General features: G+C 46.6%; 2 protein-coding genes across 5 annotated transcripts in view; one reads left to right on the forward strand and one right to left on the reverse strand.

The window, feature by feature from the left end:
• Positions 1 to 7,996: 7,996 nt before the first annotated feature.
• On the reverse strand, positions 7,997 to 67,643 carry miga1 (mitoguardin 1). 3 transcript variants are annotated; one of them, XM_055641309.1, is made up of 17 exons: positions 67,507 to 67,643; positions 67,037 to 67,187; positions 64,480 to 64,693; positions 56,849 to 56,979; positions 54,148 to 54,277; positions 51,596 to 51,738; positions 47,392 to 47,515; positions 38,696 to 38,793; positions 34,513 to 34,634; positions 32,702 to 32,774; positions 29,425 to 29,511; positions 27,965 to 28,063; positions 25,372 to 25,506; positions 19,603 to 19,656; positions 16,578 to 16,694; positions 13,177 to 13,334; positions 7,997 to 10,353 (listed from the first exon to the last, which is right to left on the reverse strand). In XM_055641309.1, exons 2-17 carry the CDS (start codon positions 67,142 to 67,144, stop codon positions 10,314 to 10,316), a joined length of 1,833 nt encoding a protein of 610 aa, XP_055497284.1. In that variant the 5' UTR covers positions 67,145 to 67,187; positions 67,507 to 67,643; the 3' UTR covers positions 7,997 to 10,313. The 3 variants fall into 3 exon arrangements, with proteins under 3 accessions (XP_055497284.1, XP_055497285.1, XP_055497286.1); XM_055641310.1 differs by having other exon boundaries at positions 67,037 to 67,183; positions 67,507 to 67,634; XM_055641311.1 differs by lacking the exon at positions 25,372 to 25,506.
• Positions 67,644 to 72,978: 5,335 nt separating this feature from the next.
• usp33 (ubiquitin specific peptidase 33) overlaps positions 72,979 to 144,179 on the forward strand; it is a 71,673-nt gene continuing 472 nt past the window's right edge. Inside the window, exons 1-24 of one of the 2 annotated variants that reach the window (XR_008724089.1) lie at positions 72,979 to 73,096; positions 87,375 to 87,495; positions 90,853 to 90,906; positions 91,029 to 91,091; positions 93,548 to 93,688; positions 95,357 to 95,450; positions 95,956 to 96,025; positions 97,392 to 97,505; positions 99,287 to 99,365; positions 100,035 to 100,389; positions 106,992 to 107,129; positions 110,645 to 110,757; positions 115,867 to 116,039; positions 116,182 to 116,252; positions 117,974 to 118,007; positions 120,196 to 120,241; positions 122,595 to 122,775; positions 126,860 to 126,986; positions 131,521 to 131,690; positions 133,497 to 133,578; positions 135,527 to 135,635; positions 138,480 to 138,582; positions 139,433 to 139,501; positions 141,897 to 142,790. Coding sequence is in view for 1 of the 2 variants with exons in the window: in XM_055641312.1 (XP_055497287.1) it covers positions 87,418 to 87,495; positions 90,853 to 90,906; positions 91,029 to 91,091; positions 93,548 to 93,688; positions 95,357 to 95,450; positions 95,956 to 96,025; positions 97,392 to 97,505; positions 99,287 to 99,365; positions 100,035 to 100,389; positions 106,992 to 107,129; positions 110,645 to 110,757; positions 115,867 to 116,039; positions 116,182 to 116,252; positions 117,974 to 118,007; positions 120,196 to 120,241; positions 122,595 to 122,775; positions 126,860 to 126,986; positions 131,521 to 131,690; positions 133,497 to 133,578; positions 135,527 to 135,635; positions 138,480 to 138,582; positions 139,433 to 139,501; positions 141,897 to 142,051 (2,619 nt within the window). In the remaining variant the exon portion in view is untranslated. Of the gene's footprint in view, positions 73,097 to 87,374; positions 87,496 to 90,852; positions 90,907 to 91,028; positions 91,092 to 93,547; positions 93,689 to 95,356; positions 95,451 to 95,955; positions 96,026 to 97,391; positions 97,506 to 99,286; positions 99,366 to 100,034; positions 100,390 to 106,991; positions 107,130 to 110,644; positions 110,758 to 115,866; positions 116,040 to 116,181; positions 116,253 to 117,973; positions 118,008 to 120,195; positions 120,242 to 122,594; positions 122,776 to 126,859; positions 126,987 to 131,520; positions 131,691 to 133,496; positions 133,579 to 135,526; positions 135,636 to 138,479; positions 138,583 to 139,432; positions 139,502 to 141,896 lie in introns of both variants that reach the window. The other variant, XM_055641312.1, reaches the window with a different exon arrangement.

Here is a 144,179-nt window from a genome sequence, read left to right on the forward strand (position 1 = left end):
TCTGTATGCCAATTCAACTCTTAAGGGCCTGTCCCACGAGCATGCACCTGCATGCGGCAAGCGCGACCTAACGTGGTCGCTTGAGCCGTACGGCCTCGCGGGGCCGGTCCCACTTCGATCGCCGGAGCCGTATGGAGTTGTGCGGAGCCGGTCCCGACATCGCGCGGGGCTCCGAAAAACTGACCGTGTTCAAAAATTCCGTGCGGCAACGCCCTGCCGGCCCGCGGCCGCATTGAGGCCGTACGCACAGCCTCGACGGGCGAGCGCAGCGTCTCGACACCGTATGCAGCATCTTGATGGCCTAGTGCGAACTTCCCGCGGACTTCGCTCGAACTTCACGTCAACTCGTACAGGGATCACTCGACCTCCACGCGGCCCCCGCTTCCGGTTTGGTTGCGCTTGCCGCATGCAGTGGTATGCTCTAATCTTTAATCTCAAGTCTCCCCTTCTCCCTCTCTCTTTCCTCTAGGATTCGCTACGGTGGTGTGTAAATATTTCTCCCACTATCCCGCCCCCCCTTTCCCTCTCTTCCATTTCTTTCATCTCTTGTCTGTGAATAATCCCCCCCCACCAACTTTTACCTGATCTTAGTTTAGAGATACAGCACGGCAACAGGCCATTCGGCCCACACAGTTTGCGCCGACCAGCGATCACCCCGTACACTAACCTATAAGATCATTTTACAGCCGACCAAAGCCAATCAAGCTCCAAACCTGCACGTCTTTGGAGTGTGGGAGGAAACCGGAGCACCCGGAGAAAACCCACGCAGGTCATGGGGAGAACGTACAAACTCCATGCAGACAGCGCCTGTGGTCAGGATCGAACCCGGGTCTCTGGCGCTGTGGGGCAGCAACTCTACCGCTGTGGTCTCAAGAACGATCCGGTCCCGAAAGGACGTCAGTCCATTCCCTCCAAAGATGCCAAGTTCCTCCAGCACTTTGCGTTTTGGACAAGATTACAGCATCTGCAGTTCCTCGTGTGTCTGTGAATCTGTCAGATTGTTAGTGAAGGCACAAGAGGAGCAGTGTTCCCCCATCTCTGCCTAATGTGGAGGTTGGATTCTATATCTCTCTACATCACCGTCTATATCTCTCGTTTCTCTTTCCCCTGACTAGTCTGGAGAGGGTAGACACAAAAAGCTGGAGTCAAGGGCAAGTCCCACTTGGGCGCCATTGGGCGCACGAAGATTTTGTACATTCCAAAATCCTAGGGGCGCCGCGCGCAACCGCGCGTCACTGCCAGCGTCACGAAACACCACGTACACGTAATAGAAACATAGAAACATAGAAATTAGGTGCAGGAGTAGGCCATTCGGCCCTTCGAGCCTGCACCGCCATTCAATATGATCACGGCTGATCATCCAACTCAGTATCCCGTACCTGCCTTCTCTCCATACCCCCTGATCCCCTTAGCCACAAGGGCCACATCTTAACTCCCTCTTAAATATAGCCAATGAACTGGCCTCAACTACCCTCTGTGGCAGAGAGTTCCAGAGATTCACCACTCTCTGCGTGAAAAAAGTTCTTCTCATCTCGGTTTTAAAGGATTTCCCCCTTTATCCTTAAGCTGTGACCCCTTGTCCTGGACTTCCCTAACATCGGGAACAATCTTCCTGCATCTAGCTTGTCCAACCCCTTAAGAATTTTGTAAGTTTCTATAAGATCCCCTCTCAATCTTCTAAATTCTAGAGAGTATAAACCAAGTCTATCCAGTAATGCGCATGTCATGCGTCGTGACATGCAAATGACGCCCAAGTGGGACAGGCCCTTATCTCAGTGGGACAGGCAGCATTTCTGGAGAGAAGGAATGGATGACGTTCGGGTCTTCGGAGAGGGTCTCTATCCGAAACGTCACACATTCCTTCTCTCCAGAGAGACTGCCTGACCCGCTGAGTTACTCCAGAATTTTGCGTCTACCTAACGTGGTCCGTATTTGACTCCAGACGCACCCGGGCGATCGACCCTCAGCAGGCTTCTAGTTGCAGAAGATGCAGGACGAATTCTGGCCTCGCCAATGATGTCTGGAACCTGCAACTGGCTAACGGTCCATTCACCGGATAGGCCAGACATCTCCTCGCCAAGTAGGGCGGCACGATGGCGCAGCGGTAGAGTTGCTGCCTCACAGCGCCAGAGACACGGGATCGCTCCTGACCACGGGTTCTGCCTGTACCGAGTTTCTACGTTCTCCCCGTGACCTGCGTGGGTTTTCCCTGAGAACCTCGTTTTCCTCCCACACTCCAAAGACGTACAGGTATGTAGGTTAATTGGCTTGGTCTAAATGTAAAAACTGTCCCTAGTGTTGGATACTGCTAGTGTGCGGGGATCGCTGGTCGGCGCGGACTCGGTGGGCCGAATGGCCTGATTCGGCGCTGGGTCTCCAAACTAAACATCACCTCCAACAGTGCGGCACTCTCTTGCTATCTCACCGCATTGTCGGCGTTGAGGTTGTGCTTAGACCTTACGGCTTCCCATTCACTGAACCGCAATAGAGACATAGTCATTGAGCCCAACTTGCCCACGCCGTCCAACATTCCCCATCTACATTAGTCCCACTAGCCTGCATTTGGCCACTTCCCCGTTAAATCTTTCCTATCCATGTAGCTGTCCAAATGAATTCTAAACGTTGTGAAAGTAGAGTCTGAGTGATACAGTGTGGAAACAAGTCGTTCGGCCCAACTTGCCCACATCGACCAACATGTCCCATCTACACTAGTCCCACCTGCCCGCGTTTGGCCCATATCCCTCCAAACCTGGAGTTGGCGGTGCCACTCACGTTGCAGCGCCCCCTACAGCGTGTATGTCTTTTTTAAATTTTTTGTCTAGTTAAATGTAGATGTTCGTGTTTTTTTTAATACTATTTTTAACTGTGTATATGCGTGGGGCGGGGGGGAAACTTTTAAAATCTCTTCCCTGTACGGGGGACCCAACCTTTTACCTGTTGGGTCTCCGTTGTGGTTGGGGCCTTGCACCGTGGAGTGGCCTCCAACCGGAACGACCTGGGGTCTCCAGTCGCGGAGCCTGCGGACCTACTCACCATTGTGGGGGCTGGCCGGCCTCGGGGCGAGAGGAGCGGTGGTGGCGTGCGGCTGCGGCCCGACTCCGGAGCTCGGAGGCTCCAGCCACAGGTCCGGTGGACGGGACATCGGGAGCTCGCGGGTCCGGGTGGGAGGCCGCTTTTCGGAGCTCCCGCATAGCAACTTCTCCCGCCCGTGACCAGGGGCGGGGCCGTACATCGCCCGGCGCGGCTTTAATGGCCGCGGGACTTGCCAGCGCCCTTCCGGGGGCTTCAACATCAGGAGAGAAATGGTGCAGGGGAGAGAAAAGACTTTGCCTTCCATCACAGTGAGGAGGATATGTACTGTGATGGATGTTTGAGTGAATTGGTTGTGTGTCTTCTAGAAATTGTCTTGTAGAACTATCCATGGACTAAACTACTCTCCATATCTGTCTAACTGTTTCTTAAATGTTGCAATAGGCCCAGCCTCAACTACCTCCTCTGGCAGCTCGTTCCATACACTCACCTCCCCTTGTGTGGAAAAAGTTACCCCTCAGGTTCCTATTAAATCTTTCCTCCTTCACTGTAAACCCTTGTCCTCTGGTTCTCGATTCCCCTGCTCTTGAGCAAGACTGTGCATCTACCCGATCTATTCCTCTCATGGTTTTGTACCTGCAATACCGCAAGGAATCAATCCATCTGATCTTTTAATAGGAGCGACTCTCAAAAACAAATCCTGTGCTAATCTTCAGAATTGAATGTCAAGGTTATGGTGACCCAGTATCAGTAATGACTGCAGAAGTCTTGAGAGCCAAGATTGAGATTCTAGGCAGGATAAGGCATTTGAACTTGGCTGTCCTGACCATGTCTGGTCCGCAAACGGTTCTTGTCAGAGATGAGAATGGAAATCTGGGGCCTCTTGATGGTGAATGAGAGCAAGTGAATCCATCAGAGCCCAAAGATAGACACAAATGCTGGAGTAACTCAGCGGGACAGGCAGCAACTCTGGTTCGAAGGAATGGGTGACGTTTTGGGTCAAGACCCTTCTTCGGACATGAGTGGAGTGTAAATTAATCTTTAGAACTTGTTTTCCAAAAATTAATTGGGCACTGACTTTTCAAGAGTGTTTCGTTGCCATATGTGCCGAAACAAAACAATGACATTCTTAGCAAAACAGATGTGTAAACCCTCCTCAAGGCTTGCTGCCTTCCAGCGCCAAAGACCCGGGTTTGATCCCGACTACGGGTGCTGTCTGTACAGAGTTCGTACGTTCTCCCTTTGACCTGCGTGGGTTTTCCCCGGGTGCTCCTGTCAGATGCAGAGAGAATGGAGCGGCTGGGCTTGTACACTCTGGAGTTTAGAAGGATGAGAGGCAATTTTAACGAAACAGGTTGTTAAGGGTTTGGACACGCTAGAGGCAGATAACATGTTCCCGATGTTGGGGGAGTCCAGAACCAGGGGCCACACAGTTTAAGAATAAGGGGTAAGCCATTTAGAACGGAGACGAGGAAACACTTTGTCTCACACAGAGTGGTGAGTCTGTGGAATTCTCTGCCTGAGGGCAGTGGACGTCGGTTCTCTGGATACTTTCAAGAGAGAGCTGGATAGAGCTCTTAAAGATAGTGGAGTCTGGGGATATGGGGAGAAGGCAGGAGCGGGGTACTGATTGGGGATGATCAGCCATGATCACATTGAATGGCAGTGCTGGCTCGAAGGGCCGAATGGCCTACTCCTGCACCTATTGCCTATTTCCTCCCACGCTCCAAAGACGCACAGGTCTGTAGGTTAATCGGCTTCAGTAAAATGATAACTAGTCCCTAGTGAGTAGTATGCTGCTAGTGTACGGGGTGATCGCTGGTCGGCGTGGACTCAGTGGGCCGAAGGGCCTGTTTCCGCGCTGTATCTCTAAAGAAAGCTCTAAAGAGTACTTGAAGAGCTGTAACCCAGGAGGGTGACTCTTCAGGTGGTCAAAAAACGCTGGAGTAACTCAGCGGGACAGGCAGCATCTCTGGAGGGAAGGAATGGGGGACGTTTCGGGTCGAGACCCTTCTTCAGACTGTTCTTCGCTCAGGTTCCTACTAAATCTTGTCCCTCTCACCATATACATTCGTCCTCTTGTTTCTGATTCCCCACCCAGTGGAAAAGCACCCGCTCCCCCACTCTGGCAAAACCCATTATGACTCATGTTCACCCGAGTCATTGGAGCAGAATTAGGCCATTCATAGACATAGAAAAGATAGAAAATAGGTGCAGGAGTAGGCCATTCGCCGCCATTCAATTTGATCATGGCTGATCATCCAACTCAGTATCCCATCCCTGCCTTCTCTCCATACCCCCCGATCCCCTTAGCCACAAGGGCCACATCTAACTCCCTCTTAAATATAGCCAATGAACTGGCCTCAACTACCTTCTGTGGCAGAGAATTCCAGAGATCCACCTCTCAGTGTGAAAAAAAGTTTTTCTCATCTCGGTCCTAAAACATTTCCCCCTTATATATAGAAGCTGGGATGTAATGCCATAAAATTGTACAAGGCACCTTTTGGTGAACCAAATCTGGAGTATGGTGTTACAAAACCTACCTGAATCGTTATGGGAATCTGGACGCCAACAATTTTAGCGCTGAGTACAGAGGCGGATTTACTAGAATTTTGCCTAGGGTTTCTAACCGCAGATGTTCAACTAAGTTACAGAAATAGGTTGAAAATAAGTTATGTCTTTATTCTATAGGAGCGCATAATATAGTTATAGGGGGGACCTGATAGAGGTCTTCCGCAACCTCTCGCAGCCCCAGGGTTTTATATAGACAGAGTTGACGTGGATGTAGCTTTTCCCTTTGAGAATGGGGCAGATATAAACCCTAGGACATGTTACTTCAGTAATTAAGGGATCCAGAAGTTTAGGGGTAATATGAGGGGGAACTTAATTACGCAGCAAGTGGTAGCGGTGTAAACCATGAGCTCACAGTGGAAGTGGTGGAGGCAGGTTCATGGGTATCATTTAAAAATAAATTGGATAGGCTATATGGATGAGAAAATGGATATAAAAATCATGGTATGAGTGCAGAATTATTTGTGACTAAGGGACAAAAAAAAATGTTAATCTTTCCTTAAGGAAATGGGCTTGTAGGGCCGAGATGGCAGCTGTTTCCGTGCTGTCCATTGTAAATCAATAGGGAACAAGATGCTAATTTCCGAGTATGAAAATGGCCATAACTTTTTTAATACTTGAGATATGAAAGTGAATTTGGTGTCAAATTAAACTTATTGTTATGCTTTATCTGATGGGATAAATTGCAGACTTGATTTTTAAAATCTCAAAATTTTGTAACATTGCTACTTCTCCCCATGTCCCGACACCCGTACTAATGAAGAATCTGTCAACCTCTGCCTTAAAAATATCCCCCGACTTGGCCTCTACCGCCTTCTGTGGCAATGAATTCCACAGATTCACCACCCTCTGACTAAAGAAATTCCTCCTCATGTCTTTTCTAAAGGTTCGTTCTTTTATTCTGAGGCAGTGGCCCCTGGTCCCGGATACCCCCACTGGTGGAAACATCCTCTCCACATCTATTGTCTATTAAGGCAGGAACGGGGTACTGATTGGGGATGATCAGCCATGATCACATTGAATGGCTCAAATTATTATTATTAGTTATAATCAACTTTCTGGTTCGAAGGGCCGAATGGCCTACTCTTGCACTTATTGTCTATTGCCACTTTCTCCAGGCCTTTCAGGTTTGTGAACCCCTTCTGTAAAAGTCCTCCTGTTGCGATCAAAAGAGTACGGGCCTCTCTTTGTGTGAAGTACTCAGTGTGCAGGCACATGTCCAAGTCTCCGTATTTGAAATCACTAGTTATAGCAGTAGAATTAGGCCACTCGGCCCATCGAGTCCTCTCTGCCATTGAATCATGGCTGATCTCTGCCTCCTAATCCCATTCTCCTGCCTTCTCCCCATAACCCTCGACACCCGTTCCAATCAAGAATTTGTCAATCCCTGCCGTATAAATATCCACTGACCTGGCCTCCGCAGCCCTCTGAGTCCAGGTCGTTGTATTTGAAACCATCCGAAATAAAATGCACGCCTCACGCCAATAAAGCAGCAGGAAACGATTTGCTTTGTTAAAGTGCTTTACTTACAGACAGTGCTCTCCGACACTCAGTGGTCGCTAACAAAAGCCCGCGACAAGCGTGTGGGCAGCTTGCCTTCGCGATTTGGGCCCAGTGCTGATACAAAATTAAACGCACAGACATATTGTGTGGGAAAGAACTGCAGGTGCAGGTTCATACTGAAGATAGACACAAAAAGCTGGAGTAACTCAGCGGGACAGGCCGCATCTCCGGAGTGAGGGAATAGGGTGATTTCACGAAAGGTCACTGGAGCGTAGATCCGCACCCACGTGACCGAAAATCTCAACTGGAGTACATGTTATACATCCGGTACATGTTAGTGAATGGGAAAACACGCACTTTCCCACCCGTTAAAAACATGGAAAACGGCCGATATTTGAGCTGAAATTTTCTGTGCTAGTCGGGGTGACCGTGAAGCACGGCGACCTAAATTTTCAGGCAAAAAAAAAGATAGAAAGTAAGGTAATTACAAGAGGGAACTGAAGGTGGAAAAACAGCGGAAGTGCTTAGCAGACATTTGCCGTGGAGATTTAAAGATCCAAAATATCGGGAATTATCGCGTTTGCTCGCTGAATTTCATCAAAAGTAAGGCATTATTAACTTACTTTTGATGAAATGCAGCGAGCAAACGAGACAATAGATTGAGACGGTGATGCAGAGAGATACGGAACAAGTGCATGAGGGGTGTGCAAAAAAAAAGTTACGATGATCAAGGAAACTGGCCATTGTCAGCTGCCGTGACCCGAAACGTCGCCCATTCCTTCTCTCCAGAGATGCTGCCTGTCCCGCTGAGTTACTCCGGCATTTTGTGTCTATGGGCAGACATATTGCTAGGCTCGCACAGACCCACTGTGTGTGTGTGTGTGTGTGTGTGTGTATATAAGGCAGCTTTTATTAGTTATAATCAACTTTCCAGAAAATACAAGCATTTTATTTTACACTATTTTATCATATTGCATCTGCAGCTATCGTTCCGCGGTGGATCACAATGTCAAACGCAAAATTAAAGTGCAGGCGGAAATGTCAACAGGGTGGTGTACTCTTTTAGGTGCTGAGATCCATATATACATATATGTGTCAGAGATATAGATACAGAGATACCAATGTGTACACAGTCACATTATGGACCATTAATAAGCAGCAGACAACACCAAACACATAAGCCGCTGCTTGGTGGAATGGCTGCACTGTTTAGAGTCGTCACGTCTCTCTCTCCATTCAAAGACCCCGTGAGCTGAGGTCCCAATCAATGGTGGGAACCTCTTGGATTAGCTGCAGACTTCTGGAGCCTGCCCGACTCTGGAACCTTATCCTGCTGCGCTCCAAGGAATGGAGTCCCAGCCTGCTCAACTTCTCCCTGTCGCTCAGACCCCTCGAGTCCTGGCAGCATCCTTGTGAATCTGCTTGGTACCCTTCCCAGCTTGACACCATCATGAGGGGAATAGATAGGGTCAATTGTACCCACGGCAGCGGGAATCAAGAGCTAGGGGCCGTACGTTTAAGGCGAGAGGGGAAAGGTTTGATGGGAACCTGGGGGGGAGGGGGCAACATTTTCTGCACAGAGGGTGGTGGGTGTACTAAGCAAGCTGCCAGAGTTGGGAAAGGTACTAGAACTGCCAGTTGAGAAAGGAACTATAACTTATAGAAACTTACAAAATTCTTAAGGGGTTGGACAGGCTAAATGCAGGAAGATTGCTCCCGATGTTGGGGAAGTCCAGGACAAGGGGTCACAGCTTAATGATAAGGGGGAAATCCTTTAAAACTGAGATGAGAAGAACTTTTTTCACACAGAGAGTGGTGAATCTCTGGAACTCTCTGCCACAGAGGATAGTTGAGGCCAGTTCATTGGCTATATTTAAGAGGGAGTTAGATGTGGCCCTTGTGGCTAAGGGGATCAGGGGGTATGGAGAGAAGGCAGGTACGGGATACTGTGTTGGATGATCAGCCATGATCATATTGAATGGCGGTGCAGGCTCGAAGGACCGAATGGCCTACTCCTGCACCTAATTTCTATGTTTCTATGTTTCTATGTATCTATAACAGCATTTAAAAGACACTTGGTTGAGTACATGGAAAAGGAAGGTTTAGACCAATGTAGGCCAAATGCACTGTATTTTACCACAAGAATCCTATTTTAGTCTCCTCAAATTCCCGTCTATTAAACTGTTGCCCCTCTCACCTTAAACCTGTGTCCTCTGGTTCTTGATTCCCCGCCCTGTGATAAAGGCTTGTTGGGTTACAGGGAACAAGTAGGGAGATGGGACCAATGGGAAAGCTAAGAACTGGCATAGACCCGATGGGCAGAATGGCCTCCTCGATGTGGGAGGAAGCTAAATGCACCCAGGGAGAACCCAGGCAGTCACGGGGAGAAGGTGCAGATTCCACACAGGTTGTTGGATGGTCAATAGACAATAGGTGCAGGAGTAGGCCATTCGGCCCTTCGAGCCAGCACCACCATTCAATGTTATCATGGCTGATCATCCCCAATCAGTATCCTGTTCCTGCCTTCTCTCCAAATCCCCTGACTCCGCTATCTTTAAGAGCCCTATCCAGCTCTCTCTTGAAAGTATCCAGAGAACCGGCCTCCACCGCCCTCTGAGGCAGAGAATTCTCACAGACTCTCCACTCTCTGTGAGAAAAAGTGTTTCCTCGTCTCCGTTCTAAATGGCTTACCCCTTATTCTTAAACTGTGGCCCCTGGTTCTGGACTCCCCCAACATTGGGAACATGTTTCCTGCCTCTAGCGTGTCCAAACCCTTAACAATCTTATATGTTTCAATGAGATGCCCTCTCATGCTTCTAAACTCCAGAGTGTACAAGCCCAGCTGCTCCATTCTCTCAGCTTATGACAGTCCCGCCATCCCGGGGATTAACCTCGTATCATCCTCTGGGATTGGGACTGGGAAGACGTGGCGAGCCAAACAGTGGTCAAAGCCATGACCAGATAGAAGCAACAAAACGGCAGACAATGCAACGTCACACCAAGTTTATTGCAGGTAATACAATTGTAAGGATACCTCCTGGCCAAAATGAAATGGCTTTCCGAATCGCAACCGGGATTTCCAAGTAATCAACCGGTCTGGACTTGGTCGCCCTCAGCAACACCAAGAGTCTACAAAAAATCCCGGATACTTTCCATTGGAAACCTCCCTGAGTCTATCATGAATTATAGGCACCGTGCAACTTGTCCCATCATCTTTGGCCCAGGGTAGGTGCTTCCTTGAGACTCCCCCTGTCGTGGGATGACAAACACATTTTGCTTTACTGACCCCCCCCACCATTAATCGCCCCGCCCCCCCCCCCCCCCCCCCCTCGAGGAATAGCTCCAAATCCCACGGTTCCCTTGGAATTTCACCGTGCAAAAAGCTCCCACCAAAACCGTGAGAGATGCGCCGTTCATTCATTCCATGGGCAAGGAAATGCAGAGAGAAGGTCAGGCAAGGGGTGTCCAACGGGAACCGCCACAGAGCAAGGCACAGAGCCAAATAATAGTGATCCCAAAATGATTATTAATCGTTACAGACGCCAACAGCTCTTGGCATTCCGATGTACGATTTACTTGACAGCGGAAAAGGTGGATCTTTCATTCACAAAGGCTTCTTCCGACCTCAAAATGTTTCAATGAACATTGACGTTTAAGAAGGAACTGCAGAAGCTGGAAAAATCGAGGGTAGACAAAAATGCTGGAGAAACTCAGCGGGTGAGGCAGCATCTATGGAGCGAAGGAATAGGCGACGTTTCGGGTCGAGGCCCTTCGTCAGACTCATTGAAGTCACTTCTGTCGTGTTGCAGTGGAGGATTCACACCGGCCAGTTTACGCCCAGCGGACTCCCACAACGGACAATGACATCAATCCTGAGATAACTTGCTTCTAGGAGTCATTACAGGGAACTGCAGGTGCTGGTTTACCAAAGAAAAATACAAAAATGCTGGAGTGACTCCAACGATGTACATGTTTGAAGGCTGTGTAGGAAGGAACTGCAGATGCTGATTTACACCATGGATAGACACAAAATGCTGGAGTAACTCAGCGGGACAGGCCGCATCTCTGAAGAGAAGAACTGTGTGACGTTTCGGCTCTAGACCCTTCTTCAGAGTCTGAAGAAGGGCTCGAGACCCTTCCCTCCCTCCAGAGATGCTACCCGTCCCCTTCAGGTAATCCAGCATTTTGTGTCTGTCTTCAGGTTTGTAGACTAATGCCCCTGTCCCACTTTGGAAGCCTGAACGGAAACCTCTGGAGACTTTGCGCCCCACCCAATGTTTCCGTGCGGTTCCTGGAGGTTGCAGGTGGTTGCCGGAGGTTGCAGGGAGTGGAAGCAGGTAGGGAGACTGACAAAAACCTCCGGGAACCGCACGGAAACCTTGAGTGGGGCACAAAGTCTCCAGAGGTTTCCGTTCAGGTTTCCTAAGTGGGACATGGGGCATAATAGGCTTCGGTAAAAAATTGTAAATTGTCCCTGGTGTGTGGTTGGCGTGGGCTCGGTGGGCTGTTGGGCTTGTTTGCACCTTGTATCGCTTGTTTGCACGTTGAACTCCGCAGGTGAGGCAGCATCCCAAGAGAACATAGATGGGTGACGTTTCAGGTCAGGACCCTTCTTCAGACTGGCATTAGTCCCAAAACGTCACCTATACATGATCTACAGCAATGCTGCCTGACCCGCTGAGTCACGCCAGCATTTTGTCTGTAATTTTTCTTCTCATTGGAATTGGCTGGCAGGAGGAATGAGGAACACAAGGAATAACTTCCTGCTGTTCTTCAAACTTTTATAACAGAGTTTCTAGTGACAAGGCGGACGAGAGTCTCAGTTTAACTCTCATCTAAAAGACTTTCAAGGCAGCAACACTCCTTCAGTACTGCACTCCCAAAACAGATTAGATTTCCAAATTTTTGGAATGGGATTTAAAGGCGGCACAATGGCGCAGCGGTCGAGTGCCAGAGACCCGGGTTCAATCCTGACTACAGGTGCTGTCTGTACGGAGTTTGCACGTTCTCCCTTTGACTGGGTGAGTTTTCTCCGGGTGTTCCGGTTTCCGCCCACACTCCAAAGGCGTACAGGTTTGCAGGTTAATCGGCTTGGGCAAAATTGTAAACTGTGCACAGTGTGTATAGGATAGTGTTAGGGTACGGGGTGATCCCTGGTCGGCGCGGACTCGGTGGGCCGAAGGGCCTGTTTCCGCGCTGTATCTCTAAAGTCCAAAGCAGCACTTTCCCCTCAAACCAGCCTAAAGAAATTACAAAAATGACAAAAGCAACAAAAAAGAAATTGGACTGGGTCTATTATTCCATAAAGGGGCTGTCCCACTTGGGCGACCTAATTGGCGAGTTTAGAAGAGTTTAAAAAAATGACATGTTGAAGGCCTCCTTCGACCTCCTTGGCTACGACTAACTTCGGGAAAATTGGACACCGAATAGTGGAGAGTGAAGGCGATCCCCCTTGGACTATGATGAAGATTATCTACGACTACCTTCGACTACCCTCGATTACCTACGACTAACATGCCGACTAAACCCACGAGTAAAAAAAGTAGCGATATTTTCCATGGCGACCTTTTTTTAATCGCGGGCATTTTTTAACATATTGAGAAAAAAGCCGCGACCTAGCTGAGGCCTCGAGTATGCGGAGACCACTCTCGAGCATGAAGGAGAGTTACGAAGACCTCCTACGACCTTGTGTCGACCATGATGCGAGTATGAGTCAACTCGCCAGAATTCGCAGATTAGGTTGCCCAAGTGGGACAGCCCCTTTAGGAATTCCTATTCGGTATAGGTCACCTATTCTTTTTCTCCAGCGCTGCTGCCCGACAAGCTTAGTATTTTCTGTCTATCTTCGGTATAAACCAACACATGCAGTTCTTTCCTGCATTAAAAAAAGAAAGGGAACCCAGTGAATACTGCTTCAAGAGCAGTCGTTCCTGGGCTTGGGGTCTTTACGGGTCCCCGGTTCATAGACACCCCTGCATCTGTGTGGTGACCTTTGCACAGGGTTGCGTCAAGGCCCTGGTTTAGTGTACGTGTGGTTACAAGACCCTGTGATGAAGTGGGACTCCCACATACCCATTCAGATGTCTCAGGCTGTCAGTCCCCAGGTAAGCCATCAGCAGCTCGGTGCGACGCTGGATCAGGTGTAAGATGTCCTCTGCTAGACTCTCCCTGCTGGTGTACCTCACCTTCTCAAAGTCAAAGATGTCCTTCAGGAAGAAGAGGACTTGTTCCTGAAAATACAACAGAACGTTGGCGTTAACCCTGACCATATATGTGTGACCAGGCCTGGTGACTTTGACATCATGGGTCTGCGGAACTTTTAGCCGTGGGCGTGGCATTGACTTACCGCCTGGGATCCCTTGCCGGGGATCGCCGGAGAAGAGCTCCTACCGCCGGCCTGTGGCCTATAACATCCTGAAGCCACAGTCTCCGGTAGGAAAACGCCGATTCGGGCACTCCAAGCCGCGGAGTGTGTTCGACTGTCCCGACGTCAGAGTTTGGATCATCCCGACGAGAGGGTCTGTACATCGGGCTGCCCGTAGCGGCGACTATGGAGGGTTCATGGCCCCGACCACGGATGAACTGACTGAACTTTGTTGCCTTCCACCACAGTGAAGAACGCTGTGGTGGATGTTTGTGTTAAATTCTATTGTGTATTGTGCGTTCTCTTTTTAAATGTATCGCTGCTGGCAAATTCATTTCACTGCACCTTCGGGTGCATGTGACGAATAAAATTGACTTTGACTTTGATATCATTCCTATATATGTGCGTAGGAAGGAACTGCAGATGCTGGTTTACAAAAGTCTGATCTGAAGAATGGTCTCGACCCCAAATGTTGCCCATTCCTTCCATCCAGAGATGCTACCTGTCCTGCTGAGTTATTCTAGCATTTTGTTGTCAATATTCCTCTATTACTCAGTGGGCCGAAGGGCCTGTTTCCATGCTGTATAACCTACACTAAAACTGGACATGAGCTTTACATCTAACCTCCCTCAGGTGTCAGGGGTTATGGGGAGAAGGCAGGAGAATGGAGTTGAGAGGGAAAGATAGATCAGCCGTGAATGAATGGCGGAGTAGACTTTGAGTCATAAAGTCACAGTGGCACAGTGTGGCAACAGGGCCTTTGGCCCAACTTGCCCACACTGGTCAACATGTCCCGTCCCACCTCCCCGCGTTTGGCCCATATCCCTCCAAACTTGTCCTATCCATGTACCTGCCTAATTGTTACTTAAAAGCTGGGATGGTCCCAGCCTTGGCTACCACCTCCGACAGCTTGTTCCATACATCCACCACCCTTTGTGTGAAAAAGTTACCCCTCAGATTCCTTTTAAATATTTCCCCTTCACCTTAAACCTATGTCCTCTGGTCCTTAATTCACTTCCTCTGGGCAAGAGATTCTGAGCGTCTACCCGATCTATTCCTCTCATGATTTTATACACCTCTGTAAGTTCACCCCTCATCCTCCTGTGCTCCAAGGAATAGAGTCCCAGCCTAAGCAACCTCTCCCTATAGCTCAGACTCAATGGGCCGAATGGCCTAATTCTTGCACCTATCGGTGCATCAAAAAGCATTTGTGGTGTGATGTACAAGGACGAACTGTAGATTATCGAAGGGGATATTCCCAGCCATCAATGTGCACAGGAGCAGAACTCAATGAAGAGAAATTTGAAACGCCCGAGTCCCGGGTTCGATCCCAACTACGGGTGCTGTCTGTACGGAGTTTGTACATTCTCCCCGTGATCTGCGTGGGTTTTCTCCGAGATCTTCGGTTTCCGCCCACACTCCAAAGACGTGCAGGTTTGTAGGTTAATTGGCTTGGTGTACATGTAACATTGCCCCTAGTGTGTGTGGGATAGAGTTAATGTGCGGGGATCGCTGATCTGCGCGGACCTGGTGGGCCGAGGGCCTATTTCCGCGCAGTATCTCTAAACTAAACTGAACTAAATTCAAGAGCGCAGCATATAGTTCTCAGCATTGTAGCGCACCAGTTCCAGAGACAAAGTCCAATGTCCGCAATGGGGTAGAGGAGAATCGGACAGTACCCTAGCTTATGGAATCACCGATCAGAAGCCTGATAACAGAGGAGAAGAAGCTGTTCCTGTGTCTGATTCACCACGAGGTTAATCCCCGGGATGGCAGGACTGTCATATGAGGAAAGATTGGAAAGAGTGGGCTTGTATTCACTGGAAGTTAGAAGGATGAGGGGGGGATCTTATAGAAACGTATAAAATTATAAAAAGACTGGACAAGCTAGATGCAGGAAAAATGTTCCCAATGTTGGGGGAGTCCAGAACTAGGGGCCACAGTCTAAGGGTAAAGGGGAGGCTGAGATGAGAACAAAACATTTTCACCTGGAGAGTTGTGAATTTGTGGAATTCTCCGCCACAGAGGGCAGTGGAGGCCAAGCCACTGGATGAATTTAAATAGTTCAAGAGCGCAGGGGCTAGTGGAATCAGCATATGGGGTGAGCGCAGGCCAGTTTTCTGAGAGACATTAGTCCATGTCCAATGAATGGGGCTGGCATAAAAAAAGAGGCCGAATCTCCTGCACAGTACCCTTTTTATTTTATGAAGAAGTACAGTCCGATGGCACCAAAGCCTAATATAACATAGGACAAGTAAACTTTTTTTGTGTCATTGAAAAAAAGATTAGAATACGAGGTTAGATAGTCCCCGGATATCACAAGGTTAATCCCTGGAATGGTAAATGGAAAGTTGTCAAATGAGAAAAGAAAATAAAATTGGAAAGAGTGGGCTATGTTGTATTCACTCTGGACATTTTGCCTTAGGGGGAAAGAATGACTGGGGGGGAGAGGCTTATAGAAAGTGTATAGAAATTATAAAAAGACTGGACAATCTAGATGCAGGAAAAATGTTCCCAACGTTGGGGGAGTCCAGAACTAGGGGCCACAGTCTAACCGGGTAGACACAAAAAAAGGGGAGGCTGATCCGTTTCGGATGGGGATGAGACAGCGCCAGAAACATTTTCGGGCCTGCCTGTAGAGTTTTTGTGACCTGCGTGGGTTTTGTCCGGATCTTCGGTTTCTGCCACAGAGGACAGTGGAGGTTTGTAGTCATTGGCTTGGGTTTGTGTACTTGGTATAAATGAAAATTGTCCCTATTGCGTTTAGCATTGTGTTAATGTGCGGGGATCGCTGGTCGGCGCGGACCCGGTGGGCCGAAAGGCCTGTTTCCACTCTCTATCTCTAAACTAAACCAAACTATCTCTGGGGAAAAGGAATAGGTGACGTTTCGGGTCTTCGGACTGAGCTTTCTATGTTGCATCTGTAGAATTGTACTGATCGTGGATGATCAGCCATGATCACATTGAATGGCGGTGCTGGCCGAATGGCCTACTCCTGCACCTACTGTCTACAATTCTGCTGGGTAGTACAAGAGGCAGCTAATGTACGGGTCCCACACTCCAGGGTCCTGCTACATGTTACCCACTCAGAAGGAAAAGCCTTACCTACCTTAAAGAAACAGCACAAATCGTAGAGGGAGCTCCTGGGTCCTAAGAAACCCCACGCCAGCACCGGGCTGATGTGTTCACACACACAGTAGATGTGGGCAATGAAGCCATTGGGCACCTGTCAAAGCACAAGAGGGAGAAAAATAACCTGAAGGTTTAATTGGGGGGAAAAAACACTCCTTTCTTTTAATAATTTAGATTAGTTTATTGTCACGTGTTTGCAATCAAGCCGTCCACAGTGTACAGATACAGTTGATAGGTTGAATAAGTTAGGTCTTTATTCTCTGGAGCGCAGAAGGTTAAGGGGGGACTTGATAGAGGTCTTTAAAATGATGAGAGGGATAGACAGAGTTGATGTGGACAAGCTTTTCCCTTTGAGAATAGGGAAGATTCAAACAAGAGGACATGACTTCAGAATTAAGGGACAGAATTTTAGGGGTAATATGAGGGGGAACGTCTTTACTCAGAGAGTGGTAGCGGTGTGGAATGAGCTTCCAGTGGAAGTGGTGGAGGCAGGTTCATTGGTATCATTTAAAAATAAATTGGATAGGCATATGGATGAGAAGGGAATGGAGGGTTATGGTATGAGTGCAGGCAGGTGGGACTAACGGGAAAAAAAAGTTGTTCGGCACGGACTTGTAGGGCCGAGATGGCCTGTTTCCGTGCTGTAATTGTTATATGGTTATATGGTTATATAATGGTACATGGTATAAGGATAAGATTCAGATCCAGATTCAGATTCAATTTTAATTGTCATTGTCAGTGTACAGTACAGAGACAATGAAATGCATTAAGACAGGTTTGGAGGGATATGGGTCAAACGCAGGCAGGTGGGACTAGTGTAGGAGGTTTATATCAAAAATGTACACGGCATGAGTACTAAGTGGGACTAGTGTAGCTGGGACATGTTGGACGGTGTGGGCAAGTTGGGTCGAAGGGCCTGTTTCCACACTGTATGACTCTATAAATGGACTAGTATTGGAGACCCTCGGAATATCTTTGATCGGACCTTACTGGACTTTATTCACGTTATTCCCTTTATAGGTTGGTTTGACTTCCCAAGATGCTGAACCGCCCCATCATCTGCATGAAACTCCATAAGCCACCCGTCAACCCACTTGCCCAGCTGATCACGATCCCGCTGTAATTTTGTGATAACCATTTACACTGTCTATGATGGCACCTACTTAAGTGTCACAGGCACGGAAATCGCTATCAAGACATGCAGGGGACACAATCTCCTGGCGGCCGCGCGCCCGCATGCATGCGCATACACGCGAGGCTTCAGCCGTGGGGCCTGTGGACGGTAACATCGGGAGCTGACCTAGTTAGTGACCGACTCCGAACTCCAGCAACAGCAGCTTCGTCCGGCCCGAATCATGGGGCTTGAATCGGCCCGTTCACGGGGTCTTTCATCAGCCAGCGGGGACTTCAACATCGGGAGCATCGGGAGCCTCGATGCAGCAGGTTGATTTTAAGCCGCAACGGGCGCTAAAAGGCCCCGCGAACGGGTCGATTCAGCCCTTAGAAAGCATAGAAACACAGACATAGAAACATAGAAAATAGGTGCAGGAGTAGGCCTTTCGGCCCTTCAAGCCTGCACCGCCATTCAATATGATCATGGCTGATCATCCAACTCAGTATCCCATTCCTGCCTTCTCTCCATACCCCCTGATCCCTTTAGCCACAAGGGCCACATCTAACTCCCTCTTAAATATAGCCAATGAACTGGCCTCAACTACCTTCTGCGGCAGAGAATTCCAGAGATTCACCACTCTCTGTGTCAAAAAAGGTTTTCCTCATCTCGGTCCTAAAAGCGGCTGATGAAGTCCGGAATACAGAACATGGGGAGGATTGTCCCCCACCTCTCAAAGCATGGGGGACGTGCCCCCCTGTCCGCCCATGGACAGATAAAAGATGGACTTGGCATCATGATCGGCACAGATATTGTGGGCCGAAGGGCCTCACCTTGTGCTGTTCTGTTCGATGTGTCAAGCAGGCTTCGCTGCTGAATTTAAGAGCTTAGGAGCACGGTTGTGGATAGGCTCTTTATATCCTCACTGTAAATGCGGGGCGGCACAGTGGCTGCCTCACAGCGCCAGAGAGCCGGCTGTCTGTACGGAGTTTGTACGTTTCCCCCTGCATGGGTTTTCTCCAGGTGCTCCGGTTTCCTCCCACGCTCCAAAGACATACAGGTCGGTTGGTTAATTCGGATTCGGTAAGTTGTAAAAAAAACTACATAGTGTGTACAATAGTATTAGCGTACAGGGTGATCGCTGGTCGGCACAAAGTCGGTGGGCCGAAGGGCCAGTTTCTACGCTGTATCTCTAAAGTAAAGTAAATGTCCATTCAACTTTCACTCTCTCACCTTAATTTCATTGAAGTCCGCCCACCGGGACTGTCATAAGCTGAGAGAATGGAGCAGCTGGGCTTGTACACTCTGGAGTTTAGAAGGATGAGAGGGCATCTCATTGAAACATATAAGATTGTTAAGGGCTTGGACACGCTGGAGGCAGGAAACATATTCCCGATGTTGGGGGAGTCCAGAACCAGGGGCCCCAGTTTATGAATAAGGAGTAAGCCATTTGGAACGGAGACGAGGAAATACTTTTTCTCACAGAGAGTTGTGAGTCTGTGGAATTCTCTGCCTCAGGAATTCTCTGTGGAGGCCGGTTCTCTGGATGCTTTCAAGAGAGAGCTAGATAAGGCTCTTAAAAATAGCAGAGTCAGGGGATAAGGGGAGAAGGCAGGAACGGGGTTCTGATTGGGGATGATCAGCCATGATCACATTGAATGGGAGTGCTGGCTCGAAGGGCCGAATGGCCTACTCCTGCACCTATTGTCTATTGAGTCCGCGCCGACCAGCGATCCCCGCACACTAACACTATCCTACACACATGGGACAATTTAATTTTTTTATACATTTATACCGCTGATTAACCTATAAACCTGTACGTCTTTGAAGGCTGGCGGTGCGGAGAGAGGGCAGTGAAGAGCAGATCTGTTCCAGGGGAGCGTGTTCTCACCTTCATCTGCTGCCTCTTGGTCTTCAGAACGGACCAACAGCTTGAAGCCACGGCCTGAAATGAGAGCACGAGAAGGTAAGAAACAGTGACAAGAGGCCATTCAGCCCGTCAACCCAGTCTGCCCTCAACACAACCATGGCTGAGCTTTATTAATGTTATTAATGATTAATGTTGGATGTCTCATTCCGAACTATCACTGTTGTCACTTGTGGGCGGAGCACCAAGGCAAATTCCTTGTATGTGAATACTTGGCCAATAAACTTATTCATTCATCCATTCATTCATTCTATCTCAACAGCATATTCCTATCCTATCCTTGAATCCTTTAATATACATAATTCCTTGGATCCATGTTTTATAAGCTGCCACTGATCAAGTCCCCACATCGACTGGGGTGTGTATTTCCAAAGACTCACTACTATCTGAAGAAATGTCTTTTCAGTTCAGTCCAAAACAAATCCCACCATCGAAGGGATCTACAGGAGTCGCTGTTTCAACAACAAGGCAGCCAACATCACCAAGGACCCTGGCCACGCTCTCATTTCATTCATGCCATCGGGCATCGGGAAATAAGTACAGGAGCCCGAAAACTATGGCCTCCAGGTTCGGGAACAGCTTCTTCCCAACAACCATCAAGCCCTTGAACACTGCAAACACCAACTAAACCATGAACTGCTTTTGTTGCACCAAAGAAGTCAGGATTTTGCAGTAATCTTGTTTTAACTTTTTTAATTGATTTTGCTCACTAGTCATCAATGAATATTGTGTTTACAGGCCTGTTAAGCTGCTGCAAGTGAGAAATTCATTGCTCCGTTTTCAGTACATATGACAATTAAACACTTATGTAGAAACAAGGAACTGCTGGTCCTAGTTTTTACAAACATAACGACACAGAGTGCTGGAGTAACTCAGTGGGTCAGGCAGCATCTCTGGTGAACATGGATAGGTGCCGTTTCGAAACATCGCGTGTCCAACTTCCCCAGAGATGCTGCCTGACCTGCAGACTTTGAAGAATGGACCCGACTCGAAACGTCACCTATTCATGTTCTCCAGAGTTGCTGCCTGTTTAATTCAGTTACTCCAGCACTTTGTGTCTTTTTTTTTGTTGGTATACCAGCATCTGCAGTTCCTTGTTTCTACATCTAGATCATGACTAGGTGATGTCTTGGGTCAGGACACTTCTTCCAACTGATTGTGGTAGACAGTATCTCTGAAGGACATGGATAAATGTGTTGTTTCAAGTTGGGACCCTGCTCTAGAGGATATGAAATACTATAGAACTTTATTTCTCCCAGGAGTGAAATTGATCTCGCAATACTCAGAAAAACACAAAATACATGAAACATGAAATTATAGTGATGAGTGGAAAGGATTGGGGATGTGCAAAGATTGGGGAGGGTGGGGGGGAGGGGAGTCAGTCTACCCCACGGCAGAAGGGGAGGAGTTTTATTGTATGCTAACCAGTCAGCAGAAAGACGATAAGACACAAAAAGCTGGAGTAACTCAACGGGACAGGCAGCGTCTCTGGAGAGAAAAGGAATAGGTGACGTTTTGGGTCAAGATCCTTCTTCAGATTCTACAAGATCACAATCGAGCCATTTACAGTGTATAGATAGATACATGATAAGGGAATTTAGTGCAAAGTAAAGCCAGCAAAGTCCAATCAAGGGTAGTCCGAGGATCACCATTGAGGTAGATAGTAGTTCAGCACTGCTCTCTGGTTGTGGTAGGATGATTCAGTTACCTGATAACAGCTGGGAAGAAACTGTCTCCGATTCTGGTGGTGTGTGTGTTTTCGCACTTCTATACCTTTTGCCCGATGGGAGAGGGGGAGACGAGGGAGTGGCCGGGGTGAGACTGGTCCTTGATTATGCTGCTGGCCTTGCCGAGTTGAGGGGAAGAGGAAAGTCTGAAGATGGGTGTCGACCCGAAACGTCACCCCATTCCTTTTCTCCAGAGATGCTGTTCGGCCCGCTGAGTTACTCCAGCTCTTTGTGTCTGTCTGCAGTTCCTTGCTGCAGGCTCTCAGGTGTCTTGTTCCTTTTGGGGGGGGGGGGGCTCGGAGTATGAGGGGGGCTCTGCTTGCGTACTTGCGAGATCGCATACCACGATAAGGCAACGCGTTTTTTTTCTTCTTTGTTCCAGACACAAAGCTGAGGAAGTGGCCAAGAAAAGCAAGTGCCTTGCCAGGTCCTCAGCAATAAATCTCAACATACTTCACATTGCTTTAAGCAAAACCACGCAGCTGAGGTATGTGAGCTGGTTCTAATGAAAGTTTTTTTTCCTCTCTTTCCTCTAACTAGCATGGTTGGAATGCACTTGTTTCCATTTAAGGCAATGACCCAGAGTGGTTAATGGGAGCCCCATTATACCCCTCGAATGAAGATCAGGCAAGATTGCACACAATTACACTCTGTGGCATGAAGACAAGCCATTAGCTTCTACTGGGCCTGGACCGCGTTCAATAGTCTGAACGCCACCCCTTCCCACGTCACTGCATTCCCAACCCAAACGACAAGACCTTCCCATTCCTGGTCCCATCTAATGTTTCTCCAGCTTTCCCCTTAAATGCTCCCGGCTCTTCACCTCAGCCGCTCCATGTGGAAGCGAGTTCCTCAAGCCAAGTTACGCAAACGAGCTCTTGCCGGGAAAAAAAAAAAATAAATGTTTTAAAAGCACTCGAAGGATCTGGGAATGGACCCACTGCGACTGAGCGGACAATGGTTTGAGGTGAGAGGGGAAAGTGGGCCTGCACTCGCCGGGGTTTAGAAGGTTGAGGGGGGGGGACCCCAAAATAAATGCATTCCCCTTCCTTATTACTGATTCAGCTTTCTGGAAATCCTGCAGTTGAATCGGTAATAAGGACGGCAGATTAATTTCGAAAAGGGCTACAACGCAAAAACTGGGATGTGATGCTGGGGCCTTATAAGGCACTGGTCGGTCGGACTGCATTCGGAGTATTGTGAGGTGTTTTGGGCCCCATGTCTGAGGAAGGACATGCTGGCACTGGAGAGGGTCCAGAGGGGATTTACGAGAACTATCCCAAGAATGATTGGGTGAACATATGATGAGCGTTTGACGGCACTGGGCCTGTATTCGCTGGAGTTTAAAAGGAAGAAGGGGGCACCTCATTGAAACTTACCAAATAATGAAAGGCCTGGATAGAGTGGATGTGGAGAGAGGATGCTTCCACTAGTGGGAGAGTCTAGGATTAGAGGTCCATAGCTTCAGAATAAAATGACGTTCCTTTAGGAAGGAGATGAGGATGAATTTCTTTAGCCAGAGGGTGGTGAATCTGTGGAATTCATTGCCACAGATTCAATGGATATTTTAAAGTTAGAGATAGATAGATTCTTGATTGGTGCGGGTGACAGGGGTCATGGGGCGAAGGCAGGAGAATGGGTTTTAGAGGGAGAGATAGATCAATCCTGATTCAATGGCGGAGTAGACCTGATGGGCCGAATGGCCTAATTCTGCTCTTAGAACTTCTGAACTAAATAGGAACCCGAGTGGCACCTTTTTTTCACAGTGAGAGTGGTGGGCATATGGAACAGGCTGCCAGAGGAGGTAGTTGAGGCAGGGACTACAACAGCATTTAAAAGGCATTTGTACAAGAACATAGATCGGAAAGATATAAATGGACTGGACAAGCTAGATGCAGGAAAAATGTTCCCAATGTTGGGCGAGTCCAGAACCAGGGCCACAGTCTTGGAATAAAGGGGAGGCCATTTAAGACTGTGAGAAAAAAAACTTTTGTGGAATTCCCTGTTACAGAGGGCAGTGGAGGCCAAATCACTGGATGGATTTAAGAGAGAGTTAGATAGAGCTCTAGGGGCTAGTGGAATCAAGGGATATGGGGAGAAGGCGGGCATGGGTTATTGATTGGGGACAGTCAGCCATGATCACAATGAATGGCGGTGCTGGCTCGAAGGGCTGAATGGCCCCCTCCTGCACCTATTTTCTATGTTTCTATTTAGATGGTTATGGGCCAGATGCAGGCAGGTGAGACTGGTGTAGATAGGGCATCTTGGGTCGGCATGGGCAAGTTGGGCTGAAGGCCCCGTTTTCACGCAGTATGATTCTATCCAATCTCTCCTGATGAATCATCAAGCTGTTCAATCCAAGCAGCATCCTTGAGTAGTGTGGGTGTCACGGGTTTTGGGGGAAGACAGGAACTTAGAAGGATGAGAGGACACCTAATTGAAACTTACCGAATAGTGGAAGGCCTGGATAGAGTGGATGTAGGAGAGTCTTGGACCAGAGGTCAAAGCCTCAGATTCAAAAGACTTTCCTCAAGGAAGGAGATGAGGAGGAATTTCTTTAGTCAGAGGATAATGCCATCACTTTAGGTTCAAGTGACTATGCACTGAAATAAGACAGCTACCTGTAAACCCACCAACACAACAAGCTTCAGTCCAGTCCACTTCCAGATCAATAGACAATAGATCCACGAGTAGGCCATTCGGCCCTTCGAGCCAGCACCGCCATTCAATGTGATCATGGCTGAATATACACAGTGACAAGATGGCGTCCAAGCCCCAGGTGCATGCTGATCCCAGAAGTGGATCTGTACGCCGTGGACATCTTGACTATAATCATGTATTGACTTTTGGCTGTGGACACGAAATGCTGGAGTAACTCAGCGGGTGAGGCAGCATCTCTGGAGAGAAGGAATGGGCGACGTTTCAGGTCGAGACCCTACTTTAGGCTTTTGGCTTTTGTCTTTCGGCTGACTGGTTAGCACGCAACAAAAGCTTTTCACTGCACCTCGATGCACGTGACAATAAATTACACTAGACCAACCAACCAACTAACTAAACTAACCAACCAACTAAACCAACCAACCAACTAAACTGACCAACTAAGCCAACCAACTGACTGACTAAGCTTTTTTTTCTTTTTTTTTTTGAAAATATTTTTTATTGGAGATAGGTACATAATCTATTACATCATTACTGTCTTACATTTTTAAATTGATAATATTGTCAGTTATTATTACATTGTCTCCAATACTTTTTGCCTTTTTCTTCATTTTTTTTTTAAACTAGATAGAACTAAAGAGATAGATGAAGTAGAGGAAGAAAAGAAAGAAAAGAAAAACTAAAACAAAAAAAAAAAAAAAAAAAAAGGGGGGAAAGAGGTAGTTAAAGAAGAATGGAAAAATTTATTAAAAATAAAAAACATCGTTCGAGATATGTTCGTACATTTCAGAGTGTAGCATTTCATCGAATCTTTAGCCCGAGTGCTAGTCAGGTTCCTGTGCTGAACTATTCTGACCCTTTAAGTAATCAATAAAAGGAGACCATGTTCCAACGAATAATTCCTGACTGACTAAGCTAACCAACCAACTGACTAACTAAACCAACCAACTAAACTGACCAACTAACCAACCACCTAAACCAACCAACCAAACTAAACTAACCAACCAATGAAACCAACTAACCAAACCAACTGACCAAACCAACCAACTAAACTGACCAACTAACCAACTGACTAAGCTAACCAACCAACTGACTAACTAAACCAACCACCCAACTAAACCGACCAAGTAAACCGACCAACTAAACCAACCAACTGACTAAATTAACCAACTAACTGACTAACTAAATCAACCAACTAAACCGACCGACCAACTAAACCAACCGATCAACTAAACCGATCGACCAACTAAACCGACCAACTAACCAACTAACTAAATCAAAGTTCAATATTCGATACAATGTAACATTCACAGAACTTAGTTCGATTTGTCCCCGACTTTCTGCTTACAGTTTCCTTGAAGGAGTTATTTAGCCAGCGATTGTTAACAATATTCTGGATCGACGAAGGGGGATTCTCCAGATCCTCAAAGGAGTCCATCAGGATGAAGTCCAAAACAACGTCATAAAAATTCATGTGCTTCACCTGCGAGTTAGAAGCAGTTGGAATAAGTCCCCGCATTAGACCAACACATTAACAAGTTTAGAGAAACAATGAACGTTTATGACTTGAGGTGTGGCACGGTGACGCAGCGGTATAGTCGTGGCCATACAGCGCCAGAGACCCGGGTACCACCCCGACCTTGGGCACTGTCTGTACGGAGTTTGTACGTTCTCCCCGTGACCGCGTGGGTTTTCTCCGGGTGCCTCCGGTTTCCTCCCACACCCCAGAGACTTGCAGGTTTGCAGGACAATTGGCTTCGGTAAAAATTAGAACTTGTCCCTAGTCTGTGTAGGGTCGTGCTAGTGTACGGGGATCGCTGGTCGGCATGGTCGGCATCCCGCGCTATATCTCTAAAGTCTAAAGACTACAATCACAATTTTTTTGAGTCATTAGAGCAGATATATGGACAGACCATAGAACAGTACAGTTAAGAAACAGATTCCAGATTCAGGGACAATTTCTTCCCAGCTGTTATCAGGCAGCTGAATAATCCTCCCTCAAGGTTTCAAGGTCTTTCATTGTCACGTGTCCCAATTAAGGTACAGTTATATTCGTGTTACCATACAGCCATACTAAAAAAGGCAAGTTAAACATCCACCACAGCAGATTCCCCACATTCCTCACTGTGATGGAAGGCAATAAAGTCAAATCTTCTTCCCTCATTTAGAGAGCTGTCCTGAACTACTTTCTACCTCATTGGTGACCCTCGGACTATCTTTGATCGGACTTTACCTGGCACTTAACATTGTTCCCTTCATCATGTATCTATACACTGTAAATGGCTCGATTGTAAACATGTTTAATTTTTTAGCTCAGAGATACAGCACAGAAACGGGCCCTTTGGCCCACCGGCCAGCAATCCCCGCACACTAACTCTATCCCCCACACACTAGGGCCAATTTTACATTTACACTGAGCCAATTAACCTGCAAACCTGTACGTCTTTGGAGTGTGGGAGGAAGCCGAAGATCTCGGAGAAAAACCCACGCAGGTCACGGGGTGAACGTACGAACTCTGCACAGACAACCACCCCGCAGTCAGGATCGAACCAGGATCTCTGGCGCTGTAATGCCCCTGTCCCACTTAGGAAACCTGAACGGAAACCTCCGGAGACCCACCCAAGGTTTCCGTGCATTTCCCGGAGGTTTTTGTCAGTCTCCCTACCTGCTTCCACTACCTGCAACCTCCGGCAACCACCTGCAACCTCCGGGAACCGCACGGAAACCTTGGGTGGGGCCCAAAGTCTCCAGAGGTTTCCGTTCAGGTTTCTTAAGTGGGACAGGGGCATTAGGCAGCAGCTCTACTGCTGCGCCACCGTGCCGCCTATTGTCTTTCTGCTGGCTGGTTCGCACGCAATAAACTAAACTGAACGGACGAGGCCATTCAACCCACAGGATCTAGAAACATAGAAACATAGACAATAGGTGCAGGAGGAGGCCATTCGGCCCTTCGAGCCAGCTCCACCATTCATTGTGATCGTCACCTTTCAATAACCCGTGCCTGCCTTCTCCCCATATCCCTTGATTCCACTAGAGCTCTATCTAACTCTCTCTTAATGCAGTGTTTTGGCCTCCACTACCCTCTGTGGCAGGGAATTCCACAAATTCACGACTCACTGGGTGAAAAAGTTTTTTCTCACCCCAGTCTTAAATGGCCTCCCCTTTATTCTAAGACTGTGGCCCCTGGTTCTGGACTCGCCCAACATTGGGAACATTTTTCCTACATCTATCTTGTGCTGAAATCGGGGACGAAGACTTTTCTGTTTGACGCTGCTTTTACTCACTTTTAATAATAATAAAATTAAATAATTACTCATTTCTAACTGCAATGTAATTTTTATTTCTTGTATTTTATACTTGTCTTATTCTATTTTAGCTTGTTTTTATTTTCTATTCTTTTTAATGACTGTCTTTAATTGCTTTTATAGAAACATAGAAAATAGGTGCAGGAGTAGGCCATTCAGCCCTTCGAGCCTGCACCGCCATTCAATATGATCATGGCTGATCATCCAACTCAGTATCCTGTACTTGCCTTCTCTCCATACCCCCTGATCCCTTTAGCCACAAGGGCCACATCTAACTCCCTCTTAAATATAGCCAATGAACTGGCCTCAACTACCTTCTGTGGCAGAGAGTTCCACAGATTCACCACTCTGTGTGTGAAAAATGTTTTTCTCATTTCGGTCCTAAAAGATTTCCCCCTTATCCTTAAACTGTGACCCCCCCCCCCTTTGTCCTGGACTTCCCCAACATCGGGGATTGCTTTTGATTGCTTTTTAATACTTTGTGTACAGCACTTTGAATTGCCTTGTTGCTGAAGTGTGCTGCGTAAATAAACTTGCTTGCTGGACATGATGCCAAGTTCATTTCATCTACCTATACATGATCCACCCTGGCGCCCCTGCCATTTCACAACAGGGGGGGGGGGGGCTTGGACTCACCCCACGGTTTGCAAGCTCCCGTTTGGTCGTCTCCCAGTGATCCGTTTGCTGCAGGAAGAACATCATCTCCTCAAAGACTTCGGCAAACCTCTTTGGATTCTGAAATTAAAAGAGCCACAGAGACCATTAAATTACAGGTCCACCAACCTGGGAAGAGAGTACAGTGAAGATTCACCAGGATGTTGCCAGGACTCGAGGGTCTGACCTATGGGGAGAGGTTGAGCAGGCTGGGACTCTATTCCTTGGAGCGCAGGAGGATGAGGGATGATGTTATCGAGGTGTGTAAAATCATGAGAGGAATAGATCGGTTAGATGCACAGAGGGATCGGTTAGTGCAGAGGGATCTAGGAGTACAGGTGCATGGTTCCTTGAAGGTCAAGTCGCAGGTAGATAAGGTGGTCAATAAGGCTTTTGGCACTTTGGCCTTCATCAGAGTATTGAGTATAGAAGTTGGGAGGTCATGTTGCATTTGTATAAGACGTTGGTGAGACTGCATTTTGAGTATTGTGTTCAGTTCTGGGCACCGTGTTAGAGGAAAGATATTGTCAAGCTTGAAAGGGTTCAGAAAAGATTTACGAGGATGTTGCCAGAACTAGAGGGTGTGAGCTATAGGGAGAGGTTGAGTAGGCTGGATCTCTATTCCATGGAGCGCAGGAGGATGAGGGAGGATCTTATAGAGATGTACAAAATCATGAGAGGAATAGATCGGATAGATGCACAATCTCTTACCCAGAGTAGGGGAATCGAGGACCAGAGGACACGGGCTCAAGGTGAGGTGGGGGGGGGATTTTATAGGAATCCGAGGGGGGTTACATCTTCACACAAAGGGTGGTGGGTGTATGGAACAAGCTGCCAGAGGAGATAGTTGAAGCTATTGGGATAGTTGGGACTATTCCAACATTTAAGAAACAGTTCGACAGGTACATGGATAGGACGGGTTGGAGGGATATTGGCCAAATGCGGGCATGTGGGCATAGTGTAGCTGGGACATTGTTGGCTGGTGTGGGCCAAACGGGCCTGTTTCCAGGCTGTATCACTCTATGATACCACCGATTTTCCGGCACCCTTGGCTCCAGAGCCTTTCTGGATTATCCTTTTTGCCGAACAGAGTCGGTGGTGACCAGCGATCCCCGCACACTAACACTATCCTACACGGGACAATTTAGAATTTTACCAAGTCAGTTAGCCTACAAAGCTGTACGTCACTGTAGTGTGGGAGGAAACCGGAGCACCCGGAGAAAACCACGTGGTCACGGGGAGAACGTACACACTCTGTGCAATTTAGCTTGGTTTATTTATCGTCACATGTGCCGAGGTACAGTGAAAAGCTTTTGGGGCGGGCTATCCAGTCAGCAGAAAGTTCGCTGCACCTCGGTAAACGTGCCAATATTTAAGTAAACTATCAAGGCAATGACCAGAACAGAGTCTAACTGCTACAATATAAGAGCTCGAGTCCATACCTTGTGTGCTTTCATCATTATCGAAGACAGGATCTTTTTCCCCATCTCAGCGAAATACTTGATGTTGGCGGCTTCAGAAAGAATGACCTGGAAGTGTGGGGAGAGCAGAATGAAACAGAGGCCACATTCGCCATCTCAAAATGGCCCAGCTAGTCTTGCCAGCGCCAAGTTGGCTTGTTGATGCACCAAGGCCTGTTCACATGCACCTTCGAAACTCTTTGGCTTTTGGCCAAGCATCATTCTGGCTTGAAAGATGGCATAGTCATAGAGTTTACCTCGTCCATTCCAACCAAGGTGGCATATATTGGGCTAGTCCCATTTACCTGCATTCGGCACGTCGCCCATTAAACTCTCCCTTTCCACATATATGGCCGAACGTCTTTTGAAAGTGGCAATTTAATCCACTTCTCCGACTTGCCCCTTAATTTAAGTCGTCATCACTCTACCATTCCAGTCAATCTTCTCTGTAAGATCTAGACATCTTTGATAACGAGCAGGCCCCGAATTGGATACAAGGCTCCAACTGAGGGTTAACTGATGGTTATCAAAGCCTGATGTCAAGAAAGAACAAAGAAACATAGAAAATAGGTGCAGGAGTAGGCCATTCTGCCCTTCGAGCCTGCTCCGCCATTCAATATGATCATGGCTGATCATCCAAATCAGTACCCCGTTCCTGCGTTCTCCCAATATCCCTTGATTCCTTTAGCCCTAAGAGCTACAGTGTATCCAACTCTCTCTTGAAAACATCCAGTGAATTGGCCTCCGCTGCCTTCTGTGGCAGAGAATTCCAAAGACCTGTTGGCTCTCCCGCAGCCATGTGTGGAGTAAGGCCTGGCTCGCCGCCGCAGAGAAGGACCCGGAGGGGCCGCGGCCTGCAGGAGGGAAACTCGGAAGCCGCCGAGCTCGGCCCCGAAGACCAGAGAACGGAGGAGGAGGGAGCCTCTGGTGACGGACGTGAGGAGTGGGCCGGTGGGAGAGGGAGAGGGGTGTTGCCTCCAGCCCCTGCAAGGTCGGCTGCAGGAGGCGTTACACCCAGGGACACGGAGACAAGGGTCGGGCGGGGGAGGAGCGGGACGTGGGTAGGTGGGCCGAGCCGGCCGAGGGTGACGGAGGAGGCCCTGCAACAGCCTGGGGCCTCGCCTGGATCGGGAACCGCTCCAGTACATCCAGTGCACGGACACAACTTTGGACTCTTTCTTTGTGTCAATGGTGCCTAAAATATGGCGACGTGCATTTGTGAACGATGCAAAGAGAATTTCACCATGCAATGAAGTCAGGCACAAAGTGCAGGAGTAAACTGCGGGGCAGGCAGCACCTGTGCAGAGAAGCAATGGGTGACGTCTCGGGTCACCCATTCCTTCTATCCAGAGATGCTGCCTGTCCCGCAGAGTTACTCCAGCATTTTGTGTCTATCTTCAGTGTGAACCAGCATCTGCAGTTCCTTCCTTTACATTGCACTGTTTAGTTGGGGTGGGAGATTCCAACCTTCACGGGGTCTGCCCTGTTTCGACTAATGCTATCAACCCGATATGCACAAACAATTAGATCAAATAGAGCAAGGTGGCCTACAACTTTAGACTGTGCACGACATGCGCAAGAAGAAGAAGACTGTTTAAATTAGTTTAGAGATACAGTGTGGAAACAGTGTAGTGTGGTCGGGTCCACGCCGACCAGTGATCCCCGCACATTGGATAGGCTGGGTGAGTGGGCAAATGTTTGGCAGATGCAGTATAATGTGGATAAATGTGAGGTTATCCATTTTGGTGGCAAAAACAGGAAAGCAGACTATTATCTAAATGGTGGCCGACTAGGAAAAGGGGAGATGCAGCGAGACCAGGGTGTCATGGTACACCAGTCATTGAAAGTAGGCATGCAGGTGCAGCAGGCAGTGAAGAAAGCGAATGGTATGTTAGCTTTCATTGCAAAAGGATTTGAGTATAGGAGCAGGGAGGTTCTACTGCAGTTGTACAGGGTCTTGGTGAGATCACACCTGGAGTATTGCGTACAGTTTTGGTCTCCAAATCTGAGGAAGGACATTATTACCATAGAGGGAGTGCAGAGAAGGTTCACCAGACTGATTCCTGGAATGTCAGGACTGTTTTATGAAGAAAGACTGGATAGACTTGGTTTATACTCTCTAGAATTTAGGAGATTGAGAGGGGATCTTATAGAAACTCACAAAATTCTTAAGGGGTTGGACAGGCTAGATGCAGGAAGATTGCTCCCGATGTTGGGGAAGTCCAGGACAAGGGGTCACAGCTTAAGGATAAGGGGGAAATCCTTTAAAACCGAGATGAGAAGAACTTTTTTCACACAGAGACTGGTGAATCTCTGGAACTCTCTGCCGCAGAGGGTAGTCGAGGCCAGTTCATTGGCTATAGTTAAGAGGGAGTTAGATGTGGCCCTTGTGGCTAAGGGGATCAGTGGGTATGGAGAGAAGGCAGGTACGGGATACTGAGTTGGATGATCAGCCATGATCATATTGAATGGCGGTGCAGGTTCGAAGGGTCGAATGGCCTACACCTGCACCTAATTTCTATGTTTCTATGTTTCTAGACATCTTTGATAACGAGCAGGGCCCCGAATTGGATACAAGGCTCCAACTGAGGGTTAACTGATGGTTATCAAAGCCTGATGTCAAGAAAGAACAAACATAGAAAATAGGTGCAGGAGTAGGCCATTCTGCACTTCGAGCCTGCTCCGCCATTCAATATGATCATGGCTGATCATCCAACTCAGTATCCTGTACCTGCGTTCTCCCAATATCCCTTGATTCCTTTAGCCCTAAGAGCTACAGTGTATCCAACTCTCTCTTGAAAACATCCAGTGAATTGGCCTCCGCTGCCTTTAGACTGTGCACGACATGCGCAAGAAGAAGAAGACTGTTTAAATTAGTTTAGAGATACAGTGTGGAAACAGTGTAGTGTGGTCGGGTCCACGCCGACCAGTGATCCCCGCACAGTAACACTATCCTACATTTTTACAATTTTTACATTTACCAAGCCAATTAACCTAAAAACCTTTGCGTCCTTGGAGTGTTGGAGAAAACCCACACAGGTCATGGGGAGAACGTACAAACTCCGTACAGACAGTGCCCGTAGTCGGGTTCGAACCTGGGTCTCCGGCGCTGCATTGGCTGCGAGGCAGCAACTCAACCGCTGCACCACCGTGCCCGCTGCGTCACGGTGCCGTGCCCACGTGACAACAAAGCACCATTGAATATTGAACCAGCGAACTGTGTGTGTGTGAAGCAAGACAACGACTCTGGTGACATTACCTGGAAAGCTTGCCGCACACAGTGTACCTTGGCCAGGAAGTCACTGTCACCCACACACTCGAGCAACTCTGTCCTTCAGGAGAAAGCACAGGACCAAAAGCAATGTCAACATCCAGACATTCAGGTCAAGATTTTTAGTTACAGAAGATCTTGGCTGTTATTCCTACCTCCTCCACAGCCAACAACGGACCATTGTGGGCTCTTTAGCCATCGGTGTTGGCTCTGATTTGTTCCGTACCATTTCATATCTCTCGTTTCCCTCTCCCCTGGGTCTCAGTCTGAAGAAGGGTCACCTAAATTCCTTTTCTCCAGAGATGCTGACTGACCCACTGAGTTAGTCCAGCATTTTGTGTCTATCTTCTGGATGGAGTAACGCTTCAACTCTTGGGGAGGTTTTGGGGCGGTGCGGTGGCACAGCTGGTAGTGCCACCACCAAGCAGCATAATCGGAGACCCTGGTTCGATCCTGACCTTGGTGCTGTCGATTTTATGCATTCTACCTGCTGTGACCACGTGGGTTTCTCCTGGTGCTCCGGTTTCCAACCCACATAGGTTTATAAGTTGATTGGCCTTGTCATGATGGAGACAAAGTGCTGGATTAACTCAGCGGGTCAGGAAGCATCTCTGGAGTAGAAGGATAGGAGATGTTTTGAGTCGGGACCCTTCTTCATTTAATTACTCTGAACTTACTGAACTGTATGCAAAAAAAATAATTTGACTGTAGTTTAGTTTAGAGATACAGCGCGGAAACAGGCCCTTCGGCCTGCCGAGTCTGCGCCGACCAGCGATCCCAGCATGCTGAACACTATCCCACTGTATGCAAAGAAAGAATTTCATTGTCCCTCAGTACATGGGATAGTAATGAGTGGGATAGTTATTCTTGCTATTGAGGGAGTGCAGCGGAGGTTCACAAGGTTAATCCCCAGGATGGCGGGATGGTCATATGCTGAGCGAATGGAGCAGCTGGGCTTGTACACTCTGGAGTTGAGAAGGATGAGAGGGCATCTTATTGAAACATATAAGATTATTAAGGGTTTGGACACGCTAGAGGCAGGAAACATGTTCCTGGTGTTGGGGGAGTCCAGAACCAGGGGCCACACACAGTTTAAGAATAAGGGGTAAGCCATTTAGAATGGAGACTAGGAAACACTTTTTGTCACAGAGAGTTGTGAGTCTGTGGAATTCTCTGCCTCAGAGGGCTGTGGAGGCCGGTTCTCTGGATACTTTCAAGAGAGCTAGATAGGGCTCTTAAAGATAGCTGAATCAGGGGATATGGGGAGAAGGCAGGAACGGGGTACTGATTGTGGATGATCAGCCATGATCACAGTGAATGGCGGTGCTGGCTCGAAGGGCCGAATGGCCTACTCCTACACCGATTGTCTATTGTTATCAGGCTTCTGAACGGTCCTTCCATAAGCTAGGGTGCTGCCTGATTCACCTCTACCCCATTGTGGACATTGGACTTTGTCTCTGGAACTGATGCGCTACAATGCTGAGAACTATATTCTGCGCCCTGTGTCTATATATTGTACTTGACTTGATTGGATTGATGTGTAGTATTATCTGATTTGATTGGAAAGCATGTGAAGATAAGCTTTTCACTGTACCTCAGTACAGGCGGCAATGATAAACCTGAACATAAACACAAAACCTAGATCCAACACCTGCTGGCTCGAAGGGCCGAATGGCCTACTCCTGTACCTAATGTCTATTGAATCACAGAACTGTTCTGCACCAAGGTTCAGTGACAAACTCCCCCACCATTGCCGAGACATATAACCCAGCCAGCGGACACAGCGGAGATAAACTTACCTCAAGACTCGGCAGCAAACCTTGCCCTCTTCTGCCAGGTGCATGGCTTCCTCATAAAGCGGCAAGTGGCACCAGGATCCCAGGGCGTAGGTGGGGCCTCGATGATCCCTGTGCTCGGACAACTGTCGGAGGAAATGGCAAACCATCAGTATCCCCCCCACCGCTGTGGAATGGGACGGGCCAGAACGAGAAACAGGTTCTGTGTTAGTTTAGAGATGCGGTGCGGAAACAGGCCCTTCGGCCCATCGAGTCCGGACCGACCAGCCATTTCCCACTCACTGACATTATATTTTATACCAAGCCAATTAACCTACAAACCTGTGTCTGAAGGAACGGCAGATGCTGGTTTAAACCGAAGATAGACACAAAAAGCTGGAGTAACTCAGGGTGGAGAATGCAGGGTGACTTGGACATGTTGGGTGAGTGGGCAGATGCATGGCAGATGCAGTTTAATGTGGATAAATGTGAGGTTATCCACTTTGGTAGCAAAAACAGGAAGGCAGATTACTATCTAAATGGCGTCATTTATGGAATTCCCTGCCACAGAGGGCAGTGGAGGCCAAATCACTGGATGGATTTAAGAAACAGTTAGATAGAGCTCTAGGGGCTAGTGGAGTCAAGGGATATGGCGAGAAGGCAGGCACGGGTTATTGATAGGGAACGATCAGCCATGATCATAATGAGTGGCGGTGCTGGCTTGAAAGGCTGAATGGCCTCCTCCTGCACCTATTTTCTATGTTTCTATGTCAAGTTGGGAAAAGGGGAAGTACAACGGGATCTGGGGCTCCTTGTTCATCAGTCAATGAAAGTAATCATGCAGGTACAGCAGGCAGTGAAGAATGCAAATGGCATGTTGGCCTTTATAACAAGAGGAGTTGAGTATAGGAACAAAGACGTCCTTCTGCAGTTGTACAGGGCCCTCGTGAGACCACATTTGGAGTATTGTGTGCAGTTTTGGTCCCCTAATTTGAGGAAGGACATTCTTGCTATTGGGGGAGTGCAGGATAGGTTTACAAGGTTAATTCTCCTGGGATGGCGGGACTGTCATATGCTGAGAGAATGGAGCGGCTGGACTTGTACACTCTGGAGTTTAGAAGGATGAGAGGATATCTCATTGAAACATATAAGATTGTTAAGGGTTTGGACACGCTAGAGGCAGGAAACATGTTCCCGATGTCGGCGGAGTCCAGAACCAGGGGCCACAGTTTAAGAATAAGGGGTAAGTCATTTAGAACGGAGGCGAGGAAACTCTTTCACACAGAAAGTTGTGAGTCTGTGGAATTCTCTGCCTCAGAGGGCGGTGGAGGCCGGTTCTCTGGATACTTTCAAGAGAGAGCTAGATAGGGCTCTTAAAGATAGTGGAGTCAGGGGAGAAGGCAGGAACGGGGTACTGATTGGGGATGATCAGCCATGATCACATTGAATGGTGGTGCTGGCTCGAAGGGTTGAATGGCCTACTCCTGCACCTATTGTCTATTGTCTAAGGTAAAGTCCAATGAAAAATAATTCAAAAGTCCTCAATGTTGCCTGATAACAGCTGGGAAGAAACCATCCCTGAATCTGGAGGTGTGTGTTGTACTATTAAATTTACCTCCATCTTGCAGGCTACACATTCCACGCCCCAACAACACAGAAACATATTTACTAAGAATAGACTCAAAATGCTGGAGTAACCCAGCGGGACAGGCAGCATCTCTGGAGAGAAGGAATGGGTGACATTTCGGGTCGAGACCCTTCTTCAGACTGAAACGTCACCCATTCCTTCTCTCCGGAGATGCTGCCCGTCCCGCTGAGTCACTCCAGCATTTTGTGTCTATATTTATTAGTCTGCTTTGTTGAGATAGAATGAGTTGGATATTGTTTTTAATGGATTTGTTTCTCTGCAGGAATAACAGGAACTGTTGTGAAGGTTCTGTCTCGGGCTGATTGATTGGGCGTAGACGCCAGCTCAACGGGTTCAGCTCCAAGTTACGGGTTACACAACTCCTCTTTCTTGGCCTTTTCATGGTTGTGCTCAACGCGAGTCTTTTGTCAAGGAGCAAGGCTGACTGTGAGCATTCATTATGTTATATAACTTGATAAATGTGGGGGCTTTGAACGGAGGCAGCTGTCGGAAAGAGACTGACTTCCCTAAAGAGGCAGGGAGGTGTGTCTGTGTGTGCACGTCTTTCTGTGTGTGTGTGACCATATTTCTTTTATTAAAGCACTGATTTCCCTCACCAGCAGCAGTCAGGAGACGCCAGGGATAAAAACCGTGAGTGTGTCAGCTGGAATGCGTCGGTTTGCAGGTCTGATCTCTTTGCTCAGGCATCTAGACCCAGTTCCTCTTAACCACGGCATGATAAAGCACGCGGTGCTTGCAGTGCAAATACAGCCATTCAGATCATGCTTCTGCAGTGAGACAGACAGACAGACCACTCATGTGTGCCCTGACTGAATGAAATCATGAGCTCTCTTTAGTCAAACGTTGGGCAGCAGCAGCACAGTGGCGCAGCTGGCAGAGCTGCTGCTTCACGGTGCCAGAGACCCGGGTTCAATCCCGACCTTGGATGCTGTCTATGTGGAGTTTGCACATTCTCCCTGTGACCCCGTGGGTTTCCTCCGGGTGGGCCACAGGTTGATTGGCTTCGGTAAAATTGTAAATGTGTGTAAGTGTGAGTGTGAGTGTTTTAGTGTGAGTGTGAGTGTGAGTGTTTTAGTGTGAGTGTGAGTGTGTGTGTGTGTGTGAGTGTGTGTGTGTGTGATAGCATTAGTGTGCGGGGATCGCTGGTCGGCGCGGACTCGGTGGGCCGAAGGGCTTGTTTCCGCGCTGTATCTCTAAACTAAACGAAATCCACCCCTCCCTTATGTTCCACGGGTCCAAACTTTGCTCTCATGTTTCAAGTGGGATTTGACCCGTGCCCTTCCGGAAGACGGGAATGCCTCCCGGGTCTGGTTTATCGGGAGCCACCAGCACGGCAGGCTGCGCCGCTCTGCATTACTGCCCAGCCTCGCTGTGCTGCACAGCTTGCATTTTGGGAGGGTTATTTTGGGAGGTGCTGGTTATTTCGGGCCTGCGGTAACAGGGAGAGGCCGGCAGCTGCTCTTCCACCCTCCCTGCACGCTGCAACTCCTGCCCGTCAGACGGACTGCCCGCACCAGGCTCGACAGACGGAAGGTGCTGCGCAGCGGTACAGCGGGTAGAGCTGCTGCCTCACAGCGCCAGAGTCCCGGGTTCAATCCTGACTACAGGTGCTGTCTGTGTGGAGTTTGCACATTTTCTCCCTGTGACCCTGTGGGTTTCCTCCGGGTGCTCCGGTTTCCTCCTAAAGACGTGCAGGTTTGTGGGTTAATTGGCCTAGAGTGTATAGAACTAGTGGCCTATTGACCTTTCACCCCGACACGGCACCCATTCCTTCTCTCCCGAGATGCTTCTCCCCGATCCACTGAGTTACTCCAGCATTTGGTGTCTACCTTGAGGATGCGTAAGGAGGAACTGCAGATGCTGGTTTACACCGAAGATAAACACACAATGCTGGAGTAACTTGGCGGGTCAGGCAGCATCTCTGGAGGAAAAGGAATCGGTGACGTTTCGGATCGAGACGTCTGAAGAAGGGTCTCGGCCCGAAACGTCACCCATTCCTTTCTCCAGAGATGCTGCCTGTCCCACTGAGTTACTCCAGCATTTTGTGCCTGTCTCAAGGGAAACCCAGTACTGGAATAAATATGTTTAGGTATAGTTTAGTTTCGAGATACAGCACGGAAACAGGCCCTTTGGCCCATGGAGTCCCGCACAGTAGCACTATCCTGCACACTAGGGACAAGGACAGAGTGACAAGACACACACCATTGTGATCAGATGCTGAGACATGTGTTCAGCTCTGGCTGGACAACTTCTAACCTTGCGTGTGGACTCGATAAGAAGAAGGGACAATTTACAATTTTACCAAAGCCATTTAACCTAAAAACCTGTTCCGTCTTTGGAGTGTGGGAGGAAACCGGAGAAAACCCACGCAGGTCACGGGGAGAAAGTACAAACTCTGTAGAGACAGCGCCCGTAGTTAGGATGGAACCGGAGTCTCTGCCGCTGTGCCACCTGTTGTTTAAACCTTTTCCTGCGCAGAGGCCCCGATATAATAAAAGCGCTCTTGGATCTGGAGGCAGCGCCACACGGGAACGTGGAACGGAGCCGGCGTCTACTCACCTCGGCTGCTGAAACGAAGGAGTCCGTCGAGGCTATGCTGGTGGTGTCCCTCTGACACACGTCCTCCGGGTCCCTGACAGTGATGTCTGTGTCTCTGTCTGCACAAAGCACATCAGGTTACGCGCCCAAACTAAACGGACATGATGGTCACGCTAGACCAGACAGTTCATCAGTCATCGGAGCAGAATTCGGCAAGTCAGCCCATCGAGTCTACTCCGCCATTCATTCACAGCTGATCTATCTTTCCCTCTCATTCTCCTGCCTTCTCCCTACAACCCCCTGACAGCCATACTTCAATTCAATTCAACTTTATTGCCATTGCACAGGTACAAGTATAGGTACAACAAAATGCATTTTAGCGTCTAGTCATAGTGCAAGTGCATAGTGCTGTCTTTTTTTTATTTTTTGTCTAGTTAAATGTAGTGTTTGGTGTTTTTTAATAGTGTTTTTAAATGTGTACATGTGGGGGGCGGGGGGGGAGGGGGAAACTGTTTAAATCTCTTCTCTGTCCGGGAGACCCGACCTTTTCCCTGTCGGGTCTCGGTTGTCGTTGGGGCCTAGCACCGTGGAGCGGCCTCCAACCTGAACGATCCGGGGGCTCGGGAGACTGCGGAGCTGCGGACTACTCACCATCGTGGGGCTGGCCGGCCTCGGAGCGTGGGGAGCAGTGGTGACTTGCTGCTGCGACTCGACTCCTGGGGCTCGGAGGCTCCAGCAACGCAGCCGCAGGTCCGGTGAACTGGGACATCGGGAGCTCGCGGGTCCGGGGGGAGAAACCGCTTCCCGGAGCTCCCGCAACGCGACTTCTCCAGCCCGTGTCGCGGGGTTGGAACAACCCAGACCGGGACCGTACATCACCTGGCGCGGCTTCATGGCCGTGGGACTCACCAATGCCCGTGGGGGTTCCAACCTTGTACTTTCAGACCGGGAGCGGGGCCTAAAATGGCCGTGGGACTTATCATCACCCGCCTGGGGCTTGGACATCGGGAGAGAAATTGAGAGCAGGGGAGAGAAAAGACTTTGCCTTCCATCACACTGGCTTCACTGTGATGGATGTTTGTGTGAATTTAATTGTGTGTATGTCTGTAGGACATTGTCTTTGTTTGTATGGCTGTGGAAACAACATTTCGTTTGAGTCTCACTGGGGCTCAAATGACAATAAATTTGTATTGTATTGTATTGTATTGTATTGTAAGAGTAGAAGTACAAAATAAAAATACAGAATAATCATACAGGTAAAAGACTATTGGTTAACAATGTGTGGTATGTGGATGGATTAGAAAAAAAAAAACTGGTACATAGGCAAATACTGTATACAAATGGGAGAGACTAAAGATATCTAGCGACGGGACTCCGAGTTCAGCAGTGTAATAGCGTTATTGCAGGAAGATTGTTCCCGATGTTGGGGAAGTCCAGGACAAGGGGTCACAGCTTAAGGATACGGGGGAAATCCTTTAAAACCGAGATGAGAAGAACTTTTTTCACACAGAGAGTGGTGAATCTCTGGAACTCTCTGCCACAGAGGGTAGTTGAGGCCAGTTCATTGGCTATATTTAAGAGGGAGTTAGATGTGGCCCTTGTGGCCAAGGAGATCAGAGGGTATGGAGAGAAGGCAGGTACGGGATACTGAGTTGGATGATCAGCCATGATCATATTGAATGGCGGTGCAGGCTCGAAGGGCCGAATGGCCTACTCCTGCACCTAATTTCTATGTTTCTATGTTATTGAAAAAGCTGTTCCTCATCCTGCTTGTGCGAAAAATAAAAAAAATCCTCCTCATCTCCTTTGAAAAGGTACCTCCTTTTATTGTGAAGCTGTGCCCTCGGGTCCCACTGGCGGAAGCATCCTCTCCACATCCACTCTATCCAGGCCTTTCACCATTCAGTATGTTTCAATGAGATCCCCCCCCTCATTAACAAGGTTAATTCCTGGGATGGTGGGACTGTCATACGCTGAGAGAATGGAGCAGCTGGGCTTGTACACTCTGGAGTTTAGAAGGATGAGAGGGGATCTTATTGAAACATATCAGATTGTTAAGGGCTTGGACACGCTAGAGGCAGGAAACATGTTCCCGATGTTGGGGGAGTTCACAACCAGGGGCCACAGTTTAAGAATAAGGGGTAACCCATTTAGAACGGAGATGAGGAAACACTTTCTCACACAGAGAGTTGCGAGTCTGTGGAATTCTCCGCCTCAGAGAGCGGTGGAGGCCGATTCTCTGGATACTTTCAAGAGAGAGCTAGATAGGGCTTTTAAAGATAGTGGAGTCAGGGGATATGGGGAGAAGGCAGGAACGGGGTACTGATTGTGGATGATCAGCCATGATCACATTGAATGGCGGTGCTGGCTCAAAGGGCCGAATGGCCTACTCCTGCACCTATTGTATATTGTCTAAACTCAAGATGATTGTGTTTTGTTAAGGGACACCATGGTGGAGCATTGGTAGAGTCGCTGCCTCCAGGGACCCAGGTTCGATCCCGACTGCGAGTGCTGTCTGCACAGAATCTATACATACTCCCTGTGACCATGTGGGTTTTCTCCGAGTGCCCCGGTTCCCACCTACATTCCAAAGACGTGTAGGTTTATAGCTAAATTGGCTTCTGTAAATTGTCCCTATAGATCTAGTGCATGGGTGAATGGAACAAGGTACTGATTGTGGATGATCAGCCATGATCACAGTGAATGGCGGTGCTGGCACGAAGGGCCAAATGGCCTACTCCTGCACCTATTGTCTATTTATTGTTTTGCTGGTCAGTGTGGACTCGCTGGTCCGAAGGGCATGTTTCCATGCTGTATCTCTAAAAACTAAAACTAAATTCCAAATCTGCAGTCTCATACATCTCTAAACTTTGAGAGCATTGGTCTTGTCTTGTGCAGATGGTTCAGTTCAATCCAGTTTAGTTTATTGTCAGGTGTACCCGAGGTGCAGTGAAAGGCTCTTGTTGTGTGCTAACCAGTCAGCAGAAAGACAATACATGATTTCAATCGATCCATTTACAGTGTAAAGAGATGCATGATAAGGGAATAACGTTTAGTGCCGCAGTCCGATCAAGGAGCTTGATCGCCAGCACAGACTTGGTGGGCCGAAGGGCCTTTTGCCACGTCGCGCACCATTTACTCTACGGACTCTTCCCCCTTCCTAGCCGAGCCCTTGCCCACCGCTTCTGTCATCCACCACACACACCTTCCCTTGAAGTTCCACTGTGTTGTTGGTGATATACCAGGCCAAGCTGTCCTCTCCACTATCTCCGACACGGAATTCCAATCAACTGCGACTATAAATAGGAGAGGAAAAGTCTCAAGTGGCAAAATCTGCCGGTTCTTTTGCAGTGACACAGCTGCACTTGGCGGCTCGCCCCTCTTTCCAAATGCAGAATCCAACGCCGATATCGTGACATCTAAACACCCGCAATATTACCAGCCCGTCAACAGGGAGAGCATTTCCAATAAGACAAGTGGCACAGCTGGTAGGGCTGCTGCCCCCCCAGCGCCAGGGTCCCCGGTTCAATCCTGACCTTGGGTGTTGTCCCTCCCACTAGGTATGTTACAAAACCTACCTGAATCGTCATTAGGAATCTGCCCTCAGCCATGTCGGCGATTTTGGCGCTGTTTGGAGGGAGCGGGTTTAAAACGCGATTTTTACTAGGCTGTACTAATCGCAGATGTTCAGCCTAGTAAATCATTAACGAAAAATCGCTGCAAGACCCGGTCGCAAAAGGTATTATTAGTTTTATAGGCCTCGATAATATAGTTCTAATAGTTTTAAAATTACTGTCTCATTTCGCAACCTCTCGCAGCCCCAGGGTTTTATAAAGCAAACAATTAAAGGTATGTACCTTATTTTTACATTAAATGGGGCATATATATAACCCTATATATCACGTTATCTATAGCGAGTAGTTCCTTTTGGGCTTTTTATATCCCGCAGTATTTTTCTCGGCATTTGAGGGCACTAATCCAGCGCTATGTCAACGTTCTAAACCAGCGCGTTCCACATGAACCCACTAGAAAGCCGATTTAAATGGGCATTTATTTACAGCAATTGAACACTAAATTCCTTCCATTTGGCCTATAAATTAATGTAAGTTAGATATAAAAATCATGTTATATTGTGAATTATTTGTGAATAATCTTTGGACACTTAGGCTATTTAAAAATGTTAATCTTTCCTTAAGAAATGGGCGTTTGACTATCCAAGATCACAGCTTTTTTGTAATGTCCATTGAAAATCAATAGGGAACAAGATGCTAATTTCCGAGTATGAAAATGGTCATAACTTTTTTAATACTTGAGATATGAAAATGAATTTGGTGTCAAATTAAACTTATTGTTATGCTTTATCTGATGGGATAAATTGCAGACTTGATTTTTTAAATCTCAAAATTTTGTAACATTGCTACTCCCACCGGCCACAACCCGGCAGAGTAAATGCCAGTATCAGCATCAGGTTTGATCCTCACCTTGGGTGCTCAGAAGGTCACACAAGGGATAGGAGAAGAATTAGACCTCGTACAGGATAACTCGACCTCCGCGCAGCCCCAGCTTCTGGTTTGGTTGCGCTTGCCGCTTGCAGTCGCATGCTTGTGGGACAGGCCCTTAAGTAATAAATCCTATGTAAGCAGGTCCTATCAGAGGGGGGGGGGCAATGTGCTATTTAACACAGGCCTCATGCCTGTCTGTTTCAAAGGGATCTTGATTAATGGGTCTCTCACATAGAGGGGCCTCTGCTTGGTTTGGGGGCCAATAAAATTGAAATCTGCCTGGGCTTCAGTTCATCTATGAGAGGACCCGTGTGTAGGAAGGAACTGTACATGCTGGTTGAAAACCGCAGATAGACACAAAATGCTAGTGTAACTCAGCGGGTCAGGCAGCATCTCTGGAGAAAAGGAGAATTGGTGGCGTTTTGGGTCGAGACCCTTCTTCAGGCTCATGAACGATGAATCCTGCCTGCTTCTGCCTGGAGATACAGAGATGATCCGCGGAGAAACATATACTTCAGGAAGTCATCCTGACTTTTTTGATAAATCTTTCCCTCTGACGTCATTGCAAAGAATTTGCTGGAACCCATTTCCAAAGAGTCATTTTTTTTTCCTTCTCTTATTCCAGCCTCTCCCACACAAGGCACAGACAGAGTGGCTGACAGATTAATCCCACAGAACTTCCATTCCCAACTCATTCCTTCAGCAGGTTCCTCTACAGAATGGAACTTCGTGGCATCTTGAAGTTGTTCTTTATTGGTGACATCTTCATCTTTTAAAGCCCCAGGTCTCCAGCTCCCCACGGACATCACTACATCAGATCAGATTCTTTATATTGGCCAATGTCAAAGTTGGACTTCAAGGTCCACTCCCAATGCCTCTGATGCAAGGTAGGTACTGTATGCCAACACACACACACACACACACATTGGCCTGAGAAACACAAAAGTGCCAGACTGGTCTGAAGGAGGCTCCCGACTCGAAGCGTCACCTACCCACGTTCTCAATGACAGCTTTTCTATCCTCATCTCACATCTTTCCTAAGGGCAGCACAGTAGCGCAGCGGTAGAGTTGCTCCCTTAAGGGCCTGTCCCACTTGCATGTCCTTGGCACGCAAATTACGCGACCTCGTGGTCGAATTGAGGCGCACGGGCATCGTATATGGCCGCGCGGGGCCGGTCCCACTGAGAAGTGCGGAGGGGTATGTAGTTGTGCGCGACATCGCGCGGGGCTCCGAAATCTTTGTAGCGAACGAAATCTTTGTAGCGAACGAAATCTTCGCGCACCAACGGCCTGTCGTGTAACTGACGGCCAAAGTGGGACAGGTCCAAGACCCTGGAGCGACGCAACATCTCACCTCCAACAGCAGCAGAAGCAGGCAAACGATCGCTGAACTTGGCCTGGGGCTCACGGCCGTTGCGGTCCGGATCCACCCCCACTTCTACTCCCAGAGCGGGGCCAAGAAAATTGAAGATAGACACAAAATGCTGGAGTAATTCAGCGGGACCGGCAGCATCTCTGGAGAGAAGGAATGGGTGACGTTTCGGGTCAAGACCCTTCTTTTCAGACTGAAGAAGAGTCTCGACCCGAAACATCACCCATTGTTTCTCTCCAGAGATGCTGCCGGTCCCGCTGAGTTACTCCAGCTTTGTGTCCATCTTCAAATGACGTCACGCGCTCCAGATGGCTGTGTGTACGCATGTAATCGCGCCCGACCTTCACGGGAAGCTCCCCGTCGCGGCTCAATTCGCGTGCCAAGGACACGCAAGTAGGACAGGGGCTTTACAACGTCAGAGACTGGGGTTCCATCCTGACTACGGGTGCGGTCTGTACAGAGTTTGCACGTTCTCCCCATGACCACTAGGGTTGTCTCTGGGTGTTCCGGTTTCATTTCAAAGATGTAAAGGCTTGTAGGTTAAATTGGCTTCAGCCAATTGTAAAATTGTCCCTAGTGTGCGTAGGTTAGTATACGGGGTGACTGCTGGTCGGTGCGGGCTTGGTGGGCCGAAGGGCCTGTTTCCACGCTGTATCTATAAAGTCTAAAGCCCATTCACCTGCCTTCTCCCCATACCCCTAATCAATCAAATCTCCGCCATAAAAATACCCAATGACTTGACCTCCACAGCCGTCCGTGGCAACAAATTCCACAGATTCACCACCCTCTGGCTGAAGAAATTCCTCCTCATCTCCTTTCCATAGGTACGTCCTTTTATTCCAATGCTGTGCCCTCTGGTCCTAGACTCTCCCACAAGTGGAAACATACTTGCCACATCCACTCTATCCAAGCCACATGGATGGGTGACATTTTGGGTGGGGACCCTTCGACAGAGAGAGACAGAGAGACAGAGAGACAGAGAGACAGAGAGACAGAGAGACAGAGAGACAGAGAGACAGAGAGACAGAGAGACAGAGAGACAGAGAGACAGAGAGACAGAGAGACAGAGAGACAGATTTTATTTCATTGGGAATGAACGAAGAAAATAAACCTGACGGGATAGCAGCTGGAAGCTTCATTGCTTGTGGCTAGTAATAAAAGCTGATTCAGTCTCCAAAGGGCAGAGGACATGCCTGCCTGGCAGCTGAGTTACAACAGCAGGTGACAGGGGCATATTACAAGTACCTAAATATGGCTCAAAGATAGACACAAAAGCTGGAGTAGTTCAGCGGGACAGGCAGCATCTCTGGAGAGAAGGAACGGGCGAGACCCTTCTTCAGACTGAGAGTCAGGGGAGAGGGAGATACAGAGATAAGGAAGTGAAAGGTGTGAAAATAGGATAAAGGGAATGGAGATCAAGGAAAATGTAGAATAGATCATTGTTAGCTGGGAGAAGGTGACAGCAAAGCTAACAGAGATAAAATGTAGTCGGAGACAGTGGGACTGGTCGGAGAACTGGGAAGGGGGATGGATGGGGAGAGAGAAAGAGGGAAAGCAAGGGTTACTTGAAGTTAGAGAAGTCAATGTTCATACCGCTGGGGTGTAAGCTGCCCAAGCGAAATACGAGGTGTTGTTCCTTCAATTAGCACTGGGCCTCACTCTGACAGTGGAGGAGGCTCAGGTCAGTGTGGGAATGGGAGGGGGAGTTAAAGTGTTTAACTAAATATGGCTCCTTCTCCCATCATCTCTCCAGAGATGCTGCCTGTCCCGCTGAGTTACTCCAGCTCTTACCAGAGAACCAGGCTCCAGTCGGTGCCAAGGTGATCACTGCTGCCCCCTGCTGACCATGTCCTCAACAACGGGTTGGAGCTAGAGAGAGAGGTTGAGCAGGCTGGGAGTGTATGATATGTTTACTGGACTGACTTTGTTTTCCTTCTATGTGCAGCTTCAAACATGCCCCGTTACCGCGCCAAACTAGTTTAGCCCCTCTGCCTATCCAACCCACAGCTGCACCTGTGTCTTAGCTTAGTGTATAAGACGTTGGTGAGGCCGCATTTAGAGTATTGTGTTCAGTTCTGGGCACTGTGTTACAGGAAAGATGTTGTCAAGCTGGAAAGGGTTCAGAGAAGATTTTCAAGGATGTTGCCAGGACAAGAGGGTCTGAGCTATAGGCAGAGGTTGAGCAGGCTGGGTCCCAATTCCTTGGAGCGCAGGAGGATGTGGGGTGATCTGATTGAGGTGTATAAAATCATGAGAGGAATAGATCGGGTAGAGTCTCTTGCCCAGAGTAGGGGAATCGAGGACCAGAGGACACAGGTTCAAGGTGAAGGGGAAAAGAATTTAGGTAACTTTTTCACACAAAGGGTGGTGGGTGTATGGAACAAGCTGCCAGAGGAGGTGGTTGAGGCTGGGATTATCCTGACGTTTAAGAAACAGTTGGACAGGTACATGGATAGCACAGGTTTGGAGGGATATGGGCAGGTGGGACTAGACTAGCTGCGAAATGTTGGCCGGTGTGGGCAAGTTGGGCCGAAGGGCCTGTTTCCACACTGTCTCACTCCCTGACTCTATGACTCCAAACCAAAACACACACACGGCCCGACGTGCATTGAATTAACAGTATTCATGCAGATGGTGGTGAAAATATAGAAACATAGAACGCAGGTGCAGGAGTAGGCCATTCGGCCCTTCGAGCCGGCACTGACATTCAATATGATCATGGCGGATTATCACAGAGTCAGTACCCAGTTCCTCCTTTCTCCCCATATCCCTTGATTTTGTCAGCCCCAAGAGCTAAATCTAACTCTCCCTTGAATACAGATTAATATAGGATCGAGACTCACCAATATCATTGACAAGTGAAGCTGGGTCTGAGGCACCCAGAGTGGCCTGGAATTCCTCCTGGAGTCGGTAAGCTCTCTGGAGCAACGATTCCAACTTGTGGATGAACTCCACGCTAATGATGTCCTGTTTGAGGCAAGAACACATGTGAAGGAATGAACTGCTTGTTTATCATAAGTTCGTGAGTGGTAGGAACAGAATTTGACCATTCTAACATAGAAACGTAGAAAATAGGTCCTGGAGGAGGCCTTTGGGCCAGCACCGCCATTCGTTGTGATCATGGCTGATCGTCCACAATCAGTGCCCCGTGCCTGCCTTCTCCCCATATCCCTTGATTCCACGAGCCCCTAGAGCTCTATCTGGATGGACTGAATAGACTCGGCTTGTACTCGCTAGAATTTAGAAGATTGAGGGGGGATCTTATAGAAACTTACAAAATTCTTAAGGGGTTGGACAGGCTAGATGCAGGAAGATTGTTCCCGATGTTGGGGAAGTCCAGAACAAGGGGTCACAGTTTAAGGATAAGGGGGAAATCTTTTAGGGACCGAGATGAGAAAAACATTTTTCACACAAAGAGTGGTGAATCTCTGGAATTCTCTGCCACAGAAGGTAGTTGAGGCCAGTTCATTGGCTATATTTAAGAGGGAGTTAGATGTGGCCCTTGCGGCTAAAGGGATCAGGGGGTATGGAGAGAAGGCAGGTACGGGATACTGAGTTGGATGATCAGCCATGATCATATTGAATGGCGGTGCAGGCTCGAAGGGCCGAATGGCCTACTCCTGCACCTATTTTCTATGTTTCTAACTCTCTTTTAATGCCATCCAGTGAATTGCCTGTGGCAGAGAATTCCACAAATTCACAACTCTCTGGTTGAAAAATGTTTTCTCATCTCAGTTTTAAATGGCCTTCCCTTTATTCTTAAACTGTGGCCCCAGGTTCTGGACTCCCCCATCATTGGCCACATTTTTTCTGCATCTAGTCCTTTTATAATTCTAACGCTGTACCAAAATCACGGCTGATCTATCTCTCCCTCTCAGCCACATTCTCCTCATAACCCCCCCCCAACACCCATACTAATCAATAATCCATCTATTCCTGCCTTAAAAATATCCACTGCCTTGGACGGTAGACACAAAATGCTGGAGCAACTCAGCGGGCACAGGCAGCATCTCTGGAGAGAAGGAATGGGTGGCGTTTCGGGTCGAGACCCTTCTTCTTCAGCAAGAATACATCTTCATTCATCAGATGATGAGGGGCCCACTGAACCATTATCTCAATGGCGGCACCTACTGGGGTTCAGAGGCCAGGACACATAATCCAGACTGACACTCTGCCGCAGATCTGGAGACTGTGCACAGTTGGGGGCGAGGTGTGGTACCGAGATCCATCTGCTCTGTCAGGAGGATGTACAGGATGTCCGGGGTCAGTTTCATCAGTGCCCTGGCCAACCCTCAACATGGGTACAGGCGCTCACTGTGTTCATATTCATAAGTGATAGGAGCAGAATTAGGCCATTCAACCCATCATGTCCACCCTGCCATTCAATCATGCCTTGTCTAGCTTTCCCTCTCGACCCCATTCTCCCCAGACACCCATAGTGATCAAGAAACCATCAATTCCCACCTTAAAAACATCCAATGACAGCCTCCACAGCCATCTGCGGCAATTAATTCCACAGATTCACCACTATCTGACTGGAGAAATTCCTCATCTCCTTTCAAAAGGCGTGTCCTTTTATCCTGAGGCTGTGCTCTCTGGTCCGGGACTCTCCCGCTAGTGGAAACATCCACTCTCACAATTCGGTGAGACCTCTCACCATTCAGTAAGTTTCACTGAGGCCCCCCCCCCCCCCACACTTCCTTCTTCTAAACTCCAGCGAGTACAGGCCCAGCGCCGTCAACCACTCATCATATGTTAACCCAATTATCCCTGGGGTCATTCTCGTAAACCTCCTCTGGACTCCCTCCAACACCAGCCAGCACATCCTTCCCCAGATAAGGGGCCCAAAACTGCTCCCAATACTCCAAATGCGGCCTGACCGGTTTGCAGGGCGTTGCGGATACACAAATCAATAAGAGCTTTTCCTAACCTCACAATTATGACTGCGTTTTATAAATACTTCGAATGTTGTAAAAGTGATTTGGAATATCCAGAGGCTGTCGAATAGAAACATCTTTATTTCTCTTTTAATGAATCATCTCTCTCGTAGATCATTTGATTTTATGATATTTAGGCACTGCTTATAAATATTTAAAACACAGCCTTCACAACCGCAGTGAAAACTCACTTGATTTAACTTATACTCACACAATATACCTCAGCCTTTGTTACGAACTCTTCCCAGGGAAGAGCAGGTAATTGTATCCAAAAGTTCTTTTCCATTCTTGTTAGTCATCCCCGCCTGACATTTATATATGTAAACATCCTTTCAGTTTCCAACATGCGCCAACTTCAATTTACCCATTAATTTGCCGCACAGCATCAAATGATCAGGGAGTTTAATGCCAAATTAAGCTTGAAACCACACACGTCTGGACACAGGAACATCTTCCTCCACCATTTTGTTTTAAATACAGCATGGAAACAGGCCCTTCCGCCCACCAAGTCCATGCCGACTATCGATCACCCATTCACACCGGAGTCACAGAGTGATACAGTATGAAAACAGGCCCTTCGGCCCAACTTGCCCACACTGGCCAACATGTCCCAACTGCACTAGTCCCACCTGCCTGCGCTTGGTCCATATCCCTCCAAACTGGTCCTATTCATGCACCTCTCTGACAGTTTCTTAAAAGTTGGGATAGTCCCAGCCTCAACTACTTCCTCTGGCAGCTCGTTCCATACACCCGCCCCCTTTGTGCGAAAATGTTACCCCTCGGATTCCTATTATCCTGTTATCACATTTTCCCACCCACTCCCTGCACACCAGGGGCAATTTACAGAGGGCCAATTAACCTATAAACCCGCATGGCTTTGGTGATGTGGGAGGAAACTGGAGCACCTGGAGGAAACCCACACTGTCACAGGGAGAGCGTGCAAACTCTGCACTGTCAGCCACTGAGGTCAGGATTGGAACCCGGGGTTTCTGGTGCTGTAAGGCAGCAGCTCTACCGCTGCGCTACTTTGCTGCCCTCAGTCAACCAATACTTTGTGCTTGGGAACGCATTCGACCCAACTTCTCCATGTTACCAAGGATGCCCCATTGACAATAGTCCCACCTGCCCAGGTTTGGTTCACATCCCTCCAAACAATTCCTATCCACATATCTGTCCAATTATCTTCCTATTACTTTGATATATAGTACCAGCCTCAGCTACCTTCTCTGGCAGCTCGTTCCATATACCAACCTTTTTCGCACAAAGGATTGTGAGTGTGGAATTCTCTGCCTCAGAGGGCGGTGGAGGCAGGTTCTCTGGATACTTTCAAGAGAGAGCTAGATAGGGCTCTTAAAGATAGCGGGGATATGGGAGAGAAGGCAGGAACGGGGTACTGATTGTGGATGATCAGCCATGATCACATTGAATGCCGGTGCTGGCTCGAAGGGCCGAATGGCCTACTCCTGCACCTATTGTCTTTTGACTATGTGGAAAAAGTTGCCCCTCAGGTTCCGATTAAATCTTTCCCACATGTCCTCTAGTTCCATGCAGATTAAACAGGGAGTGACTGGACTTTGTGAAAGGCACAGCAGTGTTGCAAGGTTGCGATAGACGGTGGCGCAGTGGTAGAGTTGCTGCTTTACAGCGCCAGAGGCCCGGATTCGATGCTGACTAAGGGTGCTGTCTGTGTGGAGTTGGCACGTTTTCCCCAGGTGCTCCAGTTTCCTCCCATGCTCCCAAAGTTGAGCAGCTTTGTAGGTTAATTGGCTTCGTTAAAATTGTGAATTGTCCCTAGTGTGCAGCATAGTTTAGTTTAGTTTAGAGATACAGCACGGAAACAGGCCCTTCGGCCTACCGACTGGCAATCCCCGCACATTAACATTACACACACACACACACACGGGACAATTTTACATTTACAACAAGCCAATAAACATACAGACCTGCCAGTGTACAGGGTGATTGCTGGTCGGCACGGATTCGGTGGGCCGAAGGGCCTGTTTCCGTGCAGTATCTCTGAACTGTGCAGCTCCACACTGCCTTAGTCTATATCTGGCAGTGGCCCTGATACACAGTGTTGGGCCTAGCAGGCAGCTTCGGCAAGACCTACCTCCACGGTTTCCTCGGCGATGGCGTCCCCTGCTCCCAGTTTGACGGCCGTGCAGCTGGCCTCCTCCTCCTCCTCCACCTGCCCACTGCGGAAGCTCAAGGCCTGCTCCCATCGCTGCAGAGCCTCTTCAAACAGCTCCATGCCTGACAGAGGTGCAGCAAGACATTAACCACAGGAGCAAACAGTGCAGAGAATGCAACAAGGACACTAAGGTAACCAAAGACAGAGAAGAGGGTGAAGGGCATTAGGTCACAAGTGACATTAGCAGAATTGGGCCATTCGGCCCATCAAGTCTATTCTGCCATTCAATCATGGCTGTTCTATCTTACCCTCTCAACCCCATTCTCCTGCCTTCTCCCCATAACCACAGACACCCGTACTAATCAAGGATCTATCTATCTTGGCCTTAAAAATATCCACTGACTTGGCCTCCACAGGCAAATAATTCCACAGATTCACCACCCTCTAACTAAAGAAATTCCTCATCTCCTTCCTAAATGAACGTCCTTTAATTCTGAGGCTATGATCTCTGATCCTATGTTCCCAATGTTGGGGGAGTCTAGAACCAGGGGCCACAGTCTAAGAATAAAGGGGAGGCCATCTAAAACTGAGATGAGAAAAAACGTTTTCACCCGCGGAGTTGTGAATGTGTGGAAGTCTCGGCCACAGAAGGCAGTAGAGGCCAATTCACTGGATGGATTTAAAAGAGAGTTAAATAGAGCTCTGGGGGCTAGCGGAATCAAAGGATATGGGGAAAAAGCAGGCACGGGTTACTGATAAGCGATTGTGGATGATCAGCCGGGCATCACAATGAATGGCGCTGATGCCTCGAAGGGCCAAATGGCCTCCTCCTGCACCTATTTTCTATGTTTCTATCCTAGACTCTCCAACTAGTGGGAACACCCTCTCCACATCCACTATATCCAAGCCTTTCACTATTCTTTATGTTTCAATGAGGTCCCCCCCCTCATTCTTCTAAACTCCATCGAGTACAGGCCCAGTGCTGTCAAACGCTCATCATATGTTAACCCACTCATTCCTGGGATCATCTGTGTAAACCTACTCTGGACCCTCTCCAGAGCCATGGTCTATATCTATATCCTTCCTCAGATATGGTGCCAAAAATTGCTCAAAACATTCCAAACGCGGCCTGACCAGCGCCTTATAAAGGCTCAGCATCCCTTATAGGAATCGCACCATCACAGGGTGAACTTGCATTTCTATAGCACACTGCAAAGCCAAACTAACGAACCTTCTCTTTGAAGTGGACACAAAAAATTTTGAGTTAAACCAATAAAAACAAACCAAAGAAATTCCTCAGATAGACACAAAAAGCTGGAGTAACTCAGCTGGTCAAACAGCATCGCTGAATGACCAATTCTAATTCCTTATCTCTAATTCCTCATCTCCGTTATAAAGGTAGGTGCTTTTATTCTGAAGCAATGGTCTCTAGATCTAGACTCTCCCACTAGTGGAAGCATCCTCTCTCCACATCCACTCTATCCAGGCCTTTCATTATTCGGTAAGTTTCAATGAGGTGCCCCCTTCTTCCTTCTAAACTCCAGCGAGTACAGGCCCAGTGCCGTAAAAAAACGCTCATCATATGTAAGCCCAATCATTCCTGGGATCATTCTCGTAAACCTCCTCTGGACCCTCTCCCCAATCTCAGCACATCCTTCCTCAGATATGGGGCCCAAAACTGCTCACAACTACTCCAAGTTTAAGTTCACATTTATTGTCATTAACCAATTAAGGTACAGTGAAATTTGAGTTACGCAAAATAAAATTTAACATTCCAAATGTGGCCTGACCAGATCCTTGTAACAGTGTGACCGGAATGTAGGAAGATTTGAGATATAGTGTGGAAACATAGGCCCTTCGGCCCACCAAGTCCATGCCGACCAGCGATCCTCCCACACCAACACTATCCTACATGCGCTAGGGACAACTTATAATTCTACCAAACCGATTAGGCTACAAACCTGTTCGTCTTTGGAGTGTGGGAGGAAACCAGAGCTCTCGGTGCAAACCCACACGCTCACGGGGAGAACGTACAAACTCCCTACTGACAGGGCACTTGGTCAGGATTGAACCCGGGTCCCTGGCGCTGTGAGGCAGCAACGACATTGCCATGCCACCATGTTGCCTGCATTGTCAAGTAGGGAACATTTGTGGGGAATGGGATTGCTCTGGAAATAGCATACAACGACTCAAGGGGGACAAAATGGCCCCTCTATGCCGCAAGGAAACATGAACTATTCATTCGATCCAGCATTCAGAATTATTGAAGAACATTATTGAAGGGCCACGACCCAAAATGTCACCCATTCCTTCTCTCCAGAGATGCTGCCTGTCCCGCTGAGTTAATCCAGCATTTTGTGTCTACCTTCGGTTTAAACCAGCACCTGCAGTTCCTTCCTACACATTCAGAATTATTTGCATGGCTGTAATCCCACAAGGTGCTACGCAAATGCAAGTCCTTTATTTCTAGAATTTCATCTCCCTCTCCAGTCTGTGGTTAGTTCCAGGTCCCCATCCTCCCAGTCGCTTACCCATCAGGTACAGGTTTTCTGGAGTTGTGACTGGCATGTTCACCAGGTTGATTTCATTGTCTTCTGCCACCTTGTCCCACAGGTTGGATCCGGCACACAGGCAGCTCTGGGAGGAGTTCACACTCTGTCCCTGGATACAAACGACAAGCTCACCGTGTCATCAATGGCTCCTTCAAGCAATGAACAACACAACATGCTTCCAAGGGAAAGTTCATAACTTCAAAAGTGATCGGAGGTGAATTAGTCCATACGACCCATCAAGTCTATCATGGCTAATCTATCTTTCCTTCTTAACCCCATTCCCCTGCTCCCCATAACCCCTGACACCCGTACTAATCAAGAAGGGTCCCAACCCTATGAATCGCTTCCTTAAAAATATCCATCGACTTGGCCTCCACAGCCTTCTGTGGCAATGAATTCCACAGATACTCTGACTAAAGAAATCCTTCCTGAGATATGGGGCCCAAAATTGCTCACAATACTGCAAATGCGGTCTGACCAGCACCTTATAGAGCCTCCCCCTGTCCCACTTAGGGAACATGAACGGAAACCTCTGGAGACTTTGCGCCCCACCCAAGGTTTCCGTGCGGTTTCCGTGCGGTTCCCGGAGGTTGCCAGAGGTTACAGGTAGTGGAAGCAGGTAGGGAGACTGACAAAAACCTCCGGGAACCGCACGGAAAACTTGGGTGGGGCACAAAGTCTCCAGAGGTTTCCGTTCACGTTTCCTAAGTGGGACAGGGGCATCAATTCAGCATTACATCTCTTTTTTTTTGTATTCTAGTCCTCTTGAAATAAATGCTAGCCTTCCTTACTAAAGTGATCATAGACTTACAGTGGCAACAGTAAGTCATTCACCCATACACTGATCCTTTAGACTTTAGATATACAACGCGGAAACAGGCCCTTCGGCCCACCAAGTCCGCACTGACCAGCGATCGCCCCATACACTAGCACGATCCCACTCGCTTGGGACAATTTATAATCTTGACCAAAGCCAATTAACTAAGTGGGAGTGGCCGGGGTGAGACTGTTCCTTAAATGTTCCCCATGTTGGGGGAGTCCAGAACCTGGGGTCGCAGTTTAAGAGTAAGGGGTAGGCCGTTTAGGACTGAGATGAGGAAAAACATTTTCTCCCAGAGTGTTGTGAATCTGTGGAATTCTCTGCCACAGAAGGCAGTGGAGGCCAATTCACTCGATGTATTCAAGAGAGAGTTAGATACAGTTATTAGGGCTAACAGAATCAAGGGATGTGGGGAGAAAGCAGGAACGGGATACTGATTCTGGATGATCAGCCATGATTGTATTGAATGGCGATGCTGGCTTGTCGGGCCGAATGGCCTGCTCCTGCACCTATTTTCTATGATTATGCTGGTGGCCTTGCCGAGGCCAACGCGAGGTGCAAACAGAGTTGATGGAAGGGAGTTTGTGTGATGGTCTGGGCTCTGGCGCTGTGAGGCAGCAATTTTCCGCTGCGCCACTGAGCTGCACCTACTTTCTGTCTCTCTGTGGTAAACCGGCAGATGCCGGTGTCTACAGAGACGTGGCTTGCTACTGTCAAAAAATAAATTGCGTAGCTTTAAGAAGACAGCAAGGGATGGGGTTAGGTAGAGTGCCTAGAAATGTTTAAAGTCCTCTTCAGGTGTTATAATAATTCTGCCCTTTAAAGAAGGTTGAAACTGAGCTAGTGTAAATGGCACGCACTGTAGTCTACTTTGTTTAAGAAAGAGCTGCAGATGCTGGAAAAATCGAAGGTAGACAAAAATGCTGGAGAAACTCAGCGGGTGAGGCAGCATCTATGGTGCGACGGAATAGGCGACGTTTCGGGTCAGCCATGATCACATTGAATGGCGGTGCAGGCTCGAAGGGCCGAATGGCCTACTCCTGCACCTATTTTCTATGTTTCTATGAGACCCTTCTTCAGACTGATGTCGGGGGTATGAACACAAACAAATTTCAGGTAGTCCCTGCTTTCTCCCTCCTTCCCCACCCCTTCCCAGCTCTCCCACAGCCTGCTGTCTCCGCCTCTTCCTTTCTTCTTCCTGCCCCCCCCACCGCCACATCAGTCTGAGGAAGGGTCTCAACCCGAAACATCACCTAACCCTTCACTCCATAGATGCTGCCTCACCCGCTGAGTTTCTCCAGCTTTTTTGTCTACCTGCAGTCTACTTCAGTCAGATTCTGTTCTCTGTTGTCAAAGGACAAATGGCAATCATAAAACAATAGAATAAGGTCGAAAGGGTAACAGGACATTTGCTTCTCTGTAACGGGGTGGAATTGGGCCGTGTTTAATCTGCTGTGTCTTTCAGGGTGAGGTGCATGATTTATAATGGTCATTAGACCATTTGGAAGAAGGACAAATGCTTGAAGGGCTTGTCCCACTTGGCGATTTTTTCGGCAACTGCCGGCATAAATGCTGACGTACCAGGTCACTGAAAAACCTGCGATGTGATGATTTATGACACGTGGTGCTTTTTAAAGTGCCGCAGCATTTTTTTTTTTGCCCTTTAGTGCCTGCTGCAGTGCCTGCTGCAGTAAACACACCAAAGGAAATGTATATAAGGAGCAGATCAATCTTTGTTTGTCAGGCAATCTCTGCTAGATTGCTCCCAGTATCACTGTAATTTGGCGCTCTTGAATAAAGTCTCGCTGATCTGGACCGATCTTTGAGCTGAGCTTTAAAGTTTTCTTTAACACTACTCACCGAGGCCAGACTCTGGACAGAGCCGGAGTACCTGCTGAGCAGCCCGGCGGACGGATACGTGTTGTTAGAGTGAGAACCCTTCGACTGCAAGGACAGGCTCAGGTTCTGCCGACTGCTGGCGCAACTCGAACCTGCAAAGACACGTCGCAAACCTGTAACCACACCATCGCCACGTCCACCATCGCCACGTCCAGACACTTAACTCGGTCAGGCATAGAAGAACAAAGATGGACGCCAAATGCTGGAGTAACTCAGCAGGTCAGGCAACATCTTTGGGGAAATGGGGAGGTGACATTTAGGGGTCGTGACCTTTCTCCCGGTTGGAAGAACGATGGGGGGGGGAGGGGGGGGACCACATTGAAACTTACCGAACTGTGAAAGATCTGGATAGAGTGGATGCGGAGAGTGTGTTTCCACTAGTGGGGGAGTCTAGGAACAGAGGCCACAGCCTCAGAGTAAAAGGGCGTACCTTACATAGAAACATAGAAAATAGGTGAAGGAGTAGGCCATTCGGCCCATTGAGCCTGCACCGCCATTCGATATGATCATGGCTGATCATCCAACTCAGTATCCCGCACCTGCCTTCTCTCCATACCCCCTGATCCCCTTAGCCACAAGGGCCACATCTAACTCCCTCTTAAATATAGCCAATTAACTGGCCTCAACTACCTTCTGTGGCAGATGAGGCCAGTTCAGAAAGGAGATGAGGAGGAATTTGTTTAGTCAGAGGGAGGTGTATCTGTGGAATCCATTGCCACAGACAGCAGAGGGGGGGGCAAGTCAATGAGTATTTTTTAAGGCGGAGATTGACATATTCTCGATTAGTAAGAGTGTCAGGGGTTAGGAGGAGAAGGCAGGAGAATGGAGCTGATTGGGAAAGATAAATCAGCCATGATTGAACGGCGGAGTAGACTTGATGGGCCGAATGGCCTAATTCTGCTCCTATGACTGATGAATTTATTCATACTCTCCAAAGATGCTGCTTGACCTGCTGAGTTACTCTGGCTCTTTGCATCCTTTTTGTGTATTAAACAGCAACTGCAGTTCTTTGTTTATTCAGAGAACATTGGGTTTTGGTTCTGAGGTGACAATTCCCCATCACAGCCAAAACACAGGACACTGAGAGAGTGTGGTCACCTCAATAGCACTCTGATGGGCCTCTCATGAGATCACTGCTCCATCTGTGCCATTGTCAGTGTCCCCTGCCCAACCACATTGACAACATAGACGGTAGCTTTATTCAGGTCGGGGGGGGGTGGGAGTTCCACCCCGTCACGGGCACCATTTAATCCCGTGCTACCTGCTCCATGGTCAGATAGTCGGTGACTAAACCGTCTCCCCCACCTGGTTTGCCAGGTGAGGAGGGGGCTGTGGACCCCCAGCAGGACCAAAAACAAGACCTGTCAAAGGGCGGATGAGCTCCTAGCGAGCCAACGGCCATCCACACTTCAGTAGAAGTTGCGATCACTGTCATGCATAGCACTATAAGGATTGCCCGTCGGAAACCAGCACCACTGCGTCGCTAATGTTTTCAATTATATATATAATATATAACAAAACCCATTCTGACTCAGTAATTCTGCAAATCTAGCCATTGCTCAACAAAACTACGTTAACCCATCAATAGCGGCACTTTAGTACGGTGGTAGAATTGCTGCCGTTCAACGCCTGACACCCGGGTTCCACCCTCACCACGGGTGCTACCTACACCCAGTTTGAACTTTCTTTCTGTGGGGCAGTGTGGGTTTTCCCCGGATGTTCCGGCTTCCATCCACATCCCACAGACGTACAGGTTTGTAGGTTAATTGGCTTCGGTACAGATTGTAAATTGTCCCTGCTGCGATAGCACTAGTGAGTGGGGGGTCGCTGTTCGGCATGTACTCATTGGGCTGAAGGGCCTGTTTCCCAAAACTGGACAAATTTAAAATGTTTCACTTGTCAAACTTGGGAGACTGCGGGTGAAAAGCCCTCCGTTGATTGCCAAAACAAAACATACTCCTGCGTCTATTGTCTATTATAAGAGTGTCAAAGGTTGCTGGGAGAAGACGGGAGAATGGGATTGATATGGAAGGTAGATCAGCCGTGATTGAATGGCGGAGTAGACTGAATGGGCCGAATAGCCTAGTTCTGCTTCTAGAACTCGTGAAATATAGCCATTGCACAAGAAACTGCACTAACCCATCAAAACATTTCACTTTTCAAATTACAGGTGAAAATGCCTCCACTGGTTGCAAAAGGAAAATGAAGAATTTCTTTAGCAAGACGCCAGTGAATCTGTGGATTTCATTTGTTTTGTTTAGTTTAAAGACACAGGCCCTTCAGCCCACCGAGTCCGTACCGACCAGTGATCCACGCACATTAACACTACCCTACACACACTAGGTACTACGTCTTTGGAGTGTGGGAGGAAAGCGAAGATCTCGGAGAAAATCCATGCGGTCACGGGGAGAAGGTACAAACTCCGAGCAGACAGCACCCCATAGCCAGGATTGAACCCGGGTTTCCGGCGCTGCAAGCGCTGTAAAGCAGCAACTCTACCGCTGCACCACCGTACCGTACCGTAGATCAACAGAAAGTATAAAAATTGGAGGCTATAGTTCTTTGTGTCTTGACTTTAGTATTTAGAGATACAGCGCAGAAACAGGCCCTTCGGGCCGCCAAGTCCACGCCGACCAGCCATCACCGCACAACACTCGCACCATCCTACACACTCGGGAGAACTGACAGAAGTCAACTAACCTACAAACCTATACATCGTTGGAGCGAGGGAGAAAACCAGAGCACCTGGAGAAAACCCACGTGGTCACAGGAAGAACTTACAAACCACACACACACACGGTCAGAGGTGGGCATGTGGCGAGTCCTTTGGTAGAGAATCTGTGGCTCAGGTTCCCTGCCACAGAGGGCAGTGGAGGCCAAGTCACTGGATAGATTTAAGAGAGAGTTAGATGGAGCTCTTGGGGCTAGTGGAATCAAGGGATATGGGGAGAAGGCTGGCACGGGTTATTGATTGGGAACGATCAGCTATGATCACCATGAATGGTGGTGCTGGCTCGAAGGGTCGAATGGCCTCCTCCTGCGCCTATTTTCTATGTTTCTATGTTTCAAGTATAAGGGGCTTCAAGCCCCTTGACCTTCCTTGACTCTCAACAGAAGGGCTAGAATTGATCTGCATTAAGTGCCATATGCCGGTGACAGCAATGAGCCTCCCCAGGGATTATTAATGGCTGGACTAGCAAGTAGTTTTAGGAGAGGAACCGACCATTTGTTTCCAACAGGTCTGATGGTCACATCACTCCCTCCTCCCCAATTTATATTCCCTTCTCCTCTCGTTACTGTCTTCTCACTCTGGACACAGAGCAAACTGCTTCCTCCACTGCCACTTGATTCAGCTCAGTTTAGTTTATTAACGGCTAATGGAATCAAAGGATATGGAGAAAGCAGGAAAAGACTACTGATTTTGGATGGTAGACAAAAATGCTGGAGAAACTCAGCGGATGAGGCAGCATCTACGAAGGAATAGGTGACGTTTCGGGTCGAGACCCTTCTTCAGACTGGATCAGCCATGATCATATTGAATGGCGGTGCTGGCTCAAAGGGCCGAATGGCCTACTCCTGCACCTATTTTTCTATATTTCTATTGTCAGGTGTACTGAGGTGCAGTGAAAAGCTTTTGTTGCGTGCTAACCAGTCAGCAGAAAGACAGTACAAGATTGTAATCAATGCATTTACAGTGTGAAGATACTGTATATGACAAGGGAGTAACGTTTAGTGCAAGGTAAAGCCAGCAAAGTCCGATCAAGGATAGCCTGAGGATCATCAAAGAGGTAGATAGTAGTTCAGCACTGCTCTCTGGTTGTGGTAGGATGATTCAATGGCCTGATAACAACTGGGAAGAAACTGTCCCTGAATCTGGCGGTGTGCATTATTTTCTCTGGTGGCTTGAAGTTAAATTGATCCGATCAACCAGAACATGATCCATATGTCTCTATTCCTTGTACTTCCGTGTGTCTGTCTACAAGCCCCTGCAACGCCTCTGCCTCCAGACCCCCAATATACTCGGTGTGAAAAATACTTGCCCCACTGAACTTTCCCCCTCTCACCTTACAGATATGTCCTCCAGTGTTGGACATCTCTACCCTGGGAGAGTGGTTCTGACCGCCTACCTATCTCTGCCTCTCAGAATTTTATATACCTCTATCAAGTCTTCCCTCAACCTCCGGCGTTCCAGAGCAAACAATCCCAAGTCTATCCAACCTCTCCCTGTAGCCGAAACCCTCTAATCCAGGCGGCATGTTTGGAAACCTCCTCTGCACCCTCTCCAAAGCCTCCACATCTTCCCTGACATGGGGTGACCAGAACAACAGGCATTAAACGTTAAACCAAGGTTCTAACTGGGCTGGGCTATGACAATAGACAATAGGTGTAGGAGTAGGCCATTCGGCCCTTCGAGCCAGCACTGCCATTCAATGTGATCATGGCTGAACATCCACAATCAGTACCCCGTTCCTGCCTTCTTCCCATATCCCCTGACTCCGCTATCTTTAAGAGCCCTATCTAGCTCTCTCTTGAAAGTATCCAGAAAACCTGCCTCCACCGCCCTCTGAGGCAGAGAATTCCACAGACTCACCACTGTCTGTGAGAAAAAGAGTTTGCTCGTCTCCGTTCTAAATGGCTTACTCCTTATTCTTAAACTGTGGCCCCTGGTTCTGGATTCTTAAACTGTGGCCCCTGGTTCTGGATTCTTAAACTGTGGCCCCTGGTTCTGGAGAAACTGCTGGGAATATTTTGAACATCTAGCTGGTGACTCCAGTAGGATGGTTAGAGAGCACAATCTGATTAGTTTCTTCCCAGCTGTTATCAGGTAACATTGAGGACTTTTGAATTATTTTTCATCAGACTTTATCTTAGACAATAGACAATAGGTGCAGGAGTAGGCCATTCGGCCCTTTAAGCCAGCACCGCCATTCAATGTGATCAGTACCCCGTTCCTGCCTTCTCCTACAATGTACAAATTCTGGCATTTTACTATAATCAAATGACAATGACCACACTTCCAAAGTACGTTGCTAGTCAGACCGCATCTTGGTTTAATTTAGAGATACAGCATGAAACCAGGTCCTTTAGCCCACTAAGTCCACTCCAACTTTCTCTGGAGTATGTGGCTTGATAACGTTTCAGGTTGGGAACTCTTCCTCAAACACTTCAGTCTGAAGAAGGATCCTGATGAGAAACAGACGATGCCGCCTGACCCACTGAAATCCTCCAGCACTTTGTTTTGATTAGTTTAGAGATACAACGTGGAAACAGGCCTTTCGGCCCACCGAGTCCATGCCGACCAGCGATCACCAGTACACCAGTTCGATCCCACACACTCGGGACAATGTACAGAAGCCAAATAACCTATAGACCTGCACATCTTTGGAGTGTGGGAGGAAACCGGGGCACCTGGAGAAAACCCATGCGGTCACAGGGAGAATGTACACACTCCGTGCAGACAGCACCCAGAGGTCAGGATCGAACCCGGGTCTCTGACGCTGTAAGGCAGCAACTCTACCGCTACCCTTTGTGTTTTACTCAAATCCTCAGCACCGTTGTATTTCCGAAAAAAAACTTTTATTGGTTGCAAATCACTTGGGGGCTGCCCGATGTTTACTGCGGAATACAAGCATAAGTGCTTTCTTTTTTCAGCCACTAATTGAGGCACTTGGGCAGTGCATACGTTTCACAATCTGCTCTCTAAGCATGAATAATTGAATTTCAGAAAGAAGAGCCTCGTGAATGCGTGCAAATGCCCTCGCACTGGATTTATTGTGGTGCTCAAGTGAAGCTTCAGTCAGGCACAAATGAATAGATGAACGCTGTGTGTAGCAAAGTACTGCAGATGCTGGAACACACCAAAAATAGACACAAAATGCTGGAGTAGCTCAGCGGGAAAGGCAGCATCTCCGGATAGAGGGAATAGGTAGCGTCGCCCAATCCTTCTACCCAGAGATAGGCAATAGATAATAGACAATAGGTGCAGGAGTAGGCCATTCAGTCCTTCAAGCCCACACCGCCATTCAATGTGATCACGGCTGATCATCCCCAATCAGTACCCCATTCCTGCCTTCTCCCCATATCCCGACTCTGCTATAATCAAGAGCCCTATCTAGCTCTCTCTTGAAAGTATCCAGAGAACCGACCTCCACCGCCCTCTGAGGCAGAGAATTCCATGGGCTCACAACTCTCTGTGTGAAAAAGTGTTTCGTCATCTCCGTTCTCAATGGCTGTCCCGCTGAGTTATCCCAGCATTTTGTGTCCATAATGGATGAATGCTGATCTCTTAAACTGTGTACAGTTTTGGTCTCCTAATTCAAGGAAGGACATCCTTGTGATTGAGGCAGTGCAGCGTAGGTTCACGAGATTGATCCCTGGGATGGCGGGACTGTCTTACGAGGAAAGATTGAAAAGACTAGGCTTGTATTCACTGGAGTTTAGAAGGATGAGGGGGTGGATCTTATAGAAACATATAAAATTATAAAAGGACTGGACAAGCTAGATGCAGGATTGTTTTTCACAATGTTGGGCGAGTCCAGAACCAGGGGCCACAGTCTTAGAATAAAGGGGAGGTCATTTAAGACTGAGGTGAGAAAAAACATTTTCACCCAGAGAGTTGTGAATTTATGGAATTCCCTGCCACAGAGGGCAGTGGAGGCCAAATCACTGGATGGATTTATGAGAGAGTTAGATAGAGCTCTAGGGGCTAGTGGAGTCAAGGGATATGGGGAGAAGGCAGGCACAGGTTATTGATAGGGGACGATCAGCCATGATCACAATGAATGGCGGTGCTGGCTCGAAGGGCCGAATGGCCTCTCCTGCACCTATCGTCTATGTTAAACCGTGGCAAAGCAAAACTGATCCACAGTTGCAATGAGTTACTTTGTTGAAATTGCAGATAGCATTTCCATTTTGGCAAATCCCACTCAAGAAGAAACATCAGCCTTATTAATCAAGAAGAAGTCCCGACCCTAAACTTCACCTATTCCTTTTTCTCCAGAGATGCTGCCTGACCCGCTGAGTTACTCCAGCACTTTGTGTCCATCTCCCACAATGCACCCGCGTTTTAACAAGTGTCAGAGGGAAATTAAGGATGGATAATAAAATGCTGTGAAATGAATAGAAAACCAGATAAAACATGGGCTTTCTTTTTCCCTTTTCAACACTGATATATGGCAAGAAAACATTACCAAACTCAGAAATTATCTGTGACCCATGATGGATTGAATGGAGAATGAACAAGGATCAACAAAAGGAAAGGGGAGGCACGGTGGGGCAGCGGTAGAGTTGCTGCCTCACAGTGCCAGAGACCCGGGTTCCATCCTGACCACGGGTGCTGTCTGTACGAAGTTTCTACGTTCTCCCCTTGACCTGCGTGGGTTTTCTCCAGTTTCCTCCCACACTCCAAAGACGTACAGGTTTCTAGGTTAATTGGCTTTGCTAAAAATCGTAACTTGTCCCCGGTGTGTGTGGGATAGTACTAGTGTACAGTGTGATCGCTGGTCGGCGCGGACTCGGTGAGCAGAAGGGCCCGTTCCCGCTCTGTATCTCCAAACTAAAACTTAGCAAAAAAGAAAAATGCCCCCTCTTGCCTTTCTCCGATGCTGCCGTCCTGGAAAAGTCTGGAATAAAGAGTTCCTGCTCCCATGGCATCTGCAACTTCACCACCTCCTGCACGTCCTCTTCCTCGTCTTCCTGCTTCTTCTTCCCGCGCTTTCGTTTCAACTGATGGGCCAAAATGGCGAAGGATGTCGCCCCCACCACAGAGATCAGGAAGAGTTTCCTCACCAGAGGGGAGAGTTTTACCTAACGCAGGCGGGAAGGAAGGGAACAAACATAGGGGCTTTACTGGCGGAGTGTTTCAACAAGGTCATCTTTTGATCTCACTTCGAAGCAATAGGGACATACAGCACGGACACAACTTGCCCAACGCCGACCAACATGCCCCATCGACACTGGTCCCACCTGCCTGCGTTTGGCCCATATCCCTCGAAACCTATCCAAGTACCAGTCAGAATGATTTTTAAACATTGCGATAGTACCTGCCTCAACTGGAAGCTTAATCCATACACCCATCTCCCCCTGGTTTAAAAACATTGCCCCTGTGGTTAAATCTTCCCCCCCCCCCCCCTCACCTTAAACCCGTGGTGTCGTCTGGTTCTTGATTCCCCAACTCTTGGTAAATGGCAAGCTCTGTTGTTCTAATTTTTCATACCTTCTAGGAGCAGGATAAGGCAATTTGGTCCATCAAGCCTACTCCGACATTCAATCCTGGCTGATCTATCTTTCCCACCCATCCCCATTCTCCTGCCTTCGCCCCATAATCCCCAACACCCTGTGTAGGAAATCCCTGGTTTAAATCGAAGGTAGACACAAAAAGCTGGAGTAACTTCAGTCTGAAGAAGGGTCTCAACCCGAAACGTCACCCATTCCTTCTTTCCAGAGACGCTGCCTGTCCCGCTGAGTTACTCCAGCTTTTTGTGTCTGCTCCCGACACCCTTACTAATCAAAAATCTGGACATCTCCGCTTTTAAAACATCCGATGACTCGGCCTCCTCAGCCATTCGTAGCAATGAATTCCACAGATTCACCACCCACTGACCAAAGAAATACCTCATCTCCTTTCTAAAGGTACGTCCTTTAATTGTGAGGTTGTGCCCTTTGATCCTAGACTCTCACACTAGTGGAAACATCCCATCCCCACACTATCCAGGCCTTTACTATTCGGTTAATTTCCAGGGCCTTTCACTATTCGGCTTAATTCATGCATCCTACTGTAGTAAACCTGCTCGGGACCCCAAGCTGCAGATTGAAAGGGGGGAATTCTCTTGTGAAAGGATATTAACTTGCGATACACCAATCCAATCCTAATAAGTTGCTCCCAAGCTGCAGATGGAAAGGGGGGTCCCAGGATATTAACTTGGAAATAATGAAGGCAAATATTTTAGATCATTTAAGACATAGGAGCGGAATTAGGCCATTCAGCCCATCGAGTCTGCTCTGCCATTCGGTCATGGCTGATCTATCGATCTTTCCATAGATGCTGCCTCACCCGCTGAGCTTCTCCAGCATTTTTTGTCTACCTTCTATCTTTCAACCTCATTCTCCTGCAGATAGGCACAAAATGCTGGAGTAACTCTGATGGATCAGGCAGCATTCCTAGAGAAAAGGAATAGGTGACGTTTCGGGTCGGGACCCTTCTTCAAACTGATTTTTTTTCTCCCCAGATGCTGCCTGGCCTGCTGAGTTACTCCATCACTTTGGTCTATCTTTGCTATGGACCAATATCTGCAGTTCTTTGTTTCTGCAAAAAAACCTCTGAAGAGTCTGAAGAAGGGTCTTGACCTGAAACATCACCTATTCCTGTCAGGATGGGATGGGGTTTTGACCCGAAACACCACCCATTCCTTTTCTCCAGAGATGCTGCCTGACCTGCTGAGTTACTCCAGCACTTTGTGACTATCTTCAGACAAAGGGATATAGATGGACATGGATAAGGGGGGGGGGGGAGAGAGAGAGACAGGACTATGGGAGAAATGGGGGTGCATCCAAGTGAGGCACAGGGAAGGGGGGGGGGGACGGAGAGGAAGGGTCAGAATAATGGCCCTGATCCAAATCATCACCTATCCATGTCTTCCAGCTGCTGCCTGGCCTGCTGAGTTACTCCAGCACTTTGTGGGTTTTTTTGCAAACCTGCATCTGCAGTTCTTCGTGTCCCCATGAAAGTTGTGTAAGGAACACCAGATGCTGGTTTACACCGATGATAGACACACAATGCTGGGGAGACTCAGCGGGACAGGCAGCATCTCTGGAGAGAAGGAATGAGGGAGAGGAGGACTTCTTCAAAGTAGTCTGAAGAAGGGTCTCGACCTGAAATGTTGCCCATTCCTTCTGAGCTGCCCCATTCCTTTCCTCCCTTCCTTCCTGCTGAGTTATTCCAGCATTTTGTGTTTTATCTCCAATGGATGTCCTTGGTTGCAAATTACACCTTCTATGCAAACTAACAGCCCCAGAGTGTCGGCATGGCCTTACAATTCCTAAAAACCACTCAGCTAGAAAGAAGTCTGATGTACGGATTACCCCTGACAGAGGGAGGCGGGCAATTTCACTGGCTCCAGACACACGAGCCGGTAGCCGAGGTGAACTTACCTCTGGCAGGGAGTTGTACAAATTCAAGGGCACATCAAACGCCCGCCGCGCAAGGTCCCTCAAAGTGTGCCGTCCATTGTTAATGGTTTCCTTGGATAAATCTTGCATATCTTCTATTTTCCATCCCCTTCCAACCTACCAGCGGACCTATCTATCGAATTGCAATTAGTCAGATGCAAAGCACAGGCGTTAGTCGTTCAATTGCATGCTTTTTAAAAACGGTCGGGTAATTCTTGCACTGACCTCATTCACAATTGTCAATATCACTATGAAACCTAACTATTTGCAAGCAGATATTATTGATGCATTTATGTTTTATAACCTTGGTACTGCTTCTCCCTGAACATAAAATATAGGTTAAAGATTTAAATGGTTTTGTTTCCTGCTTGCAAAGATTTGCAAATATCAATCGTCACAATGTTCCCCCAGACGCATTAATGCACCAGGCTGGCTACCATCAATATACATACCAGCGTCTCTCCAGCGTGTATAAACCACAGGAATGGGAGGTGGAGAGTGTGTTTCTCGTTGCCTTGTGACTGCGTGTGAGCTGAGAGAGACGTGGGCAAGGTTTGCGGCGAGGGGAGGAGAGAAGAGGAGAGGGGGCGCGTTGCAAGAGATGAAGGCAATGTGAGAGAGGTGGACTCCGCCTGCAGAATGAATGAAGAAGGTTGGACTGGAGGAGGCCTCGCCACTTCCTGCTTCAGCAGACATTCCCAGCTGCAGAGCTGCGGTGTGGGGGAAGAACTACAGGCGCTGGTTTAAAAACCACACAAAAAAAAGCTGGAGCAACTCAGCGGGTCAGGCAGCCACCTCTGGAGAAAAGGGGCAGGTGACACTTCGGGTCGAGACCCTTCTTCGTACTGACAGTCAGGGAAGAGGGAAACGAGAGGTAGAGACTGATTACAGGACAAATGAATAGAAGATATGCAAAAGGTAACAATGGTCGAGGAAAGGTGGAGCCCACAATGGTCTATTGTTGGCTGTGGGGTGGGTGATAACTAGTTATACATACAGTGAAACTCAGCAAGAGGACAGGGAAACTAGTACGGTGACAAGTCAGTTCAGCAAACAGATAATACATAGAATCGATAAGGCACGTAGGTGGAACGCAAGATTAGAAACTTAGAAACCAGGTGCAGGAGGAGGCCATTTGGCCCTTCGAGCCAGCACCACCATTCATTGTGATCATGGCTGATTGTCCCCCATCAATAACCTGGGCCTGCCTTCTCCCCATATCCCTTGACTCCACTAGCCCCTAGAGCTCTATCTAACTATCTATTAAATCCATCCAGGGATTTGGCCTCCACTGTCCTCTGTGGCAGGGAATTCCACAAATTCACAACTCTCTGGGTAAAAACGTTTTTTCTCACCTCAGTCTTAAATGACCTCCCCTTTATTCTAAGACTATGGCCCCTGGTTCTGGACTCGCCACACATTGGGAACATTTTTTTTCCTGCATCTAGCTTGTCCAGCCCTTTTATAATTTTATAAGTTTCTATACGATCCCCCCTCATCCTTCTAAACTCCAGTGGATACAAGCCTAGTTTTTTCAATCTCTGGAGAAAAGGAATAGGTCACGTTCTGGGTCAGGACCCATCCTAATACCAATTGCCCCAAAAGCACCAGTCACAACTCGAAGCGTCACCCACCCATGTTCTCCAGAGACGCCAGCCGATCCACCATTTCACTACTGTACTCCGTGGCTTTTTTGCTGGAATTGCTCGGTGGGCCGGGCAGCATCTCTGGAGATCATGGGTGGGTGACGCCTAGTGTCAGGACTGTCCTGTCAGGATCGATTTGTCCCGAGTCAGGGGATATGGGGAGAAGGCAGGAACGGGGTACTGATCAGCCATGATCACATTGAATGGCGCTGCTGGCTCGAAGGGCCGAATGGCCTGCTCCTGCACCCAGGAAGTCACTGCAACGGGTGGTGAAAACCCCTCAGCACATCATCGGTGCCCCGCTCCCTGCCATGGATGCCCTCCACCGAAAATGGTGTCTGAGACGGGCCGGGAAAATCATCAAGGACCCCTCTCACCCTAACCATGGACTGTTTGCTCTCCTCCCATCAGGGAGGCGATACAGGAGCCTCAGGTCTCGCACAAGCAGGCTGATGAACAGCTTTTTCAACAACACCATTACACTGTTGAACTCGGAGTCCCGACGCTAGCCATCCTTAGACTCTCCCACTTGTATACAGTTATCTGCCTATGTATCAGTTTTAATTCATCCACAATCCACACATTGTTAACCGATATTTGATTTTTTTTTTTTTTTTTAACTTTTATTGAATGCCAACTTTGTATTTTTATTTTTACTTCTACTATCTTGCACTATGACTATGACCAGACGCTAAACTGCATTTCGTTGTACCTATACTTGTATTTGTGCAATGACAATAAAGTTGAATTGAATTGAATATTGTCTATTGTCTGTTGACTCAAAAGGTCACCCATACACATTGGGGGCAATTTACAGAGGAGAATTAACCTACAAACCTGCACCTCTTTGGGATGTGGGAGGAAACAAGAGCGTCCGGTGGGGAAACCCACACAGCTTAGTTTATCATCATGTGTACCAAAGTACAGGAAATGTTTTTTGTTGTGTGGGCTTCTGAACGGTCCTTCCATAAGCTATGATACTGTGTCATTTGGTGCACGGTGGCGCAGCGGTAGAGTTGCTGCCTTACAGCGCTTGCAGTGCCAGAGACCCGGGGTCGATCCCGACTACGGGTGCTGCCTGTACGGAGTTTGTACTTTCTCCCCGTGACCTTCGTAGGTTTTCTCTGAGATCTTCGGTTTCCTCCCACACTCCAAAGACGTAAAGACTTGTAGGTTAATTGGCTTGGTGTATGTATAAAATTGGCCCTCGTGTGTGTCGGATAGTGTCAATGTGCGGGGTGATCGCTAGTCGGCGCGGACTCAGTGGGCTGAAGTGCATGTTTCCGCGCTGTATCTCTAAACTAAACTAAATTTAAATAAACCCTTGCCTCCAGAGACGCTGTCCGACCCGCTGAGCCATCCCAGTACATTGTGTCCAAACCTGTAAACCAGCATCTGCAGTTCCACAACCAGAGAACAGTCCTGATTTGCTATCAACCTCATTTTCACTGCACCTCGTGTCTAAGCCTAAGTGTCTATGATGCTACTGTGTACAGGGTTTTTCATTGTACCTGCACCTACCTCACTGCACTTGTGCATGTGGCACCAAACTGAACCTGATTGAATTGGCTTTTTCACCGTCTGCCCAAAACCCTCACGTGTAGGAGGGAACTGCAGATGCTGGTTTACGCCGAAGTTAGACACAAAATGCTGGAGTAACTCGGCGGGACGGGCAGCCTCTGTATGGCATTGCACTGCTGGGTTAGTGCCAGTTTCCCAGCCCAATACCGTGGCCAAATGCAAATTGGAGGAACAGCATCTCATATTTTACTTGGGCAGCTTACAGCCCAGTGGTATGAATATTGATTTCTCTAACTTCAAGTAACCCTAGCAGCCCCTCTCTCTCCGTCCCTCCCGCACCAGAGCCGTCGCACTAGTTTCACTGTTGTCCTGTTGAGTTTCACTGTCTGTATAACTCATTCTCACCTCTGCATGCAAGAGGCACTTGGGACAATTTATGATTTTACCAAAGCCGATTAACACTAAACCTGTAGGTCTTTGGAGTGCCGGAGGGATTCGGAGCACCCGGGGAAAGCCCGCGTGGTCACAAGGAGAACAAATTCTTGATTAGAACGGGTGTCGAGGGTTATGGGGAGAAGGCTGGAAAATGGGATTTACATAGAAAAAACGTAGAAAAATAGGTGCGTCTGTCCCTGCCTCACCCGTCCCGACGTAGTGCAGCCCATGGAGTGCAGCAGCAGCGCCTCACCTGTGGCCACGTCGGTCGGCAGCCCGGCCAGCTGTCCCTTCGAGCCAGCACCACCATTCAATATGATCATGGCTGATCATCTAAAATCAGTACCCCGTTCCTGCTTTTTTTCGCAAATCCCTTGATTCTGTTAGCCCTCAGAGCCAAAATCCAACTCTTTAACCATATAACCACATAACCATATAACAATTACAGCACGGAAACAGGCCATCTCGACCCTTCTAGTCCGTGCCGAACACATAATCTCCCCTAGTCCCATATACCTGCGTTCAGACCATAACCCTCCATTCCCTTCCCATCCATATAACTATCCAATTTATTTTTAAATGATAAAAACGAACCTGCCTCCACCACTTTCACTGGAAGCTCATTCCACACAGCTACCACTCTTTGAGTAAAGAAGTTGCCCCTCATGTTACCCCTAAACTTCAGTCCCTTAATTCTCAAGTCATGTCCCCTTGTTTGAATCTTCCCTACTCTCAGTGGGAAAAGCTTTTCCACGTCAACTCTGTCTATCCCTCTCATCATTTTAAAAACCTCTATCAAATCCCCCCTTAACCTTCTGCGCTCCAAAGAATAAAGCCCTTACTTGTTCAACCTTTCTCTGTAACTTAGTTGCTGAAGCCCAGGCAACATTCTAGTAAATCTCCTCTGTACTCTCTCTATTTTGTTGACATCCTTCCTATAATTAGGCGAACCAAAATTGTACACCATACTCCAGAATTGGCCTCACCAATGCCTTGTACAATTTTAACATTACATCCCAACTTCTATACTCAATGCTCTGATTTATAAAGGCCAGCACACCAAAAGCTTTCTTTACCACCCTATCTACATGAGATTCCACTTTCAGGGAACTGTGCACATTTATTCCCAGATCCCTCTGTTCACCTACATTCTTCAATTCCCTACCATTTACCATGTACGTCCTATTTTGATTTGTCCTGCCAAGATGTAGCACCTCACACTTATCAGCATTAAACTCCATCTGCCATCTTTCAGCCCACTCTTCCAACTGGCATAAATCACTCTGTAGACTTTGAAACTCTACTTCATTACCCGCAACCCCACCTATCTTGGTATCATCTGCATACTTACTAATCCAATTTACCACACTATCATCCAGATCATTGATGTACATGACAAACAACAGTGGACCCAACACAGATCCCTGTGGCACCCCACTCGTCACTGGCCTCCAACCTGACAAACAACCATCCACCATTACTCTCTGGCATCTCCCATTCAGCCACTGTTGAATCCATCTTGCTACTCCACCATTAATACCCAACCATTGCACCTTCTTAACCAACTTTCCAACCTTCTTTCTTGAAAACAGGGAGTTAGGAGGCAGAGATCAGGCTTGATTGTATGGAGGGATGGACTCGATGGGCCGAACGGCCTAATTCTCTACTCCTAGAATTTGTGGACTAGATCTCTCTGCATCACTGTCGATATCTCTCCTGTTACCCTCTCCCCAGCTTGTTGTGTGGATGTCTCTGGTGTAAACCAGCATCTGCAGTCCCTTCCTGCACAGGCCAGTGGCTGGGGGGAGGGGGGAGGGGGGGGCGGGGGTCACCTGGAGGGGGGGGCGGGGTCACCCGGTGGGGGGGGGGGGGGGGGGCGGGGTCACCTGGTGGGGGCGTGACCAAAGATACTAGAGGTACTCCTCTATAATCTTTGGGCGTGACTGACAGGCGGTGTCGGTGGGGGGCGGGACACTGTGATAGAGGGGAGGGGCGTGACGGCGTCACACACTAGGAGGCGGGACCACTGTGATGAGGGGAGGGACGTGATTGGTGGAGGTGAGCCGGAAGGGGCGGGATGCCGTCTGAGTGACAGGCCAGCCTGGGGGAGGGGGAGGGAGAGGGGCGTGACTAGACAAGATATCGCAGTGGGCACTAGAGTTGGGCGGGGTGATCGTGATCGACAGGGGAGGTCGTGATGCGGGACCAGGCCGTGATTGGTTGAGATGGCCGGGAGGGGCGGGACGGGACGAGCCGGAGGGCGGGGTTTGTGACGTATGTCGTCGCCAAGCGGGCGGGGCTTGCGGTGCGTGACGTCGCCGCTGGGTGGGGCTCCGGGTGAGTGAGTGACGGGCGCGGCGGCGGCGGCGGTGGCGGTGACCGGGTGACGGTTTGCACTGGAGTGAGCGGCGGCGGCGGCGGGTCGTCGAGCGGGGCCCGGGTGAGTGAGTAGAGGAGGAGTCGGCGGCGGAGAAGAGAGGCGCTGAATTTCCCTGGGCCGGAGGAAGGAGAAGCGGCGGTTGCGCTGAGGCCGCTAAACCGGGGAAGGGCGGCCGGCTAAAGGGAGGGAGAGCGGCCCACACCCACACCCACCCCTCCCCCCTCCCCCCCCCCTCACACCCGGCCCCCCACCCTCATCCCCCATACCCGGCCCCCCCCCCCCCTCACCCCCCCCCCCCCCCCCCCCCCCCTCTCACCCCGGCCCCCCCACCCTCATCCCCCATACCCCCCCCCCTCACACCCGGCCCCCACCCTCATCCCCCCCCCGGCCCCCCCCCCCCTCACACCCGGCCCCCACCCTCATCCCCCCCATACCCGGCCCCTCCCCCCCCCCCCCCCCCTCCCCCCACCCGGCCCCCCCCCCGGCCCCTCATACCCGGCCCCTCACCCTCCCCCCCCTCCCCCCCCCCCCCCCCCCCCACACCCGGCCCCCCACCCTCATCCCCCACACCCGGCCCCTCACACCCCCCCCCATACCCGGCCCCCCCTCACACCCTCCCCCCCATACCCCCCCCCCCACCCACCCCCACCCTCCCCCCCCTCCCCCTCCCTCTTCCCCCCTCTCTCCCCACCAGATATCCTTCCCCGGCCCCCCCCATCCCCCCTGTCACCCCCTCTCTTTTACTTCGCCACCCACCCTCTCCCCCCCTGTCACTCGCCTCCCTCCCCACCCTCCTCCCCCCCCAGATCTCCTACCCCCCCCCCCCACTCCCACTACTCCCATGGGTGACATCCATACCCTCCAAAGCTCAGCCCTTCCTCCCATCCCTCCCCACACTCCTCCCCCCTCTCACTACCTTCCCTACCCTCCTCCAGATTTCCTTCCTCATCCCCCACTTGACTACCTCCATCACCCATCCACCCCTCTCCCCATTCCACACTTCCCCTCCCTCGCCTACCTCCCCACCCTCCTCCTGCTCCCCTCCTTCACCACCCTCCCCCTTCCCTCCTCCTCCCACCTACTCCCCCTTCCCCCTCAACCCCCCCCCCCCCACCCTCACACCCCCCCACACCTTCACCCCCCCCCCCCCCCCCACACACACCCCTCACGCCCCCCCCCCTTCTTTATTCTCCCCCTCAGGAAAGATGTTATCAAGCTGGAAAAGGTATAGAGAAGTTAACAAGAATGTTGCCAGGGACTAGAGGACCTGAGCTATAGGGAGATGTTGAGTAAGCTGGGACTCTATTCCTTGGAGTGCAGGAGGATGAGGGGTGATCGTATAGAAGTGTATAAAATCACGAGAGGAATAGATCAGGTAGATGCACAGAGTCTCTTGCCCAGAGTAGGTGAATCGAGGATCAGAGGACATCGGTTTAAGGTGAAGGGGAATCTGTGGGTTAACTTTTGCACACAAAGGGTGGTGGGTGTATGCAACAAGCTGCCAGAGGAGGTGGTTGAGGCAGGGACTATCTCAATATTTAAGAAGCAGTTAGACATGTACATGGATAGGACAGGGTTGTCAGGATATGGGCCAAACACGGGCAGGTGGGACTAGTGTAGCTGGGACATTTTGACCGATGTGGGCAAGTTGGGCTGAAAGGCCTGTTTCCACACTGTATCACTCTATGACTATGTTACCCCCCTCCCCCACCATTCCTCCCTCCCCTTTCGCCCCCCCCCCCCCCATCAACTATTCCCTCCTGTTACTCCCTCCCTATCCCCTCCATTACTCCCTTTCTTAACCCCCCTCAACTACCTCCTCCCCAGCCCCCATCACGCCTTACACTCCCTCCATCCGTACCCTTGGCAATTCTGTACCTCTCAAAACCATGAATACTCAGGTTTTAATTACATTCAAAACGGATCTATAGATCTTGTGCCATTAAGGTTATGGGTACAGTGCTGGAAAATGGTTTTGAGGTTGGAAATCAGCCAAGATCTCTTTTTTTAACGGGAACACAGAATCGTACAGCACAGGAATAGGCCCTTCAGCCCACAATGTGTGTGCTGAACATGATGCCGTGTTGAACTAATCTCTGCCTGCACGTGATACAGATTCCTCCAATCCTCCATATCCTTGTGCCTGTCTCAAAGACTCTTCAATGCCACTATTGCATGGAGCAATTTTGTAGACAGAATGGTTTATCCTTTCCATACTTTTCTTATTCCACCTGCTTATCCTCTTAATTTTCCCTCATTACCCTTCACTGGGACTGGACATTATATGTGTAGGAAGGAACTGCAGATGCTGGTTTAAACCGAAGACACAAAAAGCTGGAGTAACAGCGGCACAGGCAGCATCTCTGGAGAGAAGGAATGGGTGACGTTTTTGGGTCAAGACCCTTCTTCAGAATATATATATTGTGTAAAGAGCAAACAGCTGCATGTTCTTGGCAAGTCAGGCGGCATCTGTGGAAGGAGATAGACACAAAATGCTGGAGTAACTCAACGGGTTGGGCAGCATCTCTGGAGAAAAGGAATAGGTGACATTTTGGGTTGAGACCCTTCAGACTGAGAGTCAGAGAGAGGGGAAATGAAAGGTATGAAACTGTACAGATCAGAACTGGCACCGATGGCCAAAGAGCCCACAATGGTCCATTGTTGGCTGTGAAGGGAGTGATAACGACGGGATACGAACAGTAAAACTAGCAGGACAGACAATGTTTTGACTCATCAATTGTATTGCTGTTGATTAGGCAACGTCTAACCAGCAGAAAATGGAGTCTGGTTGAATGGATCATTTCTAGGTTGGCAATCAGTAATTGGTGAGGTGCCACTGAGATTGGTGCCGTGGCCTCAACTATTTAGATAGATATAGATATGCCATTTATTGTCACTATACATGTACAGTGAAACTGAAAGCTGCTCGTACTCAGTGCATACATACAATTTTACACAAAAAACAAGAAACAGAAAAACAAAACAGAAGGGAGATGGGGGGGGGAATAGGTGCACAAATTCTACGGCGCTACATACATATATACATATATACAGATGGAAGTCCGTGTTGGGCGGTGTAGTCAGTGCATGTGTGGATTTGAATTTATGGTAGATATAATTCTCGGGAAGCAGCTATTCCTGAGTCTGTTTGTCCTGGATTTGATGCACCTATAGCGCCTTCCAGAGGGCAGCAGGTCGAACAGTCCAAACGCAGGATGGGAGCTGTCTTTGGTGATCTTCTTTGCCCTGCTAAGGCAGCGGGAGGTGTAGATGTCCATCAGGGAGGGGAGAGGGCAACCAATGATCCTCTGCGCTGTCCTGGTTACCCTCTGAAGCCTCTCCCTGTCTGCCATGGTGCAGCTGCCATACCATACTGTAATGCAGTATGTCAGCAGGCTCTCGATGGACGAGCGGTAGAAGGTCAGCAGCAGGTTAGAGTCCAGGTTGTGCTTCCTGAGGACCCTCAGGAAGTGCAGCCGCTGCTGAGCCTTCTTGATGACCGCTGTCGTGTTGTCCGTCCAGGAGATGTCAGCCGCGATATGGACGCCGAGAAACCGGAAGGTGTTGACCCTCTCCACACACTCGCCGTTAATGTGTAGGGGGACTAAGTCGGTGCTGTGCCTCCTGAAGTCGACAATGAGCTCTTTTGTTTTCCTGGTGTTCAGAGCCAGATTGTTGTTTTCTGAGCACCAGGTTGTCAACTTCAGGACTTCCTCTCTGTAGGCTGCCTCGTCTCCCTTTGAAATAAGTCCGACCACAGTAGTGTCGTCAGCAAATTTGACGATGCGGTTGTTGTTGTGGGCCGGACTACAGTCGTAGGTGTAGAGACAGTATAAGAGGGGGCTTAGCACACAGCCCTGTGGGGAACCGGTACTCAACCTGCGAGTGGAGGAGAGGTGGGGGCCAAGTCTCACAGTCTGGGGCCGGTTTGTGAGGAAATCCTTAATCCAGGCACATGTGACAGTGGGGAGGCCAAGAGTGACCAGTTTACCAATGAGGATGTCCGGGATGATTGTGTTAAAGGCTGAACTAAAATCCACAAAGAGCATCCGGACGTAGCTCTGCCCCTGCTCCAGATGGCTCAGCACAGAGTGGAGAGCTACGGTGATGGCGTCTTCTGTGGATCTGTTTTGGCGATAAGCGAATTGGTGGGGGTCGAAGTCTGGTGGTAGATAGTCCTTGATGTGCTGGAGGACCAATCTCTCGAAGCACTTCGTGATTACCGGAGTGAGGGCAACAGGACGGTAGTCATTAAGGCTGGTGATGGGAGACTTCTTCGGCACAGGGACGATTGTGGCTGATTTTAGGCAGGACGGAATAACTGCCTGGGCCAGGGAGAGATTGAAAATTCTGGTGAAGATGGCAGTGAGCTGGTGGGCGCACGCTTTGAGCACCTTACCAGGGACTCCATCTGGGCCGGTAGCCTTCTTGGGGTTCACTGCCAGGAGCACCCGTCTGACATCGTGTTCCCCGACAGTGAGTGGGGTAGTACAGGAGCCAGGTGAGGGTGGGAACAGGGCTGTAGCAGGTGAGTGCTGCTGTTGTGATGTTTCAAAGCGGGAGAAGAAGCAATTTAGCTTTTCTGCCAGCGGCGCACTCAGGTCTTCTGACTTTGTGGCACAGCCTCTGTAGTTGGTAATGTCTTGCATAATTTGCAGTCTGTATTGTTAACTGTGAAGGGGCTGAGTATACTGTGCCCTTAATTACTGACGATATGAAGATTGCTGGATTAGGAATCATCCTACCACAACCAGAGAGCAGTGCTGAACTACTATCGACCTCTTTGGTGTCCCTCGGACTATCCTTGATTGGACTTTGCTGGCTTTACCTTGCATTAAACATTATTCCTTTATCATGTATCTGCAAACTGCAAATGGCTCGATTGTAATCATGTATTGTCTTTCTGCTGACTGGATAGCAGGCAATAAAAAGCTTTTTACTGTACCTCGGTACATGTAATGACAAACAAACCTGAACTGAGACAGAACAGGGTGTGCAGGAGGATCTCGCCACATCATTTGAGTGGATGAGAAGTTAAAAGATGAAGTGCAAGATGGGAAAGTGTGTTGGGTTGCCTATTGATGATAAAAGAATGAAAGAGAAAATTTAAACCACAAAATGTTGCAATGCAAATGTGCCACAGTTGAGCTGATGGTAGAGCTGCTGCCTTGGCACCAGAGACCCAGATTCGATCCTGATCTCAGGTGCTGTTTGTGTGGAGTTTGCACGTTCTCCCTGTGACTGTGAGAGATTCCTCCAGGTGCTCCTGTTGCCTCCCACATCCCAAAGGCGTGTGGGTTTGTAGGTTAAATGGCCTCTGTAAAATTGCCCCTGGTGTGTAGAGAGTGGATGAGAAAGTGGGATAACATAGAACTGATGTGAACAGGTGTCGATAGTCGGCATGGGCAGAAGGGCCTGTTTCAATGCTGCATCTCCAAAATAAACTATGCATAAGGATCTGAAGGTTCTACATGAGATACATAGTCAGCAAGTAATTAGAAAGCCTTGATTGCAAGAGGCATAGAGGATAAAATATGGAAGATATAATGCAATGCTAATAAGACTACACCTGAAATACGCTAATGTATACTCTTTTAAGGAGAGATGTGTTTACGTTGGGCGTACTTCAGATAAGGTTTACTCTTGAGGTATAAAGACATTTAGGGCTTTCTTATTGGGGTTTAAAAATAATGACAGGTGATATTAAAACAGTACAACACAGATACAGGCCCTTTGGCCCACAATGTCCGTGGCGAAAATGTTGTTGAGTTAAATCAATCTCCTCTTCGTCTTGCGAATGAAACATAAACCAAAGGAATAGTTAGATCTCAAGCCAAGTGATGAGCAGCCAGGTTGTCTCTGCGTCAATGTCTGCCAGGCCCTGAGCTCCATTTGTTGGGTGGTAGCGTGGGCACCCAGAGATGACATGGTTGGCTGTCTGTTGTTCTGCTCCGCATTCACAGGCTGGGCTCTGGCGGAGCCCCCATCTCCACATGCTGGCGTTGAAACGCCCAACTCTGTTGAGCTTCACCCACGCTCCTCTGGGGAGGTCAGAGGTCTTTATCTGGTGAAGATAAAAGCTAACTCCATGTGATCCATATCCCTCCATTACTGCATATCCATTCGCCGATCCAAAAGTCTCTTAAACACAACCATCATATCTGCCTCCTTCAGCACCCCTGGCAGTGCGCTCCAGCCACTCTCCGCCCTTAGTGTAAAAAGAAAACTCGTCCTGCACATCTCCTCTAAATGGTGCCCCTCTCACCTTAAAGCCAGTCTTTCATATTCTCACCCTTGGAGAAAGATTCTGACTGTCTACCTTATCTATGCGTAGGAAGGAACCCATTCCTTCTCTGCAGAGATGCTGCCTGTCCCTCTGAGTTACTCTAGCATTTTGTGTCTATCTCATCTATGCCTCTACCATAGAACATAGCACAGAAGCATGTTAGATCCTGAGAGGAGTGGTTGCCGAGAGGATGTTTCCCTTGGGATCCAGAACTAGGGAACATAGTTTTGCAATAAGGAGTTGTCCACTTGAATGGAGGTGAGGATGTGTTTATTCTCTGGGGATGGTGGATCTTTGGAATTCGCCAGAGAGCAGTGGGGGTGGGGTCAGTGAATAAATTCAAGACAGATTGACAGATATTTGAGAAACAAGGGATTGAGGGATGTAGGGGGAGAGTGATGCAGAAGGCAAGATTACTCGGGCATGATCTTATTAAATAGCGGAGAAGTTTACAGTTTAGTTTATTGTCATACGTATTGAGGTACAGTGAAAAGCTTATGTTGCGTGCTATCCAGTCAGCGGAAGACAATACATAATTATAATCAAGCCATTTACACTGTAGATACATGATAAAGGAATGTATCATGTTAAGGGAACCGAGAGTCGAGTGCGCTGTTTCTTATGTTCACTGCCCCTCTTCCCTCCCTAGCTATCCCACTATTGCATCTCTGCCGCTGGAATATGTGCTTTTGAAACCCTGTAACTTGGCTTAAACGGTCTCTTTCTCACGGCTAAGCCTTTGGTTTGTCTCACTCGCTCTTTGTGAAAGTTCTTTTGGATAGGAAGCTGAACCATTGAATTGAATGGAGCATGTTCTCCCTGGTAAAGAGAGGACTGAATTGTTAATAATGTGTTTAGAATTTTTAAGGGGTTTGGTAATGTTGCCCATGACAAGCCACTTGTCTGGAAGAGGTCGACACATTGGCACAGCGGTAGAGTTGCTGCCTCGCAGCACCAGAGACCCGGGTTCAATCCTGAGTTCGGGAGTTTGTACGTTCTCCCTGTGACCGTGTGGATTTTCTCCAGGTGCTCCGGTTTCCTCCCACACTCTAAAGATGTACAGGTTTGTCAGTTAATTGGCATTGGTAAAACTGCAAATTGTCGCCAGTGGGTAGGATAGTGCTAGTGTAACAGGGTGTGATCGCTGGTCAGCGCGAACTCGGTGGGGCGAAAGGCCTGTTTCCAAGATGTATGTCTAAAGTCTGAAGGACAGTAACAATTGAATGGTTAGATCGGCATAAATTGAAACTATACAAATATGTTAATATTTCAGTGGGGAAGATGGTAAATGTGTCTGTTCAATTTAGTTTAGAGATACAGCATGGAAACAAGCGCTTTGGCCCATTGAATCCATGGCGTTCATCGATCCACTGTTCACACTAATTCTGTTGAAGCCATTTACAAACCCACTCGCTACACGTTAGGGCAGTTTACTCAAGCCAATTAACCTACAAACCTGCACATCTTGGGGATGTGGGAGGAAACCACAACATCCAGAAGAAACCCACACAGTTACAGGAAGAACATGCAACTTTAACGCAGTTGCAAATTATTGCTTTTTCTCTGAAACAGGCAAAACAGTTGAGTAATTTGAACCATGGGTTATGACGTGGTGGTAGATTACCAGCCTAGTAATCCTGAGTGCAAATCCCACCGTGCAACTGTGGAATTTAAATGAAAACTAGATTGTAGTGAAAACTCCTCCGATTCATCGATAAACATCAGAGGAGTAAGTTAGGATTTCAAGTTCAAGTTCAAGTGAGTTTATTGTCATGTGTCCCTGATAGGACAATGAAATTCTTGCTTTGCTTCAGCACACAGAACATAGTAGTCATTGACTACAAAACAGATCAGTGTGTCCATATACCATAATATAAATATATACACACATGAATAAATAAACTGATTAAGTGCAAATAACAGATAATGGGTTATTAATAATTTGAGTTTTGTCTGAGCCAGGTTTAATAGCCTGATGGCTGTGGGGAAGTAGCTGTTCCTGAACCTGGTAGTTGCAGTCTTCAGGCTCCTGTACCTTTTACCTGAAGGTAGCAGGGAGATGAGTGTGTGGCCAGGATGGTATGGGTCTTTTTGCATCTTTTTGTGGTAGACTGTCTCTAACTCTTCACCATTGCTGCCCAGGAGCAGTGCACATTATGTCCCTATAAAGGTGGTGCCAACCTGGTGGAACTGCACCACAGTACAACCTAAACTGGAAAAACAACATGCAGTGGACAGGTAAACAATCAGCAGAAGTGTCATCATAAGGAAGTGACAGGTAGTTATAAACATTGAAGCAACTAAAGAGTGGAAGCTCGACATCCCTCGACATTCCATCCTCGACGATGGTAAAACATCTGATTATTAAAGTCTAGGCAGAAGCAATTTCCACTTGTGTTCAGACTGAAGTTCTGAGTGAACAACCCATTTTGGACTTCTGACATCCCACCATTGCAGAAGCAGTCTAAGGTGAGAAGATTTAAGAGGAACCTGAGGGGTAACTTTTCCACACAAAGGGTGGTGGGTGTATGGAACAAGCTGTTGGAGGAGGTAGATGAGGTAGGTGCTATTGCAAAGTTTACGGAACATTGAAACAGATACATGGATAGGATAGGTTTAGAGGGATATAGGCCAAACGCAGGCAGGTGGGACTAGTGTAGATGGGACATGTTGATCGGCATGCGCAAGGCCATCTGACGAAGGGTCCCAACCCAAAGCACGTTAGCTGTCCAATTTTCCTTCACAGATGCTGCCTGGCCAGTAGTTTGTTTTATGCTCAAATGCGCCGGGAACACCCCACCCACAACTTTATGTGAGGGCTTTCAGCAGAAGGACTGCAGCTGTTTAAGGTCGTGACTTGTCACCTCAAGGGCCGTGAAGGATTAATAACGATAAATGCTCGAGGACCTGAAAAATTGAGCCATTTTCATCTTTGGGGCCCTGAACTCTACACTACCGGGGTTTCCCTGGCCTTGCTTTGGATCTGTGATTGATTAATTATCAGATTTTATAATTGCAGCATTCAGCAATATTTACGTTGCTTCTTACAACTGACAGGATGGTAGAAGATGCACTAAGATCCTGATCTGTTATTGGGTTTAGGAATTATTGTATTCCCAATTTCTGATTATGGTTTTGCCCAGTGTTCTAAATGATGCAAGTTTTACATCAATTATCCGAAACTTGGAGTTTGCTTCCAGCAATCTTGAAATCTAATCCTCGGCACTGCTGATCTATAGACGTCAGTGTTGCTGTTGTTATTGGCAGCTTGAAGTGTGGATTGGATGCAACGTTGTGTCTTCAATGCACTGGAATATTCATTCAATTCTGAGCTTCCCTCGTTTTGAGAAACCAGGGTGAAGAGGTGAAAATCGCAGCAAAGGTTGATGCGTGATTGTCCCTTCCGAGGAGATATTAATTGTTTATTAATTTTACTGACAAGGCATCCCCTTAGTTGCCCTTGAGAAGGATGCGTGCGAGCTTTCCTCTTGAACGACTGTGATTCGCGTAATGAAGTAATCGCGTCGGATGGTTGTGTTGGGTATGAAGTTACAGGATACCTCTCTCCCCACCCCTTCCCCTACCCCAATATCCTTTATACGACTGAAAGGAAGGATTTGGAATATGTGAAAAAGAACTTTTAACAGCTTGTGAAGCCTGAGCTGTATAAAATCATGAGAGGAATAAATCAGGTAGACATACAGAGTCTATTGCCCAGAGTGAGGCCATCAAGAACCAGAGGGCATAGGTTTAAGGTGAAGGGGGAAAGATTTTATGGGACTCTGAGGGGTAACATTTTCATGTTAAGGGTGGTGGGTGCATAGAAACAGCTTCCGGAGGAGGTAATTGAGGCAGGGACTATCGCAACGTTTAGGAAGCAATTAGATAGGTACATGGATAGGACAGGTTTAGAGGGATATGGCCCAAACGCAGGCGAGTGGGACTGGTGTTGATGGGACATGTTAGTCGTTGTGGGGAAGTTCAGTCGAAGGGCCTCTTTGCACGCTGTACGACTGGGAAGAAGTTGAAAGTGGGACCGAGCACAGGGACTGCTGTTAATAACCAGATGTTAATGTAGTTTGGGGTGATTGTCAGTCTGGACGTTGTTAATTTTCCTCCTACGTTGGAATGCATTGAAGGTACTACACTGAGTCACGATGGAATGTGATCCCATGGGAACGTGCTTCTCTTCAGCTTCACCTGTTCACCAGAGGGAGAGTTAGGGAGGGAAACCGGCCGGTCGTGGTAAATGGTTGAGGATTGCTCAATAGAATTCCCGATTGGGAAAAGTTGTCCATGTAAACTGTGGGAATGTTTCTGCAAAGATCGAGAAAGGAGCGGTCTGTAGCAGAGCCTTAATAGAAAGCTGTACAATTCCCTGCAGCTTTACACTGTGGCTCTCTGCAGATTTATCATGGCCCTGTTCCGCCTGCATCTATTCAATTAGCACATTATCAATAACTGGAAAGAGCTGTTTGTCTCCTTGACACTTCAGTTCTAATCGCCTTTTTGACCTTGTCCACTGATCAGAATCATTACTAAAATGGCCACAGTGTGTAGGGGATTTTAAGAACTAGTATATTTTACCAATGAAAGGAAGAAATGCATCAGTGTTATGCGTCAAATGTATTACAGGTTCACACCGATTTTCCGGCACCCTTGGTTCCAGAGCCTTCATGGAATATCCGTTTTGGACGAACGGAGGTCATATCCTCCGAGAGGAGTTGAATGGTACTGGATCTAAAGTAGGCCTCTGAAGTCGGCTAGGAGAACGGTTCAGCCGGCTCTGGCCATGCCGGAGTTTCAGTGCTGGCCTGGCCGCAGGGCACAAATTCGACCCGCCGATCAGATGCGGAAGTCGGCTATGGGAACAGATCTGCCGGCTCGTCCGATCTAGGTGTCACATTTTTGGAAATACTTCCGTGATTTCATGTGCACTCTTGTAATTTTATCGAGATTTAAGGAGGTGCCAGACTACCAGCTACCGGAAAATCTGTGGTGGCCCTGTACTACATCTAAATTCTGGTTACTACAGGGCCATGGCCACAGTGTGTAAGGGATTTTAGGAGCTTGTATAAGAGTCTTATTTTACCAATGAAAGAAAGGAATGCATTATCGCATTTGTATTGGTGTTAAGCATCAAAGGTTCAAACTCAAACTGCACAATGTTAGATCCTTAAGACTGGAAAATTGAGAACCGACAAATTAAACACAAGGTAGACACAAAATGCTGGAGTAACTCAGCGGGACAGGCAGCATCTCTGGAGAGAAGGAATAGGTGACGCTTCGGGTCGAGACCCTTCTTCAGACTGTTGACAAGTAAAATCTGTTTTTATTGTTGGAGGAATAGCTCTCAGCCAAGAAGGTGGAAAGTGTAACACCTTCACAGCAACACTTTATTCTTGGGTTTTTAATGTATAACATAAGAATTTCAGTTTTATTTTGAAGAAATTGGGAACTGCAGGTGGTGGTTTACAAAAGAAAAACCACAAAGTGTTGGAGTAACTAGGAAGATCAGGCATTCTCCAGTGATGCTGTGTGACCCACTGAGCCACTCAAACACTTTGAGTGCTTCCTTTTCAAATTGGTTTTGTACCATTTGTGAATTTTTATATGCAAGAAGTTAATGGGAACAAATGGGTTTGAAAAGGATTGAAAGGCCACAGTGTTCCAGAGCTTTCACAAGATCATTTTGGAAGCAAAGAGACTCTTTATATTCCATGCTGCTGCTTCTAATGCAAGTTTACTGGTATAACATTACAACTTTGAATGTTGTAGAAGGGTCTCGACCCGAAACATCGCAGATCCGTGTTCGCCAGAGATGCTGCCTGATCTGCTCAGCTATTCCTTCACTCTCTGTCCCTTTGTGTATTAACCAGCATCTGTCGTTCCTTGTTTCTACAACTTCCTGTTGCTTTCAACTACGGTTAAGGATTTGGTTGAGATTATCATTTTGCCTGTCTTCTTCAAAGTCATGCGTTATAAGTGTTCATCTGTAGACCTGCATGCTGTTAGTACCTGTCACAAACAAGCGGCTTACTCCAGATTTCAACCAGTCTCTCTGTTACAATGTTTTCCTTAAATCTCCTACCCCTAGCTAATGTTTTGTGTAGTTGTACCATAGGTTCCCTGCTCTTGCCTTCATTATCCAGGGTACAGGTTGTAAGCATCCTGTGTACTTTGTTATCTCTGTGCCTTCATGGATCATTGGAGATGTATACAAGTGCCATTGTTCCATATATCCTTGGGTCCTGGACCTTATTCTGTACAGCCAAACCTTCCAAAATGCACCATCTTGCATTTTCCTGCATTGCATTTTATCTGCCATTTTTCTGGGCATTTTAGCAATCAATAAATATTGTTTTTCAATAGACAATTGGTGCAGGAGTTGGCCATTCGGCTCTTCGAGCCAGCACCGCCATTCAATGTGATTATGGTTAATCATCCCGAATCAGTACCCCGTTCCTGCCTTCTCCCCATATCCCCTGACTCCGCTATCTTTAAGAGCCCTTTCTAGCTCTCTCTTGAAAGCATCCAGAGAACCGGCCTCCACCACCCTCTGAGGCAGAGAATTCAGCAGACTCACAACTCTCTGTGAGAAAAAGTGTTTCCTCGTCTCCGTTCTAAATGGCTTATTCTTAAACTGTAGTTCCTGGTTCTGGACTGCCCCAACATCGGGAACATGTTTAATGCCTCCAAAGTATCCAAACTCTTAATAATCTTATATATTTCAATAAGAACCCCTCTCATCCTTCTAAATTCCAACGTATACAAGCCCCAGCCGCTCCATTCTGTCAGCATATCACAATCCCGCCATCCCATTTTCAGCCAAGAAGTGCTTGCCCTGCTATCACTAGCACCACCAATTTCCATGTCTTTTAAGAATCTGCTAACTATATTTCCCACATTCACATCTGGATCATTAACACATCACAAAAAGTAAGAATCCTATCACTGATCCCTGCAGCACACTGCTGATCACAGGCTTACTGTCACAAAAACATCCCTTGACTATCACCTCGACCTCCTATTGTCAATTTCGGATCCAATTGTCGAATTAGATAATATTTTACTATACGGGGGTGATGTATGATGATTGATATTAGTTTTTGCTACAGCTTCAAAATTCCCTGGTTTATGCTTCATTCTAATGCTGATGTACAAATCCAAAATTGAAACGAAGTATTAGAAAAATGAATGCACATCAGCTGCAACTGCATGTTGAAATTATAGCATGCATTTTGCTGTCGTCGTTCTGAAGAAGTGTCCCAACCCAAAAAGTTATGCATTTTCTTCCACAAATGCTGCCTGATCTGCCGAGTTCCTCCACCAAATTTATTTTGCTCAAGATTCCTGCATCCGCAGTCTCTTGTCTCCTTGCTTTGGTTTAGCATGCCTCCTCAAAAAAATAAATAAGCAGTATTTAATTTACTAATTTAGTGTAAAATCCACAATATTCTAGAGATAGTCATACAGTGTGGAAACAGGCCCTTCGGCCCAACTTTCCATCACCGACCGACAAACCCCATCTGTACCTGTCCCACCTGCTTGTGTTTGGCCCAAATCCCTCTAAACCTATTCTATCCATGTACCTGTTGAGATGTTTCTTAAATATTGTGGTCGTTCCTGCCTCAACTACCTCGTCCGGCAGCTCATTCCAGACACCCACCGCCCTTTGTGTTAAAAAAAATTTGCCCCTCGGCTTCCTATTAAATCTTTCCCACCTCACCTTAAACCTATGTAATCTGGTTTTTGATTCCCAGCCTCTGGGTAAAATACAGACAGTAGGAATATTTATGAACATATTTAAAAAAAATTGAAACTCTGGAAGGTAGGGCGTCGTGGCAGGGGTTGGCACAGTGATTTGGAGAAAGAGTTGTCATTACAACTAGATGTACCGTAGTCTTTCACTGCCGGGGCTGCGTACTGTAAATAACGTGAAATTGCTTCAGCCTTGTGAAACGCTGTTTCGTTTGAACTGTTGCTACTGTTTGCAGCTGGTAGGTGCATCCTTCTCAAAATAACGCCACAGCTGTTCTCACTGTTGTGTAGGTAGTGCTGCATCCCAAAGTGGCAGGAAGGTATTGCTGTGAAGATGTCGCATCTCAGCGATTGCATTCACTTGGAATCCGTGGGCGAAGTGACGAAAGACGAACTGATTGAGAAGTCTCATGTAAGTAGCTCCCTTTATTATTAATTTCCTGTTAAACAGCATGTTGTTAAAAGTGCAATTGACGCTTGATCCTCCTGAAGGGGCCACGTGGTGTCACCCAGTCAGCTTCTCTTTTTCCAATTTATCATTTGGATGTGCTATTCATAAGTTCAAGGAGCTGAATCAGGCCATTCAGCCCATCAAGTCTATCCCACAATTCAATCATGGCTGATCTATCCCTTTCAACCTCATTCTTCTGCCTTCGCCCCATATCGCCCGACACCCATACTAATCAAGAATCTGTCAATCGCTGCCTTAAAAATATCCGTTGACCTGACCTCCACGGCTGTCTGTAGCAACGAATTCTGCAGATTCACCATCCTCTGACAGGAAATTCCTCCTCTTCTCCTTTCTAAAGATATGCCTTTTATTCTGAGGCTATGAGCTCTGGTCCTAGACTCCCACTAATGGAAACATCCTCTCCACATCCACTCTATCCAGGCCTTACACTATTCAACTTCTATTCACTTAATAAAATTCCATCATTCAAGTTCACTGATAAATACTAGTGAGTAATGTGGACAATGTCATCACCTTAGCAGCTTGTAGGAACATTTCTGAGTATCAACAGCAAGATTGAGCCCAGATGATGTATTTTATGTTTAAAAATAAATCCGTACAGCTTCCTGAATTTATTTCCAGTAAGCGAAAATCTAATAAAACCAGAAATAGTTCTTGCATCTGGGTGTATGTGCATCCTGTGGACTAGATGGGGGAATTCCAATGGATTTTGTTCCAGACACTTCTGGTGACATTAGAACCAAGGAGTAACTTGCATTTGTATGGGAATTTTTCACATTCCAAAATGCTTCACAGTAATGAAGCAGATTTAAAATGTGGTGCCTTTGGTAATGTTGGAAACACTGTGGCCAAAGTTTGCACAGCAAATTTCCATAAACAGCAATGGTTGCAACCAAATAATCTCTTATTAGAACTGTCAGACAAAACCTGAAAGTTGGCTGGGACATTTTACAACTCTTGAGATTTATTTTAACAATGCCATCTAGTAAATTTGGCTGAAGGGGTAAGCAAGGCCCTGGTTTGGAATTCCATGTAAAAGGCAAAGTTTTACTTTGGATGTTATGCTTAACTCAGTGAGTGGGAGTTTGAGACGAAGACTATAAATTGAGATACAGTTGACACAAGTCAGCGTTTTTCAATATTTGAGCTCTTTGCTGAAGGCGAGGAAATCTAGGAGGTAATAATTTATATACAGGTGCACAACCTTTTATCCGGTGTTCCAGAAACCGAAAAGCTCCGAAAACCGGCCATTTTTTCCAGATGTCGCCTGCGCACCAAAGCTCACGTTTGGCGCCAAACTTGACCCAAAACGACCCACGGTCAACCCAGGTCTGTACTACTGTAGCGGCTGCCTCCTCCCCGGAGACCGGGAGACGCTTAAACATCTGTAAATCATTGCTTAAATGTTAGTCAGTTAGTTTGGAGGGCTTTTATGTGAAGGGGGGGTGAAGGGGTAAACTTTAATTCTTAGTCCCCTACCTGGTCAGAGAGGCGGGGAGCGGTCAATGCCTTATCGGGTTGCCGTGCAGTAAGCTCCGCAGCACTGTTGGGGGGACGCCGGTTGTACTCCGACCCCGGCAACTCTACCCCTGGCTGCATCCAAATGCGCGGCCCGCGGATGTACCCTAGCTCGCGAATGTCGGGAGTCGGCAGCAGACACCAGCGGGGAGCGGGCAATGCCTTACCGGGTCGCCGTGCGGCAAGCTCTGGAGCGCTGTGGCCACCACTCCCAACATTGGCGGAAGTTAGTTGCTGGGGTCGGAAACTAAGACTTGATCAGTACTGGTGCAATTTAGAGGATGAGGTGGAGACCTCATTGAAACTTATCGAATAATGAAAGGCTTGAATAAAGTGAATTTGCCGGAGAATCTGGGGGCCAGCGGGGCCGATTTAGCCTCTCAGAATTACAAAGGAGCCCCCAGCTCCGCGAGGTTGGGAGTCGCCGACCAGGTAGGGGACTAAGAATTAAAGTTTCCCCCTTCACCCCGACTCCACCACCACCACCACATAAAATCCCTCCAAACTAACTGACTAACATTTATGCAATGATTGTCCCGGTCTCCGAGGAGGAGGCAGCTGCTCCAGACTTTTCAAGCCGCCCGCGCTACCTACCTAATCTACGCTAAAAATCTTCCATTCTGAAATCCGAAAATGTCCGAAATCCGACAAGTGTCTGGTCCCAAGGCTTTCGGATAAAAGGTTGTGCACCTGTATATATAGCACGGGATGTTTGTATGGTAATCATACTCTAAAACTGTCGTCGTGGCAGTCTTTGACATGGTTACTTGAAGCAACATAATGAGATGTACCCTAGTCTCTTAGATAAGCAAAGTTATAAACTAAGACTTGATCAGTACTGGTGCAATTTAGAAGGATGAGGTGGGGACCTCATTGAAATTTATCGAATAATGAAAGGCTTGAATAAAGTGAATTTGGGAGAATCTAGGGCCAGAGGCCGTAGCCTCAGAATTAAAGGACATTCCTTTACGAAGGAAATGAGGAGGAATTTCTTTAGTCAGAGGGTGGTGAATCTGTGGAATTCATTGCCCCAGAAGGCTGTGGAGGATATTTTTAAGGCAGAGATAAATAGATTTTTGATTAGTAATAGTGTCTGGGGTTATGGGGAGAAGGCAGGAGAATGAGGTTAGGAGGGAGAGATAGATCAGCCATGATTGAATGGAGGAGTCGACTTGATGGGCTGCGTGACTTAATTCTGCTCATGTAATTTATGAATATATGAAGACTTGTCGCACAAGAATAGTAAGGGATCATTTGAATTAGGAAGTTATTGTTCAGTGATCATTACATTTTCCCCATCACAATCCTCCCTTGTCACCATCTTATTTTTTCAGAACTCTGAGATGGTTGTGAAATGGAAATAAAATGACACCCCCAGTATTGAGGCCAAGGATAAAATGTGGTAGCGTAAGCGAGCAAAGAAGGAAATGTCAGGAGCTGCTTGAAAATGTCCGCAACAAAGTTTTTTTTTTTTTGCAGACAGAAAGGAGCCTGTATTCATGATTCCTTGCTATTAAAGTGTTATCCTGTGAGCTGCTTAAGTTGTTTAAGGGCCTGACCACTTAATTTAACATTTTTGTTTTAACTTTAGTAATTTATGGTAATATATAACAATCTAAAAACGTGAATAACAAGTTCCATAACATATCGAAAATCACTGCACATGACATACAACATTACTGTAAATGGAAACTCAAATCAATGTTTAGCTCACAGAATTAGGATTTACTTCCCACTTTTTCTGTAAAGTATTAACTTTGTATTTTAAATTTTGTGTAGGGCACTTGTCAAGATTGTAAAGTTGGTGGTCCAAACCTCTGGGCATGTTTGGAGGTAAGATGCTGCACGGTCGGTTGTTGTGATTTATTGCATTAAAGACTTTTTGTGCTTTGTGATTTGTTGCATTAAAGACTCTTCATGCTTTGACCTCTTTGGCTTGTATCCCTTGCAAACAGAATGGCTGTTCCTATGTCGGATGTGGAGAATCCCATTCGGATCACAGCACTCTCCATTCCCAGGTAACCGCGGACCTAACTTTTAAAAATCAAAAGAAGACTGCATTCAGGCTAAGACTTTTCACACCAATAAATTGTGATTAAAGTATGTTATGACCAATGATGTCGCTGTTGGAATATATCAAGTGTCGCACAATGTTTGATGACAGAAACCTTTTGGGAACAGTGTGATAATTGATCTGGTGATGTCTCTTACAAAATATTGATGAGGAATAAATATTGTCTAAGGCACCAGCAAGAACTTTACTGTTCAAATAGTGCCCTGTCAATTTTGGATCCATACTGGAAGGCAGTTAACTAAAATGCATACGAATCAATTCATGAAAGGCACTAATAATAAAGTTATGAAATATAAAATGTAGTTTTGCAGCACATCTTGAAGGGAGTTATTAAATTTATAGAAAATATTGTACTTCATGTTGTATTCTGTGATGTATTTATAGAATCGTGAAAACTTGCAGCGTAGAAAGATAAATTGAAAGGCAGAAAATGTTGGAGAAACTCAGCGGGTCAGGCAAGAGAGAGGAACGGTAATGTTTCAGGCTGATTACACCGTCAGGTTTGTGATTGAGGCAAGTGGATAGCCTGTGCATATTGGATATATTTAATGTCTTGATGCTGTTAATGAAAACTTCTAGCTCCCCTTATCCATAATGTTACTTTATCACAATAGTTACTTGCTATGTTGTATAAGCCTGTTGTATAAGTGCAGCCCATTTGATATTTTGTCCTGAGCATTGGTGCCTTCCTGAGGGGGATATTAAGTTCTTTAGTTGCCATAGTTATCCATCTGTGTCAGCCACTGACACGGCAACTCTTGTGACACTGAAGTTTAACCACAATTGCACATACTCAACTGATTAGTGTATATTTACTATTTTTGTTCATGGGATATGGATTCCACTGGCATTTATTTATTTTTTCCCCCCCATAATAAACTTCAGAATTAAAAACATTGATTAAATACAAAAACAGTGCAAAAAGTCTTCAGACATTCTCAGCCTCGATACATTCATTAGTGTCATCTTCAGTTGTTTGTGCAACTATCCTTGAACCAAGGTGTGTAAGTTAATTGGCTTGGTAAATGTAAAAATTGTCCCTAGTGCGTGTAGGACAGTGTTAATATGCGGGGATCGCTGGTCGGCGCAGACCCGGTGAGCCGAAGGGCCTGTTTCCGCGCTGTATCACTCTTGTGCCCTCCCCGGGGTGATAAGCCTATTTTCATTTGAGGGGTGTCGCCACTGGACTCTACCCCTCAATTTCCAGCAGCGAAGGACCCTAGACTGTGATCCTCCCCACAGAGCACTTGGCGTGGGCTGCACTGAGCTTCAGTGACTCCCTCGTCATGTACTCTTGAATGGGCCAGTCAACAGCATTTCACTGGCATTTCTTGCTTATCTCTAATTGCCATTGAGTGAAGCAAGCAGTTAAGAGTCAACTATCAACCGTCGATCTCAAGGTCGCGCTAGGCCTGAGAGGGAAAGGGTGGCAGACGTCCTTCACCGAAGGACATTAGTGAACCACTTGAGGCTTTTTTTGGCAACAATCTGTAGTTTTATAGTCACATTAATATAATTAGCTTTATTTTTTATAATTTCCAGATTGATTTAGTTAAATTAAATTCCCTAGTTACTCTAGGAGGATTCTAACCCGGTTCATTGCCTGTCATCCTGAACTCTGATGCTTTTCTAGTAAATTAAACATTGCGCTATTCTTCCGTGTAGCATCACACTACCCTGCACCAGAGCTTTGCATTTGAAACTACCCCCCAGATAAACTTCTGGACAGATGTAGTTACTTCAGTACATTAATTTTGGGGAGCCATTGTTCTGTTTCGGGGCACGTCAAGCGAGACGATGGCAGTCTCTTGGGCCACCTAGTGGGAGATTGTAATTATTGTTTTAATTTTTTTTTTTAGTTTGGTATAGTTTAGAGATACCGCGAGGAAACAGGCCCTTCAGCCCACCGAGTCTGTGCCGACCAGCGATCCCCGCACACTAACACTATCCTACACACACTAGGGACGATTTACAATTTTACCAAGCCAATTAGCCTGCGAAACAGTATGTTTTTGGAGTGTGGGAGGAAACCGGGGCACCCGGAGAAAACCCACGTGGTCACAGGGAGAAGATACAAAGACCCGTACAGACAGCAACTGTGGTCAGGATCGACCCCGGGTCTCCTTCGCTGTGAGGCAGAAACTCTACAGCAGCCCCACCTTTGGTTAGTGAAAGTCATGGGATACAGGACAAGTGGACATGATTGGAGTTGCACCTTAACTAGACATTGGAGAGCTTCTCATTTGTATGTTCAGAGAGACTGTTCACGGGCAAAGGGCCGGTGATAAATTTTTACTTGCAGAGATATCACATGGAATTGCATGGTATTTTGGCATTTATATAGAACGTCATTTTTCAAATTTAAAGTTGCATTGAAACGCACTGCTTCCTTTTATCTAGGAGACCATGCACAATCTCACTGTAAACCTCACCACCCTGCGAGTTTGGTGTTACGCGTGTGGCAAAGAAGTATTTTTGGAGAGGAAACTTGGACCCCTACCAGTACAGCATACAAGAATACTTAAAGTCCCCGAACACCCGGTAGGTTTTCATTCAAATAATCTAACGGGGACTGCTGGCTTTTAGTTATGGCATCTGGAGTGAATGTACCTAACGTATTAACTCTTTGAATGTTGGTCATAAGGAAAATGGGAATTTTGCGGAAATGTGCTTTGTGGACATTTTTTTTTCGAGAGACAATTAATTTTATATATATATAAACTTGTAAGTGAAGCTCTTAGAAATTTGGGGAGATGGAATGAACTTCTGTTGAAGTTGATGGGTACTGCTCTCGGACCATACTTTTCCTACATGACATTAAGTGGCATTACCAGTAAATGTAGTGAGATTAGCAGGTGAAAGACTGGATAGAGTGGATGTAGAGAGGATATATTTCCACTGGTGGGAGATTCTAGGACTGGAGGCCATTGCCGCAGAATAATAGGATGTACCTTTAGCAAGGAGATGATGCAGAATTTCTTTAGTCAAAGAGTGGTGAATCTGTGGAATTAATTGCCGCAGACGGCTGTGGTGGCCGCCCTTGGGTATTTTTAATGCACAGATTGATGGATTCTTGATTAGTAAGTGTGTCAGGGGTTATGGGGAGAAGGCAGGAGAATGGGGCTGTGAGGGAAAGATAGATCGGCCGTGATGATAGGCTGCTAGACTAGCGGAGTTCCGCAGGCCTCGGTGCTGGGGCCGCTGCTCTTCACGTTGTATGTTGATGATTTGGACGAGGGGATTGAAGGCTTTGTGGCCAAGTTTGCATATGATACAAAACTAGGTGGTATATAAGGTGCTGAGGATCTATAAGGTGCTGGTCAGGCCACATTTTGAATATTGTGACCAATTTTGGACACCATATCTGAGGAAGGATGTGCTTGCTCTGGAGGGGGTCCAGAGGACGTTTACAAGATGATCCCAGGAATGAGTGGGTTAACAAATGATGAGCGTTTGATGGCACTGGGCTTATATTCACTGGAGTTTAGAAGAATGGGGGGGAGGGAGGGGAACCTCATTACCTCATTGAAACATAATGAATAGTGAAATGCTAGGATAGAGAGGATGTTTTCACGGGTGGGAGAGTCTAGGACTAGAGGCCATAGCCTCAGAATTAAAGGGCATTCTTTTTGGAAGAAGATGAGGAATGTCTTTAGTCCGAGGGTGGTGAATCGGTGGAATTCTTTGCCACAGAAGGCTATGGAGGAAAAGTCAGTGGATATATTTACGGCAGATATTGATAGATTCTTGATTAGGATGGGTGTCAGAGTTTATGGGGAGATATGAGAACCAGGACCACAGTTTAAGAATAAGGAGTAAGCCATTTAGAACAGAGACGAGGAAACACTTTTTCTCACAGAGAGTGGTGAGTCCGTGGAATTCTCTGCCTCAGAGGGCAGTGGAGGCAGGTTCTCTGGATACTTTCAAGAGAGAGCTAGATAGGGCTCATAAAAATAGCGGAGTCAGGGGATATGGGGAGAAGGCAGGAACGGGGTACTGATGGGGATGATCATCCATGATCATATTGAATGGTGGTGCTGGCTCGAAGGGTCGAATGGCCTGCTCCTGCACCTATTGTCTATTGTCTATATGATGAAGCTGAAAATGGATGGAAATGCATAAAGAATAATGATTCCTATAGATGGATCCATCCTATTGACCATGTTGTCCTTGACTTTGCTTATACCCTTCTCTGGGTTGGTATTCTAGGACTCCTCTCCCGAGCCGTCACCAAAGGATCGTAACACGATAGCAGGAAGTTATCTCGACCCAGAAGCTGAATATGACGACATCAGGAATAGAGGTCTGATGTTCTTATTTGCTTTTTGCTGTTAAGGTTCCTCCATCTGGGAAAATGAAAGTAATTGTTTTAAATATACAAAGTACACATTGAAATAGGGCGTCACGGTAGCGCAGTGGTAGAGCTACTGCCTGAGTTGCGCCAGAGACCCGGGTTTGATTCTGATTACGGGTGCTGTCTTTATGCAGTTTGTACGTTCTCCCCGCGATCTGTGTGGGTTTTCACCGGGTGCTCCGGTTTCCTACCGCACTCCAAAGACGTGCGTACAGGTTTGTATGTTAATTAGCTTCGGTAAAGACTAAATTGTCCCTAGTGTGTGTAGGATAGTGCTAATGTACGGGGATCGATGGTCGGCGCAGACTCGGTGGGCCGAAGGGCCTGTTTCCGCGCTGTATCTCTAAACTAAAGTAAATGAGACTGGGTGCAGTGAACACCAAATGCTATTTCAATTCAGGCAAATGTATGTATTTCAAAAGGTGTGGATTCTGAACTGGTATTGTCTCTCTAGGTCTCACTGGTTTGAAAAACATTGGAAACACTTGCTATTTGAATGCTGCTCTTCAGGCCCTTTCCAACTGGTAAGCCCAGGCACTGAACTGTTCTATAAGCACCACTGTTCTGATAATACAACTTATTGCTCCAGTTTAGTTGCATTATATTGTCATGTGTTAGATGAAGGCTTTGATTTGAATAATCCCAAACTTATTGCTCAACTTTTTAGTTAAAAAACAACCAAAGCTGACCAAAGTGCTGTACAGAAAAAGAAAATAAGCAAGACATCATAAAACAGGCAGAACAACAGAACATACAGCTAACACGAGGCGCATAAATTACATACGAAAATCCAAACAATAAATTGCATGCTACGAACCACCAGCAAAACAGTTTACACATACCTTATAGCTAAAGGCCAACCATAGATAGTCTTCATACATACATACCATACCATACAAGTAAATACATATACAAACAAAAAAAAAAACCATACCTAGACCCAAAATGACAAACAATACAATAGATAGAGCAAAGGGGATGACACTTAGTACAAAATATAGTTCTCGGCATTTAGCACAACATTATTTTCATTATTTCTTTTTAAACTACCTCACTCCTCTCATTTGGTTGAAGCCAATTTTCTAACTTTGAGACATAAAGAATTGGCCGATGATAACATCAGCCTCCAGTCAGTTCTGAACAAGGTGATTTCAATTGGAGCTGCTTCGGGGGGGGGGGGGGTGAACACTTAGATTCCCATCTATTCTGATCACAGCACTTGATTGGTATGGTTGGGAACGCTGTCTGAAAATCTAATGAGGATGTGGTTTATCCAACCAGTTCATTTCCCACATTGGTTATAGTCACTGATGGATGCGTCCCTCAATTGCAGTCATAGAATCATACAGTGTGGAAAGAGGCCTTTTGGCCCAACTTGCCCACACCTACAACATGACCCATCTACACTGGTCCCACCTGCGTGCATTCTGAAGGATAGGCAGTGGAAAAGTTAGAATCCACATGTCTACGCTGCAATTTAGTTTCTCCTTAAAGTGGTTCCTTAATCTTCTTTATTTTTAAGTTTAAATATTGTTAATTGTATAGTTTCTCCAGGGAAAGTAATTGGCCAAGCAATGCCATTCAGTCGGATTACAAGTGCAGGATGTTTTATTTTTTTAAGTTATTGAGGTGATGTTTGGCCTCGAACTGATAAACCCTTGTCCTGAAGCTGCTTTTTCACACTGGCACGTAGTAAGAAAGTTTGGTAAATGTGGCAACGGTTCAGCAAAGGGACTGCATGGAGTGGGTGTCTGCGATAATGCTGTCATTTTACTGCTCTTGTTCTTTTCAGTGCTAAAGATAATGGCATTTGGAAAGTGTAGTTATTACTTGGGTCTTTGTTGCTGAAGGTCATTTGCACATAATGTCATCTTTCTTTTTCTTCCCCAGCCCGCCCTTAACTTTGTTTTTCCTTGAATGTGGAGGCTTGGTGCAGACGGACAAAAAACCAGCCTTGTCGAAAAGCTACCAGAAGCTGATGGCAGAAATCTGGCACAAAAATCGGTACGCTACTTGCCTTGCGCAGTTCCTGCTCTTTACACTGCCAAATGAAGTTGCTAGATCACTTTTTAACTCATTATAGCCAGGAAAAGATGGCATAGGTCAGCAAAGATATAGGGTCACTAGTAGAATGGGGATGGGGTAATAAGGTGGTGGTGTTGACATTTTTTCCCAAAATGACTTTCGAATGGCAAGGCAGAGAATGGGAATGAATAGTGACGGAAAACCTGAATAGATCATGATAAACATTGCATGAGCCCCTTGTGTGTCCCAGGCACATACTTTTCTGCATTTGGACGTAAATGTTTTTGCAGTACATTAGCCCTATCGGTTAAAAAGCAGACTTAAAATGTAGCAACCTTGGTATTTGCGTTGCCATTAGTTTTAAACGTAGAAACATAAAAAATAGGTGCAGGAGGAGGCCATTTGGCCCTTCGATCCAGCACCGCTATTCATTGTGATCATGGCTGATCATCCCCTATCAATAACCCGTGCCTGCCTTCTCCCCATATCCCTTAATTCCACTAGCCCCTTGAGCTCTATCTAACTCTCTCTTAAATACATCCAGTGACTTGGCCTCCACTGCCCTCTGTGGCAGGGAATTCCATAAATTCACAACTCTCTGGGTGAAAACGTTTTTTCTCACCTCGGTCTTAAATGACCTCCCCTTTATTCTAAGACTGTGGCCCCTGGTTCTGGACTCGCCCAACATTGGGAACATTTTTCCTGCATCTAGCTTGTCCAGTCTTTTTATGATTTTATATGTTTATATAAGATTCCCCCTCACCCTTCTAAACTCCAGTGTACAAGCTGCCATCTACTACTCCTACAAAGTGTGAGGTTGAAACAACTGTGTTGCATTCTGGTTTTCAATGGCAAACATTCACAATCAGTAATGAAACAGAATCAGCGTGCATTGGAAGACTCATAGAGCTGTAGAAGCTTGATGGACCAAATGGCCGTTAGTGCTTTAAATGTTCTGATTCCTTATGAACTGTATTATCACCATTTTGATGTACTAGAGTAAATATGAAAAATTGCTAACTTTTTTGGGGCCATATTTAACATGAATAACTATACACAATCACTTCAACAGTAGAAATGTAGTGACTTCATTCAGTGGTTAGATCTATTTCATTCTCTTCATTCTTGCCTGCATCTCTTTGAGGGCCTGTCCCACTGTACGAGGTAATTCAAGAACTCTCCCGAGTTTTAAAAAAAGAAATCAAACTCGTAAGCACGTAGTGGGTATGTCGGAGCTCGGGACGTCTCTTAGCGGCTCGTAACGCTAACGGCAGGTACTCGGGAAACTCGGTAAGCTCGTGAAGACTCGTGAAGATTTTTCAACATGTTGAAAAATGTCCACGAGAGCCCCGAGTACCTACGAGCGGCCATTACCGTAATTCTCTGAGTTCGAATCTGGGGGAAACTCGGGAGAACTCTTGAATTAGCTCGTACAGTGGGACAGGCCCTTTACCCTTCCCTACATGCAGGCAAAGGTTGAGACAACTCCTTCATCCAGCAGGGATATTCTATCGGCTGTAGTTTGTTGCTCTAGTTCCAGGGTGCAGTTGACCTTTATGCAACTTAGTCAGTTCAGGGAAATAGAAGTAATCAGATTTGTCCAGGAAGCTAATTGACAATAGTATTCTCGTGCGTAGTTCTACCATGTTATTTTGCCCACGTTGATTAATGAATGACTCGCATTGGTATAAATTCCCTGGAACTGGTGCATGTAACCAAGTTGTAATGGTTCCTTACACTTTCCTATGTTGTCTTTCCAGCCCGAGCTATGTTGTGCCTACAAGCCTATTCCAGGGGATTAAAACTGTGAATCCAATGTTTCGTGGGTATTCCCAACAGGTGAGAGTTTTATCACTGTCAATGAACATTATGGTGCAGGTTCACATGAAGTATATACTAAGGCATAAAGCATTATATTCAGGATAGATGGGCATAAACTTGGCTTGTATTTCACAGTCGTATAGATGATCAGAGGGAGATATTTATAAACTAAAAAAAGGTTTAAAACATAATGCAGCTGTAGAAATAATTAACTGAAAGGTATCTGGAAAATGTGGACGTGGAATTAAAATTAGAGGAAGGTTTTTCATGAAGGAGATAGTTGTGTATTTCATATGATACAAATCATAGGTTATGATTTCTTTGACCTTAGCCACCTCAAAAAAAAAGCAGTGGCTGCTGTGAAAACTGAAACTCCCAATGTTGAGATTGATAGATGTGAATCAGAAGTGTGCAAATGGACCTGAAGTACAGATTAATCTTTTGGTAGTGGAACAAGCATGCTTTCTGCTATGTAAAATTCATAAGCATATCCTTATGTCCGTAGATATGGTACGGGCCTCAGGGGTTATGAGGAGAAGGCTGGATGGGTAGATCAGCCATGATTGAATGGTGGGGTAGACTTGATGGGCCAAATGGCCTAATTCTGCTCCTATCACTTATGGCCTTATGATATAAACAATGTGATTTGACAAATATTAGTCTAATTGTGCTGTATCACTTTACTAGGATGCCCAAGAATTTTTGCGCTGTTTGATGGATCAACTTCATGAAGAACTAAAGGAACAAGTTGCGGAGCAGATTGCAGAGTCCCAATGTATAACCATGATCGAGCAAATGGAAGAAGAAAACTCGTCAGATAATGAATTTCAGTCTTGCGATTCGTGCGCTGGTAGCGATAAAGCTGATGGCGAGAGCAACCTGAAGATGATGACTGAAGATCAGGGGGGAGAGCTGCTGATGCACGAGGAACTGAAGAATCACGCTCCCACTAAAGTCCGGTCACAAGAGAGAAGTTTGCTGCATAAACTTTACAACCACAGCACGGGAGACGACTTGGATAAAGACATGGATACTTCCACAGGTGCTGTTCAAAGGGTATACAGTCATGAGATGGATTGAGAGAGAGGTCCACCAAGTCCACTCAGACCATCGGCCACCCGTTCACACTAGTTCTATGTTATCCCACTTTCTCATTCGCACATCCCAAAGCTGCATCCCGGAAAACGTGACAATAAACTAAAGCTTAACCGAACTCTCTCCACATTGCAGGCAATTAATCTGCAAGATAGTAAAAGTGCAGAGCTGGTTGCCAGGCAATACGTGTCTAATTATGGTAGATTATTTAGATTTCTAGCCAGCTTGGTCACTGTTTCAAAGTTTTAAAATCTCTATTTCCTGAACCGGCAGTTCCTGAGGAGCCACAACCCAGATTCAGGGGAGAAGCCGCATAGGATACCATCTCCTCTCTCGCACCCAAGCATAAGTCTACAGCGCCTCAATCATCGTAAAATATCCTGGAGATTCTTAATAGCAGCAGCGTTATGTAAAATATGATGAGGAATCTTGCTAGAAATTGCTAAGATATGTAATAAATAGCCCAGCCAGAAAATACGTTTTCGGTAGTTTAAAATGAGAGCTCGGGTGGTTCTGGAGAGATAGGATCAAGGCACGAGCAAAACACACAAAGTGCTGGAGGGGCTCAGTGTGTCAGACACAGCTGGGAGAGCAGCTGTCAAACAGAGACAGCAGCAGAGATAATGCAACCTCAGTCGCCGCAGCTTGCAGCCCTAATGCAACCTCAGTCGCCGCAGCTTGGCGCCAAACCGGAGCATGCGTCCTTTTTAGGGTGGGCACCTAAGGGTGTTGAACCGGATGGCATCACCCTGCTGCAACTGAATGCTGAAGGCCTAACTGGCTACAGTGCCTGGAGGGCGTTACATAACTTCTACTGCCTCTAACGCAAGAAGAAGAAGACAGCGCCAGAGACCCGGGCTCGATCCTGAAATCACACGTTCTGCCTGTGATCATGTGGGTTTCCTCCGGGTGCTCCAGTTTCCTCCCACATCCCAAAGACGTGTGGGTTTGTAGGTTAATTGTCTTCTGTAAACTGCCCCTAATGTGCAGGGAGTAGATGAGAAAGTGGGATCATGTAGAACTGGTGTGAATGGGTGATCGATGGCTGGCATGGACTTGGTGGGCTGAAGTGCCTGCTTCCATGCTGTATCTCTGAACTAAATCTCTGGAGGGAATGGACAGATTACGTTTCGGGTTCAGACCTTTCTTTAGACGGAAAAAGAGACCCAACGTAAAACGTCATCGAGATAGACACAAATTGCTGGTGTAACTTAGTGGGTCAGGCAGCATCTCTAGAGTAAGAGGATGGGTGACGTTCCGGGTCGAGACTTTTCTTCAAACTATCCATTCCCTCTACTAATGCTGCCTGACCCGCATAGTTCCACTTTGTTTTGTTTGCTCTAGTGCCCACCTTTTAAAGATCCATATATACTTAATTTGACCCACTTTATGCCTACAGTTTCCCAAATTATCAGGCTGCCTCCTATCGTAGTAACATCACTGGAAGTTTGTCATTTGTTCATAACCAATAGACAATAGGTGCAGGAGTAGGCCATTTGGCCATTCGATGTGATCATGGCTGATTATCCCCAATCGGTATCCCATTTCTGCCTTCTCCCCATATCCCCTGATGCCGTTATCTTTAAGAGCCCACCCTGTGTACTCTGTGCCCTGATGTACTCACTCACTCAGTGAAACCAGTAAACTGTGTCCAATGCTGGCACCCATGCTTAAATTGGTATCGGGACATCTGATGTTTGCTTCCTAATTATGCCTACCTGACTGATCACTCATCTGTTTGTGCAGCCAGTCAATCCCGTGTCACTGAGTTTCTAGCAGCAGCTTCTCAGTGCAGCACCCACTCTGATCCCATCGAGCATTATGAAAATGTGGCTCGCGGTGATTCAGGGCCATTTAAAGCCAGAGGAGTTGTTGATTGTGTGGGATCATTAGATCAAGGTGTTCAGAAGTGAAAGGAGCAGTTAAGCCATTAGGCCCGTCAAGTCTACTCCGCCATTCAATCTTGGCTGATCTACCCCTCTTAACCCCATTCTCCTGCCTTCTCCCCATAACTCCCGACACCCGAACTAATGAAGAATCTATCTAAGGTACACAAAAAAGCTGGAGAAACTCAGCGGATGCAGCAGCATCTATGGAGCGAAGGAAATAGGCAACGTTTCGGGCCGAAACCCTCTGCCTTAAAAGTATCCATTGACTTGGCCTCCACAGCCCTCTGTGGCCAGCCACAGTGAAAATGCATGACCCTCTCCCTCCATGGCAGCCTTTTGGATAGTTGATGTGGTTAGAGAGTGTGTACTTTAAGGGCAGGACTCACTTCCCATAACCACTTGGAATGATGCAGAACTGAAATCTCTGCAGTCAGCTGCTGTGGTTAATTGTGAAAAGTTACACCAAAACGGTTGAAAACACCTCTAACTATTTTAAGGCTAGCTTAATTAAGTAGCTGGGCCTCTTACTGGAGTTTAGAAGGTCGAGGGGGGACCTCATTGAAACTTACAGAATAATAAAAGGCATAGATAGAGTGGATGTGGAAAGGATATTTTCACTGGTGGGAGAGTTGGACATCCAAGATGGCGGCGCGCACGGTCGCAGCGGCTCACGGCTCCCGGACTCGGTGCTCTTTTTTGTTGTTTGTGTACGTTGTGTTGTCCGTGTACGTCTTTGCAGTCGGTTCTGCGAACACCCGCTACACCCGCTACTCCCGACAGAACCTCGTGGATATCGGGGATATCGTTGTACAGCGTCAGCCTGCGGTTTCGGGTGCCTTCCACCGCAAGTATAACATCCCGGGCGACATAGCAAGACCACCGGGGTCCCCGTGGATTGTTGTCGGGTCTAGGAGGCGGCGCAGACGGAGGAGGGAGAGGAAGCAGAAGCGAGGCCGCAGGTCTGGAGCTTTGCTAAGGCTAAGGAATCAACCACACAAGCCACCTCTACCGAGCCTGTATCTCTCCAACGCCAGATCCCTGGTTCACAAATGGATGACCTGGAAGTGCAACTCGCTGGGAATCGGTATGTTCGTGACTGCTGTGTTATGATCATCACAAACCTGGCTTCAGGGGATACCTGATGCTAGCATGCAGCTAGCAGGTCGCTTTCTGCTCCGCGGGGACAGGTGACCTCGAGTACATGTCTGTAAGATGCCGGCCTTTTTTTCTACCGAGAGAACTAACAGTCGTAATTGTCACGGCTGTGTATATTCCACCTGACGCCAATGTAAACAAGGCGCTCTCTCTCCTGCTGAACACCATTAACGAACAGCAGCGGGACCACCCCGAAGGTGTTCACATAATCGCAGGGGACTTTAATAAGGCCAACTTGAAGACTGTACTGCCGAAATTCTACCAACATGTCAAGTGTTCTACTAGAGGGGTGAACACGCTGGATCATGTTTACACCAATATCAAGCACGCGTATAGAGCCATCCCCCTCCCCCAACTCGGCCAGTCAGATCATCTCTCCCTCCTGCTCTCTCCAGCCTACACCCCCCTCAGACGCAGTGCCAGGCCCACCATAAAATCTGTTACAACCTGGCCTGAAAATGCACTCTCCAATCTACAGGACTGCTTTACCCAGACAAACTGGGACATATTCGAACACCAGGATCTGGAAACTCTCACAGAATAGGTGCTGGACTATATCAAGTTCTGCATCGGAAATGTGACTGTAGACAAAAACATACGGGTTTTCCCAAACCAGAAACCCTGGATGTCCAGTCAGGTCCGCACACTCCTCAGAGCCCGCGATGCTGCCTTCAGGTCAGGTGACAGAGCTCTGTACAGGGCTGCTCGAGCCGACCTGAAAAGTGGTATTAAAAAGGCCAAGGCGGATCACAAGAGGAGCATAGAGTCCCACTTGTCCAGCAATAATACACGGGAGGTATGGCGGGGCATACAAGACATTACCAACTACAGAGGCTGTGCCACAAAGTCAGAAGACCTGAGTGCGCCGCTGGCAGAAAAGCTAAATTGCTTCTTCTCCCGCTTTGAAACATCACAACAGCAGCACTCACCTGCTACAGCCCTGTTCCCACCCTCACCTGGCTCCTGTACTACCCCACTCACTGTCGGGGAACACGATGTCAGACGGGTGCTCCTGGCAGTGAACCCCAAGAAGGCTACCGGCCCAGATGGAGTCCCTGGTAAGGTGATCAGAGCGTGCGCCCACCAGCTCACTGCCATCTTCACCAGAATTTTCAATCTCTCCCTGGCCCAGGCAGTTATTCCGTCCTGCCTAAAATCAGCCACAATCGTCCCTGTGCCGAAGAAGTCTCCCATCACCAGCCTTAATGACTACCGTCCTGTTGCCCTCACTCCGGTAATCACGAAGTGCTTCGAGAGATTGGTCCTCCAGCACATCAAGGACTATCTACCACCAGACTTCGACCCCCACCAATTCGCTTATCGCCAAAACAGATCCACAGAAGACGCCATCACCGTAGCTCTCCACTCTGCGCTGAGCCATCTGGAGCAGGGGCAGAGCTACGTCCGGATGCTCTTTGTGGATTTTAGTTCAGCCTTTAACACAATCATCCCGGACATCCTCATTGGTAAACTGGTCACTCTCGGCCTCCCCACTGTCACATGTGCCTGGATTAAGGATTTCCTCACAAACCGGCCCCAGACTGTGAGACTTGGCCCCCACCTCTCCTCCACTCGCAGGTTGAGTACCGGTTCCCCACAGGGCTGTGTGCTAAGCCCCCTCTTATACTGTCTCTACACCTACGACTGTAGTCCGGCCCACAACAACAACCGCATCGTCAAATTTGCTGACGACACTACTGTGGTCGGACTTATTTCAAAGGGAGACGAGGCAGCCTACAGAGAGGAAGTCCTGAAGTTGACAACCTGGTGCTCAGAAAACAATCTGGCTCTGAACACCAGGAAAACAAAAGAGCTCATTGTCGACTTCAGGAGGCACAGCACCGACTTAGTCCCCCTACACATTAACGGCGAGTGTGTGGAGAGGGTCAACACCTTCCGGTTTCTCGGCGTCCATATCGCGGCTGACATCTCCTGGACGGACAACACGACGGCGGTCATCAAGAAGGCTCAGCAGCGGCTGCACTTCCTGAGGGTCCTCAGGAAGCACAACCTAGATTCTAACCTGCTGCTGACCTTCTACCGCTCGTCCATCGAGAGCCTGCTGACATACTGCATTACAGCATGGTATGGCAGCTGCACCATGGCAGACAGGGAGAGGCTTCAGAGGGTAACCAGGACAGCGCAGAGAGGATCATGGACATCTACACCTCCCGCTGCCTTAGCAGGGCAAAGAAGATCACCAAAGACAGCTCCCATCCTGCGTTTGGACTGTTCGACCTGCTGCCCTCTGGAAGGCGCTATAGGTGCATCAAATCCAGGACAAACAGACTCAGGAATAGCTGCTTCCCGAGAATTATATCTACCATAAATTCAAATCCACACATGCACTGACTACACCGCCCAACACGGACTTCCATCTGTATATATGTATATATGTATGTAGCGCCGTAGAATTTGTGCACCTATTCCCCCCCCCCCATCTCCCTTCTGTTTTGTTTTTCTGTTTCTTGTTTTTTGTGTAAAATTGTATGTATGCACTGAGTACGAGCAGCTTTCAGTTTCACTGTACATGTATAGTGACAATAAATGGCATATCTATATCTATCTATCTAGGACCAGAGGCCCCTAGCCTCTGAATTAAAGGGTGCTCTTTTAGAAAAGAGGTGAGGAGGAACTTCTTTAATCAGAGGGTAGTTAATCTGTGGAAGTCATTGCCACAGAGGGCTGTGTAGCCCAAATCAGTGGATATTTTTAAGGCAGAGACAGACACATTCTTGATTAGAACGGGTGTCAAGGGTTATGGGGAGAAGGCAGGAAAATGGGATTAGGAGGCAGAGATAGGCCATGATTAAATGGCGTAGAATTGATGGGCCGAATGGCATAATTCTACTCATATAACTTATGAACTTATAATGATTTTTGAGTCCCGCAATTGGGAAGATAGATTAAAGTCACCATCCATGGAGAAATAAGTAACTGCAGATGCTGGTTTACACAAAAGGACACAAAGTGCTGGAGTAACCCAGCAGGTCAGGCAGCATCTCTGGAGAACATGGATAGGTGACGTTTCGGGCCGGGGCCCTTCTTCAGACTGATTGTAGGGGGAGGAAGAAAGCTGGGAGAGAGGAGGAGCAGGGCTAAAGCTGGTAGGTAACGGGTTGATATTGGTGAGGTGAGGGGGGAGGTTGATAGGCAGGTGACCGACACAAGGTTCGAGTAACTCAACAGGTCAGGCAGACGTTTCAGGTCGAGACCCTTCTTCAAGTGGTTGGACAAAGACCAGAGATCCTGACGTTCAGACGTCCCGACCCAAAACGTCACCTATTCATATTCTCCAGAGATGCTGCCTGACCCGCTGAGTTCCTCCAGCAATTTGTGTCCAAATGCAGCACCCATTTCCGAAAAACAAATGTAATCCAATTTCAAGGTAATGGAGTATAACATTCCCAAGAGCAATTTTATGTGTCCATTCCACTAACTACATGATGTAATAAAGCTGCTTTTACATTTCCTTTGAAGTAACGCTCATTTGTCTTTCTTTCAGAGGTTATCACAGATGTGTCAATGCACAATTCGTCGACACCTAACAGTCCTATGCTGAATGAGGCAAATTCAAGGTTGTCCAGCAGCCCACCGCGATCTACTTCAGTGTGGGGAGGTCTTGTTTCCTCACACAAAAAAGGTATTGTCTGCTGTAGATTAGATTACCATCTGGTGTGGTAGCTGTGCTGTGCAGACTTGAAGATTCTACAGCACATTCTGTTCTCTGGTCGGTGAACTGATTAACGGTTCAAAAGCACTGCATACACTTTGGTCTCGTTTAAGGTCAGCTTGTACTGTAAATGGCAGGGCTGTGGGAAGTGTTGTAGAGCAGAGGGATCTAGGAGTGCAGGTACATAGCGCCACAGGTAGATGGGGTGGTCAAAAAGGCTTTTCACACTTTGGTCTTCAGAGTATTGAGCATAGAAGTTGGGAGGTCATGTGACATTGGTGAAGCTGCATTTAGAGTATTATGTTCAGTTCTGGGGATCATGTTATAGGAAAGATGTTGCCAAGTTAGAAGGGGTGCAGTAAAGATTTGCAAGGATGTTGCCAGGACGTGAGTGTCCTCGAGCTATAAGGAGAGGTTGAGCAGGCTGGGACTCTATTCCCTGGAGCGCAGGAGGATGTGGTGTGATCTTATAGGTGTGTGTGTGTGTGTACAAAATCATGAAAGGAATAGATCGGGTGGAAGCACAGAGATTCTTGCCCCAGAGTAGGTGAATCGAGAACCAGAGGGCATAGGTTTACGGTGAAGGGGGAAAGATTTTATAGGAACCTAAGGGGTGACTTCTACATACAAATGATGGTAGGTGTATGGAACACACTGTCAGAGGAGGTAGCTGAGGCAGTATTGCAACAATTAGGCAGATATTGATAGGCTTAGAGGGATATGGGCAAAGTGGGACTAGTGCAAATGGGACATTTACCAGTGTGAATGGCAAGCAAGTGGGACTAGTGTAAATGGGACATGTTGGTTAGTGTGGGCAAGTTGGGCCGATGGGCCTGTTTTGACTCTATTTTGATTTGGAGGCAATGCAGAGGATGCTTATTAGATTTGTTCCTGTAATGAAGGACCTATGAACAATATTGAGTAATTGGAGCTATCCTCTTTAAGAATGCAATGCAGAGAACACTTGCCTAATTTATTCCTGGGATGAAGGATATGACCTTTGAGCTGATATTGAGAAGATTGGATTATCCTCTTTATAGTTTACCAAAATGAGAGTTGAGCTAGTTGAAGCAAGCAAGATTTTGTGGTGGCCTGACAGTGTATAGATCCTGTAAGTTGGTATGGTCACGTAAATCTAAGGAGCATATTCATAACAAAGGCCATCTATTTAAGGTGGAGGTGAGAAATGTGTCTCTGAATTGTGGATCTTTGGGATTCCATACTCAGAACTGTAGGTGCTGCATCATTCATGATACTCGAGGTTGAGAGAATTTCAGAGTTTTGGGGAATCGGGGATTATGGAGTATTGGTTGTACAATAGACAACAGGTGCAGGAGTAGGCCATTCGGCCCTTCGAGCCAGCACTCCCATTCAATGTAATCGTGGCTGATCATCCACAATCAGTACCCCATTCCTGCCTTCTCCCCATATCCCTTGACTCTGCTATCTTTAAGAGCCCTATCAAGCTCTCGCTTGGAAGTCTCCAAAGAACAGGCATCCACCGCCCTCTGAAGCAGAGAATTCCACAGACTCACTACTCTCTGTGTGAAAAAGTGTTTCCTCATCTCCGTTCTAAATGCCTTACCCTAGGAATGTTACGAACATTTGAGATTTTAAAACCTGTACTTTATCCCATCAGATAAAGCATAAAAAGAAGTTTAATTTGATACCTAATTCATTTTCATATCTTCAGTATTAAAAATGGTATGATCATTTTCATACTCGGAAATTAGCATCTTGCTTCCTATTACTTTTCCATTGACTTAACACAAAAGCTGTGATCGAGGACAGTCAAAAGCCCATAACTTTCTTAAAAATTAAGAGAACTGAATGAAATTTTCGTTTATTATCGATTGAAGCATTCTGAAACAAATATGAAACATCTCACTTGGATGACCTGAAATTAAAGCATATAATTAGTTACTTACCTAATTGTAGCTAATTACAAAATTGATCATTGTGACGGAAATAGTAATAAACACACAGACTGCCTTGAAAATTCAAAAATGTGATATTCTCAAGATCAGAACTTTAATATTGTTGTATTATATGCTGTGTCTGTAACAGACAGGTAAATAAATTACAATTTCTAGCAAAGACCAAGTCTTTATGGAGAAGATCAGTTGCTAGCTGGTACATTGGCATATCATAATCAGTAGCATCATCATACTCCTCAGATTGTAACCAATAAGCAACTCTGTACACCTTGTTTTTCCTCAACTTTTCCATTTTGGAATTGTAAACTACAAGTTTTTGCTCTTCAAACCACGCATGACATGTCTTTCTGCCCACTACTTTCCCATTAACAATGTCCTGTAGATCATCACATTTGGAGTAGTCCAAATTCAGATAATCTCTACGAATGCTGTCTAAATCAGTCTCTTTTGCTGGGCATTTGGATTGACAATTTTGCATTTCTTCTTCGGAGACATCCGTTTAAAATGTAAAGAAAAAAAACACTGAAATGCATTACAGAAACAAGTTACTATTTGCAGTTTTAGAAAAAAGGTAGAAATGATAAAGTTAAACACTAAAACAAATAGTAAATACCCAACAAAAAATTCATCTTCATCAGTTTCATCAAATTAATTAAATTCATCTAATCAATTAAATTAATCTAAATTCAATTACTAGATCTAAACATCTATCCATTTCTTAAGATAAGGCTACATTTTTTTTAAATAGCCTAATTATCCAAATAACAAACTGATCCCATTCACACAAGAATTCACAATATAAAATGATTTTTAAATCTCACTTTGTCATGAATTTATATGCCAAATGGAAGAAATTTAATGTTTAATTCCCATAAATTAATCCAGAAACATCCACTCTCAAGATAATCAAAATCATTATTTTTTGCACAATACATCTGTACTGTGAATATTTAGTATGAAAATATTGATCATGGACAGACTATAACACAAAATATAGATGATTTATATGTTCTTATGACATGATTATGCAAAAAAATAATGAATTTGATTATCTTGAGAGGATATTTCTAGAATGTGATTGATTGAAATGTTGCCGTAGCCATATATTTTAAGCCCATATCGGCAGGCAAAAGACATCTTCGGCCCACTGAGTCCGCGTTGACCATTGATCACCTGTTCACGCTAGTTCTACGTTATCCCACTTTCTCATCCACTCCCTACACACTCAGGGCAATTTACAGAGGCTGATTAACCCACAAACCCGCATGTCTTTGGGACGTGGGTGGAAACCGGAGCACCAGAGGAAACTCATAAGGAGAACATGCAAACTCCACATAGATAGCACCAGAGGTGAGGATCAAACCGGCCTGAGCGCCACATTATCGGGGAGTACTTCCAGGGGGATTTCAAGTGCTCTCTCATAATTTTGTCCGGATTAAAGGAGGTGCCGGACCACCAGTTGCCGGTGGACATGTCTGTCAAAATCGCATGTTTTCAATATAAACATTTCTTCCCAGTAAAATTCTTCTTGTTTGCTTTCGATTTTAGTTACCTCTTTTGTACCGCTTAAAAAAAGAAAACAAGCAAAGTACAAAAGTGTTATCTCTGACGTCTTTGACGGTACCATTGTGAGTTCGGTGCAGTGTTTGACTTGTGATCGGGTAAGTGTGCATCTTGTGGCTCAGTTGAAGTTCTTCTTTGATTGTGTCTTATGCCTTATTGCGGACTCATCGTGGTAGAAGCTTGCACCCTCCTCTAACCGCGTCGTTCAGTCTGTTGAAATGTAACTGGCCTTAAATGATCGATGTATCTGGGCCTCTACTCGCTGGAGTTTAGAAGGATGAGGGGGTACTTGATTGAAACTTACCGGATAGTGAAAGGCCTGGACAGAGTAGATGCGGACAGGTCGACACAAAATGCTGGAGTAACTCAGCGTGACAGGCAGCATCCCTGGAGAGAAGGAATGGGTGTCGTTTTGGGTCGAGACCCATCTTCAGCCTGATGTCAGGGGAGGGGGTGGGACAAAGATAGAATGTAGTCAGAGACAGTAAGACTAGTGGGAGAACTGGGGAGGGGATGGAGAGAGAAAGCAAGGGCTATCTGAAGTTAGAGAAGTCATTGTTCATACCGCTGGGGTGTAAACTACCCAATATGAGATGCTGTTCCTCAAATTTGTGCTGGGCCTCACTCTGACAATGGAGGAGGCCCAGGTCAGATTGGGAATGGGAGGGGAATTGATGTGCTGAGCCACCAGGGACTACATTCTATCTTTGTCCCGGCCCCTCCCCTGACATCAGTTTGAAGAAGGGTCTCGACCCGAAACGTCACCCATTCCTTCTCTCCAGAGATGCTGTCTGACCCGCTGAGTTACTCCAGCATTTTGTGTCTACCTTCGATTTAAACCAGCATCTGCAGTTCTTTCATATACATATGTAGATGTGGAGAGGATGTCATAGCCTCATAATTAAAGTTCTTTTAGGAAGGCGATGAGGAGGAATTTCTTTAATCGGAGAGTGGTGAATCTGTGCAATTTACTGCCATAGAAGGCTGTGGAGACCATGGATATTTTTAAGGCAGAGATAGATAGATTATTGATTAGTACAGGTGTTAAGGGTTAGGGGGAGAAGGCAGGAGAGTGGGGTTAGGAGGGAGAGATAGTTGAATGGCAGAGTAGACTTGATGGGCCGAATGGCCTAATTCTGCTCCTATCACTGATGAAGTTATGAACTTATCTGACGTTGTGAAGTGGGACCAATAGTTTAGTTTAGTTTGTATTGCATGTCATGTGTTGCTGTTGAAAATGGAACTGCTTCAAACAGAACCCCTAATGACCAACGGACACACTGTCCCATGGAAGAAGGGTCCCAAATTCTTCTAGTTTAGGAAGAACTATCCATGTTGCCCAATGATGCTGCCTGATCTACTGAGTTAATCCAGCACTTTGTGTCCTACAATAGAGCAGCAACTTGAGGGGCAACTTTTCCCACTGTGGTTGAGGAAGGTTTGTGATCCTTCTTCGGAATGGTTGCGGGGGGAGGAGAAAAGTTAGAAGAGAGGAGGAGGAGGAAGGACAAAACGTGGCAGGTAATAGGTTAACACCTATAACAGAGGGAGATTAGATAGGCAGATGGTTGGACAGAAGGCCTGAAATGAAAAAAATATGGTGTTAGTGGGAGAAAAAAGGGTGAAAGAGTTGCGAATTGTGAAGCCAGAGAAAGGAATGGAGGGGGAAGGGGAAATAGGTGTGAGTCCAGGTGGGTTATGGGTGGGGGTTGAAGGGAGAAAGTGGGAGATGAGAGAAGAAATGTTCTTGAAGTGTTCTTGTCATTGTGCTGCAATCTTAATCTGTGCACCGTCAATAGAAAGCCTTCAATTCCAATAAAGAGTGCAAGTGTCAATTAGCAATTATCCTATTTTAATGTGTTAATAGAAAAATCTATAGCATGTGCTTAACTAAAATTAACTTTAAACAAGATGAATTATTATGCCCCTGTCCCATTTAGGCGATTTTTTTTAAAAAACTTTTTTTTTAACTTTTTTAAATTTTTTTGGTGGTGACTAGGCTGTCGCCGGGGTGTCACCTGTATGGTCTCCTCAGTCGCCCAAACAGTCGCATCTTTTTTTCTGGTCGTTGCTAGATTTCAAAATGTTCAAAACTTTTCGGCGAAAGTCGGGGCTCTTGGGCTTGACTCCAACGATCGCAGCTTGATGTAGGTGCTGTCGTAGATTGTTGCCAGGATGACGTAGGTTGTCGCCGGTGCTGACTTTGGTGAATTCCATTGGCGACTACCTACGTCAACCGGCGACAGGCACCGGCGACTGAATTCTCTTACCTTGTCATGGCTTGTCGCGGGTGGACGTAAGTTGTTGTAAGTGTGGTCGGAGGTTGTTGTATGTGTGGACGTCCTAATGGGTCGTCGGTTGTCGGTAGCTTGACGTCGACTAGGTGGTAGGTTGTTGTAGACATTGTCGTAGACATTATCGTAGGGGGGGGCCCAGTCACCGTTTTTTCGGCGACCTGAACTATGACAGTCGCGGCAGTCACCGAGAAAATCGCCTAAGTGGGACAGGCCAGTTATTTATTGCACCGTCAGATTTTTTTTTGTATTTGGCCAGGTCGAGCAGAATTAAAATCTACATGTGTAGAAAAGAACTGCAGATGCTGGTATATACCGAAGATATGACACAAAATGCTGGAGTAACTCAGCGGGTCAGGCAGCATCTCTGGAGATCCCAGCATCAGCATCCCGACCAAAAGCGTTGCCCTTTTTTCTCCAGAGATACTGTCTGATCCGCTGAGTTACTCCAACACTTTGTGTCCATCTTGTTTAGTAAAACCCAAATACTTGGCTGGGACAGTGAAACCGATAAACCTACGGTTAAACTGGTTTATGCTGGGGATAATCATTTTATTTCTGCAAAATGTCAACAGCCTCTGTCTACTGTTCGTGACTGATCATTTCTTGTAGAATGAGAGTGTTGATTGATATACTTTAACTGTAGACCAGTAACTGTGACTATTGACTTGACATATCCTATTAGTGTGATCAGGGACATCTGTGCAAGGCATATTTGATAAAGTGCTGTGGGATTCGGCGGCTCAAGGGATTTGATGTGTTGTGTAAATAGTTATGTGTACTATGCAGTTTTGCATGCAGGCATGAACTCGGCAAAAGAGCTGCTTTCTAAGTGGGTACAACTGTTAAGTCATTTGCCCCTGGGATTGTTTGGCTCTGGGATGTTTTGACACACACACACACTGGCCATGCTTGTAGCAGGGAACTGATTGATTGCTCAGGGCAGTCATTCGTTTGCTTAGTTTGAAGTTACAGCGCGGAAACAGGCCCTTCAGCCCACTGAGTCCGCACCGACCAGTGATCCCTGCACACATACACTATCCTACACACACCAAGACCAGTTTTACATTTATGCATCTGCTTGTTTGCTGACCTTTTTGCTTGCTGCACAAAGTCTGCTGGATATTATTTTTAAGAACGAACTGCAGATGCTGGAAAAATCGAAGGTAGACAAAAATGCTGGAGAAGCGAGTGAGGCAGCATCTCTGGAGCGATGGAATAGGTCCTTCTTCAGACTCGTCTCGACCCAAAACATCACCTATTCCATCGCTCCATAGATGCTGCCTCACCTGCCGAGTTTCTACAGCATTTTTGTCTACCTTGGATATTATTTTTAATAGTTATTGCGTATTCAATGCTTCTTTTAAACTTAGTGCATGTATTTTTTGTAATATACGTATTATATACAAAGGTAGTATGTTATGTGCAAGGAAAAAGTAATAATAAAATCCTAACTTTGATTGCAGAATATATGCGCTATCATTAGAACTTTAGACTTTAAAGATACAGCACAAAAGTGGGCCCTTCAGCCCAAGACTAGCCATCGCTAGCACTATCTTGCATACGAGGGACAATTTACAATTTTACCAAAGCTAATTAACCTACACACCAATACGTCTTTGGAGTCCAAGTCTCTGGCGCTGTAGGGCAGCAACTCTACCGCTGCGCCACAGTGTCGCCCCTCTCTTCAGGGCTCCTCTCTCCATTAGAATTTTGTCTCGTTAGATGTTAATGTCTGGAGAGCAGATATTTTCAAAATATTTACAAAATGATCATTCAAGATCATCCAAATCAGTAACCTACCTGCCTTCTCTGATACCCCCTGATCCCCTTACAAAAAAGGGCCTGGAGAAACTCAGCTCTTGCAGCAGCATCTATGGAGCGAAGGAAATAGGCAACGTGGTTTCGGGCCGAAACCACCTTCTCTGACCCGCTGAGTTTCTCCAGCTTTTTTGGTGTGATACCTTCGATTCTCCAGCATCTGCAGTTCCTTCTTACCTAACACTGAAATGATTATATTTGGAGTAATGGAAGATGGGAATAAATTGAACACATCTCAAAATTTATTTTTTAACTATGGTTTAATAATAGCAAAAAAAATGTATACTTAAATTTTGGAAAAATACATCAATACCAACGCTTAAAATGTGGATTGCAAATATGTTGGGCACCGCACATCTTGCGATTCCTCCTAATGGATAAATCAGACCAATTCATAACGAGTTGGTCTCCATTTTGTCGTTTTCTTGGAATCATATGGTGCACACACAATTGTAAAAACTAACTGTTTCAGGACTGGATGAGGGTTGGTCAAGATTATAAACAATGATTTAAAAAAAAAAAATCCTTTCTTTATGTCTTATTCTCTTTTATCTATTTTCTTTTCCACAACTTTCTTCACTCATTCGTCTTTCTAATTTTTCTTCACACACTATATATCTCACGCTTTTCTATCCTTTACCATCTAATTTCTTTTTCTTATTCTAATCTTTCTTTAATATAACAAAAAAAATAAGAAGCTGTACATAAAATGTATTATGCAAATATATATTAGGCACTTTGGTGCCATATGATTGTACTTCTAATAATAAAATATTAAAAAAAAATGTTAATGTCTGTTTCTTTTCTTCCCCCTCTGTTACAGTTACTGTTTAGTTTATTGTCACGTGTACCGAGGTGCAGTGAAAAGCTTTGAAAAGCAGTGAAAAACACTTAACCTCGGTGCACGTGACAATAAACTAAATTGTAACTGTAAATGTAGTTTAGCTTGCCCCTAAGCGGGCCTCTCCTTTGAGCTATGTCGTTGTTAACAAAGTGTCACATTCAGTTGTCTTCTCATGTGGAGAATAATCGCACTACTTACTTTGAATTATGCTTAACTCCATCCCTTTGTCCCCCTGTGTTTGTTGTCAGGTGTCCACCACTCTGGAGACATTTCAAGATCTGTCCCTGCCTATCCCGGGTAAAGAAGATTTGGCCAAGCTTCATTCTTCAAGTCACCAAATGTCCTTGGTGAAAGCAGGGTCATGTGGTGAGGCCTATGCTCCACAAGGCTGGATCGCGTACGTCATGGAATACATCAAGAGGTGCGCATCAATCCTTGATTTACTGCTGGTGGTTTGGAACGTTTTTTTTATGGCCCTTGGCTGTTAAAGTTGTCAGAGCAAAGAAATTACAGCCTTTTCAAATCAATAATATTTCTCGCTCTGTTATCTATTATTTCCCTAGTTGGTTCTGGGGCCCTGTTGTATCTTTGCAGGACTGCTTGGCTGCCTTTTTCGCCAGAGATGAGCTCAAGGGTGAGTACAGACCTTGTAATCAAAATTATTTTAACAATGGGAGGGAAGGGGGGGGGAGGGGGGTAAGAAAGGTAAGAAAGGTGTGGGTGTAGGTGGTAACGGAGGGACTTCAATAACTCATTTATCTTGGATCGAGTGGATGTGGAGAGGATGTTTCCACTGGTGGGAGAATCTAGGACCAGAGGTCCATAGCCTCAGAATTAAAAGATGGTTCTTTAGGAAGGAGATGAGGAGGAATTTCTTTAGTCAGAGGGTGGTGAATCTGTGGAATTCGTTGCCACAGCGGCCTGTGGAGGCCAGGCCAATGGATAGAGGCCAGGCCAGAGATAGACAGATTCTTGATTAGTACGGGTGCCAGGGGTTATGGGGGGGAAGGCAGGAGAATGGAGTTTAGAGGGAAAGATAGATCAGCCATGATTAAATGACAGAGCAGACTTAATGGGCTGAATGGCCTAATTTTGCCCCTATCACTTATGAACAACTTTCCCGAATTGAAATGAGGCAAAAAATGCTGTTACTTTCATTCTCCTTTCTCTCTCCTGAATCAACAACGACAGCAACAAATTGTTTATAACACATGTCAAATATTATATGATAAAGATTAATAATCTGTCAGTGTGTTTCTCTCGCTTCATGTGCATCGCTGCGCATGTTGTTCCATGGCCATGTAGACCAAGATTTGGATGGGTTGGTTCGTCTTCTGTGCTGATCCCATTTGAGGGAGAGTGTAGGCATGTATCATTGTTTTCATGTATATTAGGCTAAGGCAAGACTGAGCTTATTTCGCCCTCCAGGGCCCTTTGGCCCAACTAGCCCACCAGCTGACATGGCTCATCGACACTAGTTCCACCGCTCCATTTTATTAAATGTTGCGATACTACCTGCTTCAACTACCTCCTCCGGCAGCACATTCCATACACCTACCACCCTTTGCTTAAAAAAAATTACCCCTCGACTTCCTATTAAATGTTTCCTCCCTCTCCTGAAACCGATGTCCTCTGGTTCCTGATTCCCCAAGAATGGTTCTTTAACTGTGTCAATTCTTGAAGTCAAGTCGAGCACTTATGGGAACATATGAGGGGCACTCATTGAAATATTACAACAAGGATGCCCAAAGAATGGAAGAAATAGACAATAGGTGCAGGAGTAGGCCATTTGGCCCTTCGAGCCAGCACCGCCATTCAATGTGATCATGGCTGATCATCCACAATCAGTACCACGTTCCTGCATTCTCCCCATATCCCCTGACTCCACTATTTTTTAAGAGCCCTTTCTAGCTCTCTCTTGAAAGCATCCAGAGAACTTGCCTCCACCGCCCTCTGAGGCAGAGAATTCCACAGACTTGCCACTCTCTGTGAGAAAAAGTGTTTCCTCGTCTCCGTTCTAAATGGCGGGGGAGAAACTGTTCTGGAGTCTGGTGGTGCACGCTTTCAATCTTCTGTAGCTTCTAGAAGTGGAAACGGGAAGAATGACCGGGGTGGGACGTTTAAAGGTGCCATGAAGAATGGGCGATGAGACAGATGCTGATATCAGTATTCTCCACAATGGGATAGGATATGATCAGGATTTTGCAGTATTAATACCGTGGCAATAATTGTATGTTTATAAATTGCAACAGTTCTGAGGAGAATTATGTCGTCAATTGGTTAGATTTTTTGTCCTTTGTTTAAGTTTTTTTTGTGGTACACATTGACATTAAATACCCCTTGTACAATTTGCAGGTGACAACATGTACAGCTGTGAAAAGTGTAAAAAGTAAGTACTGTGGTTTTTTTTTTTTTTTTTAAATTGGGCCAGAGTTTGACTGAATGGCCTGTTTCCATGCTGTGATTCTGAATGTACTACATGGCCAGCAGTTCCAGAGACAACTATCGTGATTTCCACTTCGGCCAGTTTGCTCTTACCATCTGCACCATGTGCTTTGCTGGAGGTCGCATGCTGGCACTAACAGCCATTCTACCGCTGAACAATGCACTTCTCATCTGGCCCCTCAGTTTAATGCCAAGAATGGCAGGCACAAGTAGTGTATTCCCATTCAGCGAAATGTGATTGCTCATCGTGGCACAGCTGTAGAGTTGCTGCCTTACAGACCCGGGTACGTTCTCCCCATGACCTACCTGGGTTTTCCCCAGGTGCTCCAGTTTCTTCCCATACTCCAAAAACGTACAGGTTTGTAGGCTAATTGACTTGGTAAAATTGGTCGGCGTTGACTCAGTGGGCCGAAGGGCCTGTTTCCGTGTTGTATCTTTAAACTAATCCTGTAAATAATATTCGTGGCAGGTTGGGTGGTCTGTACTTTTCTTAATTTTGCTTTATTGTTATTTAAATACTAGAAAGAAAAATCACATCACCTATTTTTATAATTGTATTCATTCATTGGACGGGACCACTGGTTTATTTATTTATTTATTGTCGCGTGTACGGAGATACAGTGAAAAGCATGTTCCGCGTGCTCTCCAGTCTGAAGAAGGGTCTTGACCCGAAACGTCACCCATTCCTGTCTCGCTGAGTTACTCCAGCTTTTTTTGTCTATCTTCGGTTTTGTCTATCTTCGGTTTAAACCAGCATCTACAGTTCCTTCTTACACAAATTATACTGTACATGAGAATGATAGAACCTTTTGTGGAACAGTATGCAGAGAGATGTACCACGTTCTGGCGTCAACCAGTGATACCAAAGATCTAACTAGTTGATCAACTAGTTAGACCAAGGATCTCAGTGTGACGAGGGTCTTGATCTGAAAAGTCACCCATTCCTTCTATCCAGAGATGCAGCCTGTCCCGCTGAGTTATTCCAGCATTTGTTCCTATCTTCAGTGTAAACCAGCATCTGCAGTACCTTCCTACACAAGGATCTAACTAGTTGTTCTGAGAATGTAGCTGAATACTTGTAGCAGCTTTATATAATCGGGGTTTACTAGATTGCTTTGGATGGTAATTAAGAGTTAACCACACTGGTCTGAGCCAGCAGTGAAACAGATTATTGATTGAACATTGTGGTCATTGATTGGAGCTGAGCACTAGGGACACCCTGAGCTTTGGCAGGAGATAATTGAGGAGAATGGTCTTTAACATTCACAGAGTGAAAGATATTTAAGATCATGTGATTGTAGGCTGTAGGTGATTGTTCACGAAAATACTGGTTCAGTTGCCGAGAGGCAAAAGAATATTTTAGCACCAACATCACAACCAGTTGGTCTTTTCCATATTCATCTCGCAAATGGACACCTGGCTTACACAGATAATGCAATGGCAAATGACTTCAGCATTTTTATTGGAAAAACAGGATGGGAGCTTCAAGGTAGACAAAACATGCTGGAGAAACTCAGCGGGGTGAGGCAGCATCTATGGAGAGAAGGAATAGGCAACGTTTCGGGTCGAGACCCTCCTTCAGTCTTCAAGGCTCAGTTTAGTGTAGATACAGCACGGAAACAGGCCTTTCGGCCCACCGGGTCTGCGTCGACCAGCGATCTCCGTACACCAACACTATCCTACACACTAGAGACAATTTACAATTCTTACCGAAACCAATTGACCTAGAAACCTGCACGTCTTTGGAATGTGGGAGGAAACCGGAGCTCCTGGAAAAAGCTCACGGGGTCAGAGGGGGAACGTACAAACCCTGTACAGACAGCACCTGCAGTCAGGATCAAACCCGGGTCTCTGGTGCTGTAAGTCAGCAAATCTACCGCTGTGCTGCCCTAGGTGATTGAATATTACACAGGTTGCCATGGGTCTTTCAAATGGCAAGGACAGAGCAGTATAAGGAAGCCCCCCTGCTTTCAATTGAATTGTTAAGGGAAATAAATGTTCTGCAATTATGCTTGGGGAATTAACGGAGTGATATTCATTAAAAGATAAATAGTATAATTATAGTTTTGATGGGGTGAGGGAGAGGAAATTACTTTTGTTTTCTTTATCCAACATTTTTTTCTTTTTTCTAGGTTGAGAAATGGGGTGAAATTCTGCAAAGTGCTGGTGTTGCCAGAGGTAAGTATCTGTTGTGACTTTGAATTGTTTGTTTCCGCCGGATAAATAACCTCTCGATGTAGCCACTTTCAATTATTCTGTGGAATTCCGAGATCTTTCCCTGATGGGGTTATGGTTTTACACAATTTATCAACATTTCAGGATCTAGGCAAGACCTAGATTTATTGCGGTTCAACACTAATTGACCTTCAGAAGAGTCAAAGTCAAAAGAGTTTATTGTCATGTGTCCCTGATAGGACAATGAAATTCTTGGTTTGCTTCAGCACAACTGAACATAGTAGGCATTGACTACAAAACAGATCAGTGTGTCCATATACGATTATATACGTAAATACACACATGAATAAATAAATTGATAAAGTGCAAATAACAGATAAAGGGGTATTAATGTTCAGAGTTTTGTCCGAGCCAAGTTTAATAGCCTGATGGCTGTGGGGAAGTAGCTATCCCTGAACCTGGTCGTTGCAGTCTTCAGGCTCATGTACCTTCTACCTGAAGGTAGCGGAGAGACGAGTAAGTGGCCAGGATGGTGTGGGTCTTTGATGATACTGCCAGCCTTTTTGAGGCAGTGACTGCGATAGATCCCCTCGATGGAAGGAAGGTCAGAGCCGATGATGGACTGGGCAGTGTTTACTACTTTTTGAAGTATTTTCCTCTGGAAGATGGTGGTAAACTACCACTGTTGCCATTTTGGGAAGGGCTTTCCCACACAGTGCAAGCTCGATGGGGTTGTTCCAGGATTCTGATTCGGCAACAAGAAGGAAGGGTAATATATATTCCAAATTTGGGATTGTGTACGACTTGGAACAGAGTGATGTATCCGTGTGTCGGTTGCCCGCGTCCTAGGTGAATAAAGACCACGGGTTTGTGAGGTAACATTGGAATAGATTTATCCTTGCATTTTTTTTAGACCTAGTTTAGCATGGCTGCAATGCTTTAGACTTCATATATACAACACGGAAACAGGCCCTTCGTGCACACTGAATCTGCGTAGACCAGTGATCACCCTGTGCACTAGTACTTTCCGACACACACTTGCCACAATTAACAATTTTACCGAAGCCAATTAACCTACAAACCTGTGTTTTTGGAGTGAGGGATGAAACCGGAGCACCCGGAGAAAACCCACGCAGTCACAGGGAGAACGTACAAACTCCGTGCAGACAGTGCCCACAGTCAGGATCAAACCAGGGTCCCTGGCACTGTGAGGCGGCGACTCTACCACTGTGTCGCTGTGCTGCAATTTTCTCATTTTTAGACGTGCTTCTTCAGCCATGTTGTTGTGCACTTCTCCTTAAACCAGGGTCTATTCTCTGCCTTCATTCTAAGACAGAGAGATTTGCTGAGTCATCGCTATAATAGATCGCGGTGTTCATTTCATTGGAGTGGACAGATTGCTGAGGACAAGGTCAAGCTGATTTATCTTTCATGTTAGTTTAATCATTATCTGGCACAGACCCACTCTGGTATCCATTTGTTTTATGATGTTGTCATTGGTGTTGAACACGAAATATAGAACATAGGAACAGTGCAGCACAGGAACAGTTCCTTTGGCCCACATTATCTGTGCCGAACTTGGTGCCAAAATCAATTCCAATCCGTCTGTACATAATCCATATCCCTCCATTCCCTGTACAGTATATTTTCGTGCTTATCTAAAAGCTTCTTGCATGCCACTTGTTTCTGCCTCCATCATCACCCCTGGCCGTGTGTTCTAGGCACTCGCCACTCCCTGTGTTTTAAAAAAAAATGCCCCACACACCTCATTTTAATCTTACCTTTCAGCTATGCCCTCTAGTATTTGCCATTTTCATCCCGCTATCAAGTTAGACTTGACTATGTAGTCATGGTCATATAGCATGGGCCTATAGCCCTTCAGCCATTTATCCACGCTGATCAAAATCCCCATCTATGCTACGCACCTTTGCCAATGTTTGACCCATAGACTTCTAAACCGTCCTATCCATGTGCCTGCCTAAATGACATTGGAATATTGTTACTTTGCCTGCCTTAATCAGTTCCTCTGGCAGCCCATTCCATACAATTACAAATCTCTGTGTGGGTAAAGTGCCCTGCAGGTTCCTATTGAATCTTTCCCCCTCATCACAAACCTATGCTGTCTAGTTCTTGATTCCCCAACTCTAGGAAAGAAAGTTCTGTACATTCACCCTAACTATTCATCTTTAAATGATTCCATATTCTGTTGTGCTGCTGCGTGTAAGAATCTCATTGTTCTAGCTGGGACGTATGACAATAAAACACTCTGGACTGTCTTGATACTTACTGACTTCCAATAAAAAAACCTATTGCTAGATTTGGAAGATGAGTTTCTAATTGCACGTCTCTTTTGCAGATTTTGTGCATTCACTTGAAGAGGTTCAGGCACGAACTCATGTTCTCCACCAAAATCAACAACCATGTGTCATTTCCATTGGAAGGACTTGACCTTCAACCTTTCCTCGCTAAAGACAGCCCTTCTCAAATCACAACCTATGAACTTTTATCTGTTATCTGTCATCATGGTACCGCAAGTTGTGAGTATACCTGATTGAGATTTCAATATAATGGTTGAAACCTTAACTGTGTTGTATTGTTCTTGGAAAGATTTAAGATTGTCTCCCTTGTACTTGAACCCCCAGTTACTACTGCTTTTAGTTTCAGTTTTTTTTAAAGGGCATGTTGTTTACAGATAGTTACTGCAGAATGATTGCTGCGTTTTAGACCCGGGAGGGGAGGGCTCTTTGCAACTTGGTCACTGCCCTTTATGTGGTGACTATTCGCATACCTTGGGTCGGCAAGCAAAGAATTTCACTGTGACATATGGCACATGTGACAATAAACCATTCATTCATTCAATTAAAAAATAAGAATTTTTTTTTCGAGTGTTCCTTTCGGCATCTGACTAATGAAGCGAAGCTGGTGATTAGATCTTGCTAACCTGGATTCCACTGCCAGAATCTCTATTTGCTGCCCCTATTCAATTAGATACCCCGTCCAGATATGGCATAGTTGAGGCTGGACAGTCAGTCTTTTTCCTTGCGTGAAAATGTCAAAGGCTGGAGGGCATAGCTTGAAGGTGAGAGGGGGAAAGTTTAAAAGAGATGTGAAGGTTAAGTTTTTATATTCACAGAGGTGGGTGTGTGGAACACACTGCCGGTGGTGAAAGGTGGAGCCAGGTACAAAAGTGGCGTCAGATAAAAAGAAAATGGGCGTTTTTTACGAGGCATTTAGATAGGCACGTGGATGCGCAGGGTGTGGAGGGATACGATTCACATGTAAGCAGAGGAGGTTAGTTTAACTTGGCATCATGTTCGGCATAGATGGGCCGAAGGGCCTGTTCTTGTGCTGATCTAGGCTCAAATGAGGAAGCCCTTGGTAGACCAGCACTAGTATGGATACACCACACCACCACACTGCCTTCAATCCTGACCTCCAGTCCTCACGGCATGGAGTTTGCATGGAGTTCTCCCTGTGACCATGTAGGGTTCCTCTTTGTGTTCCAGTTTTCTCCCACATTCCGAAAATTTGGCGCTCGCAATTTGTCAGTAAATCTGCGACTTTAGAACACGTTCGACAATGCATGTGCAGAAACCTGGAATTCCCATTTGCTTGCAATTCTATTTCCATCATAAAAAAGATGATGAGCCAGTTAGTTATTACCTTGTAGCCTGCTGTGTTCAAATTGCCAGTGATATTTCCTGGATCATAACCATGAACTTCATTGGCTGTAAAATGTATTGCAAGGACCAAAAGTCATAATACCCTTTTTTTTTGGTCTTGTAATAAACATAGTTTATTGAATCGTAGCAATTGCAAGTTTGGCTTAGCGTCTCTCTGCTACCCTCCACATTAAATAACATTGATCCATTCCTGTAGCCACTTGAAGTAGAAGGTTGTAGATTGCATCGACGCTCTTGGGGAAAATACCTTGACACTTTGACAGGTAGTGAGATACAGATGATTGGTCTTTACCCTTCAATGAGCCAGTGAATAGAAACCGTTTATAGCAAATTCATCACCCGAAGCTTTTTGAACATTTAACCCCTGTGGTCTCTGCTCTTCTTTTGGGGAAAAAACTCCTTTATTAGGCATTTAGATTGGTGCGGGGAATAGAGGGATACAGGAATCATGTACAGGCTGATTAGTTTGGTTTAATTGGCATCATGTTCAGCACAAACGTTCTGGGCCGAAGGGCCGAAGGGTGTACAGTTCTCTGATCTTATTTTATACTTTAATCTTTGCTTTGTATTAAAAAGGAATCAAAAGATGTGGAGATAAGGCAGGCAACAGCTGCGGTAGAAATCAGCCGTGATCAGGCCTGACTCACTGAATGGTTGACCTCTGGTTTAATCTTGTGCTGCACTTTATACATAACATTCTACAAACATTATCATCTGAATATTTATTTCTATTTTTACTTTTTTCCAGTCTCCCTTTTCATGAAGCCCATAATCCTATTATTTTAGTTTAGTTTATTGTCACGTGTCCTGAGGTACAGTGATTCAAGATTCAAGAGAGTTTATTGTCATGTGTCCCAGATAGGACAATGAAATTCTTGCTTTGCTTCAGCACAACAGAATATAGTAGGCATGAATACAGAACAGATCAGTGTGTCCATATACCATTATATAAATATATACACACACGAATAACTAAAACAGATAAAGTGCAAATAAACATATAATGGGCTATTAATGTTCAGAGTTTTGTTTGAGTTGAGTTTAATAGCCTGATGGCTGTGGGGAAGTAGCTTTTTCTGAACCTGGATGTTGCAGTCTTCAGGCTCCTAAACCTTCTACATGAAGGTAGTGGGGGGGAGATGAGTGTGTGGCCAGGATGGTGTGGGTCCTTGGTGATGCTGCCAGCCTTTTTGAGGCAGCGATGGTAGAGAGGTCAGAGCCGATTATGGACTGGGCAGTGTTTACTACTTTTTGTAGTCTTTGCTGCTCCTGGGCGCTCAAGTTGCCGAACCAAGCCACGATGCAACCGGTCAGCATGCTCTCTACTGTGCACCTGTAGACGTTGGAGAGAGTCCTCCTTGACAAACCGACTCTCCGTAATCGTCTCAGGAAGTAGAGGCGCTGATGTGCTTTCTTTAAAATTGCATCAGTGTTCTCGAAAAGCTTTTGCTGCGTGCCAGCCAGTTAGCGGAAAGGCAATGCATGATTACAATGGAGCCATTCAGTGTCTGTAGGAGTAGAGATTTAAAAGTGTGGAGGGAGTGTCACCCGTGATTGCAGATCCACGTCTGTGATAAACCCACAAAGAGCAGCCTGGGTTGGGCGCCATTATTGAAGGACATCTCTATCACTGTTTTTCAAAAAATTAAACCGTTTGATATTGTCCAGTTGGGGGAAAAAGATGAGGGTCAAGAAGGGGATTCAAAGGGTACCACTTGCAAAATAAATTGCTAAGAAGTTTATCTAAACAGTTAGTGTAACACAGACAATTGAAGCATTTTCTTGAAGGCAAGAATATGCTTCAAATCAGAGTTGAATATCTCTGCAAAAACAATTCTTGTGGTCACTGAAGTTATGACTCTCTCTCCTTAGATCATCTTGAGGAAAAGAGAGCTGGAAAGCGTGCAGAGAAGATTTACAACAATTTTGCCAGGACTCGAGGGCCTGAGTTATAGGGAGAAGTTGGTCAGGCTAGGACTTTATTCTCTAGAGTGTAAGATACTAAGCAGTGACCTTATAGCATTATAGTGGTGTATTTAAAAAAAACCCATGAGGGGCATAGATAAACTGAATACATGAGGGATTTTTTCCGTAGGGGAATCGTGCTGGAGGCCGTAGGTTTAAGGTGAGGCTTTATAAGGGGCTTGAGAGGCAACTTTTTCCACACACACACACATGCACAGGGTGGTGAGTAAATGGAAAGACCTACCAGAGGATGTAGATGCGGCAGATACAATAACATTTAGATAACATTTGGACAACTACATGGGTAGGAAAGGTTTAATGGGCTGCAGGCCAAATGCAGGTAACTGGGGCCAGCATTGGTGAAGGTTGGGCCAAAGGGTCTGTTTCCTTCTTGGTCTGTCTCTAAAGCAATCAAACTTCTACTTCTCATGTACGGAGAATTGAACATTGCTTTGGGTGTTATATGCCAAGGTCACAGGTATTCACGGGCCCTTCAGATACTAGTAAAAGTCTAATGGTGAGCTTGAAGCCATTGAGAGACATTGCTCATTTATTGTGTCGAAAGGAACTGGTTTATACCGAAGATAGACACACAATGCTGGAGTAAGTAATTCAGCAGGTCAGGCAGCGTCTCTGGAGAAAAAGAATAGGCAACTTTTCGGGTTGGAACCCTTCATCAGACTGAAAGTTGGGGGAGGGGGAATAAACTGGGGGCAAGTAATGGCCAGAACAATTCCGGGCTGGCAACAGATGACCTCAGGAAGGGTGGTCCATACTGGCCCATTGTTGGCTGTGGAAGGCGTGATAACAACAGGGATAGAAGGAAGCAAACAGTGGAAGTGGTCGGACGATTAGGGTGGGGGACTGGTCAGTGTGCTCATTTAATGTATGTTTCTTTTCAGTCTAATCAGTCGTTAAAAATGCTCTGCATTTGTTCAAGTTTTATATTTATCTACTCTCTCTCTAACGACAGGTGGCCACTACACGGCTTTTTGCCTAAATGACCTGAACGATCGATGGTACGAATTTGACGACCAATCTGTAACGGAGGTGTCTCAGTCGACTGTGCAGAACGCAGAGGCTTATGTGCTCTTCTACAGGTAACTCGGCCTCTCGATGCTGCTGCTGCTGTTGCCTTTTATTCTCAGTCCAAGAATTTGTGCTCCCATAAAAGACCAGATTTTGACCAATCCCCAAGAAAGCGTCCGTTTCGGCAACCAACGGCTTCTCTCAAGCACCGAGCAGGGAATTGTGGACGCAGCCCAGACCATCACACAAGCCAACCTCCCCTTCCATTCACTCCATTTGCACCTTGCATTGCTTCGGCCAGGCCAGCAGCACAATCAAGTACCAGTCGCACCCCGATCACTCCCTCTTCTCCCCTCTCCCATCGGGCAAAAAGTACAGAAATGTGAAAATGCACACCTCCAGATTCAGGGATAGTTTCTTCCCAGCTATTATCAGGCAACTGAATCATCCTACCACAACCAGAGAGTGGTCCTGAACTACTATTAAGCTCATCGGGGACTTTCGCACTATCTTTGATCGGACATTACTGGCTTTATCTTGCACGAAACGTTATTCCCTTATTATGTATCTGTACACTGCGAATGGCTCGATTGTTATCATGTATTGCCTCTCAGCTGACTGGTTAGCACACAACGAAAGCTTTTCACTGTACCTCGGCACACGTGACAATAAATTGAATTGAAGTCTGCCAGCATGTGATCCATACCCCTCTATTCCCTGCATATTCATGTGCTTATAGAGTAATACAGTGTGGAAACAGGCCCTTTGGCTCAACTTGCCCACTCTGGCCAACATGTCCCAGCAACACTAGTCAAAAAGCCTATCTAAAGATATCTATCTATCTCTAAACATCTATCTTTTTCTATCCAAAAGCCTCTTAATGGTACTTGCATATCTGTCTCCACCGCCATCCTCAGTTGCATTGGCAGTGTGTTCCAGGCACCCACCAATCCCTGTGTGTTAAAAAAGCATTTGTCCGACGCATCTCCTTTAAATCTTGCCCCTCTCACGTTAAGCTCACGAAACATCAGCTCCCCCGCGCCGCGCTGGACTACTGCATTTTGTGTCTATTTTTGTTATAAACCAGCATCTGCAGTTTCTTCCTGCACACGGCTTTAAGCAGATATTGGATAGACCCTCGTGAAAATTATGTGTAAGGAGATGGAGGAAAAAACAGTGATGGGACTGATAGAACTGATTTGCCACCAATATACTGGTTGGTAAACACAAAAGCACTGGAGGAACTCAGCGGGTCAGGCAGCCTCTGTGGAAGGAATGGACAGGTGACAGTCTGAAGAAGGATCCTGACCTGAAACATCGCCTGCCCATTCCCTCAGTTGCTGCTTTCCTGCGGAATTCCTCCAGTACTTTGTGTTTTGCTCTAGATTCTAGCATCTGCAGTTTTTTGGGGGTTTTTTTTGCATTTTTTAAAATTCTAGCATCTGCAGTTTTAGCGTCTCCTGTATACTGAATGGGTCTAATCGGCCATGTATCTGTGAATTTCCCGGGTATCTCCTGGTTGCCAAACATTTTAACTCCCCTTCCCATTTCCACATTGATCTTCCTGTCCTGGGCCTCCTCCAGAGTGAAGCCACGCACAAATTGGAGGAACAGCACCTTATATTTCACTTGGGCAGCTTACAACCCAACGGTATGAATATTGATTTTTCTCCTTTCAAGTAACCCCTGAATTCCCCGTCTCCCCACCCCTTCCCCAGCCTTAGTCATCCTGCCAGTTCCATTGTACACATCCATACATCCCTTCATTATCACCGCTTCCACAGCCATCAATGGACCATTCCTTGGTCAACGGTGCCGGCTCTGATTTGTTCTGAACCTTTTCATGCCTTCCCCCCTCCCCCTCCCAACTCTCAGTCTGAAGAAGGGTCTTGACCCGAAACGTCACCTATTGCTTTTCTCCGGTGATGCTGCCTGACCCGCTGAGTTACTCCAGCATCTTGCGTCTTATCTTCTGTGAATTTGAAGTAGGGCTTTCCCATACCTATTACATGCCTCAATATCTCCATTGTGTGTTTGACAGCTGCGATGGTCCACACTTTAGTGAGCTTTGGCAGTGGGCTGACCTATTTCTTATATATACTCTCTTGGGCTGCCAGTCACTGCTTTATGATGCTCACTGCATTGTCCCAATCTAACAGTTAGTTTATTTCCTTTTTTAAATTGGCAAGCAGAGGAAAAAAATATGATTGAAGTCCAGATACAATTTGGTATTGCTATCAGAAGCAGAAAAGAATTGTGGAGCCTTCGTGCCTCCGAAATATTTCTTTTCCCAATTCACTGCAATCTGTCACACTTTCTCTGTGGCTTAAAAACTGATCCAAATCTGATGTCTCAGCAATGAAAAGAAATGCCTTCAAGGGACCTGTGTGATTAACATAATATTCGAAACTATAATCAGATTAGTTTAGATTTCCAAAGGAACATGTGGGGTTTGAAGTCGGTTCCAACAGTGTGTGTGTGTGTGTGGTGTAGGTAGTTGCATAACTAGCGCATTGCAGTTATTTTTCCTCCTTTGCTGCAGCCTATGAAAATGATAAATCACTACAATGCACTTGCTTTAAAACCACCAAATCTATAAAGTTTGCACACTGCGGAATTTAATATTCCTCGGCCAAATCTTTCTCCTGTTTCCTGCTTTGACATTTACTATTCTCCCACAGTGAAAGGTGCACAACTTATAAGCCCTGATATTTACTTGCACTTCCAGATAAGTTCCTCCCATTGGAATCAAGAAAGTGTTCCACTTGTTCAGAAGAGTTTCCATCCGAAACGTCAGCTATTGTTACCGCTGACTGGATGGCACGCAACAAAAGCTTTTCGCTGCGCCTCAGTACACGTGACAATAAGCTCAACTAATCTCCAGAGATGCTGCCTGACCCGCTGGGTTTTTCCACCATTTTTGCGTTGACCTTTGGTGTAAACCAGCATCTGCAGTTCCTAACTACACGTCTAAAGTTTGCACCAGTTACAGACAGAGGGTGGGGTGCATGGAATGAGCTGCCAGAGGGGGTAGTTGAGGCAGGTACTATCAGGACATTAGAGCAGGTACATGGATAGGAAATGTTTGGAGGGATGTGGGCCAAATGCAGCAGTTGGGAGTAGTGTAGCATTGTGGGCGAGATGGGGCAAAGGGCCTGTTCCCATGCTGTGTGAGTCTAAATAGAGAGCATCTTCTGTTTCGTTCATAAATGGGTTATATTTTCTGTGCTCTCTTTATTGTTCATGTCTGCAGGAAAGACAAAGCAGTGAGTGAACTATTGAATATGGTAACGTTAGTATTTTTCTCACTCAGTGAGATAATTGTCTGTTGTCATTGCATTGAACATATCACAGCACAGCACAAGAACAGTCCCTTCAGCCCATAATGTCTGTGCCGATCGTGATGCCAAGACCAACTTTGCTTACTGCTTACGCATAATCCATAACCCTCCTTTTGCTGCAATCCGGAAGTCTCCTAAATGCCATATTCTTGATTCCCCTGTTCTGCATTCAAATGGTAATTGAGAATGAAATTGTTTTGGGACATTGAAGGAAACAAAGGGGCCAGACTAATTGTGCAGCTTTCAAAGGAGTGACTTACGGACAAGGGACTCCCACGTTATTAGGGGAAAGCTGTATCACATGAAGGAATCTCCGAATGATTTTTCACTCTGGATCAAATTGAACTAATTAAGAAGTGTGTTCATTTAATTAATTTCACCATTCAGTGCCGTACAGCGGTAGATTTGCTGCTTTACAGCTCAAGAGACCTAGGTTTGATCTTGACTACGGGCGCTGTCTGTACGGAGTTTGCACGATCTCCCTGTGACCGCGTGATTTTTCTCTGGGTGCACTGGATTTCTCCCACACTCCAAAAGACGTGCAGGTTTGTAGCTTAATTGGCTTCAGTAAAATTGTCCCTAGTGTGTAGGATAGTGCTAGTGTTCAGGGTGGTTGCTGGTCGGTGTGTGGGCCGGAGGGCCTGTTTCCTTGCTGTATCTTGAAACTGAATGAAATTACATTTTTTTTCATGTTTGAGTATTCAGAGCAATGACACAGATAATCGCACTGCGACAAAAATCCCACGGGAAGAACGTGCAAACTCCGTCCAAATAGCACCCGTAGTCAGAATGGTGCCTGGGTCTCTGGCACTGTGAGGCAGCAACTCTGCCGCTGCGCCACCCTGCCATCCTTACTGGTGCAGGAGTAGGCCATTTGCCCTTCGAGCCAGCACCGCCATTCAATGTGTTCATGGCTGATCATCTACAATCAGTACCCCGTTCCTGCCTTCTCTCCAAATCCCCTGACTCCGCTATCTTTAAGAGCCCCATCTAGCTCTCTCTTGAAAGCATCCAGAGAACCTGTCTCCACTGCCCTCTGAGGCAGAGAATTCCACAGACTCACCACCCTCTGTGAGAAAAAGTGTTTCCTTGTCTCCGTTCTAAATGGCTTACTCCTTATTCTTAAACTGTGGCTCCTGGTTCTGGACTCCCCCAACATTGGGAACATTTTTCCTGTTGATGAACTGGATGGTGGGGAGAGGCTGGGGGAAATCTAGCCGCGGTAAATTTCAGTGCTACAGTGTCTTCTACTTTGACTCGGCAGGAAGAGCAGCGACGAGATGCAGAAGGAAAGGCAGCGAGTAACGCATCTGCTGAATATGATGGAGCCAAGTCTGCTCCAGTTCTACATCTCGCGTCAGTGGCTGAACAAATTCAAGACGTTTGCAGAGCCCGGGCCCATTAGCAATAAAGAGTTCCTCTGTGTCCATGGAGGTAAGACCATGCACTGTACATATGCTAATTATTAACCCTCCCAATCACTCACTGGTTGCTCACAGACCATAGATTCCATCCCAGCTTTTGTATCGTTCAGGATCCACATGAATGAATGAATGAATAAGTTCATTGGCCAAGTATGTGCACATACAAGGAATTTGCCTTGGTGCTCCGCCCGCAAGTAACAACACGACATACAGTAAATATTTAATAATAAAACATAAAACATTAAGAATAAAACATTATAGTTTAAACATGTGAATAAAATAAAATACCAGAGCAAAAGGAGGCTACAGACTTTAGGTTATTGAGTAGAGCTACTGCTCGTGGAAAAAAAAAGCTGTTTTTATGTCTGGCTGTGGCGGCTTTGACAGTCCGGAGTCGCCTTCCAAAGGGAAGTGATTCAAAGAGCTTGGGGTCAGAGATGATCTTACCCGCTCGCTTCCTGGTCCTTGCAGTGTACAGTTCGCTCTTCCATTTACAATTAACCCCAGCGTGCCTGGACTACGATGGGTTTCTGATCCTGAAACCAATGCAGTAATATTTATAAAATGACTGCCGAATAGTAGATGGACAGACAACACCTGGGTATGAAGAAGCGCCTCGACCCACTCCTTCTCTCCAGAGATGCTGCCCGTCCCGCTGAGTTACTCCAGCATTTTGCGTCCATCTTCGCTGTAAACCAGCATCTGCAGTTCCTTCGTACACATTTTGTCTGCTGAATAGCAGAGACATGCTTGGCTGCCAAAGGTATCAGAGGAAGCTCTCTGCCTGCAGAAGTGTTCTCAAGCAAAGAATCAATATCTTCAGAATACCAAAGTAAATTGCAAAATAAACTCCTCTTGTGAACAGTATTCAATATTGTCCTTTAAAGAATTGAAAGCTCACATACAGATGACCAACATGTCATTTTTAAAATTTTTTAAATAGAGTAATATGGCATGGGAACAGGCCCTTCAGCCCAACTTGCCATGCTGACCAACACATCCTGTCTGCATTAGTCCCACCCGCTTGTTTTTGGCCCATATCCCTCTAAACTTATCCTATCTATGTACCTGTGTAAATATTTCTTAAATGTTGTGATTGTACCTGCCTCAACTCCTGCCTCCAGAAACGTGTTCCATACACCCACAAAAAAAATGTTACTCGGGTTTCCATTAAATACTTCCCCCTCCACCTTAAACCTATGCCCTCTGGTTCTCAATTCCCCAACTGTGAGCCTAAGTTTCTGTTTGTTTACCCGATCTATTCCTCTCATGATTTTATACACCTCATCCTCTGGCGTTCCAAGGCATAAAGCCCTAGCCTGCTCAACCTCCTCCTATAGCTCAGGCCCTCGAGTCCTGGCAACCTCCTCGCCAATCTTCTCTGAACCATTTCAAGCTGGGCCACATCTTTCCTACAACATGGTGACCAAAACTGAGCACAACACTCTAAATGTGGCCTCGCCAACGTCTGATATAACTGTAACATGACCGCCCAACGTCTATACTCAATGTCGTGGAAATAGGCCCTTCATTCAACCCACAATGATGATCGTCGATCACCTTGGCGCACTTGTTCTTTTTTATCCCACTTTCTCATCCACTCCCTCACGCTAAGGGGCCAATTAACCTACAAACCCACACGTCTTTGGGACACGGGAAGAAACCCACGGGGTCACGGGGAGAGTGCGCTAACTCCAGAAGGACAGCACCCGAGATCGGGATGGAACCCCGGGTCACTGGCACTGAGTTAGTGGCTCTATCAGCTGCGCCACTGTGCCACCCTGTTAATAATGAGGTGTCCATTCATCTGTTGCAGGTGTTCCCCCTCGGAAAGCCAGTTACATAGACGACCTGGTCGTGATGCTGCCTCAGAATGTATGGGACTATTTGTACAGCAGGTGTGTAACCCTTTACAAGTCTCATCTCTGAGAGATGTTTGTGCAGGCTTAATATTTTCCTAAACATCTATCCATGTTCCAGCTGCCTTTATAAAATGCCAACAAGATGTCTTACTTGGGGCACTGTTCTGCACAGATGTTTTCAAATGGAAAACCTAATATTAATGGAATCGGTATATTCAGTCCTTGAGGCCTGATTACATGATGCTATTCTGCAAATAAATCTCAGGGAGACACAAAAGATGCTGGAGTCTTGAGCAAAAAAAAAAAAAAAACCCAAAGTGCTGGGGGTTCTCAGCAGGTCAGGCAGTATCTGTGGAGGAAATGGACTGGTAATATTTCGGGTCGGGACCCTTCTTCAGACTGAAAGGTCCCGACCCAAATCGTTATCTGTCCATGCCCTACACAGATGCTGCCTGGTCCATTACTCTAGCAGATAGCCACAAAAAGCTGGAGTAACTCAGCGGGATAGGCAGCATTTCTGGAGAGAAGGAATGCATCCCTCCAGAGATGCTGCCTGTCCCGCTGAGTTACTCCAGCTTTTTGTGTCTCTCTTCAGTTTAAAGCAGCATCTGCAGTTCCTTCTTATACAAGTTACTCCAGCACTTAGTGTTTTTAAATCTAAATCTTAAAACTGCCAGTGGAATTTGATAAACTGGATAGTGATCTGATTCCAAATAAAAGGCAAGTACTTTAATTTTTGGTTCCCACAGATAAATTCCCAGAAAGTTTTTAAAAAATGCAGTATACCACTTTTCCCCATCGATGAGATGCACTAATAACTGAATCTTGGTTATTTGTGTCACTGGAAATTTGACCAGACACTTCCTTACATCCTGAAACGATTGCTATAGTGGGGCACAAGTTTAGTTTAGAGATACAACGCAGAAACAGGCCTTTCGGCCCACCGGATCCGCGCTGACTAGCTATCCCAGCACAATAACACTTTCCTCCACGCACTCGGGACAATTTAGAATTATACCAAGCCAATTAGCCTACAAACCTGTACGTCTTTGGAGCGTGGGAGGAAACGGGAACTCCCGGAAAAGGCCCATGCAGGTCACGGAGAGAACGTACAAACTCCAAACGGACAGCACCCGTAGTCAGGATCGAACTATGGTATCTGGCATCGCAAGGCAGCAACTCTACCGCTCCACCACAAGGAAGACATTTTCTAAGTAAAGGGCCTGTCCCACTTTCACAACCTAATTCACGACCTCTGCCGAGTTTGCCCTTGACTCATACTCGCAGCATGATCATCACGGGGTCGTAGGTAGGTCGTAGCAGGCATGATGCTAGTCGTAGGTTCTCGTGGCATCACGTAGGTCGGGGTGAAAAATGTCCACAAGTAAAAAAGGTCGTGAATTAGGTTGTGAAAGTGGGACAGGCCCTTAAGTCACTCCAAGAGGATCTTGGTGTTTAAGAAGGAACTGCAGATGCTGGAAAATTGAAGGTACCCAAGAAGATCTTAGCCTGGTCTGCCACCCTCCTTGTCCACTCCCAAGACACCTAGATTAGGTGGCACTGTGGCTCAGCTGGTTGAGCTGCTTGCTGCCTCACACCTGGGTTTGATCCTGACCTCGGGTGCTGTCTGTGTAGAGTTTTCACGTTCTCCCTGTGACTGTGCGCGTTTCCTCGGGGTGCTCCAGTTTCCTCCCACATCCCAAAGATGTGCACGTGTTTTAGGTTGATTGGCCCTCTGTATATTGCCCTCTAGTGTGTAGGGAGCGGATGAGAAGGTGGGATAACATAGAACTAGTGTGAACGGGTGATCGATGGTCGACATGGACTCGATGGGCTGAAGGGCCTGTTATCATGCTGTCGGGATCGAACCCAGGTCTCCGACGTTGCAAGTGCTGTCTGGCAGCAACTCTACCGCCTTGCAACTGTCTTGCAACTGTCTAGGAGTTTCATAAAACATTGAACTTCCGCTTTGCTCTCCTCTCAGGTTTGGAGGGGGTCCAGCTGTTAACCATCTCTACACCTGTCAACACTGTCAGATTGAGATTGAAAAGCTTGAAAAGAGAAGGAAGATGGAACTGGAAATGTTTGTGCGGGTAGGAAAACAGAAGTTACAGTCTTAGAATGATACAGCGTGGAAACAGGCCCTTCGGCCCAACTTGCCCACACCGGCCAACTTACCCCATCTACATCAGTCCCACCTGCTTGCTTTTGGCCCATATCCCTCTAAACCTATCCTATCCACGTATCTGTTGAAATATTTCTTAAACGTTGCAATAGTACCTGCCTCAACTACCACCTCTGGCAGCTTGCTCCATACACCCACCACCATTAGTGTGTTTTTTTTTAAGTTACCCCTCGGATTCCCCTTAAATCTTTTCGCCCTCACCTGAAGCGTATGTCCTCTGATTCTCGATTCCCCAACTCTGTGCAAAACACTCTCCCGATCTATTCCTCCTGTGATTTTATACACCTCTATAAGATCACCCCTCATCCTTTTGTACTCCAAGGAATGAAGTCCTAGCCTGCTCAACCTCACCCTATAGCTCAGTCCCTCGAGTCCTGGCAACATCCTGGCAAAATCTTCTCTGAACCCTTTCCAGCTTTACAACATTTTTCCTATAAATGGTGACCAAATCTGAACACAATACTCTAAATGTGGCCTCACCAAAGTTGTGCATAACTGCAACATGACCTCCCAACTTCCATACGCATGTTAAATAAGTCTCATAAATAGTCTGGTGTTAAATCTGTCGAGTTTTTGTAGTGCATGTTGGTCAGTCAATTCTTAAATGTTTAATTTTCCATTAACTTAAAAAAAAAAACTGGCCCAAGATCTTTTAGCAGTTTCTGGAGGTCAGTTTGATAATTTAATCCTCGCAGGATGGGAAATGCTTGTGCGAGCAGGTCCTTGGGGCAAATCATTGAGTCATACGTTTGCACAGTGGGTGGTGTTGTCCCAGCTCAAGAAACAAGCTTGGGGTGTTAATTGTTAACTACTCGTAGGGGAAAAACACTGCTGTGCTCCAAGTAAAGAGCTGAGGAGGTGTGTGACTGGATTGTGCTTGCAAGGATCCAGTGTGCACCTGATGAGCCCAATAGCATTGTTCCGTGTTGTAATCGTTTCATGAAAATGTGCAGGGAGGAACTGCAGATGCTTGTTTAAACCGAAGATAGTTCAGTCAGTCAGAATTAGCCTGGATTTAAGAGAGAGTTAGATAGAGCTCTAGGGGCTAGTAGAGTCAAGGGATATGGGGGGAAGGCAGGCATGGGTTATTGATAGGGGACGATCAGCCATGATCACAATGAATGGTGGTGCTGGCTCGAAGGGCCGAATGGCCTCCTCCTGCACCTATTTTCTATGTTTCTATGTAGTATCACATTTACATGAGGATAGACACAAAATCCTGGAGTAACGCAGCTGGAGGGTCACACAGCATCTCTGAAGAAAAGAAATAGCTGACGTTTCGGGTCTGAGGAAGCGTCTCGACCCAAAATGTCACCTCTTCCCTTTCTCCAGAGATGCTGTTCGACCCACTGAGTTACTCCAGCCTTTTGTGTCTATCTTCGTGCAAGTGTGATACTGGCTAATTCTGACGACTGTGCGTTTCTTTAATTTATGGTCTTGCATTTCTAAAGTATATTTTAGCTACTGCAGTGACTTTCCGCACCTGTTTTCTGTAACCATGCCCAAGTGTGAAACACATGTGGTCAAATGTTCTCGTCAACAAAAAAATATCTTCGGCTAAATCTAGTCCAAACTGATTCAGCACCTCAATTTTAGTTAAATAGTCTTGTCCCAAGATCTTATTTGTACTGGGAACAAAAACAAAACATTGATATTTCCCATATTAATATCCCTGACACTTTCAAAAAAGTTTTTACTTTTCACTGTAAAACCAGTTAATAGCATGTCTGCTCTGAGCTGTACCATGGTATTTTGACCTGTTACTAATGATTAACCATAGGAAAACTGAAGCTAAACTAGTTATGTGCAATAATCAGAAACCATCTTTCAGCTGTAAAGTCCACCGCTGAATCTGAACTAATTTTGTTATGTTATCCTATCCAACTTTCTGCTTCTGAGTTTGAGTTTAGTTTATTGTCACGTGTACCGAGGTACAGTGAAAAGCGTTTGTTGCGTGCTCACCAGTCAGCGGAAAGACAACACATGATTACAATCGAGCCATTCACAGTGTAAAGGGAATAGTGTGAATACAATCGAGCCATACATGATAAAGGGAATAGTGTGAATACTGTTTAGTGCAAGTTTAAGTCCAATCCAGCCAGATCAAGGTCCGGGGTCTCCAATGAGGTAGATAGTAGCCCATGATTGCTCTCTGGTTGGAGGTAGGATGGTTCAGTTGCCTGATAACAGCTGGGAAGAAACTGTTCCTAAATCCGGAGGTGTGCATTTTCTCACTTCTATACCTTTGGCCTGATGGGAGAGGAGGGAAGAGGGAGTGACCAGGGTTAGATTGGTCCTTGATAGAGCTGCTGGCCTTGCCGAGGCAGCGTGAGGTATAAATAGAGTCGAGGGAAGGGAGGTTGGTTTGTGTGATGGTCTGGGCTGCGTCCACAATTCTCTTGCTGGTCTCACTCTTACTTTGCTGGTTATAAATTCAAGGGACGTCAGCAGTAAAAGTGAAAGATCGGTGTTAAATTGTTAATCTTTACATAGGATTGCCGAGTCTATGCAATCATTTTGAGACTAGCTGTAAATTTGTTTTTGATATTTGTACATTAAAACTGTACTAATGCCTTGAACGTTCCTGCTCTGCTATGTCGTGCATTAGGATGTCATGACATTGTGAAATACATAATTCTTACAAGTTTATTTTGTGCACATTATTCACTGTTTATTGCAGGTGTTTGCCACGTTTGTGATGTGCATTGATAAACTGATTGCAATTTTTTTTTTTTTTTTTTTTTTGAAACAGTTAAACAAAGCTTTCCAAGAAGAAGAATCGCCCTCTGTTATCTACTGCATTAGCATGCAGTGGTTCAGAGAATGGGAAGGATTTGTCAAGGGCAAGGAGCATGGTATGTGAACCTCCTCGCTGAAGGCTTGAAATGAGTGTCATCAGATCTTTGTTTATTCCAACTTGTATTCTGTGTGAACATAGAAGAGACAAGAGAACAGTGCAGGAAGGAGGGAGTGCAGTGTAGGTTCACAAGGTTAATTCCAGGGATGGCGGGACTGTCATATGCTGAGAGAACGATCCGGCTGGACTTGTACACTCTTGAGTTTAGAGGGACATGTGCGTTCAGCATGTGTCCCTCTAAAGATCATCCCTTCAGCCATGATCATATTGGGAACCACTGGTTTAGAGGGACATGTGCGTTCAGCATGTGTTCCTCTAAAGATCATCCCTTCAGCCATGATCATATTGAATGGCGGTGCAGGCTTGAAGGGCCGAATGGCCTACTCCGGCACCTATTTTCTATGTCCCTCTAAACCTTTCCTAACCAAATACCTGTTTAAATCTCTTTTAAACGTTGTTATTATAACAGCCACAGTCCCGGTAAGGTGAGAAAAGTGCAAAAAAACTCTGTTTACAGAATATATTTCTTATTATTACAATAAGAAAACTACTTGGTGTTTTTTTTTCAGAAGAGATCAGATTATAAAGCGTTCAGTTACAATCAGTTTAGTTTATTTGTCACGTGTACCAAGGTACAGTGAAAAGCTTTTGTTGCGTGCTATCCAGTCAGCAGAAAGACAATACATGATTACAATCGAGCATATAGATACACGATAAAGGAATAATGTTTAATGCAAGATAAAACATTGTTAACATTATTCCAAACGTTAAAAGGCATAACTTTAGCCGATTATTTTAGATGATGATCATCCGCTAATTTAATACCAGTTTAATTCTCCATGTTTTAGAGCATCCTGGTCCAATTGATAACACTAAGATCGCCATTGGCAAGAGCAACCACCTCTCTTTAAAGCAAGGTATGTCCACATGTTCTATTTTCATGATTGTTTCAGTTTCGTTAGACTTCCTAGAACGCTGAAGACTCGGGAGATGGCAGATGCTTTTGATTCTTGAGCACAAAGTGCGGGAGGAACTCAGTGACTCGTGACATCTGTGGGGGGGGGGGGGGGGGGGGGGGGGGAAATGGACAGAAAAACGGAAGCATTATGTAGAAACGATAAACTGCAGATGCTGGTTTCGTACCAAAGATAGACACATACACACACAGTACTGGAGTTACTCAGCGGGTCAGGCAGCATCTCTGGAGTAACAGAAACGTCACATATTCCTTTTCACCAGAGATGCTGCCTGGCTCACTGAGTTACTGCAGCATCGTGTGTAGTTTACTTTATTGCCACGTGTACAGAGATGGAGTGAAAAGCGCTTTGTTGCTTGCTATCCAGTCAATAAATAGACCATACATGATTACAATCAAGCCGTCCACACTGTAGAGATACTGGATGAAGGGAATAACGGTTAGTGCAAGATAAAGTCTGATTAAAGATAGTCTCAGGGTGTCCAATAATGTAGACAGTATCCCGGGACCATTATCTAATTGGTAATAGGATGGTTCAGTTGCCTGATAACAGCTGGGAATAAACTGTCCCTGAATCTGGAGGTATGCAGAGTGGATCAAGTAGCATCTCTGGAGAGTTTGGAGAGGTGACATTTCGGGTCTGGACCCCTCTTCAGACGCGGAATAGTACCATTTGACGCCGCCGTTTAGGCACCGCAGTTCGCCTTTTCGGGGTGTTAGGGTTAGGGTTTCAGGGTGTTAGGGTTGGGGTTTTGGGGTGTTAGGGTTAGGGTTTCGGGGTGTTAGGGTCAGGGTTAGGGTTCTGATGAGTACAGATATTATAAACGGCGGGGCTGAAAAGTACCCGATTCCTTCAGATGGTCCTGTATCCAAGCACCAGTCCAATTACCTTTTAAATGTTGGTATAGTACCTGCCTCAACTACCACCTCCGGCTGCTCGTTCCATATACTAATCACCCTCTAAGTTTCCCCTCGGATTCCTATTAAATATTTCCTCCTCTCACTATAAAAATGTCCTCTGGTTTATGACACTCCTACCCCTGGGTGATAAGACGCTATGCAGGCAAATGTCTCAATCTTCCGACTTGATTTGCCTGGCTTTGTCCAAGGGGGGGGTCGTAATCAGGTTGAAGATAAATGCAAAATGCTGGATTAACTCGTCGGGGACAGGCAGCATCTCTGAAGAGAAAGAATAGGGTGACATTTTTCGTGTCGAGACTCTTCTTCGGACTGGTTGTTGCGTGATCAGACTAACCGGGTTGTGTTGATTTACAGGGTCGATGAACCCGGCCATATGCACAGTAATCAAAACAAAGCCCTCAGCCGTGCATTAGCAAACCAAAAAATCTCACTCAAAACATTCTTAATTAGAGCTTGCGGTTTTACTGGGTTTTACTGGGGGGGGGGGGGGTTAAGGATGAGTTGAAAAGGGTGGCCCATGAGGATAAAATGGTGGCTCAGCGCGTAGAGTTGCTGCCTTACAGCAGCAGGGTCTCTGGTTCGATCCTGAATACAGGCGCTGTCTGCGTGGATTTTTGTATGTTCTCCCCATGTCCTGCCTGGGTTTTCCCCGGGTGCTTTGGTTCATTAATGATAGGAGCAAATTAGGCCATTTGGCCCATCAAGTGTACTTCGCCATTCAATCATGGCTGATCCCTCTTTCCCTCTTAAGCCCATTCTCTTTTCTCCCCATAACCCCTGACACCCGTTCTAATCAAGAATCTATCTATCTCTGCCTTCAGTATCCATTGACTTGGCAAAAAATATCCATTGACATGGCCTTGATTTCCTCCCACACTCCAAAGACATACATGCTTGTAGGTTAAGTGTTTAAGAAGGAACTGCAGATGCTGGAAAATTGAAGGTAGACAAAAGTGCTGGAGAAACTCAGCGGGTGCAGCAGCATCTATGGAGCGAAGGAAATAGGCAACGTTTCGGCACCTGGCACCAGAGTGCTAGATCAGCCACCTCCTCCCGGTAGGCCTTCTCTTCGTTGTCTGAGATCAGGCCCACCACCACAGTGTCACCAGCAAACTTAATTATTGAGTTGGAGCTGAACCTAGCCACACGGTCATGTGTGTACAGGGAGTACAATAGGGGGCTGAGGATGCAACCCTGGGGCGATCCTGTGCTCAGGGTGAGGGACTTCGATGTATTCCCTCCCATCTTGACTACCTGGGGCCTGGCGGTGAGAAAGTCTAGGACCCAGGCACACAGGGAGGTGTTGAGCCACACAGGGAGGTGGTCAGCGCGGACTCAGTGGGCATGTGTCTCTAAACCAAACTAAAATCTGACCGGCTTGTTGATAATCGAGTTATGTAACTTCCTAAATCCAGGAGCAGATTCCGGCCAAATTTCCGAGGAGACGTGGAATTTTCTGCACTCGATCTACGGAGGGGGCCCGGAGATCGCTCTGAGACAGAATGTCGTCCACCAGGATACGTCTTCCGCAGAAGAAAAAAACGAGGTTGAAATCCGTCCAGTCCAATAATGGTTAAAGCAAATATTTAGGAACTGAAACTGAGATGAATAATTTGCTGAATTGTGAGCATTCCAGGATGTGAGATATTTTCCAAATCTAATTCTTGCAGTGGCATTAACAGTACGTGTTTAGAGACAATCACAAAGTCATCCCTGTTTTTGTAAAGTAGTTTGACGTATGTTTCTGGTCTGCCTGTAAACTGAGAGATGATTGTGTTTTCTGGATGGTATCTGATGTAGATTTGGTCTGTGAATGGCCCACGCACTGAAAGTGTACAAGTATGAAGCAAAACGCTTATATTAAGTCGACTCAGGAAAGCACTGATTATTTGTTTCTTTGCACTGCACTGTGGATGAAAAATGTAAAATTGCAAATGCCTTGTCCTTGCTATTGTGAGCAGGTAAAGGAATATTCTTGAGAGCTCGCAAAAATGATGCACATGAGTCTGTGTAATATGTAGGTCAGGTTAACCCCGTGTGTACATTCACACAAGTTAGAGCATCTTGCAAAGAAAGCTCTTGAGCACAACATGTTATATTGCCATTACTGGAAATACCTAATTTCCCGTCTCTGCCTATTCCCAATTCATATTGAAGGTCAACAATATGGGTGGCATAGCGGTAGAGTTGCTGCCTTACAGCACCAGAGACCCTGGTTCGATCCTGACATGGGGTCTGTACGGAGCTTCTACGTTCTCCCCGTGACCGCATGGGTTTTCACCGTGCGATCCGGTTCCAAAGACGTGCTGGTTTGTAGGTACATTGGCTTGGTGTAAGTGTAAAATTGTCCCGAGCGTGTGTAGGATAATGTTAATGTGCGGGGATCGCTGGTCGGCACGGAATTGATGGGCCTCGTCAGAGTTTTGGACTCCTTCAGAGTTTTGAATTAACTGTGGGAAGGCCAAGAGTGCTGCATTGTTGGATGTGCTATCAAAGTGCCCTGGTCCTCTGGGCAAGCGATCAGTGCTAGGCCACAACGTCTCAGCGCTGTCCTGTCTCTGCTCTGCACTGCTGAGGAGGATTTCACACAGACTCCATCGACAGCAATGTAATCTTGACCCAACCAGCTACACTAAACCCAGGTCGGTGTTTGTGTTTAATCTGCTCAAGACTGCATTATTGGAAAAAAAAACTAGTTTGCCATAGCAAAGGATTTGTGGAGGAGAGAGGAAACATAATGGTTGTTTTTCTTTCCTCTGCTGCATATTTAATTTAGTTTAGATACAGCGCGCGGAAACATAGAAACATAGAAAATAGGTGCAGGAGTAGGCCATTCGGCCCTTCGAACCTGCACCGCCATTCAATATGATCATGGCTGATCATCCAACTCAGTATCCTGTAAACAGCCCTTCGGCCCTTCGTACCCCCGAGTCCGCGCAGACCACCGATCCCCGCACACTAACACTATCCTACATACATCAGGGACAATTTACACATACACCAAGCCAATTAACCTACAAACCTGTACGTTTTTGGAGCGCGGGAGGCACCCGTAGTCGGGATCGAATCCAGGTTTCCGGCACTGTAAGGCAGCAACTCTATCGCTGCGCCACCCATACTGTTGCTGAAATTTCCCTTCCCCCTTTATGTTGGTTTGTAAGATTACAAAATGTGCACACAGTTTAGTTTAGTTTGGAGATACAGCAAGCGAACAGGCCCTTCGGCCCACCGAGTACTCGCCGACCAGTGATCCCCGCACACTTACACTATCCCACGCACATTAGGGACAACTTGCGATTACACCAAGCCAATTAGCCTACAAACTTGTACATCTTTGGAGTGCTTTCAGCGACATCTGTGAACATGTATAAAACAAAATGGCCAGCTGGTCCGTAAAGCTTGCCAACACTCATCGATGGAGCTACCAGGCTGGAATTCCCACCTCTTGCCAGCTCTCTCCAGCAGAATAGTTTTATCCGTTAGCCCATGGATTTTGTACTCAAGAAGGTGAAAACTGGTGCACTAACCTTTCCATTGTGATGGATTTCGGGTGGCGCAGCGGTAGAGTTGCTGCCTTACAGCGCCAGAGACCTCAGTTTGAGTCTGACTTTGTGTGCTGTCTGTGCGGAGTTTGTACGTTCTCCCCGTGATCTGGGTTTTTTCTCCGGGTGCTCCGGTTTCCTCCCACGCTCCAAAGA

Source organism: Leucoraja erinacea, chromosome 10 (genome assembly GCF_028641065.1).
Source record: "Leucoraja erinacea ecotype New England chromosome 10, Leri_hhj_1, whole genome shotgun sequence".
In the NCBI taxonomy this organism is placed as follows: domain Eukaryota; kingdom Metazoa; phylum Chordata; class Chondrichthyes; order Rajiformes; family Rajidae; genus Leucoraja; species Leucoraja erinaceus.

Coding starts and splice junctions, on each gene's coding strand:
- miga1 (XM_055641309.1), bottom strand. CDS start 67,144: ATGCAAGATTTATCCAAGGAAACCATTAACAATGGACGGCACACTTTG. Junction 32,775..34,512: donor GTTTGCTGCCGAGTCTTGAG/GTAAGTTTATCT, acceptor TTTCTCCTGAAG/GACAGAGTTGCTCGAGTGTG. Junction 13,335..16,577: donor ATTTGTGCTGTTTCTTTAAG/GTAGGTAAGGCT, acceptor TTGTATTTTCAG/GAACAAGTCCTCTTCTTCCT.